This window comes from Arvicanthis niloticus, chromosome 21, assembly GCF_011762505.2.
Source record: "Arvicanthis niloticus isolate mArvNil1 chromosome 21, mArvNil1.pat.X, whole genome shotgun sequence".
Lineage (NCBI taxonomy): Eukaryota > Metazoa > Chordata > Mammalia > Rodentia > Muridae > Arvicanthis > Arvicanthis niloticus.
The window spans coordinates 50,726,124-50,870,302 of record NC_047678.1 but is presented as its reverse complement, the minus strand read 5'-3'; the positions used below and the strand labels follow the sequence as shown (position 1 = coordinate 50,870,302).

The following is a 144,179-nucleotide window of genomic DNA, read 5'->3' as shown; positions in this document are numbered from 1 at the left end:
CACATCATTATTTTCCTCATTGGGAAATCATATTTTTTTTTCCTGAGTTGGTGATAATGATTTTACTACCCATGCTGTCCACTTAAAGAGCTAACAGGAAAGCCAAAAACACAGATGAGTACTGAGGTGACTCATTCGCATAGGGTTCCATCAGGACACCTGCCGTTCTCCCTCTCCATCATCCACAAACATGGAATGTTTGAACAGCTTTAGGATACAGTTCCTTAAGCATCACCACTGTTGATAAGCACTTTACCTGTACAGTGGCCTCTCAGCTCTATCCCTGGAGGGTGAGCATTAAAAGCTTCCTTCTGTGGCCAATAAACGCAAAGATCCAGAGAGTTTAAGCCTGGGTCACAAAGCTGGTGTCCTCTGTACTAGTTAACTCCCTGTATTGGGACATAGGGCTGGCATCTGTTTGTTTCTGGTTTGAATTTTCTGGCTGTTTCACAGCATCATAGTAGGATCCCAGGAAAAAGGAAGAGATTATACAGCAAGGCAGGAAACAGGAGGGTTGGGAGGTTGGGGGGGGGGGGAGATAACAAACTTGCTCAGCCAATTGAGTTCCCTCAAGAGTTATTTTTTTGTTTTGTTTTTTCCCTTTTTTTTTTAAATTAATCATTCCATTCATTTACATCTCAAATGATATCCCACTTCCTGTTTACCCATCCACAAATCCCCCATCCCACATCGGCCCTCTCCTCCCTCCCCTTTGTCTCTATGAGGGTGCTCCCCAACCCACCCACCCTCTCCTGCCCCACGGCTCCAGCATCCCCCTATATTGGGGCATCAAACCTCCACAGACAAAGGGCTTCCCCTTCCATTGCTGTCAGGCAAAGCCATCCTCTGCTACATATGTATCTGGAGCCATGGATTCCTCCCTGAACTCCTTGGTTGGTGGCCTACTCCCTGGGAGCACCGGGAGGTCTGGCCAGCCAATGTTATTCTTCCTATGGGGTTGCAACAATGTTGTTCTTCAGATGTGGTTGTAATCCCCCTCCGTTCCTCCAGTCCTTTCACCTGCTCCCCAACAGGGTCCCTGAGCTCAGTCTGATGGTTGGCTCCAAACATCCACCTCTGCATTGGTCAATTGCTGGCCCAATCTCCCAAGGAACTGCCACACCAGGTGCTTCAAGAATTATATTACGCATCCACTGCTGCCCTCCCTTAAAACTTCTACCAAGTCAGCACTTACACAGTGTGACCTTTTAGGGGACAGACTCAGACCTGTCCATATGATAGCAAGTAGCACAAGCCAGGTTCTGCTTAGCTCCGACGCTCACATTCTCAACACTCTTCCACACCAGCAGCGCCCACCCGGCAGGATTCTGAAGTAACTCTAGTTGGTTTTGTCCTTTCAGCATTGTTTGTCTCCCCGCCCCCACCCCTCCACCCCACTCCCACACTCCACTCACGAAGCTTAGAGCCACCACACTATCATGTTTTTGTTCTAGGCTGTTGTGTTGAATCCTAAACCATAATTTCTTCCTCAATTTGCCCTGGAGCCATCCAGGCAATGGCAGACTTGGCACTGCTCCTGTTAATTCATAAGGCAAATTGGCTACAAGGTTAATAGGAGATAATGACTCCCTGTGTCCATTAAATCTTTGTCTGTTAATGAACTCAGAGGGCCACTGACTGGAATCTGAAGTCATGTAGCCCTCTAGGACAAAGACATAGATAGGTGTTATTGGTTGAACTGAGCTCCCTCAATTCATACATTAGGTTTTAGCCTCTAGTACTTCTGAATGTGGCCATGTGTGTATTGTAAGAGGTAATTATATTAAAATGAGAGTCATTGGTATAAACTATAATTCAGTAAAACTGTCATGGAGGACAGGTGACATGAGGAGACTGGGAGAAAGTGACCATCAGCAAGCTTTAGAGGAAACCTTAATCCTGTCTTCTTGCTTGCAGAACTGAAAAGTCTGCCCAGTTTTTGCTTCTTGGTTCTGGTAAGCCCTAGCAAACCAATGCAATAGGCCTTGTCAGCTTTGAAAATCACAAAACCATCTGAGGCAGTTTAGGCAAAGCCAGGCAGCAAGGCCAGGCAGCCTCCTTGACTGAGAGGGGTAGGGCACCATCCTCTGCCTGGCTCCTCTCCTAAGTGCTTTGTGGTCAGTACTCTAAGCATTGAGATGGGATGTATGAGATCACCTTTAAGGAGCCAGACGGAAAGGCAGAGTATCAGAGCTAAAAACAGCCCAGAACTCAGCACATATAAACCCACCTATGATTCAACCACAGGAAATCCATCACCTTTCTGGGCTATAGTTTTGTGAAGCAATAATAATGCCATTTCCTGGGCTTCTTTGAGAAGCACTTGGAAAATGACACTTCAAAGAGTGCAAAATGAGCTGAGCATGGCAAGATAGCCCTATAACTCTAAATGTTCACTCCAGAGGCCAGTGTGGAAGGTTCACAACTCTGAGGCTAGCCTGTCTTAAAATAAAAGGAAGAAAAGTGTAGAGAAGAGACTGAGAGTGTGATTCCTGCTCAGGTGTGTGTGTGTTTGTGTGTACAGACACACAGACAGACAGACAGACAGACACATACAGACACACACAGACACATACACCATGCACACACACAGACAGACAGACAGACACACAGACACGACCTGGCACTGACTCACTCTCTGTTTTCTTCCCTGAAGAAGGTAAAAATTCATTACAGGTAGCACCTGCCCCCCACTGAGAACCTGGTACTGAGAGCCTCAGATCTTGGTTTACATTTTCTGAGTAATAATTTAGCATTTGCCTGGTCTGGGCCTCCTTCAGTCCTCACCTCCAGTGATGCACTTGACCCAACAAGACCACACACCCCTCAACAAGGCAACAAGGCCACACCCACAGGCAAGGCCATACCCCTTCATCAAGTTCACACACACACCTCCAACAAGGCCACATCTCCTGCAACTAGGCCACACTTTCTCCAACAAGGCTACAATTTCATAATCCTTCCTTCACAACCCAACTGGGAATCAAACATTCAAATATATAATCTCCAGGGCCATTCTCATCCAAACTATCACACAGTCCAAGCTGCCCACTAACTAAGGTATAGTGGTTTGAATGAGCATGTCCCCCATAGGTACACATGTTTGAATACTTGGTCCCCAATTGGTAAAACTGTTTGAAAAGCATTAGGAGATGTGGCCTTGTTGAAGGAGGTGTATCACTGGGTTTGCTTTGCCTCCTCCCTATGGTTCCTGATGTGAACTCACAGCTACTGTTTTGGTGCCTTGCTTGCCTGCCTGCTGTCATGCTCCCTGCTGATAGTCACGGACTCAAACCCTCTGAAACTGTATGCCCCAATTTTTTTATTATTATTTATTTATTATATATGAGAACACTGTAGCTGTCTTCAGACACACCAGAAGAGGGCATCAGATCTCATTACAGATGGTTGTGAGCCACCATGTGGTTGCTGGGATTTGAACTCAGGACCTCTGGAAGTACAGTCAGTGCTCTTAACCACTGAGCCATCTCTCCAGCCCCTGTATGCCCCAATTAAACTCTTCCTTCTGTAAGTTGCCTTGGCCTGGTATCTTTTCATAGCAATGGAAAAGTAACTCAGACATCAGGGGAGTTCCCAGCCTTCCTGTGTGCAGTAACTTGGGGCTTTGAATTCTTCAGCAGCTCATAGCACGGAAACTCTGCTGGGTGTCAGAGTCTCAACAAGAGTATATTATATATGGCTTTACATATAGATAGTTCAAGAAAAGACAAAACAAGTCTTTGGTGGTAAAAACCAAAACAGTTGTTTTCTACTAAAGAGGCAAGCTGATTGGCAGGAGAAGACAGTCGGGTGTGTGGAGAAAGACAAGAAAACTTGGGGGTAAATAAAGAAGCATGAAGAAGCAGCGTGTGCCCAGCCATCTGGATTTTACAGGTAAGCAACTGTGCGATCTTAAAGGGACTAGAGAAAGACAGGAAGGTGGGGGCTTAGCCTATTTGGGGAGGGGATGTGTGAGCTTTTTTGTTTCAGACAGGTTCCACACAGATCTCTGACAGGCTTAAAACTACCCCTTCTGCCTCCTGAGTGTTAGGATCACAAGGAATGCACTGCCAAACCCAGGTAGTATTCTGTTTTTATTCAGATGGTGGAGGGTTTCACAGCTATCACCTGGCAGCAGAAGAGTGACCCTTCTGAGAGTTAGTCAGAAAGGTGGGGTTAAGATCTCCATTTAGCAAGGTCCCAGGGCCATTCTTAGGCACATCAAAGCTCAAAATACATCAGCTCAAAAGTGAGCTGGCTGTCCTGCTTGCGGATGGGGCTTCTGAATCAGTCCTTTGCAATAACCGCCCACCCAGCAACTTAGACAGCAAGTGTGGGTAATGGGTCTTCGTGGTGCTGCTTGGAAAAGAAGTCCATAGAGAAGGAAGCCATAAAAGAAAATGAGAAAGAAGGAATACGAGGAAGCCTCAATGCCTGAGCACCGTTCCATCTCCCATTAGCATCTCACACTAAAGGCCTCTGTGGGCTGGTAATGGCAGAATCAATACTCCTGTGCTACGGTGAGTGAGTGGAGGCCAAGATCATTTCCTTTGAATAATTTATCAACCCTGCCATTAGAGCTTGAAGACTTGCCAACTACTACTGAATCCTTTAGAATGTTGTAATCCTCTCTGTCTTTTCATGGCTTTATCAGGTGAGCTCTAAAAACTTCTTTTGCCTGAAATGGGTCTCTGCGGGGAGACTATTGCCATAGCCTTGCCAATGACACAAAGCAAGGGGCACGGAGAATATGGGCTATTTGCTCTATTCCTGGCCCAGCATCTTGGGAGTCTTAAATCACCTTCCCCAAAAGGGATGGAGAAGCCAAGCATGGCAGCAGCACCTGCAATCCCAGCACTGAAGGAGGACCGGAGAGACTGAAGAGACAAAGACTGGAGACTCATGAGACTAAGGCCAGCCTGAGCCACACAAGATTGTATCTTAGAGCAAAAACAACAACAACTCAAGACCAATAGTGATGAAGAACTGGAATTGGCTGGCAAGAATGACTTAGGAATGGACCAGAGAACCAATTGGGGAACCTGTAGCTCATAGCTCCTCTGCTTCACTCTCTTAAATGCTGAAATTACAGGCATATGCCATCAGACCTGGCCACATTTAATTATTGGGAGATGCTTATTTTTTATTTTTATTTTCTGGAGGTAAAATTTGAAGTCAATAAAATGCTCAAATTCTTAAGGATGTGTTTTGTTGAGTTTTTATGTCTGCCTATATCCACATGGTTCAAACCTCTATCAGACTAACAAATCGTACTTTGCAACCAGGCAATGGTAGCATAGGAGGCAGAGGCAGGAAGATTATGTGAGTTCAAAACCAGTCTGATCTACAAGAGTGAGTTCCTGGACAGTCAGAGGTCAGAGATATGCAGGAAAAACCCTGTCTTGAAAAACATTATAGTGTGTGTGTGTGTGTGTGTGTGTGTGTGTGTGTGTGTGTACATACACACATATATATATATTGTATATATATATACTGTGTATACATATTATACTATATATACACATACACATATATACATACATATACTTATATACATATGTATATGTATGTGCATATATATACACATTGTATATATTTATTTATACATTGTATATATATGATATATGTGCAAATTCTCTTACATCTTTTCTTAGTTAATTCCATGAACTCCTCTCTCCTTACATATACCACTGATCTGATTTGCATCCTGTTATAGATCAACTTTCTCTCTTTTGATGGCTACTTCTCTTTCTTCATATATTCACTCGGATTCTAGAGTCAGAATGCATACAGCAGAACATGCTTGTGTATGGCTTCTCTCATCCAGCATGTTTTGAGATGTGTTCATGTTATTTTGTATTGCAGCCCACTGTGGAATGTGCCGCCTCTAGGCAGGTGGTCCTAGATACTGTAAAAAAGCAGGATAAGCAAAACAAGAGGAGCAAGCTAGTAAGCAGAACTCCTGGTCTCTGCCTCAGCTCCTGCCTTCCTCATGATGGACCATAAGTGTATGTTTGGTGGCGGAGTCTCTCTCAGCAACAGAAACCAGGAAGAAAAATGGGTTTAGAGTACTGTTGCTCTAGAACCCTTGGGGTACTGTGTGAATTGCATCCCCTCAAGCTTGGAGCTCCCATCTTCTATTGCCTACTTGGTTTCATTAAGGCATGGCCACAATGGAGAGGCCTCTTTCTATCTTGGCCACTGGTTAGTCTGTTTGGCTTGTGGTGGGACAAAGATGAACAGGTGTTTCTGTCATTTTTCTGGTCTTGCCTTGACATCTCATAAGGTGTCCTAATGTCACTGTCTTCTTAAGAGTCTCCATCAGAGGCCCTTGGAGAGGTGCTAGCATATTTGTGAAGACCCCCTCCCCCCATATCATGTTTGAGGCTTCCAGTTCAAATTATTATGCTTTGATCATACATAAGAATTTGTTCAAATCATAGCTGTTTTCTTCTTTTTATGCTTTTTTTTTTGTCAGCCATGTGTTTGTCCATCTCTGCTGGCCATTAGACAAGTTCTTTCCTCCCTCAGATGGGCTCAGTATTCCCAAACTATTCGATTCATTATCTCATTATCATATTCCTTAGAGTACCAAGCTTTAAAAAAACATTTATTTTAAAATTGTGTGTGTGTGTGTGTGTGTGTGTGTGTGTGTGTGTGTGTGTGTGTGTGAATTCAGGTACTTGAAGTGGCTAGAAGAATCAGATTCCTCTGGAGTTAGAGTTACAGGCAGTTGTGTGCCTCCTGGTGTGGGAGCTAGGAACCCAACACTGGTCCTCTACAAGAGCAATTTGTTCTCTTAGTCAATGAGCCATCTTTCCAGCTGCTAAAGTGCTAGGCTTCTGTTGTTATGGTAGAAGCTATGTTCTCTTGCTGAGCAGAGCAGATAATCTGCCACATTCATTTTAACAGACACCTGCTGACTGCTTTGCTTGGCCACTCTGTGTACACGGAGAAGACCAGGATACCATAAAATATGGTCTTTGCTCTCTGCTCCCTGAGCATGGAGAGGATCTGAGGAGGGGCAATCACAGAGACTATCATCAGCACCGTTTGACAGTCAGGCACTAAGTCTGTCTGGGGCTGCCATGGAGGCTTCACCTGGGAAACAGAGCTGGTGTCAATATCTTACAGAGGAATAGAACTGTCTGGATGGAGAAAGGAGGTAAGCACAGGCAGACAGAGAGGTATATCTCCAGTGATATGAGAGAAAATCTTCAGGGGATCCTGACCGTGAACCTCAAATTTCTGCTTGGGGATGAAGTTTTCTGACAGTGAATCTCAGAGGCCTCCATAGGATGCAAGCCAGTATATCGGTTACATTTGATGGCTGTTTCCACACAGTCCTGGCAGAAACAACATAAGGGAGAAAAGATTCTCTTTGGCTTAGAGTTTCAGATATGGCAGAGGTGTAGCAGAGCAGTTTACGTGGTAGCCAACAGGAAGCAGAAACAGGATTGTAATAAGGGTCCTGGCAATATACAACCCTAAAGACACATCTCAGTTATCCACTTGCTCCCACTGGACCCTATCTCCTACTGTGTACACATCTCAGTAATGCTGTCATAGTGTTATGAATCCATCAGATGTTAATCTCTTGATTAAGTCAGAGCTTCCACAGCCAGTCTCTCTGGAAACATCTTCATAGATACACTAGAGGTGTTACTAATCTCCCAGGCACTTCTTAATCCAACCAAGCTATCATAATTAACTGCCACTGTTACCCAAATCTTCTACCAGAACATTTTGCCTACAAACATGAGCTTTGGCAAGTGGGCCTGCCTTCTAATCTGTGATGGTTTGAATATGCTTGGCCCAGGGAGTGGCACTTTAAAAAAGTGTGGCCTTGTTGGAGTAGGTGTGTCACTGTGGGCGTGGGCTTTAGACCCGAACCATAGCTTCCTAGAAGTCAGTCTTCCACTAGCAGCCTTCAGATAAAGATGTAGAACTCTAAGCTCCTCCTGCACCTGGATACTGCCATGCTCCCACCTTGATGATGATAGACTGAACCTCTGAACCTGTAAGCCAGCCCCAATTAAATGCTGTCCTTATAAGACTTGCCTTGGTCATGGTGTTTGTTCACTGCAGTAAAACTCTTAAGACACAATCCCTTTGTCACAGCTGTATCACATATTCATGACATGCTGTCCTGTGTCTTTCCTACTTCTCAAAGGATGTGATGGCTGGATCAGCAATCATTCCAAGCCCTCACTGCTCATTCTTGTTAGGAGGAGCTCAGGAAGGGATGGATGACGTAAATTGAACAGTGTTCCTGTATCCTCAGCTCTAACGGTGGCTGAGTAACTCTGTGGCTACTGTCCCCCAGGTCTGAACACATGCCTGCGTAAAAACGTCACACATCTATGAAGGTCACATAGATTCTCTGGCTATTGTATTTTTAATAGGATAGTGGGAGCTATCTTATTCCAGGCAGTTACCGCCTCTCGGAATCTTCAAGTCTGAATGTCTCTAAATGTTAACTTTTCATGAGCTAAATTATTCATTCATTCTTCCAACCAGTGACATTTTGATTGTGGCTTCCACTCTAAATTTTCAATGATCTCAGACTCTATTCGTGGCTGCCTTGGACATAGTAAAAACTGCAGCCGGAGGATAAGGAATTGCTGGTTCTGCAACACTGGCTTCTACTGTGATTTTACAGCACAAGTAGCTCTCTCCTGAGCTAAGGGAACAGGGGCAGCATCTGTTTTAAAATGTGACATTCTTTCCCCTGGGAAGTACTTTCAAATGTATTCGGGTTCTGCCTCCTGCATTTGCCTGCCTCCCTGCCTTCACAGCAGAACAATTTCATATTTTTCCAGAACGTTTTGGGGCACATGGCATTAAAAAGGTGCCTTGAAATTAAAAACTCTACAGTTTTCTATTGGTAAAATGATAGGAACATTAAGGCAGGCAGATAAAAATAGGATAGTTTGTATGTGCATAGTTCGGTAATCACCCTACTATCCAAATAAATAAAACAACAGACAGTCTCTGAGATGTTTATAGTTTCGGTTGCAGAGCGAGGGAGAGGCAAAATCTGGAGCATTTGGGAGGGAAGCTTCAGAATGACCTTGCAGGGAGGTCGTGATAGGGCCGGCTCGAGAATGTGTGCAGCAGCTGACGGGATAAGACTTTCCCATAGGAAACAGAGAATGGTGTGGGATTAACTGGGGCTTCTGACTTCATCCACCCAATCCTAACCAAACACTCACATTCCTTATATTCCCCATGCTTTCTCTTTGTGAGGAAGAAGCTAGACACAACCAAGGAATGAACTCTCCAGAGGATGGGCTGGTGTTGTTGCTCTCTCCCTCTGTATATAAGCTCTCAGGGCGTTTCTGCTGGACTCCCTTCTCTTTCATGATGTTGTCTCACATTTCTTCCCACCACCCTCCTGAAATCATCTCCCCTCCTTTCCTCAGCACCTCTATTTTCCCCTTATCCTTTAGTATGCAGTGAGAGGAAAGGCAGTGAGATCTGAAAATGATGTAACAATCAGTGTGCAAACACACAAAGCCCCGTTTGTGTTTTTATCAGGCATGCACATTTAATGAATGTTTGTGGAACCCCTGTTGTATTAGCTACTCCTCTTGTCACTGTGGACAGAACGCCTGGCTGAATGACTTAGAGAAATTATGTATTTTTGGCTCAAGGTTTCAGAGATCTCCATCTATAGCTATTGCTTCTCTGGGTTCTCTTGATTTTGCCTCTGTAGTGAGACAGAATATTAAGGCAGTGGAACATGGAGGAAGAGGCTGTTTGCTTCATAGCATACAGGGACAGAAAGGAGCAGGAACCAGGAAGTAAAACAGGCAGGGGTCAGGGTATACTTACTCAATGATGGGGGCCCCCCAAGGACCTCTCTCTTTAACCACACCTCATCTGCCACAGGTCCAACACCTTTCAATAGTCTATTCAAGTTCTGAATCTATAGATGGATTTACATAGTCATTAGGCCAGAGCCCCAACTGTCTAACTGCTTCGGAAAATGCCTTCATGGACAGACTCAGAAGTCTCTTCCACTGATCTCAACTCTCTCAACCTGACAGTCAAGATGAAGCATCACACCTGCTGTTGAGAAGTTGTGTAAAGTCTTATTGTATCACGGCTGAGTTAGTAACCAACAGTGCATTGTGTTAAGGATTACTGGGGAAAAGAAAACGATTGGGACCCTCAGGGCACTTCCCTCCTGGGACATGTGGAAAACTTCACATGAGTGGTGTTTGGGGCAGATCCAGGTTTGGAGAGGTCTGAGATGAATTGCATGGCCTATTTTTGAAAAACAAAACAAAAGAAAACAAGAAACCCTGCTCCTACAGAAGTTTTACCAAAAAAAAAAAAAAAAAAAAAAAGTTTTTTAAATGCCCATGTGCATAAATTGCTAATATCTTACCTATGGTCTTAGTAGAGAGGACATCTGACTTGGCAAAAGTATTAGTGCTTACAAGGGCCAAAGACATAAAAAAAAAAAAAAAAAGCATATCTAATTACATGGAAGCCAATGATTAGAGATGTCAGAGACATTGTCAAGATGTCATTTACATGACAGAGATACAATATATGACAGGGATTCTGTTACCACGTTCTATTTTACCAAAGAGCAACATGACCACATCTGTTTAGGATGAAGAGTTTCTTTCTGATGGAAGCACCAGAACACCTTGGCAACGAATAGCTGCTGAGTCTGGAATTGCTGAGTTGAAGCTTCAGTGAATGAACTAGGTCTGTAGATTTCGTCGTCAGATATCTGGCTGCCATTGTTCGTGTAGGACATTTATAAACCATAGAGAAACATTGTAGTGCTTTGAATGAGAATGGCCCCCATGGGCTTAGATCTTTGAATGGTTGGTCTCCAGTTGGTGAAACCATTTTGGGAAGGTTTAGAAGGAGTGGTCTTGTGGGAGAAGGTATGTCACCTGGTGGGTGGGGTGAGCCTTGAGGTTTCAAAAAGTCATACCAGGCACATTCTCTCTGATTTACCTTATCTGAACTCAAAGCAAGCTTCCAACTTAATGGCTTTCTTTTATAAGTTGTGTTGGCTGTGCTTTCTTTTCACAGCCATTGAACAGTTACTAAGGCAACCATACCACATCCTGTTCATGGCCGTATACACCAGAGGCTCCCAGGAATAACCCTATGTCTCCCTCTGGTGACCTCTCTCTCCTTGGAGCTGTGATTCAGCACTCATTAATCCAACTTTGCAACAATGCTCCTGAACCTGTCACAGTTCATGAGAATCAAATATAAATGACACAGAAGTGTTAAGTATTCGGTTTTGATAGTGCATAGGTAATTATATGATTGTCTGTTATTGTGTATATGTATTATTGAAAATAAAGGAAAACAATTATTTTTTAGGGATCTGCAGAACTCTTTTCTATTCTGCCATGGATTTTACCATAACACACATTGGTTCCATTTTCATTTTGCGTGGTTTCAGCAAGGGGGTGGGGGGGTGGGGTCAATTGCTGTCTGGAATGATTAGGTAAAAAAATTCCAGAAGTAAATAACTCAAAACTTTTAAACCTTTGTCACAGTAGAATTGTACAACTATTACACCTATTTTTTAAAATTTACTGTTCTTTCTTTCTCCTGTTCCTGATGCATAAGGCAAGCATTATCATAGTGTGTCTAGGATGAAGTACAGCCCTGTAGGTTTGGTACTGTGTGCAGTTGCAGGTGTGCCTGGAGTGCTGACTCGTGTCCTCGAGGAGAAAGAGCACTGTATACTTTACTATGCATTACCAGACATTCAGGGAGAGGGAGCAGGGGTTTCCAAAACGAAGGTTTCAGGAAGTGGGCATCTAGGAAGTTAGCCCTCAGCACCGCATGAGCGCAGAACACAAATTTCCATCTCTGCACTGGTCTCCTTTGACATGAACCTTATTTGCTGCAGGATCCATGTTTCCTTCAGCCCCTTTTTGGATCCAGGTGTCATGAGCCTGGCTTTCTCATCTTGAGACTGAAGAACAGAACAGAGTCTCCTTTGGAGCTGTGAGAGAGGGACGAAGAAAAACCTTTGCCTGAATGCTGTTCTCAGCAAGGTTTCTGCCCTCTTACACTCATGCCAAGGTGGCAGCCAGACGGGACCCTTAGCTCTATGGAGTGGCTTATCCAACAGATCTGTCTTGTAGCCAAACACCATGTGGGCCACTTCATTACTACGCCCGTGTGTGTGTGTGTGTGTGTGTGTGTGTGTGTGTGTGTGTGTGTGTGTTCATTACCTTATATATTCAATCTTCAAAGCAGGTAGAGCCTTTTTTTCAAATGGACTCCCCTGACTCCGGGCAGGTGGCCAGCACATCACAGCACAACAGGGAATATTTGACAATTTCCTCGTGCTGAGACAGCAAGGACTGGGGAGATGAAACATGGGAGCCCCTCTTCAGGAACCGAAGGGCTTTGTCTCCCAACACTGACTTCTTACTTATACTTCTAGTGTAGAAGGCTCAAAAGCAGAGGCTTCTGGGTTCTTTATTTCTCTCCTTCCCTTCCCTTTCTAGCCCCTCTCTTTGCTTAACTCTCTCTCTCTCTCTCTCTCTCTCTCTCTCTCTCTCTCTCTCTCTCTTCCTCTCCCTCCCTCCTTCCCTCCCTCCCTCCCTTCCTCCCTCTCTCTCTCTGTCTCTCTCTGTCTCTCTCTCTGTGTGTCTCTGTGTGTCTCTATCTCTCTCCTCTGTGTGTGTGTGTGCGCGCTCGCGTGCGCTCTGATTTCTAAAGTTTAAATTATTATAAAATAAACTTGAGTCTGTGGTTAACTTGTGGCTTAAAGGTCTACTGCTTTGATTTCACCTTGGAGTCAGCCTGTCCATCCCGACCCTTTGGTCAACCTTTGAGTGTCTTCCTTCCTTGTTTACCCAGCAGATCAACCTTGCTGTCCATTGACTTCAGGATGCCCGTGACCTTCACGTTTACAGACTTTTAGCTGCCTGCTTGCTGTATTCGCCACCCTGAAAGCGCTCCACCTCTGGGACCTTGAACGTTGATAGTTTACTCGTGTTATTTATGGAAGCTAGTGGGAAGTCTGCAGTTGAACGTGAGGTGACTTCTCGCTATGCCACGTGGAGCTGTCACTGACTTCCACCTCAGAGACACACAGGCAGAGGAGCCACGTGCAACTTGTGAGAACTTTCCTCACAGAAATTCATTACTTCTTTGCATCTGCTCTGCTGGGTGGAGTAAAGCTGTGGTGAGCTGGAGGAGGAACATAGGAGACCGCCTCTGCATAAACGCCAGGGGGGCTGCACAGCAACTCCCCAAGGAGGACCTAATTGAAGACTGTGGGAAGATTGCTGCCACAGACAATGCCAGCCAATCAGGAACTGCTGTTTGGAAGAGTTGCTTACTGGGGACCAATGGGACGCAGGTGGAGGATATTAAATGAGATTGTAGCAGTGTTTAAAGCAAGCCTGCTCCTGTGTTCTCATCTCCTCCCCACCCACCCGCCCCAGGAGTCTGTTTTGTTGATTCTACACCACCCACCGCCATCTCACCTCCAACCCCTCAAAGCAAGTAGTGACCGGCAGTGGGTGGTACAGGGCACAGGCAACACTGAGCCACGAGCTAAAGCTCTCCGGTTGAGTTTGACAGCTATAGTACAAAGGGAACTTGGGTTCCTTTTTGCCCAAAAAGCTCTGTAACAGCTCAGCCAAGCAGCCTCAGGTTTCTACGGGGAAGATATTCGCTGTGCTGAAGACTCAGTGGATCTTTGGATTTTCTGCCTGTTACGGCCAATCTCAACACCAATAGTTACCCCCCCCCGTCCTGTGCTGAATTTTCTTTCCCCATTTTTGTGAGTCACTGCCTTTGGACCTCAAGTCTGATTCTTCCAGATTTTCTCTGGGTACGGTTTCCCTCTTTACTCGGCCTCCAGAGGCCCTGCTACCATCATACTGAAGTGACTCAGAGCTCCCCAGCGTGCCCAGATTCTGCTTTGCTGTCCTGCTCTGTGTCCGTGTGCAGATGTGCCCCCACCCCCCCACCCCCCCGCAACACACACACAGGGGAGGCACTGCTTCCGTGTCTGCTACAGCCGCAGCCCAGAGGACCAATTTGGCAGGACTGCTGACTGAAGAAAGGGCTGTAAAAGCAAGCAGAACCTCGGCCCTGAGGAAGGGGGTGCAGCTATGAACAGAGCCTTACAGAGTCCCGGAAGGGACACTCGCTGGGCCCATGGACAAAGATGGCTCTTTTAGGGGTTGTATTAGCAGGAGGATGGATGAGTCAGAGCTGATAAACACAGGCAGGGGCATTATGGAGGAAGCAATGAACTCCTGGGCTGTGTCTGCCCTGGTCACGCTAACCGGGAGGCAGTACCTCTTCCCTAGCAAGCAGTGACCGTGCACCAAGCATTAATCGATTTTTGTATGGATGTTGTTGCATCACGGAACTCTAATTTTGATATAAGCTCAATAAATACCCAGAGATAGTCTTGATGTCATCGTAAAGTTCAGAGTGAAAGAGCCAGCTACAGTAAAAATTAGTGAGGAGGGAAGCCTGTGGGAGTCAAGCATGCCATCCTAGAGTGACATCCCTGGGAAAATATCATCTTTCTGGCTTTACCTTCTGTCTATTTTCTGTCACTCTGAGCAATAACAAAGGGGACTTGGGCTTTTTCTCTCCAGAGTTCTTCAAAGCAGAAACATAGCCATCCTTGTGTCCTCTAGACTAGAATGTGGTCTATGGTTAGCAAGTGTTTGTTGATTGGGTAAATGAAAGAGTCTTGGCCCCAGACTTTAAACTGAACACCTTACACCAGTTCCAGGATAGAGTTAAATGAGGTGGCTGAAGAATGGCGACTATAGATGTGGAGTGAGACTATACAGATGTAGAGTGAGACTATACAGATGTGGAGTGCATGCAAGATTCCCAGAAGAGTTGGTGGCTGTGTGGTCAGAAGCTGGAAGGGTAGCGGATTATTGTTGAATTCGGATAAATTGTGTCTTCCCTAACAGGATGTCACTAGAGGCTCCCACAGGCTATGGTTGTGGCCCACTCTCTTACACTAAGTACACATGAGACAGAGCATATGAAGTAGGTGATATGGCTCCTTCCCAGATGTCTTGGTGCCTCCGCACTCAGGAGCCATCTTGCTAGGAGACAAAAGCCATCCACGGCTGATTGTTTTAGCAAAGACACTTGGCCAGACCGACTCTCTCATGAATAGTCTTGGCCTCCTGGAGATAAGAATGGCCCCTGAGGTCTTAGCTAGGATGAACCCATGCCCAGATAAATGACCAAGCAGCCCTTTACTTGTAGGAATTACGTCTTCCATCAAGCTGCTTCATGGTTGCCATACACTGCTGCTCAGCTGGCCTCCCTCAGCCTAGTGTCTCTTCCCTGTCTCTGCAACATCAAATGATGTTCCCAGAAGGAAGACTGTATTGGGGTCTCCTCAGAGTCAAGGCTCCATGTACATAAAGGAGGAGGTGGAGGGTGTACAAATGGATGAGTGGGGGAAGGAGAGGGCACAGACACGCCAAGACCAACAAGAAGAAAGCAATAATCACAAGAGTTCAGCCAGGGTGAAGGCAGAGGTAGAGGATATCCATTCCTCATTCCAGGCTGACTGGTGCTTCAAGCACCTAGTAGGTCAAAGTCAATACCAGTGGGGTGGTCCTACTGTACCCCACTACAGTACCAGTTGGATAGAGCCATTTTGTTGTTGTTGTTATTGTTCAATCACTGTAAACATTTTATGATGAATTACCCTTCACAAGTAATGATAGGAGAGGGATGTCTTGAAGACAATGGAATTCATGAATGTTATATCTCCTAGAAGAAGATTTTGAGGATCAGTGTCTTTAAAACACTCTTGCCAGACAGAAAAGAATCGCGCTACCTGGAAAATGTCAGCTCAGTGAAGCTCTTGGTCCTAAGCTGTAACAGGTCCCTGACCTTAGCACAACTGTTGCCATGATGAACGTACCATTCAGGCCTTGGCACCCAGCATTCACGCAGCAACACTGGCCAGAATGAGAACAGAGACCCAATCCATCAAAATCCATAGTTCTGGGAAAGTCTCTAACTGTACTGACCTTGCTTTTCGGCTTCTACAGTTATGCTGCTGGCTAACTGTTCTTGCTAACTGAGGTGTGTCAACCCAGGATGTAGTTTTTGTGTTTAAAAGCTCACCCTGAGAAAGGGTTCGGACAGGGCTTGCATCCCAAACACCCAGTGTAGTCTCTGGCCACATAATAAAGATTATCTATTGGTTTAGTGGTTTTCTCTGATGGATGCTTCACAATAAAAACCACTGCAGATCCTGGCTGAGTGTCTATCTTCACGGTCTACCACAGTTCTTGGCCACAGCTTGAGGCCATGCCAACAGAACTTGCAATACAGGTACAGGCACTTTTAAAATTATATCGCACACACACACACACCTAACTAAGAGTGGATTCTTTAGCAAATGACGAGCTGCACCGTTTAGGGGTTGGTGACGAAGCCATAAGCTACATAGGAATCAGAACTTGTTTTCTTCTGCTTTCTGCCATGTGCCTAGCCCACAGCATACCACCCAGCAGAGCGTGGAGCTGAAGTATTTGATGAATGGTTGAATAGCAGGACCACTGGGGTGGGCATCTTCTCTTTAGGATGGAAGGAGGTATCAGCTCCTAGGGACTCCAGTTGTAAACCCTGGCATGCTACCCCTTAGGCAACATCACATGAACAGGAAGACAGAGAATCACCACCTAGTCACAAGATGTCACCACAGAGCCCCCAGAGTTCTCACCTGCATCCCTGGCTCCCCTTCCCCAGCCTACAGTAACTACCATTCTTGCATGTGAGAGCAAGTTCATGTGGTTTTGTCTTTCGGTGCCACTCTAACTTCAGTGTGAGGTTTCCCAGGTTAGTCCACGTTGTCAAACAGGATAAAATGCCTGTTTTACATCTTTTTTACATTGCAACACCCCCCCCCACCCCTGTGCTACCAAAAACATTACAAATAAGAGTTCTAGGTACACCTGCAATTTTGGGAGGGTCTATTGAATTTGTGAGAGCTCTGTTTGTTGTAGACTAATTCCCCCTTTGCCTTAAAAGCTCAGGGTCCAGAGTGCCTGCGGAGACATGGTTCATCAGTTCATAATGCCTGTGTGGCTGGTAAAGCCACATCTTCCTTTCACTGCCTGTGACACAGCATTATGCTGGTAGAGACTGGAAATAGAAACCAGCCTCTACCGGCCAGGGTGCCTGCTGGGGCTGCCACCTGCCCTGACGTGCACCTAGCACTTGCGCCCAGGGGAATCTCTTGCTGAAGCCAAGGTAGGGGTTCTGACGCACATGCCTCAGGGCTGCCGTTTATCTCCCACCTAATGCAGGATTTAAACCCGTTTTGCCTTTGCTGAGATGCCAGAGTGATGGATAATCATCTGCTGCTGATGCTCAGAAGAGTGACATCCGCATCTGTGTTGCTAGGCAACAAGATGCTTCCCCTTCCTGTGCATCACTGGGTGGCTCAGAGCATCACTGACTTTCCTGCCAGCAGCATCCCATACCTGATGCTGTGCTTAGGAGCCTCCAGCTAGCCGTCTTGCCTTGACCAACAGGGATACACTTGGCTGCCTGTCTGATCTCGTGGGCAAGAGTTAACATGGACTGAATCTTGAAACTGGTCCTTGGATACCTTATGGGCCACTGATGCCCTTATTATAGGGAACTGAATTTCATTTCTAAAATGATCTGCTCGGTTCTGACTCCTCCCCTAAGTGGGTCAGGGTAATTTTAGACAAGATCTTTAAAGGCTCTAAGAATTCAATTCGATTCGGAATTGACTTTTAAGGATGTAATGTTCTCACGGGAAGATGCTCCCACCGTGTTATTTTGAGCTCTTGTGTTAACTAGCTGTGCTCTGGGAATGACCTCCTTTAGGAGTCAGCAGTACCAATAAGTAGAAACTGCCCCTTCCATGGCCCGTAAATGTAGATTGGGAACATTTCCTGGACAGAAATCCAATCGCTCTGTGCCCTCTGAGAACTCAGAATTGCCTGTGCTGGTGGTAGGCCCGCCAACTCGGCAAGCTCATCCACCCATTACCCCTGCAGGAGAGACTCTGCCTCAGCAAGGCTGTGGGGGCCCCAGAATTCCTATATGGAATTCAGAGATTTGTTCTAATTGAAGAGGGATTAGGAAAGTTCTGGAGATGGTTGTCTCACTTTACATAGCAGCAAAGAGCCAATGCTCAGATCCAAACATAGGGATGACAGTCAGCCAACTGGGCTCAGCACTTGTCTTCACTCACGGGGACCACCTACCAAACCCAGAGGTTTTCCCTTGCCCAAAGTCCTGGGTGACAGACTGGTGGCTTACTGTTAGTGATGAACACGTTTTAAGTAAACAACAGTTCTGCTGAGGGAGCAGGGTGCCCTTGTCCTAAGGTTACACACTCTATTTTATGCTGAGTCAGAGTGTCAGCCTTTAAGGTATATGCTGACATTGGGGTCTGGAGGTCCCTCCAGAGCCCCTGTGGTGAAGACTTCCTAGCCAGCAGGTGGCACTAGTGAGAGATGGTGGGAGCTTGGGCAGGTGAGACCCAGTGGTAGGAATTTAGGTCACTGGGGCTAAACTCTGTAGTGAGTTACAAGACCCTGATTCCTACCAGACATAATGTAGACAAAGTTCTCCTGTGCACTCTTGCCATGATGCACTGTGCCACGACCAGTGCTAAGTGATGGGCAAACATGGACTAGACTCTCTGAGATCATGAGTCAAATAAACATTTCCTCTGTGTCACTGACTGCCTTGGGTGGTTTCATTGGGGACGGAAAGCTGGCATTGTGGAAGTGCCTTGTGCAATTCTCTCTCAGTATCGGTTCAGAAGGTGTAAACACTGAGTGTGTGCGACCTTCTCCACCAAGAGTGCTCTAAGGTTTAACAGGCTATGACACTAGCTGAAATGGCTCCCACAGCAATGAAAGAAACAAGCATCAGTAGCTATTGCTTTTCTGGGAAAGCAAGAAAGGAGATTTTAGTCAAAGAGGTCATTTATGCCTCTTTTGCGACCCTGACAAGAGATGAAGTCAATGAAATTCAAGATAGGTCTTAGTCTATGCAGCTGCAAAGGCTCCAGAGAGGCTCCAGAAAGTCCACAGATCCACACAGCAGCTTAAATGTGTCCCTTAGTAGGACCAGTTCAGCTACTAGAGACATGTGTGCACTGGCTGTCCCTTCTTGGAGGAGGGTTAGTTTGCTAGAGTCAGAAACATCTCAGTAGTTAGTATAAACTCAGTGTGAATCCTAGCTCTGCCAACTATAACTCAGTGTGGTGGCTGGTTTTATGACAACTTGACAAAAGTTAGCATCACTAGAGAGGAGGGAGCCTCAATGGAGACAATGCCTCCATAAGATCAGGCTGCAGGCTAGCCTGTAGAATGTTTCCTTAATGTGGGAGGGCCCAGCTCATTGAGGGTGGGGCCATCCCTTGGCTGGTGGTCCTGTAGGCTGAGCAAGCCATGAGGAGCAAGCCAGTAAGCAGCACTCTTCCATGGCTTCTACATCATGGCCCCCAAACATTGCTGAAAATAAAATTACCTGGAAGTTTTAAAAAAAAAAACTGTGACTCTGGAGTTTCACCAATCAGTTACACCTAAAGGGATATGGGAAAGATAGTTGGGGACACACAGGATTAAGAGACTCTGCCTTTACTGCTGTTTCTCAACGGGGCTGCTGATCAGAATCATCAAGGTAAACATTTCCAAGACGGCAGTGGCCACCCTCAGGAGCTTCTGAGTTATATAACATGTAGTCCTGAAGTCCAGCAGAGCCAGTGGTGTGATAATGAGTGGAGTCCCAGAGGACAGAAGCTAGTCTTCACCACTGAGTCCATGTATCAAAGTGTCTTAGGGTTTTACCACTGTGAAGAAACACCATGAACAAGGCAACTCTTATAAAAGACAACATTTAATTGGGGCTGGCTTACAGATTTAGAGGTTCAATCTGTTATCATCAAGGTTGGGAAGCTGCTTGGATCTGCAGCATCCAAGCAGATATGGTGCTATAAGAAGTTCAACATCGGGGCTGGAGAGATGGCTCAGAGGTTAAGAGCACTGGCTGTTCTTCCAAAGGTCCTGAGTTCAATTCCCAGCAACCACATGGTGGCTCACAGCCATCTATAATGAGATCTGGTGCCCTCTTCTGGCTTGTGGGCATATATGCAGGCAGAACACTGTATACATAATAAATAAATAAATAAATAAATAAATAAATAAATAAATGTTCAACATCTTGTTCCAAAGGCAGCCAGAAGATTGGCCTCCTCAGGCAGCTAGGGAGAGGGTCTCAAAGCCCACCTTGACAGTGACACACTTCCTCCAACAAGGCCACACCTACTCCAACAAAACCACACCTCCTTATAGTGCCCATCCCTGGGCCAAACATATTCAAACCACCACACAAAGACTTTGCTCCCGTGGTATTGATGGTGTGCATGCCTTTATTCCCAGCACTTGGGAGGCAGAGGCAGAAGAATCTCTGAGTTTGAGGCCAGCCTGGTCCAGGAAGGCCAGGGCTACACAGAGAAACTGTCTTGAAAAACAAAAACCAAAAAAAAAAAAAAAAAAAAAAAGGCTTGGCTGAAGACATTTATGGCTCGAGTTTGTGCTGCCTTGAGAGTAGCACTGTTTATTGTCTGTTTGCCACTGGAAAGAGGGATTCTCCCTGATTGGGCAAGAGGATGGAGGAGGGAGGACAGGCAAGGGACAGGCCCTAAGAAAGTTAGTGTGACCCTCCCCGCTGTATACACCCTTAGTTGGTGAGCTCAGTAATGAGGTCAGTACTAAGCTCATCTCTCCTCTTACCAAAAGAATGAAAATTCTTTATTACAAAGTCAAACAAGTCAATTAAAAACCAACTCTTTTCATTGCTTTAAATTCCCTCAACTTTTTACAAAAGATTTTATTTACTTTATATACATGAGTACACTGTAGTTGTCTTGAGAGACACAGGAAGAGGGTATCGGATCCCACTACAGATGGTTGTGAGCCACCATGTGGTGGCTGGGAATTGAACTCAGGATTCCTGGAAGAGCTGTCAGTGCTCTTAACCTCTGAGCACTCTGAACCTTAACACTGCACTGTTGAACAATCCCCAAATCTCAGTGGCTTTTTGAGAACACATGCTCCATTTTTATAGTAGGTCTGGGGGGCAGACAACTGGGAACCCAGGCTGGTGTTATGATTGCATAATTGTTCTGGCATAATAAAGAACCTAGTTAGTACTGCCTCTTACAGGTTCCAGCACTGGGGGTGTCCTGTGAGATGATGTTCACTGGAAATGACATGGCTGATGTAACAGAACACAGTAGCTATGGCTTCCCTCACAAGATCTTCACACTCATGGAATAAGACATGAAAGCAAGAGGAAACTAGCTGAGGAAAAAGGTGCCTGTAGAGAGAAGAGGTAAGAGAGTGCAATGGGGAAATATGCTTTCAATATAGACCCCATATGTGTGAAACTGTCAAGAACTAACTACAATAATTAAAAGATGACACATTCAGCATTGCTCATGTCCTGTTGTCCAAAAAGCTGTACCCATCTTAAAGGATGACGTAAGTACGGTCCAGAAGGAGTGAAGAGAATCTTTATGAACAGCTGCAATGATGAAAACAACATTAATATGCAAATATGATTGTTACTAGCACTTTCCCAAGAGCCTTTGGCGGCTGTCCACAGAGTGGGGCTCACACGGACCCAGCAGCAGACTATGGGTGTGGCTGCCTGGGTCTCTAGCTTACGATGGCAGTGAACTGGAACTAAGCACAGACTGACGAAGACAAGGCTGATCTCGTGGGTATCAATGGGAAATGTTTCCTTTCCCCATAGGAAGAACAACATCAATTAACTGAATCACCCAGAGCTCCCAGGGACTAAACTACCAATCAAAGAGTACACATGGAGGGAGCCAGGCTCCAGATGCATGTGTAGCAGAGGATGGCCTTATCTGACATCAATGGGAGGGGAGGGAGGCTCGATGCCCCAGCATAGAGGGATGCTAGAGAGGTAAGGCAGGAGTGGGTGAGAGGGTGGAGGAGCACCCTCATAGAGGCCAAAGGGAGCAGGGAGAGTGGAATGAGATGGAAGTTGGTAGAGGAGTAACAGACAAGGGGGATATCATATGAAATGTAAATGAATAAAATGATTAATTAAAAAAAGGAAAGAGATAAGAAAAAAAAGTGTCTCCTTCCACACAAAGCCAGACCAAACTTGTGCCCAGGAGGTAGGTAAGGAGGGGGAAGTGGTCTACCCATAGAACACTGCATACTGCCAGCCACTCTAATATATGGCAGGGTCCCTGTGTCACCATGATGGCAGGGTCCCTGTGTCACCATGATGACTGTCATTTCCTGATTTTGTTCTCATTACAGTAAAACTTACACAGGATCATATTTGATCAAAACAACCAACCGACCAACAAAGAACCCAAACGACTGTCCAACAGTCAAAAATGACTGATAATAATTTTGAACCTATCTTGGAAAAATCCCAGAGAAGAGTAAGAATCCTTTTTCTTTCTTCCCTCTTCCTTCCTTCCTGGAGAAGCCTTCTGTAGTCTTCAAGATGCTTGCCAAGCAGTGTGAGGTCTTCCTACATCACCTCCTAGACAGAGCTGTCCCTTTAGGTGCTTACTACACTTGCCTACACTCTTACAGCAGACATCAGTTTGAGCTATAGCTTGTTTTTTATCTAATGGTTTATTTAACCAGGGTACATAGTTCTCTTACGATGTTTACTGTTTAACCAGTGTCACTGTGTTCCTGTGTTTTTAAAAGAAACCAAAATTCCAGAGTTCTCGAAATGTCGCTACACTCCACCCTTTGGGTCATGGTAATGTGCCATTTCCTGAACAGCCACACTTAACCTAGGAAGTGTCATTAAGTTGATGCATACTGTTTTTTTCCGAGTCCCTAACCTCCAGCCTGCACCCATCCCACCCCAGACCACCTGTTTCAGCACTGCAACCGTAGGAAGGCAAACTTAAGCCCAAGACCTTCCCAGTCTGTTTGGCTGCCTCATGCCTTGGTGACTGGCATAGTTGGTGGCAGATAAAATGGGCCCCCTTTGGTAACAACTGCTCTCTATACCAAGCAAACTTTCCTGTTTGCTCTGTATCATCAGATCAAAAGCTCAGTTAAATGGAGGAGCCAGTCTTTTCTGCCTGTCTCTGCCGTTTGCAACTTTGCACATGGTATCTTGCACACAGTAGGTACAATTACAAACCTTAGTCCTTACACTATCCCAGCAACGTGAGCATTATTGCTGCTGGATTTTTTTTTCCTGAAATTTGGAGAAGTGTCTGATGCTACATGTGTCTGAACCAGGATTTGACCCAGGTCTTTGGCTCTCAGTGCCATATGGATTCTGGGGCCCCAAGTGCTTTAAATGTGTAGTACCTTCAAATGTATTAAAATAGCTTGTCTATGACTCAGCCTGAGTTCTTGCTATACAAGACTCTGATGTGCACTGTGCTCAGAGAGAGATGCTGAAAGGCCAATATGTAATAAAAAAAAAATCATGACAAATATAGTAAGCACAGGTAACCTCTTGTAACAAGGAAGTCTAAAGACTGGCCTGGCCCCTGCTACTCACTGTGAATCCTCTCCTTGAGGGGTCGGGGGGGGGGGGGGGGGGGGGGGGGGGGGGATGCTCCAGGCTGTTTAAAGGTAGTCAAAGGCTTTCTTTTGTTTTAATAGACATATACTACTAACTACTAAACAGACACACACAATACAGCCTATTATTATCCAGCCATAAAAATGAAAGAAGTCAACCTGGTGGCGGTGGCCCATGCCTTTAATTCTAGCACCTTAGAGGCAGAGGAAGGTGGATCTCTGAGATCAAGGCCAGCCTGGTCTACAAAGCCAGTTCCAGGACAGCTAGGGCTACAAAGAGAAGCCCTGCCTTGAAAAACCAAACTCCAACCAACCAAACAAACAGCATTTAGTCTTGCTACTGTTATAACACAGATGAACCCTGAAACCTCTATGCTAAGTGAGAAAAGCCAGACATAGGAGGCCACAATCTACAAACTACTTGCAGGTGATTTCCTAGGTAAGCAAGACCCTGGAGAATAAAATTAGATCCATGCATGCAGGGAATGGGGCACGGTTAATGCATCTGAGGTTTCCTGGAGTGTCTGCAAGATAGTGGTAATGGCTGGGAAAGCATTATGAACTTCCTGCAACTTCCTACCTTTTAAAATGGTTTAAATGCCAGGTGTGATGGTGCACACCTTTAATCCCAGCACCCAGGAGGCAGAGGCAGAAGGATCCCTATGAGTTTAAGGCCAGCCTGAACTATAGATTTGAGTTCCAGGACAGCCAGGGGATATATGCATATGCGCATATATATATATATATGAAAACAACATATTAGGAAATAAAACAAAACAGTCATACTTTTCGGTTGCTTTTAGAAAACATGAATACACAAGATAGCTGGAATTGAAAAGTCCAAAGCTCCAATATTTGATACGAAGGTTGAAGTGGCACTGTCCTGTGTTTGGGACTTTTGCTAAGAGGATTAGAGTTTAGAGCCAGGTGTGGTGGCACGTGCCTCTAATTTCAGTACCAGGAATGCCAAGGCAGGAGGACAGAATTTAAAGCCAGCTGGGTTACATGGAGAGATGTTCAGGGGCTCTTGCTGAAAAGGGTGGGGGTAGGGTATGGGGAGGGGGGCAGTTACTGTGTGAACTGGGAATGGTGATTTGCTTGACACAGTGACATTCATTATGCATTGCAAAACATTAAATGCATTTTTAAAAAATTTTAAGAGGTTAAGTATCTGCAGATCTCTTAAGTCATTTTATAGAAAGTGTAAAGAAAAATAATTATAATTATGTACACAGATATAAAAACTAGATGCACAACATTGAAAACCTTAACTTAGCATGTTACCTCCTGGAACAGGTATACAGCCATTCACTGTAGTTTGCTGAGGTCTCCAGGCTGCTGGAGCTGCCATCGGCCATTGGGCAGGGCATGCTGGTGGGTGAGAATTGTTTCCTGGGTCTCAGGAATCTGCCACATCTTTCTTTAGGCCAGAAGAGCAGCTGGTGCATATTAGTGGCTGGTGGAGATGCTTCCCTTGGACCCTTCCCTGCAGACAGCTGCTCTGCCTTCACAGCAGACTCCAAACCCACAGAACTGCCTCAGTACCCCTTTAGACTGACTAGTGGAAAATGATTTCATCCTATAGTCTTGTAAAGTTGGAGTGGCTCCACAATAGACCTGAGTATTTGAAGGTTCCAGATGGCTCTGTTCATGGAGGTCTGCAACTAGCCAGCTGTCTGATGGGGCTGTTCTTATTAAAGCTTCCTGTACCTCTCCCTCACTGGAATGACATTTACACTGACTGCACCAATTGGGAAGTTTACCTGGTCCAACCAAGATTCTGGTGACCAAATTCTGTGATTTGGGGTGTCCTGTAGCAAGACAAAGTCCATGCTGCCTTCAAGGCATCCTCTTTCCCCTATTCTAACAGCTCTGTCACCACGATTGGCTCAGGTGGCTTTAGAACAACACCATAACGTGACTTATTCCAAAGCAATAAAAAGCATAGAATTTCACAAAACCTTGGTGAGAATGTCTTTTTCTAGGACTCCCAAAATGAGTGGGGGGCATGGGGGGGGGAATAGGCACCGTCAGTGCCAATACTTTTTTTAATGTTTGTCTCAGAGTAAAGATAAAGAGGACACAGACTCAGAGACATCAGTCCCAACTCATGCTGTGAGCCTCTCAGCCCCTCCTTGCTGGCTCTGGCTGTGCTGGTCTGCACCTGTCAGCAGTGCTTTCTGCCTCTAGGCCCAAAGCTTCAAACATGCTAGGAACTGCCATGGAGCCATACCCTAGCTGTGACAAAACACCAACCTGCTGAGTTGTTTGTGGCTTTATATGAAAATTATTTTCTGCATTAAAAAGATTTGATTGTGGTAAAATGTGCAAAAGCTTTCCTATGCTAGCTAGCTTTTTTAAAGTGGCATCAGGTATATCTCGTTGTAGGACAGCCATGACTACTACTTCCAGGATCTTTGCTTCATGCTAAACTGAAGCTCTGACAACTCCCTTCTCTCCTGCCTTCAACTCCCAGTCACCACTTCGTCTCTACAAATGACTGGGTTAGTAAATATCACACAAGTGGAAATCATACAGTTATTTGTGACTGACATACCTCATTTACTAGGTCTTCAAGGTTTGCCCACATTGAAGAGAGTACCACAACATCTTTTTTCCTTGCTGCTAGCTAATATTCCACTGTGTATACACATTTTGTTTCTCCACTCGTTTGTGGGTGGCCATGTATGCTGTTTCTATTTTTGACTGTTGTATGTAACACTGCTGTGAAAAGTATCTATATATAAGTCTTATTTCACCTCAGAAGCTCTGTGTACCCATCCACATTAGGAATAGCTGGCTACATAGTAACTGTTGGATAGATGAAGGAATGTTAGACCATCTTCCACAGTGGCTGCACCCTTAAACCTCTCCTCCAATAACATCACGGCTGCAACTGCTCATCTCCTCACTAACACTTGTCCTGAAGCTATTTAAGGAAAAACTACACAATCCTGGGAAGAGGCCTTCTTACCTCATCTATAAAAAAGGGAACCATTGGGTTAATAAAACATGAAAGCCAGAAGCTCTGGCCTTTCAAACCAGTTCTGTGCTCCTCAGCAGTGTCTTCGTACTCCACCCCAACACCAACATGCTGGGCTGCAAATCTGCATGGAGACAGAGTGATGCCTAGCACTGTGTCCCTCTTTTCTGGTGTGTGCAGCTCCAGACATGTGTGCAGTCCCCCCTCCGCCCTGCCTTTCATCCCCTGCACTCTGCCAGATATGGGAAAACCCAGAGCCACTTTCCATTTAGAGCTGAGGAAGACAAGCGGGAGGAAAGAGCCAGTGAATGGTTACACCAAGACCTTGTTTCTTCCTTGTAAGGACTTTATTTCCATTTCACCATAGTCTCAGGAAGACCCTGAGGCACCTTTGTCTGTCTCAGTTTGATCTCCTCAGGATTTTTTGTAGTGCTTTTCCTTAAACAAGAAAATGTCGGGTGAGCTTTGTACACCATCAGTTAATGTTTTAACAATAATTTAAAAATGGCGCCATTGTCTCATCAGTACAAGGGACCAACAGCAACAGTACATACAGTACAAGGAACTTCACAACGAGTTACGGTGGACCGGACCAACGCACACACAGGCAAGGGCAGGGACAGAGCAGTTTATGTACAGGTGCCCGAGGATGTGCGGTCAGGCTGGGTAGATGGGTCACGCAGAGTCTTAAGTCCAGGTGAAGGGCTCCGTACCTTTTCAGAAATGTTGACCTGCATCCTTCCAGATTACAGACACTCTTATCTTCTGGCCTCGTGGCCTTTTCACTACAAAAAGTTCACTGAGTTAGACAGTCTGAAACGTTAAGAAAGACTCCTAAAAAAATTAAGACTGGACAAAATAAAATTTAACTTAGAACACTCTGAACTCAGCATGGTGAAACCCAACCAGAATGGAACAGTGCAAATTCAACAGGCAGGCAGAACTGAGAACAAGGGTGTTTGGAAATCTCTTAAAATGTACATTTTAAAACTCTTTAAATCTATTTATACCTTATTTACCTTTTTGTTTAATATATCATGTGTAAAAAAGATGGAGACAAAAATAGTTTTCTGAGCTATGAAAAAAATTATTACAGGCACGTTTACTGTTTCATTCCCGAAACATCTCAGTTTACCAGGTTGAACATTCAGTAGCCGTGTGTTTTTTAAAAGCATCCTTTGACCTTGAGAGAGCTACATCTTTCCTTTGGGGCAGAAGTTGGTGGATGGTGGTGATGGTCTGGTTATGTAAAGTACAGTGAATTATTCCGGTGATCATCCATGCAAGCTTGCGTCCTGTCGCGGGTGTGGCTTCTCCTCTGGTGGGTCTTCCTCACCGCGTTCCTCCAAGGACACTGGGTCTCCGGGTGACTGAGACTGTGAGGCAGTGGGGGAAGGTGGGGCCCAACGGGATGGAAGGCGGCGGTTTGCTGGTCTCTCTGGCCTGGAGAAGCAGGGCTCTAGGGAGGGCGCGAGCGCAGAACAAGGCAGTTCCTTCAGAGCCGAGAGAGGGAGACAGCATTACTCAGACCTGCATTGTCATGTGGGCCACGGCCCCAACACACTTCAAACACAATGAAGTCAAATGAACAGAGAGACCAGGCGGCTTCGGCATCTGAATGATTACTGCATGCATGAAGTAACTTAAAATGATTCTCCACATGAATGATTAGTGGTGTGACCTATTACGATGTGACAGAACATAGTAACACAGTGACATAGGGCTGCTTTGTAGGGCATCTCCAGAACTGGGCTGGAACACTGAGAAGATGAAGTAACAACTCAGGCTACCTTGTCCCAGGCTCATCCTTGAGCCTCTTAAAGGATCCTTTCAGCTACTGAGCTGGTCTCGTGGGATCTCGGTCTACTGAGGTCCATAGAGACCTAGGTTATACCCAGCAGTATTAGCAATGGGATTCAAACGAAACTGTTTATTCCAAGCTGACAGGCAGCAGGCTAAACAAATTCCCACAAGTTGTGTGTGTGTGTGGAGGGGGGACAAAAACGTTGCATTCAGAAATTTTAATGGAGGTCTAGATTTCTTCAATGACTCATCACTGTGGTGGTGGTCTTAAAATTAGAGCTACGACACACTTGTGTTTCAGCCACTGTAACAGTCTAAGGGCTGACCACGTGACACACAACATCCGGCCATGATGCAAGTCACCTGTGACTGCTTGCCTGTTTAAAAGGAGTGTAGGGTTACGTGTCCTTGGCCTGCATGTTGGGTCCGGGATGTGAAAAGCTGTGTCACATGCAGTGTGAATCGTTGATGAAGTCCTGGATAAGGCCCCACAAGAAGTCAAGAGGTGAACTACAAGAGTTAGACGTGACTAACAGTGAAAGACCCCTGAATGAAGAGACTGGGAACAGTGGGGGTTGGAGGAGCAGAAGATGTGTCCAGTGGATGGGCCATGGCGCTTGTGGGAAGATGAAACATGACAGATGATGCTTGGAGATGGCCAGGGAGGATGGCATGACCCAAGAGCAGCAAGGGACCCACAGGCTTCTGCAAGAGCAATGAAGTAATGGGGCAGAGTCTTTCCCTTATTCCTGAGGGGCCAGCAAAAAAGGAAATATTAATACTGAGACCATTCCATCAGATGCCTGGTTTGGGTGGGCATCTTACCTGACCTAGGAGGAGCCTTCCTGAGCCATTTATGCTGATGGTACCCTGACAGCCAGGATGTACCTATATCTGTCTCATTAAGTCATCTCATAATGCAGGAAGGAGGGTGAGGATGGCCTGTGACATCCGTGTCCCTGCACTCACTACTGTCACAGTGAACATGTGCACCTATGCTGCATGCTGGTGTGGCTTCAGGGCTATCCAGCCCCTCTTCCCACTGAGGGTGAACAGGAACAAGCTTTTCTCAGAGGCCACCACACCCTCCTCACTAGCATCAGTCGGGGCAGGAAAAACCACGGAGCCATGCAATCCAGGAAATTAACATGTTCCTTATAAGAACACCAGCACACAAACAAGCAATGCTATCTGTAATCCAGAAGCCTGAGAGGTGGTTGTGTGGAAATGGCCTTTCCCCCTAGTTTCTCCCTCACTATTCCCTCCAGTCTGCTATGGAAAACACCTTTTATCTGATGTAGACCAGGCTGGCCTCAAACTCAGATAGCCACTGCCTCCGCCTCCCCAGTGCGTGTATTGATTAATAGCATGGCTCTATTTTGGTTACTAACTTCAGGTAGATCAGGAGGGTGACTACATCCTTGATTCATCCCAAAAATGCATACTTTCTTATAGGTCTCACTCTGTTCAGGCTCTGATGGCTATGCACTGAGGTCTCAAAAACACCAAACAGAAACATCTGTTACTATTCATTCAGCTTGTACTCATCAAGAACTTACTTTTTCACCAGTGGACTCAGCTGGAAGGACAAGAGACATTTGGATTTACTCTTGATTCATGTTTGTTTTGAAAAACAAGAGAGAAAAGGCTTGGTGCACTATGCATGCCATACCCCAGCACATGGCAACACCAAAATGCCAATGAGCAGTGGTAGATCTAAAGCCAAAGACTCCCACAGGCAAGACCTGAGATGGTCCCTCCTGGCCAGTGTTTCTCTGTTGAACTGCATGAGAGGAGAAACTTTAGCAGAATCTACACCCTAAATAGTCGACCCTGGAAGTCTGAGCTCAGTGCCTGTCCCATGGGGGTGAGAGAGTGGATGTCTGCACATGATGATGAATGCCGAATGCCAACCACGAGTGCATCAGCTACACACACAACTCTGTGGACGGTGGAGGTGGGGAAGAAGCACTTACAGTGTGAGGCAGGCAGGGCTAGAGTCCCCAGGGGGCAGTTAGTAAGACAGTTTGGTTCTGGACAGACAGACAGAGAAAGAAGAAAAAAACAAGTCGGTTGGAAAGTGTTTCAAAGAAAACAGTACAAGTATAGACCCTGCTCCAAGATGGCCTCCAGGAGGGACTGGTGGTCTCTGCATTCACTCAGAGAGAGGCTAGGCAGAAGGGGACCATGGCTCAGCTCACAGGATTGTCTTCTGCTGTGAGTCAACACACTGGAGGAAGCAGAACTGAGGAGCAGAGCCTCCCAGCTCCCTGACAGCACTTCCATGGCAAAGTCAAAGGTGGTTTGGGGAGAGACAATAGCATGGCTGGCTACACAGTCTGGTTTGTTCTGATCACCACAAGCTACAGTTGTCCATGCTCAACCATCCCCCTCCAGGGTACATTAAGCCCTTGGAGGAAAGGGTGTCACCTGATGTCACTATTTCTCTCTGTACATCTCTGCCTTGCTGCCAAGCTAAGGGGGGGGGGTGGGTGGGGGGGTGAGGGCAAGGTCACTTGAGGGATGAGAGGAGAGCAGGGAAGAAACATTTCCTGTCTCTCAGATGTTGAGATCCCAGTAGCAATGCCACACAGGGTGCTTGGCACAGGATAGGAAAAACACCAGGGACTCTGCTTATCTGGGCGTGAAAACCAGGCCTGGCACACATTCATCAAGAGACGAAACATGATTTCTGATGGGACTACTGTGAGGGGGTCAATCCAAACAGGAATGACTGATTCTCCTAGCATCCAGAACATGCAAATGTCTGAGAGAAAGGGGAGAGACCATGTCCACTGTGCTATGTTACCCGGTTGCTCAAAACATTCACCGTCAAGACTACAAAGGTTCTTTAGTGCCCAAATACATCTCTATGGTCTCTAATCTGAGTAGAAACTCAAGCTAGCCCATTGATGATGCCTTAAAGCAAGCTCTCTCTCAGCTGAAGGCAGAGTAGGTGTATACAAATGGATCCTCCAAGCCACAAGAACTTATCTGACTGAGGGCTCCTGAGGTTTCGTGGTCAAAAGACAAGAGAAGACACCATTTGCTACCTGAGAACTCTTACCCTACAATGTTCTTCCTTCTCAGAGCATGTAATTAATCTGTCCTGACAACTCAGACCTTGGCAAGAACAGGACACAGGACTGCCATTTCTATAGGTAATTGTCAAGATCAACACTGCCTTGACCTACTTCTGGTTTGAACTCTATTTTGAGTTAAGTACTCCTTGGAGGGCTGGACTGAGAACCAAATTATTTCTCCCCTGTGAGTAATTTGAGGGAAACAAGAGAAATACACCTTTCTCCTCCTATCATCAGGAAGCCAGGGCTGGTACCATGCAAGGAAGCAGTAAGTAGCCTTAGAGCATCCTGTTGTCTTCTGCCCCTGCCCTTGCTGTATGTGGGCCGGGCTTGGATGATGCTCATACGCATACATACATCTGGGATCCTAGGACTTGCAGTCAAGTGACTACTTAATGGTCAGACCTCCTCGGTCACCACTGCAGTGACAGTGAGGCATGAATCCTCAAAGCTGTCACCACCCTTATTATCAAGCTGCTTCCTGTTGCTGTGGACACGGGTTCTCATTATGTGGCCTTGGGTGGCCTAGAACTTAAAGAGCCACACCTTCCTCTGCCTCCCAAGTGCTAAAGATGTGTGATATCGTGCCCGAGAGTGTCCTCGTTTGCTTGTGGTTTTTTTGTTTTGCGTTTGTTTTGTTTTCGGTGCATGAATATATGTGGGCATCTGTATCAGGAGAATCCAGGGCAGATTTGTGTCATCATCGCCGTGTTCTATTAGGGCACACATTTTTTTTTTTCCTAACATACTTTTTACCTGATTCTAATGAAAAAGGTTGGTTTCTAAGATGACAAACTGCTGATCTGTACTGAGGTGGCCTGAGAATCCAAAGATTCTTGTAGTTTCCAATGAAAGAACTTTGTGTCTGTGTTATCTGAATGCACTGTTACACGTTCCTCATTCAGCCACACATAAAGAGCTGCAGAATATAGAGATCCTGACAGACACACAGACACAGACACACAGACACACAGACACACAGACACACACACACAGAGTTTCCACTTATGCAGTTTCTACACTTATACCACATCACACACAGAGAGAAAATATACACCAGACCAAGAGAGTCAGATTTAGCCTGACCAGAGGACAGAGCTAGAACAAGACATATCCTCTCAATTCTGGGTTAGAGTAAACTTGCTTAGGAGATACACTAAGTTTGTCTTTCTGCCTGTTCCATTCTGTCTTCACTCCATTCCTGCCCACGCTACATGAACTCCTGAAACCACTGCCCAGGATCCACTCCAAGCTTCCTATGCTGGGCAGCCTAAAACAGAGCTAATAGGAAAGGGAAGAGTTACCCAATTTACCTCCATGGATCCTGGTTCAGCTGGCACTGCTTCTCCCTTGTGGCTGTCGCTGGTGAGACCTGAGGAGCCATGAGTGGCTTGCTTCCTCTCCTCCTTTAAGGCATGCTCCAACAACTTTTTGTTGAGGATCCGGGCCACATTCTCAGTGAGTGTGTAGCCAGGGGGTGCAGATAAGTCCTGTCTCACTGGTGTGCTCTCCCCCCCATCCTCCCTGTATATTTCTGAGCCTACCCCTAGGGGGCTAGGCGACCTTCCTCTGGAACTGGTGCCTGTTTCCTGGCCTGGACCCAGCTCCTGCCGAGGTTCTGCTGATCGAGATCGGCTCCCAGCCCTCACCCCGACAGGACTGTGATCGATGATGTTGAAGAGGCTGGAGAGGCCATCATTGATGGTAGTGTGCACAGGGCTCTCTCTTGTGGTGGTAGAGCGGGCCCAGGCCGACTCGCTGAACCCTTTCTGGGGCATGCCTGGTGAGGTCCTGCTATTTGGCTGGTCAGCTTTTGAGAGGGGCTTTCTCTGAAGTTTGGGAGAACCGTACTTTGGGGAGCAGCAGGTGCGTTCAAACTTGGCCTGCACCTTCTCAATGGCAGGGGCCACCTGTCTGCTCCTAAGGCTGCGGGAAGGAGAAGACACGGGTGTGGTGCCACCTCCGGCTTTTGGCGTGAGACACTTGTGGGGACTGCTGGTGACGCCACTGGCACGTAGGGCCTCAGTCTGCAGGCCCACGCTGATTGTCTGGATGGTCTGTGTCCCTGCTGTCCTGGACCCATTGGTCTGGCAGGCCATATCCCTGACTGGTGGCTCGGCAGGACCGGAGCAGATGGCATTTCTGACAGAAAAGGCCACCTCCTTCATGTCATCACTCATGTTCTTAGACATATCCAGGCTGTTCAAAGGGGAGGCAAATCCCAGGGAGGGGCAGATGGGTCTGTCAAGGGGGCGGAGAGACCCCTCCACACAGTCTCGGGGGTGTCTGGGTGGGGTGCAAGACCACCTGTTGAGCACAGGTTCTGGATGACCTCCTTTGGCATCTGCCAGGTTCCCTCTTGCTCTGCTCATAGAAAAGGGGCCCTCAGGGTCCATTCGGCTCCTGCCTTCACCACCTGACGCTATACTGTCAACCCGGCGAATGGCAGGCGGGCTGTGGAGCACATGCATCCCAGACTGCTCAGTGAGGACATGGGTCCGCAGTGGCTGCTTCTGGCAGTGCTCTGGGCTGGTCATGGTGTCTGTAGTCATGGTGACACTTGTGGTCAGGTACCAGGAGGAGTCGGGACAAGGCTCTGGGGTGGCCTCATGCCCTCCCCTCCCCACCTCGGTCCTGTCTGCCCAAAGGTCTGGAGGCTGATCGGCCCCAGCTCTGGGGGATGTGTAGTCCCAGTCTTTGCTGTTGAACTCCTCGATGTACTTCAGGTCATCAGGAGACAAGGGTGGAGTGACATCCTCCCTGCTACTGGCAGATGGTAGGCCCTTCTCGGGCAAGAACGGAGAGACGTCCATCAGACGCTGGAACTCAGACATACAGGACACAGATACAGCCCTGGGGAAAGATGCAGAACAGGTGTCAGCTCCTGGCTGTGCTCTGGATAAGACAGACCCATGGAGGTGCCTGCCTCTACCTAACTCTTAAAGCATGGGCCAGCCCCTTGATATCTTCTGAGTGGCTGATATGCTCACCTGACAAATGCCCATGTCTTTACTGTCCTCTATAGAAGACACACTCGGTTAGATCCATGAACAACAGTAAAGGGGAAGACAAGTGTGGCAAAGCCATAGCTGGACTTTGATAGCCAATGCGTATGAATGTGGGCGTGGACTCCTCAGTGCTGGCATTTTAACTCCACCCGTTTCAATCTGACATAAACTCGTTGAATGCTATCCATGTGCTCATCTGTTCCCACAGAGGTGGTGGGTGGTGCACTAGACAAGTCAGGAAGTGGCTGGGGTATTCATGCACCCGGTCTACCCACCAGAGCAAACAAATGCTCAGAGGCTGGGCACTGGATGTGCCAGCCACCTGAGGTGACAGAACCTTTGTGATCTGGAATCTCTCCAGCTGCAGCTGAAGTGGGAGGCAAGGTGGACAACATCATGCTTGATGAGTTTCCCTTCACCTGATAGACAGAGTTTATACCTAGGGTTCTAGTGAAGCCCTAGCCATGCCAGAGGTGATCCCAGATCCAGCACACAGGCCATTTCTCTGCAGAGCCTGTTAATAACAGTAGGCCAGGCTGGGGCGACCCTGTGAGCAAGCGTGTACTCTCAGTGGTATCTACACAGGACCACCAGTGGAAGCAACGGGTGGGGGCTTCATGGCTCTGGGGTGAGCTGTAGGGAGGAATGCAGAGATAAAAAAAAAAGAATGAAGGGACACATACCTTAGAAGGAGCCATGTTGGAGAAACAATAAGACTGGGATGCACCAGAAGCATGTTTGGGCACTTCCTGATACAGGAGGTGTGGCAGGCCCCACCATATTGTTAGAAGTCAGAGGGTGGAGGGTGCATAGCCAGGAGAGGGTCAGAACCTTTGTGGTTTTGCATTGGACATTTTGAATACTATTGACAGTTTACAATCTCCATGTTGACTACTTGTGAAATCCATGGAAGTAAATAAAATTTAAAAACATGGTTATAGTGTGAAAAGGCAACAGAATGGTGAGAGGCCTGGGTTATTAGAAGCGAAGAGCTCAAAGCTTCCACCTTCACCTTCAACACAAAGCTAATGCGGCTGTGGATGGGGGAAAGCAGTCAGTCGGTGGAGTGACAGCTACGTGCTACTCCTCTGTGTCAGACAGATATGATTGACTTCCTGCGTGTCCATACACGTAAGCTATACAAAGAAACTAGAGTATCTTTTAGAGAAACTAAGCTCTCAATGTTTACAGATGTGGAAACAGAGGCCCAAAGCACTTAAATCCCAGACCCGCGGGAACAGAACAGTAAGGGGTATACGCAAATTACTTCCAAAGCCCAAGCCCACAAGTGGACTTTGTGTTGCCTGGGGAAGACCAGAGAAGGGCAGATACATGCCCAGGCAACAATGTTGGTTGTGTGAACAACAGCCAGCATGGGCTGACAAAGAGATAGTCATTTAGAGTCTCCAAGTTCACCCGACAATTAAGGATAAAGCTGAAAGTGGCAAACTGCCAGAGAAACAGCACTCATGGAAATAAAATGTATCCATTTAGAGGAAAGGCAGAACCAGAGAGCTCATGTATCCATCTACATAGGGAAGAAAGGCAAAACCAGGAAGCTCAGCTGGGTAAGCAGGGAGCTGGGTGTGTAACTAACATGAGGGGCAGCAGCCCCAGTCTATTCCCTTCAGGAAAGCCTTTAACAACAAACCCCCGATAGCAAGTACAATGCCCCATAGATGGAGAGGCTTTCTGAACTTCAGGAGAAGAAAAGTTTTCCTTGGATCACTTAATAGCTGGCCTTTCCGAACATTCCTTTGGACATGGCATACGAAGTATATGTTGCCTTTTTGTTGCTAAAACTAAAAACACAGCATGTCTACGAGATGAATAATTTAAAAGCAATCCATTTACTTACCTTTGAAGATTTCCCTTGCGACTTTCTTCTTCCTGTAAAGGGAAACAAATACTTGCTGGAATCACTCAATTTTGGCTTCCCAGGAATCCTATCTGTGCTATAGTGACTTGTTCTGCTCTGGTCCCTTAAGATGTGGTTTTGAATGCTCACAGAGGCCAAGCCCTAAGCCACTGCCCTGAGCCCTTTGAAGTCAGACAGTAAAAGCAGTACCTGAAGCATCATGGGAGGGTAGGGTAGCCTCTGTAGTCTCCCCCGGGAAGGAGGAACTGCCTGAGTGAGAAAACTGACTGAGCTGTTGAGCAGACGGCTCCCCTGCATTTCCAGAGACCTCCTGACTTTATGAAGTTCAAAGAACTGTCAATCCTGAGCAAGTCTGTGTGTGTGTGTGTGTGTGTGTGTGTGTGTGTGTGTGTGTGTTGGGGTGGGAGCAGAGGGTAACAGTGAGGGGAGAGTTGGGAGCTTGGTGTCCTCTGATCCAAATCTTGCCATGGAGGTTGGTGTGGCATCCTTGGGGCCAGGACCCTGCTTGCTTTTGAACATTCTTAGTTACAATCCAAACAGCAAACAGCACCACAAATGCACAGGTTGTCTGTCTATTGGGAAAGGACTCGAAAGCTGACACGGCTTGGAAAGAAACAATCACTTGACAGTAATGAAACCATATTCCTCTGGACAGTAAGACTGAAGGGTGCCTCTCCTCACAGACAGTGTGTCTCTGTTTCTGCTTCTCAGAGAAGTAAGGTCCCCACTTTGACCTGTGCCCTCTCTTCTATGAAACTGGACTATAGAGAATGCCTGCAGATCTGTGGGCAGGGCTGATAAACATTCTACCATCCCAATACATGCTACTGGGAGTAAGGTGTTTGATATCACTGACTACACGGTTGAGCACCCCTCAATTAGAAAATTTGTGATATGAAACACTTCAAAATCTGGAGAACTCTCAGTTCTGACATTTGTTTCACACACAAAATAAACATTGGATAAGATTACTTTTAGGCTGTGTGCGTAAGGTGTATATGAAACTTAAAATGATTTGTGTTTGAATTGACTCAGATCCCTTATTGACACCTTATTATGTGTATGTAAATATTCTAAACTCTGGAAGAATTGGAAATCTGAAACCCTATGGTTTTAGCATTTTGAATTAGGTACAGTTAAGTCATATAACGTCCCCATATCTCAACACTATCTGATGCAAGTTCCTGTAAGTATGAAGTATTTGAAAGAATGCCATCCAGTGTAACCACTGTTCATTGGTTCACATATAATGATCCTTGAGACAGGGTCTCACTCTCCCTATACCAGTTTTTAAAATGAAGTCTTAAAAAAACATCATCACAGGGGCAAAAAGTGATCTTATGTCACAGAAATTCGGTGGCTCTCTAAATTCACTCATTTGGCAATCTGATTGTTGGGTGTTTTCCCCCTTTGCCCAGAATAACATAGTTATAGTAGCTGCCATTAGATACCTACTAAATGTTAAGAAATTTCTTAATACAGAATTACTTCTTAGCCATTAGCTTCCTAGAATCAGAAAACTGTACTATTTCAAGAAAGTTGAAAAATATACATTTAGTTTCTCTTTTGTATTTTGTTGACTACATTTATTCTTAAGAGTTGTCACTTTACACAGGACCACAGTCCAGCATTTCAGCAGGATTGCGGTCAGGTGCGTCAAACAAAACCATCACATCACCAATCGCAATAGCTCACGAGACTCCATGTACAGGTAGTGTGGGGAACTTGATGAGAAGACTCTGCTAGACGCTGGCTGCACCTAATGCCAGTTCCCTCCAGCCATTAGAAACCTCAGGGGACAAACCCAGGCTGACCTCGGCAAGGCAGTTCCTGAGGGGTGGCGGATCCTCTGGATCATCATCCAGGGACAAAGTGTCCAAGTACAGGTTCTCACTGGCTGAACACCTATCGGACTCCTTCAGTTTGGAAAGCGGCCGGTCTTCAAATGAAATGGAGTCAGTGTCTTCACAGGGCCACATGGACACAGGTCGGGATGGGTGTAGGTTCCCTTGGTGTGGGTAAGGCCGGGTGTCATCTTCTCTTCGGCTGCAGAGGAAACTGCCGCTTCTTCGGGGACTTTTCTCTTTCTGTAACTAGGGGTGTTAAAAATGGAAATGATCAGCTTCCGTTTTTCAGCATGACAATCTCTCTAAGACCGTCCTCTCCCTCTGTGTTGAGTTGCCCGTGTCTATCTGAAATAGAAGCAAATGCTCTGACAGTTCTGACCTGAGTTTCAAAATGTCCCACAAGATCCTGCAGATGCTTTCTGAAGAAAAGCATGCTTTACCAGGACTGCAGAATCTGCATTTATCATAGAAGCCTTCCTGATGCAAGCATTTCTGTTTGGAGGGCTCTTTGCTGTTCTCTTCATTTTTGTCATAGTCCTATAATTTATTTATCAGTTAATTGAGCTCACGGGAAATTAGACTTTTTTTTTTTTAAGTTTAATGGAAATAAGCATCAGATTTAATACTTTCAGTTGCAGTTACCTCCAGGACTTTAGTTACGCTCCATAGAATACTTTCATGGATGGCAAACTCCTGAGATGAACCACATTTTCCCTAACAGATTCAAGGCGGATAACAAATTCTATATATAACTCAAGTGATTGAACTGGATTATAGTCACGTGGTACTAAAGATGGCTTTAACTCTGCTTGAGAGGGTTAAAACTTAACTATACAGTCAGCTAAAGATCTGGCACGCTTGTTGGTCTAGCTTGGTAAACTGAAGTAGTAACAGGTAAGCACAGATCACTTGGAGTGAGAAGACTGGAGATGAAGGGGTTGGGGATAAAGGCAGAGAGAGAGCATGTGCCTAGCACTTGCAAGGCCCTGCTCCAAATTCTGGCACTTAAGAAGGCAGGAACTGTAGCTGTGGATGTGTGGCCTGCTGGTTTGCCAGCAGAAGTAATTTCTTAGCTCACTGTAGATGAGCAGACAGGTAAGACAGCAGAGGGGATTGGCAGATATAGATATAGCTATGTAAAATCACAGAGGACCAATGTGTCCCAGAATTGTGGCTCCCAGCCCAACACCCCCCCCCCTTGTCCCATAGAAACTACAATGGAGGCTTGAAGATAATATTCACCCAGGACTTTCCAATGAGATCTTCACTGGCATACGCTCCTAGATTGACTATTCTCTTGAATAAGTAAATTTTCTAACGAAATCCAAAGTGACCTCATCTGAAGATTTCCGATTCTCAAGTGCTGAGATGGTGGAAGAATTTCTAAAAAAATTCCTCAAACCCAGACAGATGGTTTTTGAGAGAATCTTTACTGCATCACTGTAACCTAATTTGAGCCTACATCCATAAGCTTGCAGAAGTGTGGCTTGTGACCCATCAGGAGGAAGCTGCATCGGACAAAAGGATCTTCTACTCAGTCTGGAGGTATTCACACAGAAAGCTCTGAACATTATTGTTAATTTAAGAAAGATGGGGGCAACCACAGCAAAAGTTTAGATGGCAACCTGCAGCAGATTCACTGTTAAATCGGGGAATAATCCAATCTCTCCAGGTTCGAGCTCAGCTCCCTCTGCCTCTTCTCCCCCTCCCTCACGGCACATCTCTTTGCAGTTCCCTTAATGATGCTAAATGCTCCACTTAAAAAAATTATATAAAAAAGGAAAGCTTTTTATTATATCCCTCTAACGCGTGTCAGTGCTGTTCGAGTTTCAACACATGATCATCTCCCAAGTTATTTTGGGCGAAGAATTAAGATGCAAGCATCACGCCGGGAGCCGCAAATGTGCACCGAGGGTGTGTGTGGTGATGGGACGACTGCAGAGAAGAGCTATGAGCAGACGTGTTCTAACTCAGTAAAGTGGAACTTCAAAAATAAACCCAGGGCGGCCAGCAGCCGTTTGCACTGGGGCTGCTAAGTATCAGGTTTCCTTGAGGAAAAAAAAAAAAAGAAGAAGAAGAAAGAAAGAAAGAAAGAAAGAAAGAAAGAAAGAAAGAAAGAAAGAAAGGAAGGAGGGGGGAAGGGGGAGAGCGGCCAGAGCTGGCAGTCCCTGATACTGAGATGCCCGTGTGCTGCTGTAATGGTATAATGGGGTCCTTAGCGGGTAGGGTTTCCCAGGGCTACACACCTACTGTACTTTCAATCTGTGGCAGAACAACATTTAATGCAAACAGAAAACTTAACAGGTTTTACATCAAATGACTGAGCACAGCAAAATCTCCAGACTATCACCTCACAACTGGGTGAGAAGGTCACCCTGTGAACAGGTTTTAGACGGTGGGCAGGCTGTTAGGGTTTTGAAGGTAGCGGACTTAGCTCCCTAAGTACACATTTCGATACACTCTGTGGCTGTGACCTGGGAGCTGATTGGTCCGATGGAAAAATCTAGTGTGACTGCATAAAAGCTAACTCTCCCCCCAGTCAAATGTGAATTGAGATAAGAGTTCTTCTGCTAGGGTAGATGAGACACGCCGAGTGACCTTAGCCACGTTCCCACAGTCGTTCATCATCCATACCGCCTCATGAGGTGGAGAATTATGCGGGAGTTTAACAACACGGGAAAAGCATGAAGCATATGTTCTGCAAGTGGAAAATGGATTTAGTGCTACCTCTTTGACTGTCCGTATCAAGTTATCCCAGCCAAGGTTATACGGCTTCCCAAGGAGTCAGATATCAAGTGGATGCTGTGAGGGATATTCAGTTACATATTCAGTTCATCTATGGAATGTACAGCTAGACATTAAACCAGCAAGCAACTGGGCGAGCACTGAAACCTGTGCATGCTTCCACTTGTACGTACATCTCCATGAGCACTCACTCAAACCAACGTCCTCTTCCAGATAAAATGGCTACTGTATTAGTTTCCAAATAGGGCAGTGAGATTACAAAACCCTTTAAGATGCTGAAATGGGAAATTAGACCCATTTCTGAGAGCTGCATCTGCATGTGTGCAGCATCCTTTCATCATGAACTGTTCTGATAAGCAGGGAAATCCTGCACAGATGCTGGGGTCTACAGAACAGGCGTGAGGGCCGGGTGGACGCCTGAAATGCCAGGTGCTACAACACCTAAGACACAGAAAAGAAGATCAGCTCTTCGTCCTTGTTATCACGCCCTGCCCCCCCCCCCCAAGTCTCAAAGTGAGGTAGCAGCTCAGCCCTGGGCCACTTCAGAAACTGAGTGTCATCGGATGTGTCTGGCCAAGGTTTTGTTTGCTAGAAATTCCTCATTCCCCAAAGAAAAACAAAAGCCTTAGATGCCTGCCAAATTTACAGCAAGTGTGACTTTCACAGGTAAAGAAGCCTGGGACAGAATCAACAAGCAGCAATGACTAGACAAGGCAATCCTCAAAGTCCCATGACAGGGAACACGATGGCTTCACTGGGGTAAAACCAGGGACACTCAGGTGAGCAATCCAAAGTAGTGGCTGGGAATGAAGGTCCCTAGTAACAGGCTGCCATGGGTGACTGTTGTTTCCTAGGAGATGAAATACTGCCTGCCTCTCGGAGGGAGGAGAAAGCTTCATGCAACGTACAAGGCCCAGGAAGATTCACTAAGTCTTCTCCAAGGTTACATAAACATTAACAGTTGTTAAAGAAGAAGACACCAGTTGGCTAAGCTGTCTGCAGTTTGTGTACCATAGGTACAACCCTCACAAACCATGGTGCAGCGGTATGCTTATCAGTGAGGTGTCCTCCTGGTAGCCACCCTGCAAGTAACCCCTCATCCATGGTCCTGTAAATACCCCCAATAAACTCAATGGTTCACTAAACTAGATTTGGGTGGAATCATTCTTTGATCTGTAGTCAGAACTCCATCTGGGACAGATGGGACATCTGTTCATGTCTCCTAAGAAAAAGCCAAAAAGATAAATTGGTGTTTATTTTATAAGAATACATGCTACTGTTAGCTCGGAATTTCTGCCTCGAGGCAGATCCACTCAACAGAGCACAGATGCCTGGCAAAATCTGGCAGATTCTTCACAGTGCTGTATTTCCAAACCAAACAGGAAGTGATGACTTTCCTCTTGGTAGTATTTGGAGAATTTTGAAGTGGAGCCATATCAAATATTAGCAAGGTGACTCATTGGTGATCAACCCGGGAGAGCTTCTGCTTCTGTCTGTAGTGCCCTTTCTTCCTCTCTACTATTTCTAAGTCAAAGGCTCTGGGTCATTTCTAAGTCACTAAGTGCATCCTGGGTCCTTCCCTGTGCAAATTTAAACTCAAATTCACCTCCATTCAGTTTTAGCATAGGAACTGTGCTGTATATGCAGTTGGCAGAGCCCACTTCTCAAAAGCGTCTCTGATTAGCACAAGCTGAGTGAGTACTTATAATGGAGTCATGATCCCCTTTATCCTAATGACTAACTGACTGATATCTCTTGAGGCTTTATGCATTTATAGGGATGGTGGATTGAAAGAGGCGAGGTATCCATGGGCTGAAAAATCCAGCCACTGAGGAATTCTAAAACCTCTTCTCATTATGATGTGAAAACCTGAATTTTCACATCGCTCTGGGCTAACTGCAGCTACATAAACTGCACCAAGCGTGCGCAATGCAGAGAGCCATTATCATCATCATCATCATCATCACCACCATCATCATCATCACCACCACCACCATCACCACCATCATCATCATCATCATCATTATTATCCAGGCTGCAGGAAAACAATTGCCACTGCTCTCCCCACCTCCCTAGGTTCTGGTTTTATCAAATCACAGCTCAGCAATACCCACAGCAGAAGCAATCACCAGCAGACAGTGGCTTCTAACTCAGTTTAGGAATTAGTTCACTAATGGTTACAATTCCGTTCAGGCTGCAGCCATCACAGTGTCTTCCATGGCCATCCTAAGAGTTAGAGTACTCTGGGGAAGATCTCCCTGAAGGCGACCAGAAATAACTTCCCCTTTCAAGTTTGATACCCAAATCTCTTTAAAAGGTCACTTCCCAGCCCCTGCACATATATACAAAGGCAAGTCACCTAAACTCTGCAGTGAAAGGTGTGTGTGATGTTAGGATGTGATGATTAACCTTAATTGTCAACTTCACGAGATTAAGAAATGCCTGCATTTTAAGTAATGCTGACCGGGGAGTGTCTGTAGTGGCCTTTCAATTAATTACATCCTTAGGGCTCTGACCTAACGAATGAATGAATTCCTAAGTGAATTCATAGTTGATGGTACTATTTGGAGGTGATGGAAGAGGTGGGGTCCTGCTGGATGAAGCAGGTCCCTGGGCCATGTCCTTGCTGCCACGGCTTGCCCAGTCCTTCTCTATTGCTCTTTCTGCTTCCTGTCCACCATGAGATGAAGGCCCTCTTCTATCATGTGATTCTGCCACCACATGCCATCCAAGCACAGCACCAAGCAACCACTGGCTGACCCAAAGCTAACCACAACCTTTTAAGTTGTTCTCACCGGTCTTCTGGCATGGCTACACAAAAGTTACATGGAGCCCAGGACCAAATCTCCATTGTGAGAAGCCTGGCATTTCTCACTCTTCCTCTGGATGCCCTCGATAGAACGCAGATGACATCAATGATCTCCTTTCTCTATGTTCCTGGGCTGGCAACTGTCTGTGGGCTGCACTGCACTCTGGCGCTGCAGTGCATTCTGGGGCTGCAGTGCACTCTGGGCCTACGCAGAGGTCTGGACCTGCGGTGCATTCTGGGGCTGCAGCATACCTACCTGCTCCACCCGCCATAGGAGCTCCTCCTTCTGCCGGCCCCACTCCTGCCGCTCGCTGTCCAGACGCTCCAGCAGCTCCACCTTCTCCCGGTTCCAGTTCTTCTCTCGGTGATGGATCTGCCAGCGCAGGTCCATGACCAGTCCGTGGCTGTCAGCCAGCAGTTTCTGGTGTACCTCTCTCTCCTTCTTCAAGGCCCCTTTGCCCTCAGCAGAGGAGTCCAGCTCTCCCAAGCTTTTCTCAGTCTTCTCTTCCAGCTGCCAAGAAGAAAAGACATGAACACCCTTTCTGGAAGTCCAGCATTGGAAGGAGAAAAAAAGCTCAGTATTAGCTACACACACAAAGCCAGGATACATCCGTAAGCCGAGCTGGACTGATTACATGAATTTTTAAGGCTGGAAATAAAAATATTGAATGTGAAATCTCTAGATTGTTGAGTACAATTCTTACAGACTCCTTATTAGCTCCACCTCCCAGTCTAAGTCACTCTGTCTTCTGGCTCTGCAGCTCCTTGATGGTGGTATCATGCCTAGTCTAATAATCTTGGCCCCTATCTGGGTCAAAATAATGGAAACCAATATCCTTTAAAAAATGTTAACCCTCAAATACCTGAGGGTGAAATAGCCAAATAAAACAAACTATATTTTACATCTTGTATATTCAAACTGGCAGAAACCAGAGAGAAGACATTATGCAAAGGCAACAGCATTAGGTCTTCCTCCCTCTGGATGCTCAGGAAACACCCTGTTTTCTCTTGGTACTCTTGGTCCTAGAACTATTGATCACTACACATGGTGCTCAAGAATCACACAAGAAACATCAGAAACTCTACAAGCCAGATAACAATGGGCACCTCTAAATGGCTGGGGCAAAAATTCAATTCATTGTGCTGGCTGGTTCCTGTCAACTGTCACAAGCTTAGACAGTTCTGGGAAGAGGAAGTCTTAAATAAGAAATGCCTCTATAAGACTGGCTTGTAGGCAAGACTGTGTGGTATCACCTTGATTGATAATTGATAGGAGGGCCCAGCCCATGGTGGGTGGTGCTGCCCCTGGGCTGATGGTCCTGGGTTCTTTAGCAAACTGTGAGGTGCAAGCCAGGAAAGAGCACCCCTCCATGGCTTCTGCTTCAGTTCCAGTCTCCAGGTTTCTGCTTTGAGTTCCTGCCCTGACTTTTTTCAGTGGTGGATGGCAATGTGGAAGTGTAGATTGAAATGAACTTTCTTCCTCACCAAGTTGCTTTTCGTCATGGTGTTTTATCAGAGAAGTGACAACCTAACTAAGACAATAAAATTCTAAATGTCAAAACTGACGGAGAAACCCTTTCTAACCCACAGGAGTGAAAACATGCAGTAAAAACAAAAACAACGCTTGCCAGCAGACCTGCCCTTCCAGACAGACAAGGGAGGGTCTTCAAACAGAAGAAGCATGGGCCAATACTTTGATCTATCAGAAAATGCACAATGTAAATGGTGCCTATAAATATAGAACTCACTTCCTCCATCTTAGTTGGTTAAACATCACTCATTGTCTAAAGCAAAAGCAGATGTGATACTTTGTATATATAGGATGTGATACTTTGTATATATAGCACATAGAGAGGTAAAAGGTGGTACAAGGAGGATGAAGAGGGAGATGGAGTACTTACTGGTCAAAGATCCCTAGATGATTGCATGCTAGGCAATTACCTTTATCCTGAAATTGATTCCAGTTTGTTACCAAGGATGACCTCAGACTTGGGATCTCTCTGCTTCAGCCTTCCTACAGTTATGCACCTCTAAGCCCAGCTAAAAACAAGGACTGTCTCATTTGCTGCTGGATCCTCAGTATTAGAGGAAGGCTTACTTTGGGAGGGGAAAAAAACAACCAACCAACAAGCAAATAAAAAAAAAAAAAAAAAAAAAAAGATTTGGGCTCTACTGAAAATATCTAGGTTTTTGTTTCATATTTAAAGACAAGAGGTCAAACTGGGCTCAGAACAAGTAAATTAGCATTATCTGCCATTCACTGATCCTGGACTGTGCATGTTGAAGATACTTCCTAAACAGTTAGGGCAGAAGATGGACAGTCTGTGGTACCACCTGGTTTCTAAACTTGAGGGCCTAGCTTGTTTCTCCGACATGAAGGCCCTCTTCTCCCCTGAGGCTTTAATTTGCAGCCAACACAAAAGTAGATCTCAGGCTCCTCTGAAGCCAAGATACAATGTCGAAAAGTGGCTAGCAAAACAATTACATCTTCCTTCTTGTCTACACAGATCCCCTGGGCCTGTGACACTTCTAAAGGGCTAAATGGCAGCTCACAGAAGAACATTCCTGAATATTTCTCTCCAGTGGCTCATGGGTCCATCATTTCAAAGGCTTGGGCTGAAAGGCTTTGTTCCTGACTCTCTACAGACTACAAGCCCCAAACCTGAAGTCAGAGGACAGACTGGGCAAGCTTGTGGAATCTGATGGCAGATGACAGTGGGGAGGCGGGGGGGGTGGGGGGGAGGGTGGGAGACACAGCAGGATCAGTGGCAGTGCAGGTGAACTTGAAGGGTACCTGGAGTCAGGTGGGGGTCAGGTAGTAATGCAGGTGATCTTCAGGGGTACAAGTGGCCAAGCAAGTGAACTGGGGCTGGGGCTGTCCTAGGAGAACTGGTTTCTTGGGAGTAATAAGCCCTTTTCATCTTTTATCATGATTGAAGGCTATTACAAGGTATCTCCTTTTTAGGGAAACTTTTCCTTTCTTGGCTGAGCCAACTTGTATAAAATTTTAATTACTTTGTAGTTTGCCTCACAACAAAGGCTAGACAATAAATGACCATCATCACACAGACCCTATTCCCACCTTACAACCCAGAAGCACCCTGGAGCAGCAGACTGTGTGGGAGGTGCATAGAGAAGCTGAGCTCAGGGGAGTCTGCCTATGGCCCAAGCCGCACTTCACTGGCTGGGCTGTAAACCCTCTCTGGAGGAGGGTCACATGGGCTCTTCCCATCCTAGCTCCCTCTGATTCAGATTTGAGGTAAGCTGGGCCTTCCGGGCCTCCATTTCCTCAGTATAAAAGGGAAATTGAACTTGACAAGGTTTCCTAGTGGAAAGTAGAAGCTCTTTCCAATATTCCAATTTCTAAAGGACAGCCCTATGTCAGCCTTTTTCAGAGGTCACGAAACCACAGTGTGAAGGTCACAAAATTCAGCACACATTTCTCATCTCAGGACTTGGGAGGCAAAGAGGCAAGTGAATCTCTATGAGGCCAGCTTGGTCTACACAGCAAGTTCCAGTCCAGCCAGGACTACACAGTGAGTGAGACCCTGTCTCAAAAAGAAAAAAATGTTTGCTCTGGTTTCTTGGGATAGTGGTCCAGAATAGTCTTCTCCATATGTTGACAGCTTCATGCTGCCAACCCTTCAATGGAGCTCAATGTTTAGTGCCAAGGAGACAAATAACAAAACAAAATGCTACTGTTGAAGGTATACCTCACCCCCAGGAAGGAGACTATGGTGAACAGGGGGATTTAGATGGTGAGGCACATCACAGGCAGCCTCAAGTCCTGCTCTCCCTGCCCCTGAAGCAGGGTTGCTGTGAAGAACCAACCTGTGCCTCTTCTCCACCCATCCTGGATAGGGTAGAGGGGACAGACACACACACTGTTCACAAAGGAGGTTGGGTGAGGGGCAGGTACCTGTTCCAGGCGGCACTTGAGCACAGCCCACTCCACATCCCACGCAGCCTTGTCGCTGGCGTACTGCTGCTGCAGACGCAGCCGCGCATGCTCATCTTCACGCAGCTCTGAACGGAAGTCCTCCAGCAGGGCCTTGAGGGCTCTGAAGAGCTGCTGGTTTTCCACAACCTGTGGGAACAGAGCCAGGTTAGGCTACTTCACTGATGAGTATCTTAGGAATGGGAAACGGAGGGGCTCAGTCAGTGGGGTCTGGGGCACCTGCCATCATCCCTGTAAAAGGCACAGATGGGTGGGGCCTTCATCACTGAATAGTGGCAAGATGGTCCCACAGTGATGCCAAGGCCTCGGGTAGGTGTGTTCAGAGGCCGGACCACTGGCGCTGCTGGTTGACGCTGCGGGCACCTGCAGCAGAGTTACTCTGAACCCTTAGTGTTGGAATCAATAAATTGCCAAAAGCCATAGGGAGCCTCTGAAAGCCAGGCTGTCAGGACGCTTTGTGGGACTTCAGACATCCAGGATTCTGAGTCAAGCTGGCTGCTGTGTTACATATCACTCCAGTGCCAACTACTGAGCTAGAACTAATCTCTGAGGTCCTAGTGGGTCTTAGAGACGTGGGGAGGCGGGGTGGGAAGGGGGAGGGGAGCTTCTGAGAGTTCATAATTAGAGCCAGTGTTACTCACAGGGTTTGCTGATCCCGAGACTGAACTATTACCTCACTGTTTGTGCTTGACATAAAAGCTCCTAAGCTTTCCAGACCCTGCCCAGCCTTTGAAGGCACACTTCAAAACTCTCATTTCTGCTTTAGTGTGTGTTGGCACAAAGTCTGGCATACAGCCCCTGTAATCCCAGCACTGGAGAGGCTAGGATGGAGGATTGCAAGTTTAGAGCCAGCCTGAGCTACATGGTGAGACTCTGTCTCTTGGGAACTGAGAAGGCGAGAAGAAGAAGGAGGGAAATACAGGATGAAGGTTTGTCAGAATTAAATGCTCTAAGTAATTATGGCTTTTTGATATGAAGTGCAGCCATGACCCTCTTAGACATAAAGCACTGGGTTCCTGAGTTCTTGATCCGATGATGTCAGGGTGTTCTTGGTTTGGCTTACTTAGGAAAACACAAGGAATTAGGAACTAAATCCCGCCTCAAGCGTTTTAAGTTCTACCTCAGGACAAGAGGCTCACACCAATGCTCTGGTGCCCAGGAATTTCACAGCCTGCTCCACTCAGCAGGTACACAGGCTCCAGCTCAGATCCTACAGGCAAGACTATTTCTCAGTCATGCATTGATAACCATCTATCACGGGCCACACGTGGTGCAGGATAGCTATGAATGCAGGCGAACACACAGAAGCAAACTTATTGAAGGAATTTATAAACTCCATTGTGTGATTCTTGGGTGTGAACTCCATAAATGACAATGTCCTGTCACAGGGATGGACACTCCTGAATCCACTAACCACAGAAAGAATGTGAAATTAATCACTCAGAGCATATTAATGACCTAGAAGGGAATAATTGTCCCTAAAATTTATGGGAAAATTACTATATCAAATGTAATTGATCTTGACAGTGATACGGACTATTAGCATTAGTGTCTTTGTAAATTTGTGACTGTCAATGACAATATTTACTTGTGACAAAGGCATTTAGAGTAAAATTCAGCTAAAATTTGAAAAATTGTGCAGATAGAAAACTTCCTAAAATTTGTAACAGCCCCTCAAGCTATTAATTCTTACAAAGATGGATACTCATGAACACATAAAACTCCACATCAAAAGTACCTACAAAGGAGCTGGAGAGATGGATTAGTGGTTAAGAGCACTGGCTGTTCTTCCAGTGTACCAGGGTTTGAGTCCCAGCACATACCCAGCAGCTCTCAACCCTGAGCTCCAGTTCTAAGGGATCCAACCCCCATTCTGGTCTCTGTGGACCCTACATGCACTTAGTACAGATTCACTTGCAGGCAAATCACTCATCAAGATAAGAAAGAAATACACATTTTCACATGGGATTTTCTGAAGAAAAAAAAAAGATATAGTTCACAAGAAATTTATTTTTTACCTTTAGATCTTTAAATGAAAAATCGCTACTTTTCAAATCAAATAAAATGTAAGTGTAAAATAATTGTCAGAGTTTTGATTTGGTCTTTGGGGATGTCATTCTGCCCATTTACATGGGGGGAAAAATGTGTTCTTACACTTAATCAACAGTTTCCATGAATCCCAAGTCATATAAAGGCTCAGCCTGTGATGGATCAACCCCTGTATCATGTGACTACTAACAACATTAGACGCCGCGCTTTACAGCCTCTTTGCAGATTGAAATTTTACTTTCTCTGGAAGCAAAGCAGGTTTTGGCATTGGCAAATATTGCATCCAATAAAATTAAGCCTTAATGTTTGTTGGCACATTTGGTTCCAAGTCATCAGCATAATACCCTCTGATCCCAGGACAGTAGCCTTAGCATATGAACTCCAAAACTGCTTTGGAGTGAAGGTGGCCAACAGGAGCAAGCAAGCCCAGAGAATCAATGTGACTCCACTTGTTTTTATAATCACCCAGGAGCCCTGTACTGGGATAGCAGGAAGCCAGGCATCTTCTCACAATACCATGTCAACATTTCTGGAGACTCGAAACCTATGGCTGGGCATGGTTCCTCTAAATGATTTCCATGCACACACATAAATCCAAAAATAATAGTCACTACTACTTACAATATATTTACTTTTTAAAATTAATTTTATTAATTTTTATGTGTCTTGTTTAGCCTGCATATATTCCATGCAATATATGCATAGTTAGCAGATGGTCGTGAGCCACCATGTGGGTACTAGGAATCGAACCTGGGTCCTCTGGAAGAGCGGGTAGTGCTCTTAACTGTGAAGCCATCTCTGTAGCCCCTATTTACCATTTTGTATGTACCAGGATGTGCACTGACTTATTCATCTATATGTCCTTATATTTCCTACAATCTTGATGCATTTTATAGAGAGAGGAAGACTTAAATTAAAGCTCAGAGCAAACAGGTACAGTAAGTCCCACTCTCCAGACTGTAACCTCTGTCCGTCTCCACCAAGGACAGACAACCTAAGCCAGAAACATTTAAAACTTCACATTACACTGAGCCCAGCTGTGGGTTTTTTTTTCCCCCCTTCATTTTGTTGGGGAATCCATCCTGTCTCTGAGAAACTGTTGTCATCTTTTTCATGTCTGTTCTGATGCCTCTTGGTGGGACCAGTGTTGGGGTAAAAAGATAAGATACCCAAAGGAAGGTAAAAACAAATACATCAACCCTGGTAGGTTCTCTGTTGGTTCAGGGTCAGACAGGTCTACAGAGGGAAGATTCTGGTCCATAAAGACTTCTTGATCTGGAAAGTCATCTGGACACAAGAGCTTTTTGAACTTTTTGTGCCAGAGTCTAACCATGCAAAAAAAATTTTTTTTGGTTTGTACATTTCAATACAGTTTTAACCTAAACAAAACAAAATAAGACAAAACTACACATGACTACCCAGTCTTTTCAGACTGGCTGGATGATACCAGCAACCTTACTATTTCCTGTTCCTTTGATTAAGAACATTCCAGTCCTTCACAGCTCACCTCTTGGGTGGGGCACTATAAAATCCAAATGTGAAGTCTATACTCATGGCTCATTCTTTTCAACAGGTTCAAGGTTGGCCTTCAGTCACCCGGAGTGCCTTGTGAGCCTGTGGTACTGTTCATAGCAAATGAGGCAGGAATATGGATAAGGTGTATACCAAGTTACTTGTGGTACTATTTTTTCAGAATCTGAGATTTCTGAAACCTGTGCATCACTGAGAACAGCAACCATGTGAAGACTGAAGTCATCTCAGCACGGCCTCTAAGCCATTACCTTAGGAAACAGTCTTAATCTAAAGGTGAATGGGATACTCTGACCTGCCACAGTGGGGTGACCCACAAAAAGCCAGGCACAACATAGCATCGACAGCCTCTGCCTCCTGTTTATTTCAGGTGTTCACACAGGCAGGGGAGTTCTGCAGTGTTGAGGGAGCTGCCCTGGTTGCCTGACCCATGCGTGCCCAGTTTCTATTTGACAAAGATGACAAGTGAGCTTATGTGGTATACGATAAAAGCAAACGAATCATTTCCAGGCGGTCCACGTCTAATTGACAGGAAACCTCAAGCAAGTCCTTAAAACCGATAGATCCACATAGCAGCAACATTTTCCTACACAACCTACTGGTCACTCCTGCCTTCATTGTTACACAGAGATTAAATTCAGCATTCTTTTCTGAAACCATTATCTTTCCACAGATAAAAGGGAATGGCACACCAAAGACTGACCTTGAAAGTATAATCTACGGTGGGAGCTTCCAGGAATGATACTCACGGTCATGCAGGCATCTTTTGCCTTCTGGCTGGGAATGTGCCAGGGGCTCATGACAAGGAGGGCGCTCTGTCTACAGTCTAAAAGTCTCCCCAAGAATAAAATCAGGTGGCTGAGGGATTATTAAAGAGACACTTGTTTAGTAAGTTACATTGAGTTATCAGCTAATAATAGGTAATGTATAACTTGGCTTGAGAAATCAGGGCAAGCCTGATGAAAATCAGGTGATCATTTGAACCACTGACCAGATAGCTCTGGGACCTGCCTTCCTTGTGGAAGGTATGCTATAAACTACTGAGTGAGCTGCATTCTGGGAGGGAGGTTGGGGCGGGGGAGGGTGAGCCCTTTTACTAAGTACCTTAAGTACCTGTAAATTTTTACCCGTGTGTGCACAGCAAAGACACAACAAAGACCAACAGTGTGTGGTTATGTGCTCTGTTGTAGTTTGCTCTAGTCTGACTTCTAAGGAAGCTACAGGATCTACAGAATAAACCAGGCCACAATGCAAAAAGAAAAAAAAAAAAACAAAAAAAAAACAGAAAAACACACACACACACAAACCAAAAAACAAAAATATACATACTATTGAGGCTCAAGAGGGGAACCTTTCAAAGAATTAATTTTTTGGAGGGAGCAGGGACTGAACCCAGGGCCTTGTACCTTCGAGGTGAGCGACCTACTACTGAACTACATTGGCATCCTGAGTCACTGAAGTTTGCTGTTTGTTTTTAGAGACAAGCTATGTCACTCAGGTTGGCCTCTAACTCGAAATCGTCCTGTTTCCTCAATGCTATGATCATAGGTATGTATCACCACAGCTGGGGGGCAGGGGGCTAGAGTGATGGTTTATCCTTCTAACATGCTAAGCTCATTAGACGTGCTCTTTCCAGACTCTTCTTTACGTCGGAGAAAAACAGACAGACAGACAGGGAGACAGCATAGTCACGGTCTATTAGCTGAGGGAAGGTCAGCTTTGGGGACAGCTTTTTAAGGCTTTAACAGTGCAGCTGCTCTGGGGACCAAGGCCTCTGGCAGTACAATGAATGATGTCTCACAGATCAATGTGAAGTCAAGTTTCTTCCGATATTGTCGTGAATCTTAGGTTAGGCTCACTGCGTTCGCCGCATGAATTGTGTAGTATTTCTGGATGTCAGAGTAACTTTCCTTTAACTAATTATTCCAATGCTGGGAAAACAAGCAGTTTTCTCTCTAGCCATCCAAGCCACACCCTTTGTTTTGTCCTGGGACCATCAGGTTGAAATGCTGGCAACACGAATCACCTGTGATCGGACCTCCATTTGGACACTAAAAAGTACAACCTGCATAAACAGCCTCAGAGATGCTGGCCTCAAATGGCCATGGGGCAGCGGACAGCCCTGAGCTCGACGTGAGCCACACAGCCGGTTCTTCCCAACTCTCAGCCTCAGCAGCAAAGAAGATGAAAGTGAATACTGTGCTTGAGAATGAGGTCACTGCCATGGGGGTTGTGTAACTACAGACTGGGAAGCAGGGGATCTTGGCACAACCAGATGTCTGCCAACTTGATGAAGTTTGCTTCTTGTACTCAACCTGAGTGCACACCTGCAATGTTCTTTAACTCCCCAAGACATGATAAATGTTGCTATCGACAGAGTTACACTGTGGGAACTGCAGCAAAACTCAAACCCAAGATTGGGGCTGGAAAATGTTGTTAGTTGCTTATTGATCCTTGGGAAAGCCGTTTGGCCATGTTTCCCACGCTACTTATCACTCTGCCTGGGCTTCAAATGGGGCCACGGTTCTGCACAGGAGCTTTTAAAAACACACATCGTGGCTCTTGCATCCAGGCTGCCTGGCTGATAATAATAACCACACCACTCCCAGAGCAGCAGGTCTGCTGGAGGATACTCACTCCCGGTGTCACTTACAGTAGAGCTCATCCGTCTCCTGTCCTCACCGCACAGCACTGTGCACACGTTCCCTTCCACAACTGCAGGCTGGTAGTTTGGGAGAGACGCAGAGCTGATTCTGACATGCGCACTCCCCCACCAGCCCATCCTCCAGCCCACCGTATGCAGTGGAAACTCACATGTGTCTGCCCTACTTTTTTAAGAGAAGCCACAGAGGGCGAGGGGGAGATAAACATTCAGACACACTGATGGGTGGTTCCGGATGAGTGACTTTACATTATTTTTCACCCCAAGGGTAACATTTTCCATGACTGTTTAGAAAACCAGATGTGGTAAATCTCTTTCCTTTTCCAAAGTGCTTAGATGCTCTCCTCGAAAAGGCCTACCACATGGTCTTCCTATTGACAGGATTCTGTCTGTCTAAGTATTGATTAGAGCCAATCACAGAGGACCTCTAAAGACTAACAATACCTCTTTTCAAATCAATGAAATGCCTACAGTTTAAAGCTTTATTCATAGCTTGTACCATTCTAGTTTCTAACTAGATCACTGCTGGAAAACTTATTCCATGACCTCAAATCTCCCCGGGGATTCTGGCACACTGACGCACTTCCTGGTGAGTGTGAGGAGAGGCTCCTTTGAAAGTTATTATCTCCATCCTGAGTCACACAGCTCCAGGGAGAAGGAAGGTGGGTGTGGTACAGACAGCTGTTCTGATTTGTGTATGAAGAAGAGAAAGTGCTGAGAGAAACCTCAAGGATCCCCTTAGTCTGCACTTCAAATAGCACTGTTTTTTCTCATTGGAATCTGCACCAAAGTGCTGGTGACAGCCAACTCCCACTTGACCCACACAACTCTGGGAAGAGAGGACAGGTGAGAAAGGAATGGCAGCTATAGCACATTGCAGGGGTAATCCACAATGCCTGTCTGGAAGGCTTTAGGCTATGCCCAGTGCTCAAACCTGCACCCTTACCCCAGCACGCAGGCAGCCAGGGTGGGAACTCCAGGCTTCCTGTTGGAACACTCTCGAGAAGCCAAGGAAGGTTACAATGTACTCAGAGATCTCTCAGGATCTCAAGTCTCCAAATACAGACACTATTTTGTTTTAGGAACACTAGATAGATAGATAGATAGATAGATAGATAGATAGATAGATAGATAGATAGATACAGAGATAGATAGATAGATACAGAGATAGATAGATAGATAGATAGATAGATAGATAGATAGATAGATAGATAGATAGAAACAAATAATGTTTATGTGAGTTTGGAGATGAGTTGGTTTTCAGAGTTTCTCTCTGAGGTCCTTGGTGACACCAACCTTTTAGTAATGGTTAGTAATTAACCTCCAATCATCTTTACACACTCTGTGATTTGTCCAAAGTGTCACCATGTAAATACATGTTGTGTGCTTCAAGTGGCCAGAGAGATATGAAATACTTTCTGCATGATCGGAATTGACCTTGTTTTTCCTTATAAACTATGTTACCAATGCAGTGCTGTTGGCAATGACTTTTCAATTAAACACCAACCAAAAAGCCCGGTTGGCAATGACTATTCAATTAAACACCAACCAAAAAGCTTGCAAGGTTGTTACCTCCCTATGATAAAAACAAATATTCTCTCTTCTTAGAAGTCTGCCTATTAAATTTCTTCATTCTAAGACCAATTTTTTGGATCTAAGGAAGCAGGTACTCAGTCAATACACCTGATCTTACTATGGTCCTAAGCTATGGGCTAATCAGATGAACAGACGAACTAACACTGGAGTGAAAGAAAAGCATGTCATGACATCTAGTGACATTCCAGCCTCCCCAACTCTCTCCCCAATACCAACAGGAGGTCAGAGTCAGCAGAGGACTTTTGTTACCTAGGAACATCAGCATTTGGAATAAGATGCTGAACATCTCATGAGTCTCAGAATGCTGGGTGTACAGAATCCCAGCCTTAAGGCTAGGCACCCACCTGTTTACTGAGTGGTCCCCCATCTACAGTCTGCAGCCGTGATCCGTGTTCGCTGATCTGTACCGGGGAGTGTGGGACATGCTCTCCCATGGGAAGGCCACAGCCTCGGTCAGTATCCTCTTGGTCTGTCCCGTCTGTCTGGTGACAGCCCTGAACTCCAAGCTCAGCAAGCCCAGGCACATTCTCTGGATGTTCGCTCTGAAACCAGGAGGCATGATAATTTTAATTTTGCCTATATATTCTGGGGTTCTACAGACTGACTTCAAATGTGACAGAGTCTCATTATGAGTAGCCAAGATTAGCCTTAAACACCTGGCCTCACACAAGCCTCACACCACAACTATGCATGACCTGATGGGGTAACCGCCCACCATGTAGGTGCCCAAGTCCTCCTCAGTCTTTTCCCCTAAGAGGCCCATTCTACTCCCTACATTTCTTTCATTTTAGCAGTCCCGGACAGGTGCTTTTTTTTTTTTAGAAAAGACTCATGAAAACTTTTTTTTTTTTTTTTTTTGTAAATTATGATCGCTCACACGGCAGTGTTATGAATGACTGGAGGAATTCCACTGTATTCATCAACAAGAAACCTCACAACCCAGTTTAGGCTTTGCTTAACCACGTTTTTCCATGTCATGGATCCTGGAAACCTGGTTGAATTAATTTTAAGGATGTTCCTCAATCTGAGGAGAGAGAATTGGCATTCTCAGGGTAATGCATTGTTTACTCAAAGGCACACAGAAGACTTCAGCAGCTCAAAGGGCTCCAAGTTCTCACAACGCACGAGTAGCTGTGTTAGTGGTTTGTGTGGCTGCTCAGGCAACCCAGAAAGAAAGACTGCAGGACAGGACTTGCAAAGCCACAGGGCACTCACTTGGGCAGTAAGGGGTTGGTCGGTGCCAAGTACTGTGGTCCACACCTGTAATCTCAGCAACTGGGAGGCTGAGGAATCTTGAGTTCAAAGTCAGCCTAGGCTACATACAAAAATTCTGTTTTGCCAGGCAATGGTGCCACACGCCTTTAATCCCAGCACTTGGGAGGCAGAGGCAGGCAGATTTCTGAGTTTGAGGCCAGCCTGGTCTAGAGTGAGTTCCAGGACAGCCATGGCTCTACAGAGAAACCCTGTCTCAAAAACAAAACAACAACAACAACAACAAAATCCTGTTTCAAAATCAAAAACCTAAGAGGCAAGAGGAATGGCTCAGAAGCTAAGAATACTTGCTGCCCCTGCAAGGAGAGACCTGGTTTTAGTTCCCAGCACCCACATGGCAGCTCACAACCATCTATAACTCCAGTTCCAGGAGATCCCACACCCGCTTCTGGGTGCTGCAGGCACACACACAATGTACAGACATGCACACATGTGAGAACTAAATGGGAAGCAACAAACCCTGCTCTCTAAATCTAGAAATTGTGACACACCGGGTAAACATGTACAGATATCAGAGGTGACAGAGTGACCCCTGTAAGGCTTAGAAGGAATCCTTGCAAAGCTGGAGGAATGGACTCAGTTCCAAGAAATATTTGTGCACCAGCTTTTTTTTTTTTTTTTCCCCCTTTTTTTGATTTTTCGAGATAGGGTTTCTCTGTGTAGCCCTGGCTGTCCTGGAACTCACTCTGTAGACCAGGCTAGCCTCGAACTCAGGTGCACCAGCTTTTATACACCACTGAGCTTGAAGTGAAGACGCCTGGGTGATGACCTCAGTGATTTGGTATCTATCCACAACAAAGGGGATATGTGAGCAGACTGTTCCAGAGTGGAATTAAAGATGGAGATGCTCTTAGAATCAAGTCCAAGCCCAACGTTCAGGTCAATTTTTTATGTGTGCCTGGATAGGCCATTCTGTTTCTGTGGCTTGGATTAATATAGAAAGATAAATAAAAACAAGGGACACAATGATTAAGGCAGTGGGGTGGGGGTGGGGCCAAGGATTCAACAGATGCAAACTAAATGAGCCGGATGGGTGAGAGGCATTACCTCTGTGAAATCCTCTCCTCCCTCCTCCATCTGCTTCCCTTGGCGCCAGTGTTTCAGCAGCCACCTGAGCTTGACATAGAAGAGGAAAATGTTCTGCTTCAAGGACCGGAGTTCCTGCTGCAGCATATTCTTCTCGTCACTCCAGGTTCGCTTGTGAAGGGTGTTCTGCAGGGCCAGGCTGTGCATCTCCAGTTCCTTCCACCGCAGGGCGTAGAGGTGGTCCTCCTCCATCTTGAACAGAATCAAGAAGCTGTGAAAAGCAGTTGATCCGAGGTGCCATCCATGCCCAACCAAGGTTTTCTAGAGCAGCCTACCGCCCAAGCTTTATGGTGTGCAGGAGATGTGAAACATGGGAGTCCTTTTAAGTTTAAGGGTGATTAATGAGCTCATGGATTTTGTGATGTAGAAGCAAGCACTGTTTCAAAGGAAGAAGGCATTACAACCTTCCTCACTGCCGACCTCTCAGCACTTAATAGAAATCTCCATCCCCCATCAGGAAAATGCTACTTGGGTGCATGTTTGTGATTGACTCAGATGCCATGTAAGGAGACCTCATTTCCCCTGTGTGCCTGTGCTTGGCACACAAGGGATCATTACAATGACAGAGAAGAAAAGAATTGGAAATCTACCTCTTACTTCCTGTGGTTTCCGGCTTCTCTCAACCCCTGGTAGAGAATATGAGACAATAGAAGACCTACCATGCACTGCAAAACTAGAGCAGTCCTGAGTGTGTAGGATTCAACTGTGTAAGCAAATGTGATAACCCGTTTCCACATTAAATGTGATCACTGCTTAGGGAAACCAAAGCATCATTAAAGAATTACCTAACTCTATCTCCATATTAACTTCCTGGGCTTTTTCTGTTTTAAGACACGGTCTCACTATGTCCCTCTCAGACTGTCCTTCCAACCCTGGGCTAAAAGCAAATCTCTTGCCTCACCCTTCAAAGTAGCTGGAACCATGGTCACAGGCCACCACACATGGCTAAGTACTTTTAAAAAATATCTATATGGAGCGCTTCCAAGCAGGAAGCAACTACTATGTATTGGCACTAGGCAAAGGGGTACAAATAAAACCCTATTTTGCAGATAAAGGCTCAAGGATAACCTCTGTTGTGGCAGTGAGACAGGAAAGCAAGGGCTTCTGAACCAGACAGAAATGAGGGTTAGAATGGCAGCCTCTACCCTTGTCTGACTCAACACTCAGACCAAAAGGAAATGTTTTTTCCCATCAACTGCTAGATTCATTCTTGCAAACTACTAGGTTACAACTACGGCTGCCCGGTGGAGAGACCAACATGTCCGATATGGTAAACAAATGCTGATTCCCTCTAAGAAGGGCTACATGGCTGTACTGTGTAGCTATGGCCATAACACCTGCTTCACACTGCATTTCAAGCAGGAAGACCACCTCGACAGACCTCAGAGTCACAACGCTGGTTATCCCCATACAGACATGACGTCATAGAGCAGAGAACAGCCTGTTGCTCTGGAAGTCCAGCCCTGCAGCTCCTCACTGTGTTCTCCTGACTGGAAGGAAGCTACCTCAAAACTTCCATGAGGCTGTGGAATGGCATCAAAGCTAAGGGAGCTGGGACTGTGAGGTGCTCTACCTGAAGCACCCAGACCAGACCTAGGGGACCTGTGGGCCTCCCTCCATACTTGTCTGCTTTCTTTTGTTCCAGTCCATTAGGTGCCTCTTGAGCTCAGGGCTTGGCCTTTTGCCCTCTGTCGACATTGAGAGAGAACTTCCTGTCCCCTCTCAACAAACTAAAAGACAGCAGCTCCTCCTTTGAAGTCTTTTCCAACTCACTCCTTCCTTGATTGTAACCCCAAGTGCTGTGCATGCCAGAGACTCTGCCACTGTGTCACCAGCATCTCCAGGGACAGCCTTCCAAACCATTTTACAGAGCGATGCAAATCCCTGCGTGCATGTATGTGTGCACCTGTCTGTGTGTGCGCCACATTGGTGGGGGGACAGAGTTCTTTCTTACATAATTCCTTCTCTTTCATAACAATATGTGATACTTCACCTGTACAGGAAACAGGTGGAAAGGAGTGTCCAACTGGGAAAACACAGCAAGAGATACTTAAGAGCCTGGCATTCAGCTCTGCCCTCTGTACACTGCAAGGTATAGCAGACGCTGCCTTAATCAGCCTGTGACCCATTTAGCCTCAGTCACCATAGAGGTGTATGCCTACAGAACATATTCCTGGCCAAAACAAATTCTTGGATAGATCGAATGACTCATTTGCACAGTATATGTGTTCTGAAGCATCAAGGTATATTAGCCAACACCAACTGCTCTGTTTTGTTTTCTTTTGAAGATACAGCTCTCTTCCAAGAATAAGCACAGGAGAAGGGGAGAAGAGAAGCCCTGACAATTCTACATCCAGATCTTGGCTCACAACTTAATTAGATATGAGGTGGTAGGGCAGTGTCCTTGGAGGCCCAGGGCAGGAGCACCTGGATCTGGGAATCCCTTAGTGGATACAGGATAATTAGCCTGTGACTCGTAACTTTAAAAATAACTAAAAGTTAATCAGGCCATACCTCAATTACTGGCAGTCTTTTTTAAGACAACAGTTTAGGGTGATTTGATGTTTCTAATGGACAGCTCTCTTCAGTGACAGGCATACTGCCTTGGTTACATTCAACACCCTTGTTTCGTGGTAGTTTGTCAGCATGGTTGCAGGAAAAGTTCAACTAGATCTAAAGATTTTTCCTGAAACTACATTTCTCCCTATCCAAGGCTTTGTTTTCTGTGGTTTGTTATCTTACTGACTAATCATGGTCCAAAAATATTGAAGAGGAAATCCCCCAAATAGCTAATTCATCCATCTAAATAATATTTACTGTAGTGTATGGTTACAGTAGTTTTACTTTATGGTTAATTATTGCTGTTCCTCTCTCCGTGTGTGACCTGCAAGGAAACAGTACAGGAGAGAACTAAGTTTGGAATCTTTGTGGTTTCAAGGCATCTCTGGAATGTTCTAGGATGGCCCCTCTGAAGGATGGACAGGTTGTCTGTGGTGCATCTAGGAGCGAGCCTCTCAGCCGAGTGACCTGTATAGATGCCTATGGGTCTTGGCACCTGCCTGCAACAGACACCATTACTTTAAAATGCATCATGGCACTGCTCCTGAGGGGCTCTGCGGTACACAGAGCGGGCGTGCTGGAAGCCCTCAAGGAATATTTACCTTACGGATCTTGTTTGTGTATGTCTCTGTCTCCTCTTGATGCAGTCTGGCCGCCTGCTCGAGCTGACCCTGTAGCTCTTCTACCGACACACTCTGCTCAGGTAAACCTGGGGAGCCCCTGAGCTGATTGGCAGGATAAAGGAAGGGTTTAGTGGAATCAAGAACTTAGCCTCACGTGATGACGCAGGACACACATCTAGACAAGGTGACATACACAGGAGCACAGCGGCTGCATCAGTGGAGTGACCACAGCAACCTCCCCAGGGCTTCCCCCAGAGGAGTCCTGCTGCTCTGGGCTCTGTGTCTACCTGAACTGCCTGTATCTCTTTTAGGTAGAAGATGAAGCAGGTAAATGGGAACCCTTAACTACAACCATTATCCAGGCTGAGAAAAACACTGGAACATACAAGAAGGTTCTCTGCTACCTCAGCAGCTTCTAGGTATTTATACCATTCAAGTAGAAGGACTTGGTGACAACACCTTAGTCCACCAAGGCCACTATCATACAGCTGGTCTCCTAGACTCAATTCCCTGAGCCATCTGGGGTCTTATTTGTTACATAACTAATCTGCCCATATGCTTGCCCTTTGGAGATTTTCCTACCATTTTCCCAAGGATGACTTTCTCTAATACCATGGCATGGCCCTAGATTCCCTGGGTGGTTGGGGGGAGGGGGGGTCCTTCCAGGGCACACATTTGCTTTAAAGCTTCTCTGTGTCATACCATGTCCAGGAATGGCACAGATCTATTAATACTATGCTCCAGCCTGGGGAGGTCAAGGAATCTGTACTATTATTCTTATTGATAAAGCTTAAACTTTATGGCCAAATGGCCATGAAAGAGAGATCCAACATTACTTTTGATAGAATGTTTCATTAAAATTGGGAGGCACCATTAAAATTTAACCAAAATGTTTGTGCTTCAGGCAGGTGATTTTTAAAAGGGGGCTTGGGGGTGCGGAGAGAGGATAAGGTCTCTCTACAACGCCGTGGCAATCTCTCAAATTCTCTATATATTCCAGGCTGGCATCGAACTCACAAAGATCCTCCTGCTTCTGCCTCTAGGATTAAAGAACTATGCCATTACATCTGCCTAGGTAGGTGATTTTTTTTTTTAAATCACTACTGGGAACTACAGTGGGTTGTTGTAATAAAGGCACATTGAACAGCCAGGACTACACAGAGAAACCCTGTCTTGAAAAGCCAAACCAAAAAAGAAAAAAAAAAAAAAAAAAAAGGCACATTGTAGGCTCCTTCTGCCTGCCTTTAACTAATTTCTACCTCTCGCTGAGGACACAGCTCTTCTAGAGGTTCCTGTTATTTGGCTTGTCAGTGGGTGATGGCCACACAGAACTCAAAAGGGCAGAGTCCTTTTTTTGTTTATTACTATTAGAGGCTAAGAAATCGAGACACTGGGGGTTTGGCAACGTTGCTGTAAACCTTTGAGCACCAAAGGATTTAAACTCAGTGGGCATGGTAGTGTGTACCTTTAATACTTCCTGGCCTACATCGTGAGTTCCAGGATAACCCGGGTTCCATAGTGAGACCCTGCCTCCACAAACAAAAGCCGTGGACATAGCTCTGTTGTAGAGAACTAGCTGACTTACATGGCTTCTCCCCAACATTAGAGGTACTCAAACTTGCCAACTTTAAGAAACTCAAGAACAAGGATTATGGAATGTTTCTCCGTTTTTTGAGTTGTTGGACATGGTTGGGAATTCTCTTTGAGTTGATCATGATGACTATGTTCAATTTTAATGGCTTTTTTTTTTTTTTAAAGTATGTGCTACCTTCCATAACAACAGCTTACCCTTTCCTTATGCCCATCTGGAAACAGCTCAGTAAGCTTACTGTTATTGTTCAGTTGATAATCTTATCTGTTATCTGAAGATCTCAAAGTCGAATCCTGGTGTCTGACAATTCCTATTCTTTCATTGGTATTTTATTTGTTTATTTTGGACTTTGGTATTTTTATAAATGAAAATGCTTTGCTCACATTTATCTCCTATTCCTCTTTTATCCTCTCCTCTCCCACTTTCTCTTCTTCCCAAAACTTCCCTTTCTTGCCTTCATGACATTTTTGTTTTATATAATCTACCCTGGTGTGTGTGTGTGTGTGTGTGTGTGTGTGTGTGTGTGTGTTTTCCAGACAGGGTTTCTGTGTAGCCCTGGCTGTCCTGGAACTCACTCTCCTAGACCAGGCTGGCCTTGAACTCAGAGATCCACCTGCCTCAGCCTCCCAAGTACTAGAATTAAAGGCATGGGTTACCACAGCCTGGCTAATCCACCCAGTTTAATTAGGATAGTTTACCATGTGCACAGCTGAAGGGTTATTTGTGTGCTCTAACTTGGTGGGCATTTTTAATGGTGTGTTTGAAGTTCTGTGCTGTGAACTCATCTTCAATGGGCATTTATGACTTGGTTGACAGTATAATTATAAATTGAGTGTGTGCTTGCCAAAGGTAGCATTATAGACAACATAACAAATTGGTAACAGGAGTTCAAATCTTGATTCTGAGTAAGGTCAGCTATGGTTCCTTTTGTTTGTCTGGCTCATTGATAATCATCCTGGCCACTGATTGCCCAGCACCCTGTTTCCTGTTACATTGGAGCTACCGGACCCAACATTCAACACTGCTGGCAACTACCACCCAAAGCCAAATGTCTAAAGGCTGAACACTGCTCTCTGTCCACTTTGGAGTGAGTTCCAACTAGAGAAGATTCAGGAGAATTTACTATTCAAAGGGAAATGTGAGATATATATTCATATGTATATTCATATGTGTGCACCTGTGTATAAAGGTGTCTGCAGAGGCCAGAAGAGACTGTTAGATCCTTTAGAAGTGGCATTATACTTGGTTGAGAGCTGCCCAACTGTGGATGCTGGGAACCAAACCCAGCCCCTCTGAAAGAGCAGCAAGTGCTCTTAACTGCTAAGGCATTTCTCCAGCCTGGTATGTTTTATATTTTATACAGCATGACTAGGTATTTCCTATGCTGGACACCACTCATAGCAACTGGATCACAGCAGGGATTTGAAGCTCAGGTGTTGTCTATAGGTTTGTTTCAGGAGCCTGGATGCTGACTTCGAAATGGAAACACCCTTTGAGTTTCAGTGTATTAGATACTAACCAGCATATTACATTATTAGACACAAAACATTCCAACCAAGTTCATTGTTATGAAAAGCATATAACAAGATACAGTGGGAACTAAGCACAAAATTCATATATGTCTTATATGCACATTATACCCATAGTCTGAGGTTAATTTTATATCGTGTTTTTAATAATTCTGTGTGTGATGCTGCATAGTCTGGGATTTTCTATTTATGGAATTTTGTGGATTCTCAGAAGTTTCAAACTTTGCAGCATTTTCGATTCCATTTCAGCAACATCTGATTGATAGCATGCCTTTCTGTTGGAGCCACACTTGCACAGGGTCACAGAGAGAGCCCTTGAGGTCATCTATGGGTATTCAGCTGGGCAACAGAGGGTAGTGCTGTCTGGGCAGAGCATGAACACCTAGAATCCTATTCTTTCAAGTGTCTTTCCGTGCACTGTTCCTTTTGCTAATGAAATCCTGGAACACCTGTGGTCACTCCAGTGTTATGAAGAACAAAATACGAACATGCCATGTCAAAAAAAAAAAAAAAAAAAATCCCATCTAGAATGATTGTACTGCCACACAGCTGCAAACAATCACATACACTTAGGGGACATTTTCACGCCACACAAATTTCCTGTAGAACAATTAATACACCAGATCCCCAAGATTTGAATTTAAAAACCTTCCTTTGCTCACTTACCTATTTTGATCAGTAACAACAAATGAGCTTGTCCTGGCTTTTCTATAAAGTCGGTTTGTTTAAGCAAATGCCAGACCCACTTGTTCAGAGGCTGATGAGCCTTGGCAATATGGCCTCCATTGCCCTGTGTCAGCATCCTGAGACCCACTCTGCATGCCCTCCCACCAGAGACTGCATCTCACTGCTGGCTTTCTGACCAGCTCCATATAAAGCACCTTATAAATTAGTCCAAGGCTTAGGGACAATAAGCAAAGAGACTTGTGATCCATTAACTGCCCAGCAAGCACTTATATATGAGAACTCTACAGCTACTGGGACCATGACTTCATTTCTGTCCTGGCCACTTTCTCCATCACTTCCTTCAGACTCGGTAGATGAACTTCACACATGTACAAATACTTGGCATAAACCCCAAGTAGCTCTCCTGGGACTGGTATTTCACAGCTGAGACTTGGGGCACCACAGATGCTGGTGTGCCTCAGTGATTAAGGGATAAGGGGGAGGAGCAAGTAAGAAGAGCCCTTTGAGCTCCTGACTCAGAAACTCGATCCTCTGGGCTCAGGCTTGGTTTCATTTATATATGAAATCTGACCAGTGTCCATGCCTGGCCACTTCTCAGGACTATTTTTAAGGTGCCTTGCACATTCCATATGAAATGTTCCATACAATGCTTGTTCTCTTAACACAAGTGAGTCTCTTGGCAGAGAAGAGTCCAGAGCACAGCAGGAACCTACTGCCAGCATACACAGGGATGGACAGGTGACAGGAACATTCGTCCCTCTGAATCTGGCTGCCCGTAAGCTTTTCAGCTGTTAGTTTTTGCACATTTGCATTACTGAGTTTGCAGGTGTGGATGGCTTCTGACTTCTATTTTCAAGAATGCTGGCTCGGGTACACCCTTCCTTTCCTAGGTTTGGTGAAGTGTGGTATCTGAACAGCAGGCTGTCTATATACATACAGCAGGCTATCTATATGACACCTATTTGCTATCTACTAAGAGTGAACTTTTTCTTTTCCTCTTTGCTGTATACAATGCTGTCACTGGTGTTACCAGCAATAATCATAGCTTAAACCCAACACCTTCACCCCACCCCCAAAAAAATTATTCTATCTTTCAAAGTAGCAACTTGCCCTCTTTCTTCTGGACCAAACAGCAGTACTCCAAAGGCCAAAACTAACAAAGGCATCTCACAAATGAGCCTGGAGGAACCTATCCTTTTAAAAAAACACTTCCACTGAAATTCTGAAAGAGGTTCTTCTAGTGCTGGGTTTTTACCCATGCCTCCCACCACTACCCCATCCCCCTAAGAACTTAAGACAGAAAGCTAAAGGTTTATACACAGGTACACGTTGGCTGAAGGGCCACCTCAGTGGTTATTTAAAGGACAATGCATGAGGGGGCAGAAACATGCCTTCCAGCAGGACACATTCGAGCTGTGAACCAGGCCTCACTCTGGATCCGTGTCTACACTGGGACTGGGGCGTGGCTCCATGGCAGAGTAGTCTTCAATACAGAGCACCTCTGTGGTCAGGATGCCCTGCTAACTCCGAGGATGCCTTTGTGACTGGCAAGGAATTGAGGGATGTCTTCATTGGGAGGCTTTCTTTGCTCCTTGGAATCCCCCATTGTAAAGTCCTTTAGCAGAATGTAGTATTGCAATCAGCAAGACTATGGGAGTGACACATTAAACCAGGATAGGCAGCCTCTCTGGCTAAGGCCCTAAAGGGAGGACTCTTCGGACAAAGAAAAACTACAGCAGGATGAGAGGCTCCCGGAACAGTTAATTAAAGGTTTAAAAATAACTGTGTTTACATACCTGACCCTTTTCCTACTCCACATGAATGCCTGTGTGACGGAAGGATGTGTGGCTCTCACCCCTTCTAGAAAACATGCTCCCTTGACCTGGCCTTCCTTTTCTCACTTCTCCTTTTAAAATATATACAACTGAAAGGAACCTGAATGGATATTTGGGGGAATGGTGGTACTATGGTAAGGTAGCTGACCATTGAATGACAAAAGCCGGAAATACAGCCGTGGAGAGTATAGATTCTGAGTTGGCAGGCCTGCTGTCACAGAACACTGGAGTAGGCTGAGAAGACTGTTCTGGACTCAATTCTGTTACCCACTGACTTGAAGGGGATAGAGAGGAGGGACTTAGGGTCACTCTCTTCAAAGACCTCATTTGTGTCATCCACAGAACAAGGGAGTTAAGTCTGAAGATCAGATGTTTTCTCCCAGGCTCTCTGAGCTATATTGGTGGTGATAGTATGCCAGATTTACTCATCTACCTTTCGTGGAGACTGGCCGTCCCTCTGTATTTGATTTAATTCAGTGTTCTCTCTGCAGCACTATGGCTGGTTCCTGAAGGCTGTGATGTCTGTGTGCGTGCAGCGCCTTGGTCGTGGCTTCAGCACCAACAGGACCCAGGAGGCATCTGGCCGGCAAAGGGTTCTGAGGCTTACAGACCTCTTGCCAGGACATGCTACAATAACCAGTCTCCAGACGTGGAGGATACAGTTCTTAAATAGTCCATCACAGGAAAAGACCACTAACTACCAGATGCTGCAGAACTATGGCACCCAAGACTGGGAAATGACCTAGACCATTCTATCCCTTGTTCTTAATCCTCCTTTGTGCTGTCCACAGCATGAGGTACCTAGAGAGCCAATCCCCACTCACAGCTTAGAGAATCACACGTGACCACTCGAGGTGAGCAGAGCAGAACTTTGACTCACTGCACAGATGGAAAACAGACCAGAGTCTTGCTCAGGAGACCAAGCTGGTAATACACATCCAGGCTAGAGCCTCAGGGCTCAAGGTATCCCTGATAGGAATAGATTAGTGGTACACAATTCATCGAAGGTTGGAGAGAGCGTCTTCCTGGGTTGTCTGTCCTGAATCACCCAAAAGCCGTTTGAAAAGCATGCATTTGTGCCTACCCAAGCAACGACCTACCCTGTCTGATGAAGACCTTCCCTGCGTGCTGTAAAGGCTAACAGAGATGTTTTCTTGTGAAAGTTTCAGAGTCCTAAGACACTAAAACTCATGAAATTCGTGGGGAAATGAATACCACTAGCCTGTGGCTCTCTGTTACATTTCAGTTATAAAACCTAGGATCACCTAACTTGCAATTTAAAGTGGATATACTTAACTCTGTCCAAAGTCTGTACTAGGGAAACATTAAAGAAAACATGACAGTGCTCATGCTGGGTGCTCTGCCTAGAGGGCCAGGGACCACTCTCTGCACTTCATGGGGGCTTCTCTCCACAAGTAGACAGTGATTCTATTTACTTCCGGTAAATTAGTGCCACTATACCCGTGTATATGTGGGTGTGTGCATGTGTGTGTGTGTGTGTGTATGTCTGTATGCTCAGCTCTTCCTGTCACAGGCCTGTGAGTCCAGAGCTAATTCCCTCAGGGTGTGAACCACCTTCTCAGGGAAGGGAGGTGAAAGACAGGCAGTGAGCCCAGCAGACTCACTTACCTCTAGGTTGAAACAGCTCTGGCCTCCCAGCCCGTGGCTCCCGGAATCCCCATCTGCGCGCCGGTGCAGCTCCCGAGTGGCTCGGAGGCGTAGGCCCTCTCGCTCTTCCCCTCGATCCTGACTGAGCTGCCATTCCAGCTGCTCTCTCAGTTTGGACTGTTAGGTGCATGAAGGGGATTTATTTTGTTTTGCTTTTAGTTTTTAAATGAGAAAAGGAAGACAAAGGGGTAGGTAAAAACTGGAGGAGATAGAGGGTAAAACACGAAGTGGGTAGACAACAGGGCAAACTACCAGAGAAGAGCGTGAATGAAAAAAAAAAAAAATCAGCTTAAACACTTAAGAGAGCGAACAAAATAGAATAGAATGGACATGAGCAAAAGGAGGAGCTAATGTGGAAAGCACAGATCTAGGGGGTGGTTATGCGTAACACTGGATATAAGGCACATGCAATGGGGACATAGGCACACTACCCATGAAGGACACGGGGAAGAGGCTCTGCCTTCCTTACTTGTGGGTTGAACAGCCAAAGCCACAGTCCGGGGCAGCAGCTGGACCATGCACCCAGGGCGAAGCTCCCCTTGGCCCTTACCCTGGGCGGCGAGGGAGGGCGGCAGGAGCGAGTGGCAGCGGAGGTTTTCCTTCAAAACCAGCCTCCTCAGAACTGGCTCCTCTCCCCCATCCCGGATTATCTTCCAGAGTGAGTGGTGGGCCTGGGATGCCTGAGACTTCTCAGAACTGCACTTGTCCCTCTGGTGGTAAACCAGAGGGAGTCGGGCGCTTGTTACTGAGTCTAAGTGTCCTGACTGTGATGGGAGTCGGTATTTTGTCTGAAACTCCTCCTCATAGTTTCTTCGTCAGGGTGGCTGGTTGGTTGAGACACCAAGAGAGGAGCAACAGAAGGCTGCATCGGTCCCTAGCGCCTCCACAGGGCGTGGCCTCGTCTAGCGCGCCTCCATTGGGCGTGGCCTCGTCGTGAAAGGCCCTCTAAACCACGAATAGTGGTGCAATTAAGGTAGAGGAGAACGGGGAAGGAACAAGAACATAAAAAACGAACTTACAAAACAAATTAAAAAAAAAAAAAAAAAAAAAAAAAAAAAAGAAACCAACGGAGAGAAAGGATTTAGTTGACGCCGAGGCTTTAGTACAATGCAGGTCTGAACTCAAAACCAAGCAGCCGTAAGCAGTGCGAGCCCTAGAGCAGCAATGCCAGCGAAGAGGAGAAGGAAGAACGAGACGGAGCAGGGAGGCAAAGTTGGGAGCCCCCTTACCTGCAAGTCTGGGCCCAGCTCCTTCCCCAGGGTCCCGATGGGGGAGTCCCGGGATACAGAAGTCACAGTGGAGAGGAAGCTGGATGACTCTGTGAGGTGGGATAAGGGCGAGAGACCATCCACAATCCGGGACATCTGCTCCAGGAAGGCCTGCAGTTCTTTCCTGAAAGCCTTCATCCTCACGTTGATGGTCTCCAACAAATGGGGCTCACTCGGGCTGTTGCCCTCACCTTCACCTTGGACTCCAGGTGAGGCTGATCCATTGCCCCGCAGGTCTGAGTCATGGATGAAGCCATCTGTGTCAGAGATGAGGCGCTCCACAGTTCGCTCAAGCCGCTGGGCCTCCAGCTTTATGGTCACCAGGCACTCGGTGTCCTCCCGGACCCTTAGGAGTTCTGACGGGCATGGCTCACTCACCTCTGAAGGCTTTCCACTTCCAAAGCCTGAGGTCTTTTCAAACATGTCCTCCGAGTCACTCTCCCCACCAACAGGGCCTTCTCGCTTTGGCTGGGAAAGGCGGCCCTCCTCCCCATCGCTCTCTTTCTTGCCTGTGTCGCTCTCTGCGTCACTGTCTCGGGGGCTCGGAGCACGTAGCCCCAGATGCGCAGCAAGGTCACACCGCTGGGCATTGGACAGCAGCAGTCGGTTCTCACATTGCAGCTTTAGTACCTTCCCGCTCAGCTCATCGATCTGCAGCCTGGCTGACTTCAGCTCCTCCTGCAGGGGAACACTGGCCCCGGGGCCCTTAGATACACCATCCCCAAGCCACCCTGACTCCTGGTGAGGCTCAAACTTGAACTTGCTCAGCTCATGAGTCAACTGCCGATTATGGTCTTCAATCTCAGATATGGATCTCCTCAGCAGCTCAGCCTCTTCTTCCACAAACTGTAGGTGCCGGCGGAGCTCTGTGGAGGACTCCATTGAGTCTCCGAAGGGTGAGGTAGGGATGCCTGGCACATGGTCCCTGCCTGTTCCCTCTCGCTCGTGCTGAACCCGTATGTCCTCCATCTCTGCTTTGAGGCCACGGTTTTCCACCTCCAGTTCCACGATCTTCCGGCCCAAGATGCTGGCTTCCTCCTCCACCAACTTCAGCCTCAGCTTCAGCTCTGCCTCCCTGGTGCTGGGGGGACCGCCAGCCTCCCCTGTTGGGAGGGGACTGTCCACATCACCATAGAGGGACTTATACTTCTGCAATTCCTGTTCCAACTCGTCCTTCTCCCGCCCTAACTTGGCCATCTTTTTGCGCATCAGGGAAGCTTCCTCCTTGGCAAACTGAAGCTGACACTTCAAATCCGCACTGTCATCCTGCCAGGCAAGAATAGCCCGAGGGAGGGTTATCTGAAAATATCAAATGTGTGCTTTTTATGGTCCCCTCACACCTCACCCTTAACACACACACATATGCACGCACACACACATGCACATATGCACAAACACACATAACATACATATACACACGTGTGCACACACATATACATACATGCACACACACACACACACACACACGCACATGCACACGAACATGTGCACGACACCCCATTTGTCCTGTTGGTGCTGTTGGCTCATAGAAAGAGAGAAGCCATGGCAGAGCAGCAGTGAGCCTCAAAGTCTTTGCAGATGGAACCCTGAAATGACCCATAGTTTGTTGCTTTGTCGAGAAGCTTAACAGTCAGTTTGGGGGAAGACCATGCAACATAGAAACCAACACACAAGTTATAAATGAAGAAGAATGAAGAAAGAGAAAGTTAAATGAAGTCGAAGATTCATCGGTAACATGGTGGCCTGTGGTGACTTTGCAGATCCAGCCTGATTCATCGTCAGCACTCTGAGGAAGTCACCAAAATTCTTCATCAAGGTCTAGTGGTAAAGCTAACAGGATTCAGAAACTACATCTACCCTGTGGCCACTGTAAATGTCCCTCACATGTCTGATAATCCAGAAGGTTCCACCAGGACAGTGAGGTTGAACAACCCTTAAGTTGGAGCCTAGCTTTTCCACTGAGTAGCTGAGGTGCATGAGATGGGGTAATTCATCTTTCCTCTTGGCATGTCTCCTTCCTCGAGGCTCCCAAAAATGACATGAGATGCCATGGTGGGCATCACAGAGCTTTCCAAGGTGAGAACATAACACTGACATAGAGAACATCTAGGCTAATACAAGCGAAGACATCTGGGCTCCTCGCCATGCAAGAGCCACTTTGGGGTCTTTTGTTCTGGTCCTCTGTTTTGGTTGCAGTGACACAGCAGAAAATGAAGCAGAGACTAGAGAAAGAAGCTAAGTGTTTGAAAATCTGAGAAGTAACTCTCAACAGAATCCCAGGAAATCCAGAGTACTGCCCAGCAGACAAAGAAAATCAACTACCTTTTCAGCCTGGGTCTTGGGCCTTGAAGTAATCTATACTATCTTGGTTTTTGGAATTGTTGTATTCTTTTTGTTCAGGACATGTGAGGGTGAATTTCTCAAAGCAGTCCTGTTAGACTGATGAGAGCAGGACTGAGGTCTGTAAAGCCTCCCACCCTCCATCACACGGAGAGTGTGTTGACACCTGCTCTGACACTTGCTGAACTGCTACTGTCCAGGCTGTCAACCACATGGAACAAGTCAGCCTTGTGTGCTTGGCTGACTATTTGTGTTCCCGCTGTCCAGGAGGTTCTATAAAGTTCCTGAGCTCAGAGAACTGCAGCTACTCTCTGCCACATCCTGGCAGTGCAAAACCATCTGACTTCCTTGGTGCCTTGTCTGCTTCTGCCTGACCACAGACAGACTCATGGATGGAGAACTGAGTGACCCAAACAACTGAAGGAATCTACAACCAAACTGCAGAAAGCATGATGTACAGAGTGTCCCCTGGGGCCTCGTGTACCCTATGTGTGGTGCTCTCCCTTCCCTGTCCCAACACCCTTTGTGTACTATAGACAGCAATCTACATATCATAGTCTTTCAAGTTCTGAACATTTTCACACTAAGGATTTTAAGGATTTGGTTTTGGTTAGGCAGAAAAAAAAAAAAGTAAGGCTACTAGTCCTATTTCTTCTCTTGTTTTGGTTTTGGAGACAGGGTTTCTCTGTGTAGCCCTGACTGTCTTAGAACTCACTCTGTAGATCAAGCTGTCTTTGAACTCACAGAGATTGTCTCTGTCTCTTGAGTGCTGAGATTCAAGGCATGGCCACCATGCCTAGCTACTCTACTCTTAACTACGAGCAAAATGGGTTCATAGATTGTGTGGTTGTAATTTCTTTCTCAGGATTTCATGCAAAAGTTGTAAGGACACACAGTGTGCCTGATCCTGACACTAACGAATACATACACCTGCTCCCTCCCTAGTTCATTCATTCATTCATTCATTCATTGTCTATTGAACATCTGCTGAGTAGCAGCAATTGGCATATATTTTCAAACAGCCCTGATTTCTCTGAACATTCTAAAGTAATATAATAATAATCATGTCCCAGCTTCCTGTTAGACAAAGATGTCCACAGAATCCATGCACACTGACAACTCTCTGCTGTTTACATGGAGTTTGTAGGAAGCTACAATACTTATCAATGAAGACAGTGTAAATACTTTCTATAACTGCATTCACTTCAGAGTTAAATTCAGGAACTGGGAGAAAGGCTTCAGTCTATCTTTACCTGGGTGACCAGCGTGTCCACCAAAATTGCCTAAATCACTACCTCTGAGGCAGACGAATCTTTTAACAGATATTATTGACAGAAGTATCTTTCAACCACATACCCATCCTCAGCTGCCTTTAGCCTGGGACGCAAGAGGGCTAGACCAAGAGAAGTGCAGGGCCATCTCCTGTAACCCATGTGAGGCCTTGGTACCATCGAGGGCCGGAGAGGATCCTACCCAGCTCTGGAAGCAATTGTCATGAAACGGGAGCATGGATGGGGGACTCTCAGCAATATTTCCTGGGACCAAGGTGAAAAGTGATCAGGGAAGGAGTAGTCTGTGAAAGGTCTGAGACTCCAAAGCTCCAAGGGTTCTGTGGGATGCTCTGCTTGTATAAGCAGGTGATGACAAACACTGCAGTCATCCTGACTTCCGGAAAACCTGACCTTCATACTTCCTCCATCCACCACCTCCTATGAGCCATCTCCAGCATCATTCTCCCCTTAGACCAAGGACAGCAATAGCATCAATGTTACAATTAGCCCAAAGAGTGTTCAGTCTGCAGATCACCTGAAGATCCACCATTCTCCAGTCTTCTTTTCCTTGAAGAAAGAAACTATCCAAAAAGCAGGCACTCTGATGCGTGATACAGCATGCTGTCATTTCTACCAACACCCGTGCACACTACAGGGCCTGCCACCAGACTAGAGCAGCAAAGGGCACAGGGAGAAGGAGGAAGAGACTTGAGAACCTTCAAACCTGGTAAATGAAGAAAGTAAGTGAAGAAGTTGGTCTCGCTCCCTGATGTCACTGCAGCTGAAGCAGGTCCTACTACTCTGTGAGGTTCATGAGAGAAAGTGGTGCCTCTACCCAAGGGAAGCTGAGGTCAGCCTGTTCTGAGGAGGACTCTTTCCTAACGAGACAACTTCAGCGCACACGGCTGGCAGCTGTTATGAACTTGAAACCAAAGACTTCTAGAAAACTCTGCCAAGATTCTAGAATAGGGTTCTAGATTAAATCCTAAACTTGGGAGTATCAAACTCAGGTTTCAGGAGTCAAGGAAAGCACAAGGTGGAACTTATCCTTTCAAGGCAAACGACTCCAACTATGGGCAGAAAAACCAAGCATAGCAAGGATCAGACACACAGGGACCAGCACCATCACCAACAGCTGGAAAGGCTTGTCAAGCAACAAAAATATATCGCTGCTGGTATATATTCTTTGGCTTGCAAGTCTGCCACCTAGCCAGCACCCCAGCAGCCAACTGCCCGTGTGCCTACCTTGCGCCTTGGTGCCAGCTTCCTTTGGGTTTTGGTGGCCGACCTGCAGTTCCCAGGACGTTCCACTCCACCATTCTGCTGAATAGAAACTCCTTTCTCAGTCACCCTGCAGGCTCCATGGGGCAACCCCACACAGGATGGATTGCCTTCGCCCACACAAGAAGCTACAGTTCACGTGCCTGGGACGTTATACCCAACCTACTCGTCGGTCAGTAATTGCACTTTGAGGAAAAAGCTCTTTGCTGGGCCAGAGACAGGGAAAACTAGAAACATAGTCTAAACTCAGGATATTTGAAACCCCCAGCAGTGGGATGCCTTTAATTTCCCTGGGATCAATGGATCCTGCAATAAGAATTGTGGGGGTTCGTCTTCTGCTGAGTTTCGAACAACACTGGATTTCTGGAGGACACAAGAACCAGGGTATGGTAGTTTGAATAAGATATTCCCCATAGTCTCCAGCATTTGAATACTTGATCCCTACATGGTGACACTGCCTGGTGAAGTTTAGGAGATGTGGCCTTGCTGGAGGACATGCCTCACCGGGGGAGAAGGGCTTTGAAACTGAAAGGCCTCTGGTCACCCCAAGTTTGATCTCTCTACTTGTCTACTTCCTGCCTTCAGTTCAAGATGAGCTCTGAGCTTGCTGCTCCAGCAGCCTGCCTGCCTGCTGAGGTGTTTCCCTACCTTGATGTTGACATATTCTTATACTTCTCGATCCGTAAGCCCAAAAACTTCTTCCTTCTGTAGGTTGCCTTGGCCGTAAGTTTTCTTATCATAGCAATAGAAAAGTAACTAATGCACAGGGGCATCACGAAGAGGAAGTTTCCGCAAGGCCCTTGATGCCCTTTTAGTCCCCTGACCCTACCTCTTGCAATTTAGAGTCTGCTGAAACTATATGCTAATAACACCTTTGTTCTTTTTAAATACCTAATACTCAAAGCAATCTTAAAAAGAGAAAAGAAATCCAGAAAGGCAGCTAAGCACATTTAAAGCACACACACATTCACAAAACAATGGTATATAAATGACCCAACATCCAGTGGCTGTATTATTTCACTATGTGAATGACTATGATGGCCACAACAATTTCTGGCAACTGAGAGCCGCCAGAACCCTGAGTATACCTACTTCAGTTCCACACAAAGCCAGTTTGTTTTCCTTCCTAAAGCCCTAGCAGGTTACCAGAGCAAGAAGATACAAAAGGATGGAAATGTGGAAGTGGTAAGAAAATGTTCACTCTGTGAAGGTGTGAGTGAATGCCAATGTGCTGGTGGGTGAGGCTTCTTTTAGTGTCTTAAAGGCAAAGAGAAAATTCAGAAGCGGGGAGGGCTTCTTGTTAGGAGTAGAACTTTGGGATGAAATCCTCAGCTTACCTGGTTAACAAGTTTCTTCTCCTTGTATAGTTCCCGGCTGCCTCTTCTCTTCAGAGAACTCTGAAAAAGATCCAAGTGATACTTTGTTACTGAGAGGTCACACATGACACCTAGCACTTGTTCCTACTGGTTGTAGCTTCTTCTTGACTCTAGAGAGAAAACAAAGACGAGCTCAGTCAATGTTTAAATAAAGTTATATGTACTGAATACTAAAGTACTCTATATTCTAATTACTGTTTCTGGGGGTGCATTCCTCAGTCACTCTATTTAGTGCTTGGATGAAAAAAACAATAGTAAAGAGAAGACAAGAAGACAAACACAGGAAGTTTCAGAAACAAAGTAGTTCTGGAGTTGGTTTATTCCCCAATTATACTTTATTTAGTTACTATCAAAATTAATTCTTGAATTCTGAATGATCAGATTAAAAAGTGGCAGGCTCTTATTTACGGAGAAAACAATCTAGGTGGAGTATTACTAAAGACCCAACACCATTAAAAGCAACATCTTTAAGTTCTCATAACATTCCCAATTTATTCTTATAGAGTGGCTTTGGCCAAGTCCCTCACTAGGCTATGTGCCTGCCTAGATTCCGCACAGTTACCTCTCAGTCTCAGTCTCTTTCTGGATCCTGCCAATACCAAACTCCATGGATGCTTAAATACCTTAACAGAGTGCTGTAGTATTTGCTTATAACCTATGAACATCCTTGCATATACTTTGAATCATCTCTAGATTACTTATAACACCTAACATCCTGTAAATAATATAATCAATATTATACTATATTGTTTGGGTGGAGATAAGAAACAGTCTAATTTGATCTATACACATTCAATTTTTTTTTTCAAAATATTTTCAATGTGTAGTTGGTTGTGTGGATATGGAACCCCAGTGAATGCACGCTATCAGGGCCAGTTCATGACATTTCAGAAGACTTTTGCCTGCTTTATACAGAAAACTGTGTGCATGTATGAAACACAGACACAAGTATAACTGAGAACCAGGGGTACCTGGAACAGATGAACAGAAAGCAGAGATTGCTCTTGCTAAAATAAGGCATGAAAGGGGACAGAATAATCTGGAGGAAGAGCAGCATCCTGGAGGAACTGGAAAGGATTTAGAGCCTCATGGTCTGAGGAAATTCTATTTATAATTCTAAGGAAAACTGGACTGAGCAACTAGGGGCATCCGGGGTGGGAGTGGAAAGCCCAGTTAGCCAACATCTATATTCCCTTGGACCATTAGATTCTCTTGATACCTCCCCTCTTCCCTTCCTGGCTCAGCTCAAACTGTGACAGGTGACAATGCTGTGCCCTCCTGGGTCCTCCTGGCCTGTCTAGTGGTGAGCCTTTGTCCCTCTGCTGCTCTGTCCCTTTGTTCCAGCATCACTGTAATCTGGGAAGGAGACTCCTGTGACTGTCACTCAGGTCAGCTTAGGAAACCCTCTGAGTTCATTAACTCAACACAGCTCCCACTTGAAGTGCCTCCCTCTCTGAATGCCAGGTCTTGTGCTTACCGTAGAGATTTTAGCTTAAAAGTTTTAAGCTTCTCGGCATAGTGGTCCATGCTTTTAATCCCAGCACTTGAGAGGCTGAGGCAGGCAGATCTCTGTGAGTTCAAGGCCAGCCTGGTCTGTAAACCAAGTTCTAGGAGACAAGGAGCTGTTACACATAGAAACTCTGTCTCGAAGCACATCTTCCCCCACCCCCCCACCCCCTTGCAAATATCTAAGTCTAGCTATCTCTTAGCTTGTAGGAGGCTGGAGACCTAGGGGTTAAACAAGTAACTGAGCCTAGCAAAGGCATCAGGAAGGCTAGCCAAGGGCTGAGGCATGTTCTCCAAATGTCAGCTATAGAACTGGCTTTGTTTCCTTTTCAAGTTTTTAGAAAAGGCAGGGTTGAACTACAAAATAAATGGGCATCCAGCAGCAGGTACAAGGAAGCCTGTCTTAGGTCTGGGACTTGTTTCTCCATAGTTTGTAGGCTTTCCAAGGTTTTCATCTTGACCCTGCAGCTAAGGGTGGGTTTATTCAATGATAAGACTAAGACCACAGCTTCTGGCAATTTTTTCTTGGAGAATTACAAAAGGACAGCATGGAGGGCTCCCAGTCCCTCAGCTGAACACAGGCAACATAACTGCAGGCTGACAGCAGTGATGAAGTGCATCCCTGAGCCAGGTCCTGCCATCTCTTGTGTCATGTCTTGGTCTTCTAATAACAGCACAGATGCCACATTTGCTTCAAGAAAATGAAACATGGAGACTCGAAATGAAAGGCAGAGGCAGAGGCGAAGATTCTTAACTTGCAAAAATCATTGGGTGCTGGAGGTTGGATTAGCAGGGTGAGGTCTACTGGGAGCAGGGAGCCCATGGCTGGGCCCTTTTAGATCTGTGATCTAACAAACCATAGACCAGGCTAGGAGTATTGAGCCTGCTGGAAAAGATTAGATTTATAAAGGCATCTAGAGCAGAAGCCACTACAAGGCTTAACGTTCACCAGGAATCTACAGAGGTACAGGAGGGCATACATGAAACACTGGTGATCAACAAATGGTAATGATGGATGCTAGCCAGTGGGAAGACTTTATGCTATAGAGACACTACCTTTTTTTATGAAGACAATGTCATTTTGCCCAAATCCCTCTCCCTTTACTATGTAATATGTACAAAATTAATATGAAATGTGTCTGTGTGTACACTACACTATGTACACGTGTATGTGTGTGTGAACGTAGTCAGAATTTTTAAGGACTTAAAGTGACTAAAATTCATCTAGAATGGGGTCGGCACACTAGAGCCATGAGGCTGAAGCAAGCTGCCAGATTTACAAATGTGCCATAAGATCCTGCCTCCATTCCTGCCTGGATGCTCTGCAGGGCAGAGGCAGAGCTAAGCTCTCATAGCAAACTATGGTCACCTGCAAAGCTTAAAGCATCTACCTCCAGCCTTTGGCAGGAAAAACTGCTAAATCAGGAGCAGCAAATTGGTGAAAACAGGCAGGGGCACATTGAGAAGAAGAACAGTGACAGTATAGAAATGTAGCATAATGGGTGGGTGCTGCAACAAGCTTACAGTCAGTAAAATAAAACAGAAAGCTTAGAAACAGCATTTGAGGGAATAAGAGTTTAGTAATCTACACAGACAACATGGGGAAAGAATGGGCTAGAGGGTATAAGTTTCTAGAATGACATATAAAAGTTCCCAGGTAAAAAGAAGCATTAAAAAAAAAAAAAAAAAAAGTGGGGGCTGGAGTGCTGGCTCAGCAGCTAAGAGCACTGTCTGCTCTTCCCGAGAACCCGGGTCTGATTTCCAGCACCCATATGGGGGTTCACAAACCATCTGTAACTCCACTTCAGAAAAAATGATACAGTTTAAAACAAAGGGTTGTGTTTTGTTTGTTTTGCGGTTTCCTGCTTGGATACTTACAGATTCAGCATACATAAGCAGGGAACCTGGTGTTAGGATCTCCCTACCAAGAGAGGCATGTCCATGAAGGAAACGGAGGTAGGAGGCTGGGCTCTCACTTCAGGGAGATGTTCTGACACGATCATTCACCTCTGGGGATGGCCCCTGAGAACAGATGCTGAGGTGTACAGACAAAATGTCTGCACCTACAACATGTTTTCTAAGTAAATCAGAAGAGATGTGGAGATGCCTCGGGTCTCCTTGCTTTGCTTTTTCCTGTGCATATTAGGTGTGCACAGAAAGATGTCTTGAGATGCACATCCAAGGGGAATGATACGTAATCTAAGCAAGCTAAGGTACACGCCGTCCCAATCACTTTTCTGTTTTGTTAGAGTATCTAAAATCTACCAGTGTACAATATAGGCTGTTGGGGCTGGAGAGATGGCTCAACAGTTAAGAGCACTGGCTGCTCTTCCAAAGGTCATGAGTTCAATTCCCAGCAACCACATGGTGGCTCACAACCATCTGTAATTGGATCTCATTCCCTCTTCTGGTGTTTCAAGGACAGTGTGCTTATATACATTAAATAAATAAATATTTATTTATTTAAAAAATATATAGGCTGTTAACCAGTCATCAGATACACTGATACTTTTGAATAATACAGAAGGATGCAGAAAATTCTCACAGTGTGTCGAAAGGAAATGTGCATCATGGAACAGTGTCTCCATAGGATGAAATTATAAATATTGCTGCATTGCAGGTGTAATCCAGGCAAGCGGGTTGAAGGAATACAAAGGTCTCGATGGTGCTGAACATTCTGAGGTGACAGAATCACGAGCAGTTTTCGCTCTCTTTGATGACTTTTCAATGACAAAAGGCTGAGGGTGCTGCAAGAGGGTACACGTGCTCAGTGTGTGTAAGGCCCTGGGTTACAGACCAGTACCCAAATAAATAAGGAGAAATGGTTAAGAAGTTAAAATGTACATTTGAAAAATGACAGGAAAAGGAGGTTGGGAACGGTCTCTGACCTCCTATGCAAGTTTGTAGTGCCAAATTATTCACCAATTTCCTGGCCTCAATCCACAAGCTGATACTGTTTTTTATGAGCCTGGTCCATCAGGTATTACTTATACATGTGAAGTCCCAAGGAGCCTGGGGAAGGGTGGTCTGTGTGGCATGTTTTATGCCCAGCTTATTCCTGGGCATGACTCAGCAATCCGAGTGTCTTCTCAGAACAATGAAGAGAAAGAGCGAATGCAGAGTAAACTAAGTGGAAGGCAGGGCTGCACCTTTCAGTCTGGTCACCAACCAGCAAATCAATTTTACATTCCTACTGAAAAAACAAGGTTTATGAATCCAAACTGAATCCATCTCGGGTGTAGTGTGGATATTTTCCCAGCACGTTGGGAGGAGCTAAGGTGGGAGGAGTAAGGAGAGGAAAAAGAGGAGTAGGGAGAGAAAAAGGAGAAGGAAAAGGAGGAATGAGAGAGACAGAGATGTAGGAGGATGGAGAACCACATTTGGCCCGAGAGCAGTCCTGGGTAACAACTTATATCTAGGTTAGTTAATTGGGAAACACCTCCAATTGTGTGGGCATTGTTAATCTGAGCATTACCAAACTTATAAAGCCTTTGGTTAATCTTTAAACATTAGAGTCTCATTTTCTACTGGGTACCACGTGGATATCAGAATGGTCTGGGCTCAGCCCAACCTTGTGGAGACAGTGTGGAAGATTGGCAGAGCCATCTCCTATGCTGGCATCTCGTGGGTGGCGGGGCCGGTGTTTCTAGCTATGGCACGCACGTGGCCTCTGGCTGTGGAACATGGTGGCAGAGCTAAGCAGAGCTGCTGCCACTTAGATAGTTAACACTGATTAGAAAACACTGATTTAAAATATTATGTCAACACTCAGGCCTCTGTATTTTGTGCTTACTGCATACAAAATCAGGTAACTAGTCGGGCTTTCTTTATTAATTAATTATTTATTGCGGGGTCCCTGTCATGTTGCACATGCAGAGATCAGTTCTCTCCTCCCACCATGTGGGTCCCAGGAGCTGAACTTGAGGCTTGTCAGTGGATAGCTCTGCTCACTGAGCCATCCGGCCAGCTCAGTTATTTGGACTTTCATGTCAATCATCAAGACTTCCTATTTAAGATAATTTCTTTTAAGAAATTTCAAAAGAACTGACAAGGTTGGTTGCTGAAGTGTTTCAGAAGCAGGCTAAAGTTTAAAATGTGAATTTTTAGCAAAATAAAAATGAGGACATTATAAGCTGAGTGTGTGGGGGGAGCTGGACACAGAAGCAGGCTGACGGCTTCAGAAGCCCTGCAGACTATAATTATTTAAAAAGCTTTATTTATTTATCTTTTTTTTTTTAATTTTTGGGCGCACACAGAAACATCAGATTGAGACATGGGGCTGCTTTGGTTTCATTTCTGCTGCCGTGGCAAAATACCCTGATAAAAAGAAACTTAGAGAAGAAAGGGTTCACTTCAGTTCAAATTCCAGATTATAGCTCATAATATGGGGAAGTCAAGGCAGGAACCTCAAACATCCACAGTCAAGACAGAAAGGTGCTCACTTGCTTGTAGGCGCTCAGTTCAATGTCTCCCCTGCCTGGCAACTAAAACTGGGCTGGGTTATTTATTCTGAATCAATTGATTTAATCAGGACATTCGCTTATAGACCAAAAAACCCAGTGTGGCCAATCTCTCGCTGAGGATTTTCTCATGTAATTCTAGGTTACGTTGAGTTGATAGTTAAAGCTAAGAGAGGCAACACACAGAGGCACAGAAGTGGCTGCTCCTTTTAGGGATACAGTTAAAAAGACTGATTCTATTAGTTATTATTCCAGTGCTAGGAGATGTGAAAAGGTCCAGAACCAGCCAGGCTGCCCTTCACCCGATGTGCCCTGGCTCCAAGTTGCCGCCTTTTTTTCATCTCTTCATTTGTGTTGCTTATTTCCCGGTTGCCGTGACAAAATATCACGACCAAAAACAACTTAAGAATTTTATTTTGGCTTATAGTTCCAGAGGACCAGAGTCCACCATAGTGGGGAAAATAAGCAAGCTGGTTGGAACAGGAAGCTGGCTGGTTACCTTTCCAGTCACACAGAGGACGCAGAGAGAGCAGAGAGTCATGTCCTTCCTCTAGTAAGGTTGCATAACCTCCTCAAACAGCACACAGCTGAGGAGCCAAACTGGGACAGTTCTCATTCAAACCACCACATCACCTGACCCTCTGACAGTTCCTGGGAAGACTGTGACACCTCAGGGGCCCAAGACATACAACCCCCTCTTCTGTACAATGGAGACATCATAGTTGCAGTACAGAAGTCCCCTTTGCTAGACCCTGTCACAAGGATAAAGATGATCTCACCAAACACGTTTTGTTGGGCATTTACATTGGGCACCGTGCTCAACCCCTCCCTTACACATCTGCCACAGACTGAATGTTCATCCCAGCTCTTATGTTGAAGCCCCTAAGATCCAATGTGATGATATGAGGAGAGATGGTCTTTGGGAAATAATTACGTCTGGTGAAGTCCTGCAGGTGAAGCCACCATGATGGGATTGATGTCATCCTAAGAGAAAGACACCAGTGCTTCCTCTCTGTACTGCTGAATGAGTCCCTGAGGAGGGAGCTTCTGTGATCTGCTAAGGAGTCTTGGGCAGAGCTTGACCAAGCTAACACTCTGACCCTGGACTCCAAGGCTTCCAGAACTGACAGAAATAGTGAGCTGTTGTTTAAGTCCAGGCTTTTTGAACACTTTCTCTTCCTGCTATCTTTGTGCCTGACAAATCTTCATGTGACTTCAAACATATAGTTATACAGAATATGTCTATTCTATATAAAACAAATACTGGTAATAAATCATAAAAAATTATCTAAAAACAGTTCTGCTATACATAGACTTTTCCATCTATTAAAGATTAAAGTTTGCATACTAATGAGGTGCGTGTGCTTGTTTACTTTTACATAATAAATGACATCTTGGCTGGATATTTGGCAGAGCAGGATGTAAAATGTCTTTCAACATTTTTCATAATCAATATTTTGATTTTATGATCGTCAATGCTAAGAATACTACTTGGCAGGAATATGTAGGATTTTTTTTTAATAGTATATTTAGGGCCATTTCAAAAATAGTTGGAAATTTTATCCTAATTCTAAAGCAAATTCAACAACAAAAAAAATTCTTTTTATAAAACTTAAGTCAGCAACTTACACAGCAAGCTTTAAAAATCAAACATTGTAATATAATATTATCCAAAATTATATTAGGTTATATGCTGAGGAATGACAGTAAGAAAACACTAAATCAGCTGGGCGGTGGTGGCGCACGCCTTTCATCCCAGCACTTGGGAGGCAGAGGCAGGCGGATTTCTGAGTTTGAGGCCATCCTGGTCTACAGAGTGAGTTCCAGGACAGCCAGGACTACACAGAGAAACCCTGTCTCGGAAAAAAGAAAAAAAAAAAAAAAAACAAAAAAAAAACACTAAATCTTTTGCCTTCTGTAACTAAGGCATTATGCTTTTATAAGAGCCAATTTTTTTTTCTATTTTCAATAAAAAACAATGAAATTCCTAACACAATCCAAGTCAAGATGTCTAATGCAGCATCTGTCCTTTGATGTCAGGTGGCATGATGTCATGCACAGGGAAAGTCCTCACAGTAGATGTTCTGCACCAAGACTGCCCTGAAGCACATGAACAAAGCACAGGCCCTGCAAGATATGAGCCCAGTATAAGAAGCTATGGTGTATGCCACCCAGCCTGGGCATTTGCTACAGCTACATACTCTCCAACTAAAGCTGAATAAGAGAGAGAGGAAGAGACAGGGAGAGGAAAGGGAAAGAATGAGAATTAATCACTGATTATAACATTGAAAAGTCTTATGATGTCAACACCGTCAAACCAGAAACACCAGCCTTAGAACACTGTGCAAGTCTTTGTCATGGTCCTCAAACTGTTAGAGCAACCTTAAGGCTCACATAGTCTTGGTCTTCCAGATTTGGGCTAGTTTTGTTTTGTTTTGTTTTGTTTTGTTTCCCTGAGCTCCTGACTAGCAAGTTTTCTCATTCCCAAAGTGTCTTGTCTTCCTTTAGCCAAAAAGAGCCCAAAGAACTATTCTAGGAATGGCTGCAAGCCATGGATCTCAGGCGCCTTCTGCACGGCTAAGGAGGTGTACTTGTTGGCATTCTGGAGGTTTCTGAAAGATCCAAGAGCTGCTGACAGTGCACATCCTTATATGGAAAAGTCAGCCAGGAAATTGTCATCCTCAGTCAAAAATACCACAAAGTCAACGAGGAAAATTATACTAAGACAGACACACTGAGCTGAAGAAAATTTTAATAATGGAAGCTGATTCCCAGTGACCAAAACCTGAAGAGGTAAAAGGGAACAGACAAAGGCTTGTCAAGAGCCACAAAGCCCATGGCCACAAGGCCCATGAGTGGATAGAGGCCCCAGTAAGTATACCCAAGCTATTAAGTGCAACTTTCCCCAGTGAACTCAAGAGATCAGGATGACAGGACAGAACACATAACAACCTTGAGGAACAGGACCCACCACTGCTCTAGGCTACAAGCTGGTTGAGTAATTCACCTCAGACCCTACAGATAGATGTGTATCCTGAAACCTAGTTATTGGAAAATTACTCTGACGTGTACTACCAAATAATATAAAATAAGCTTAAGGTAGTGACAGTAAATTATAATACACATGAAGAAAAATGAGAAATCATGGTCACCATAAAACCATAGTGATGATTCACCCAAAACAAAGAATCCTCCCCCCTAAACTGTAATAATCCCAATTCTGGTTGAGCCCACTCACAAGGGCATCAAAGTCACCACCACCCAGCACTGTGCTACAGAATCTGCTTTTCAGAAGCCCCGACTGATTTCCTGTAGCAGAGGAAGGATAAGTGACCCTTGCTTGATGATAAGTTGAAAAAAAAACACACCAATTGCCTGAAGATAAAGCTGTATCTTTAAGCACATTCTATCCCTGAAAGGAGCTGGGTGTGATGGCCTTTGCTGGTACTCCCAGACTGCAGAGGCAGAGGAAGGACAATCAAGATAGATATAGGCCAGCATGGGCTACATAAGAAGACCTGGTCTCAAGAAAACCAAAATCCAAAACAATCTGTCTCTGTGCCCCCTGATTGATGAGAGGGAGATAACCCAGTCCAAAGCCATGCAAATTAATTCCTAGCCTTGTATAAATAAAAAGAAAAATTCACTGACAAACAAAGCAGAGCTGAAAACCTATATGAACAAATATAATTAAAACATCGTACCCTTCACAGAGAATCTTCATGGTCCAGTCTCTTCAGATGCATTGTGAGTAGAAACATTTACTGTTTTCATTAGCTTACAAACACAAATGTACATGGAGTTGTGAGCTACAAGTGGTAGTACTTTATAGTGATCTACCACAGTGCTTTACCTTGACTCAGGGTATCATTTTAAATGGTCTTTTGTTACTGTGATATAAATTCTTTGCAAAAGCAATTTAAGGAAACAGCGGGTTTATTTCGGTTCCAGCATGGTACAGAAGTCATGGCCTGTAGTAGCTGAAGGTAACTGTAGCTACAATGTATCCAGTAAAGAGAGCAGAAAAGCTCTGCTAGGCTAGCTTCTGCAGTCTAGGACCATGCCAGCGGGCATGAAGTGTACCACCATCCTTCTGGGCAGGTCTTCCTGATTCACTTATCCTAATCAAGATAATCGTTCACAGGTATGGCCAGAGACTACTCCAATCTGAATAGCTCCTACAGATCTGGCCATGGGACATATCAAAGGCGAATCTCTACTCTGAGACCTTGACAGTCAATATTAACCACAGAGGTGCCATTCTAGATAATGGAGTATTGTGATATTTGCTCATGGCCTATCTGTCAAAACTCTGTGAGTAAAAAATCCAAGACTTGTGCATTTCAGTAAAGGAAACCACCTCTAATGAACATTTGGGGGAAAGTCTACAATTTTCTTTCAAATGCACCCCCTCCAAAAAAAAGGGATGTTTGGGATGTTGATTAATTAATTGATTAATTAATTAACTTTTAAAAAGATGTAAGAGGGCAAATGAACAGATAAGATAAACCAAATGTGCCAAACGTTAATGTATGATGTGAGGGGGAATAAAGGTGTTCGCTACAAAGCTAAGTTTATCAAGTGTTTACAGATGTTCACAATAAAACAGAAGGAGAACACTAGGTGTGTGTCACTGAAAACAGCATAATGTTGCACAGACATTAAAACGATTATTAAAAACATTTAAAGGCATGGAAATTTTCTCATAAAATCTTACTCTTTTTAATGTAGAATCAAAACCACATATAATCTTAATAGGATTAAAAGTTCTGTCTTGATGGCAGTGGTGTCGCACACCTTTAATCCCAGCACTTGGGAGGCCGAGGCAGGCGGATTTCTGAGTTCAAGGCCAGCCTGGTCTACAGAGTGAGTTCCAGGACAGCCAGGGCTACACAGAAAAACCCTGTCTCGGAAAAAAAAAAAAAAAAAAAAAAAAAAAAAAAAAAAAAAAAGTTCTGTCTCAAAAAGGTTTGGATGCAAACACATCTTTAAAATGCCAACATAGGGGCACTGGACAGCTGGCTAAGCAATTAAGAGAACTTGCTGCTTTTCCAGAGGATTGAGGTTCAATTCCCTGCACCCACATGGCTGCACACAACAGTGCCAGGGTATCTGATGTCCTTTTCTGATCTGTGTAGTACAAGGCCCACACACAGTGCAGACGTATATTCAGCCAAACACTCATACACATAAAATAACAAAGTAACATGCATACAGCTATATGTTAATAAGTAATAAAATTATGATTACAGATTTTACAAATTCCATTAAAAAGTCAAAATTAAAAGATGTTCTTTGAGGCACAATGGGATTATATTCTGATATACTCATTGTAAATAGAAAATATTCTACCTTAAAAAAAAAAGCCTTAATACATTTTTTTTTCTACCAAACAACACAGCAACAGTACATGAAAGGTGCTGGTGACTTCCACTCATGCCTGCAGCTGACTGAGACAAGTCCAGCTCGATAGTACCCTCCATCAAATATTCCTGGCCCAAGAAAAGATCAAGACCCAGAAATCTGAGGACAGCTTCTACTCAATGCACACCATTTTTGTAACACTCCAAAGCTGATAAATTCTAAGTCAAAGCACCTTTGGTCAAGGATGATGTATATTATTCTTTCAAATTAGGAAAGACCTTTGTTTTAAATGGAGTCAAACATTCAACATCCTAATTAATAAGCCTCTGTATTCCCACCTACCAGATGGGTGAGACTGAGGAGCCCTGAGCCTCCTCACACCATGCAGAAACCAACTGGAAATTAAACAGAGGACTAACCTTAACAGGCAGGATTAGCTCACTCTGTGTGGGTGTGGTTCCTCATGTACCTCTCAGCACAGAGGGCGTGACACAGGGTCTAATGAACACTTAGGGCTAGTAAATGGAACTCCAAATCTCTGATTGCCTTCCCAGGCTCAAGGCTTCCTAATTGGAGGCTCTCCTATTAGGCAGAAAAGTATAATGCCCATCTGACTTACTGACCCGGATCTGCCTAAGATCCCTGTTATCTAGAGTCACAGCCTGGCTCCATTAATCATCCACCACACTGCTCAAACACTGGCCTTGCTGGCACGATGCAGAAAAGCCATTCCAGTTCTGAGGGCAAATCTCCAGCTATTCTTGTCTCCAGGGCAGTGGCTGCTTTGATTCTTTCCTCTTAGCATCTACTGAGACATGCCCCAGATGATGTGTGAGGGGTGGGAGTGGGGAGAGCTTAGCCCATGGTTTTATGATTCTTAGGGACCGGAAGCTTTTCTGTTCTCCCTTTGCTTCCGTATGTCCTGAGTATTACAAGTGATTTAATTAGGGAAAGGCAGTAACTGCACTATAGGGAAGGGGCAGGATGTGTAAAAAGCTGCTGGGGGCCACTGTGCAGCTCTGATGCCATAAAAGGGCTTCAAGAGCAGTAGTCGACCTTGGGGCTACAGATGAGCAGGGGGCAGAACAGATAAAAAGGCTGTGAAGGAGACTCCTGTTTGCCCTCAACCGTCTTGATCATACCTCCATGAGGAAAGTGACTAGGAAAGGGTTGTGCTGGGAATGGCACTCTGTGAAGGTACACAAACAACCCAAGTTCTAGGTGCTAAGGAGCAAGAAAGGCAGTTTGGTTATCTCCAGGGCTGAGTGCCTTTCTTTAAGTGAATGCGCTGAGTAGGTGGCCAGACATTCCAAACCATGAACACTTTTGCTACTACAGTATTACATTTATACGACAGAATATGTCACGATTTGAAAGCATGAACAGTTGCCAGACCAAATGTTTCTAATGCTGCCCCTCAACAGCTAAGCAAGAGAGCCATGATTTGAGGCACTGTTATCTGCTAGACCCCCACTTGGGGAGCCCAAGGAACAAGTCTCTGATGCCGTGACAATGAAGCAGAGCCTGGGAAGCATCCTTCCAGCAACCTGGCAGCACTGAGCAAGCTACAACAGCTGGTGCCTTGCTGAGGCTGCAGCAAGGTGAACTAACTCAAAAGGCAGAAACCACATAGACAGGGACAGAAGAGGCCTTATCAGGCACTGTTCTGTGTGCACTCCTGCTGAAATGCAGGGCTGCGGCACTCCTGAGCTATGTCTGTGTGTCTCCATGGGAGCAGATATGCTTGTTCCTTGAATAGCCTTATTTGAAGGCTTCTAAGTGACATCAAATATATAGGCAGTTCCTCCTCTGCTGTGGTGAGGCTGTGACCAAGGCAACTTATACAAGAGTTTACTAGGGCTTACAGTTTCAGAGTCTTAGAGTCCCTGATCATCATGACAGGAAGCATGGTGGCCAACAAGCAGGTATGGTGGTGAAGCTGTAGCTGAGAGCTCCTATCTTGAAACAACAACCCCAAGCCAGAGGGAACTAACTGGGAAAAAGCAAGGACTTTTGACCCTGAGTGACACACCTCCTCTGAGAAGGCCACACCTCCAAATCCTTCCCAAAGAGTTCCACAAAGCTTTGACAGGAACTTCTTTATTTAAAATTAGGAATAACATCAATGACTGGCTCTGAGTGTGGTGGTGAATGTCTTTAATCCGGGCACACTGGAGGTAGAGGCAGGGGTGTCACTGTGAGTTCCAGGCCAGCCAGGGCTGTCCCAAAAACAAAAAACAAAAATCAAGCAAGTAGAAGTCATAACTTCCCGAGAGAAAGGGTTCCTGTAGGGATGAGTAAGGTAGTGTGCTTCATAGGTGACAGCCATAATGAGCAAATTTGAGGTTAAAAGCAAGTATGCCTTTTCCTGGTTAAAATTTTAAGAGCTAATCAACTGGCAGTGGTGGCTGCACAAGCCTTGGGAGGCTTTGGGGGGTGGGGCACAGAGTTACTATGAATCACTAGCTTTCTTCTCTCTAGAAAACCAATGTTCAGAAAAGCAGTTTCCATTCTGCATAGGAATGTATACTTTGAGGACAAACTTCAACTCTGTGGCTATCTGTATGTTCTTTTTGTTCTTTTTGGAGGATTCCCGAGCCCAAGCAGTACCTCAGAGTCCACACGATGTTTCGTTGGGAAAACATCTATTACTGGGGGCTCATGCTCACAGGAGAGATTTTAACAGTCAAACTTTCCCACAATAGAAAGGCATGGCTTCCATCACTGAGGGAGGTAAGTAGGTCAAGCTTTGCATGATGTAGCTAAGTACACCCAAGAGCCAATGGGAGCAATGATTTCACACACAATCATTGTTAAACAACTAGCACACAAGTTGCAACATTGTTCTCTCCCTCACAGATCCGAAGTACCAGAGAGGAGAGTTTCCTCTTTAACATACTGACACTGTCTAACTAATAAGCTTGGTAGGGATTCAAGTCTGGGGTGGTCCCGTGGGTCAGACAGCCTCAGCAAGCCTGACTTGCATCTGACCCAGGATACCCCTCCCATGGCTTTGCCTCTCTTGGACATTTTGACCAGCTCCTTTCTTTTCAATCCCCTGATCATTTCCGGGTTTCTGCTTTTTCTTCCCCTAAATTGGCAATTAGACAGGAACAGCTCAGCCTCCTTAAGGAGGCTGCCTCTTCACTGGACAGGAACATCTGTTTTGTTCAAAATAAGGAAAACGTGAACGAGTAGAGGTGTGAGCTAGTACACCAGAGCAGAGAATGTCTTTGTGTATGTAGCTGGCAAGTCCCTTCAAGCTGCAGAACATGCAGATGTTCTCGGTACCCACAAAGCAATTACGAATGAAACCAACAAGGAAGAGAAAGAACGGAGAAAACAAAACGCAAGCAGACAGACACAAGTGTGATGCAGAAGGCTAAGGGGCGGCTGTCCATCCTCCATTTTCTCATGTTGCCTCTATAGAGCCTAGATTCAAGGCCTTCCCGTGACCAGTAGGTGACACTTCTTTCCACATGGCCACCATTGTTACTACTCAGCTCTCCATCACTTTTGAGGCCTCTGGAAACCAACTCTCCCAACTCAAGGACACAAGTCTTCTGTCGTCATGGACTCTGGAGGACAATTGTGATGGTTTGTAGATGTTTGGCCCAGGGAGTGGCACTGTTGGGAGGTGTGGCCTTGTTGAAGTAGGTGTGACCCTGTGAGCATGGGCTTTAAGACCCTCATCCTAGCTGCCAGGAAGTGAGTATTCTGCTAGCAACCTTCAGATGAAGATGTAGAACTCTCAGCTCCTCCTGCACTGTGTCTGCCTGGATGCTACCATGTTCCTGCCTTGATGATAATGGACTGAACCTCTGAACCTGTAAGCCAGCCCCAATTAAATGTTGTCCTTATAGGAGTTGCCTTGGTCATGGTGTCTGTTCGCAGCAGTAAAACCCTAACTAAGATACCAACTCTCAGATATCAAGGACATGTGTCTTCTGTTGCCATGGATTCCTCTCCCTCTCCACTCCTCTCATGCACCTCCCAGCCACAACGGACCATCCTTTCTTCCTTCAATTCTCTCACAACCAAAGGAAGACTTGATCATCTAGACTATTTCTAGAAAGCCTCAACCCTAGGGGCATCACCTTGGTGTGGCTCTCTTCTGTCGATCATGGGGTATTTAATAACATGGTAGTTGGGAAACCACAGTGACATGGCTACTTTTATTAACAGAGGGGAGGGGTGGTGAGACGGAGTACCCATATGTACGTGCAGGGGCCATATGTCCTACCTTATCATGCCCCAGTTTATTCCCTTGAGACAGAGTCTCCCACTGAAACTGCAGCTTGGCTGACAGCCAGCACAGCCCAGACATGTTCTTTGTTTCTGTTTCCTACAGTGTTGGGGCTGCAGGCCCATGTGGTCAGACTCAGTCTTTTACATGGATGCTGGGGATCTGAACTCAGATCCTAGGGTTTATGCCACAAGTTCTCTTAACCTTAGGGCCATCTCCCCAGTCCCCTCCCATTTACTTTAGTTTTATTATTGATTAAGTTTGCCCACTGGTGATTTTACATATGTATATTGTGCACTGTGATGACTCTCACTGCCACCCTCTCTTCTCACCTTCTAACCCTTCTCAAACCTTACTTTCCTCCCACAAATCTTCCCTATATCCATGTCTTTCTGTTTTGTTTTATTATCCACTGAGTTTAAATAGGGCTGTCTATATGACCATGGGTTTAGAGCTGTCCGCTGGAGTCTGATAGGCTCACTAGTGGGTTTGCAAGTGAACACACTGACTCTACTCTCCAAGAATCTATCTAGTTCATCAGGAGAGAGTAGGGCCACATAAACAGTGACTCCATCCATGACTGACTGTTGACAGAGCAGTTGTGTGAAGGCCTCAGTGCTGCTGAGTGACTGCAATGGTTCTGTCATCCCCAGAAGATGGTGTTCTGTAGCCTCTCTTCCTATCTTCCAGCTTTTGCATTCCTTCTGCTCCTTTTTATAAATATCTTATTTAGGGCTGAGCACTCACCGACCCCCCTATTCTCAGCCTTTAAGCAGTCATGAGTCTTCTGAACTCACCACATTCACTGCTCCCCGTCTGCTTATAACGTCGCTTATGTGCCTGCAATATGGCTACTTCTCTGGCTGAGGCACACGTTCTGTGCTGCACAGCACTTGCAGGTATGTGGACATTGTCACCTATAGGGAATGTGCAACCCAATGCCATGTCCCCGTTCTGCTAGTCACCAATGTCATTATATGTTCTCCCTAAATATCTCAATCCATAGAAACTTTTTAAAGCACTGATTATTGAGGACTCAGACAATAATACACCAATGTTCCAATCACGCTGTTTACAGCAGCCAAATGGTGAGTATAACCCAAGTGTCTGTCAAAAGATGTTAACCAAAATTAGGCAGAAAGAAGAAAAGCAACTCTCATATGTGTATTAACTTTGAAAGCAGCAGGCTAGGTGAAATAAACAAGACAAACACAAGGAAAAAATGCTGTATGATTCCATTAGTATACTACACCTGGGATACACAAACTCACAGAGACAGAGGAGAGAAAAGCATCACCACTGGACAGTAATGGACCAGGGCAGTCGACTAACTATGGCTTAAGAGGTGCAGAACACCTCTCTGAGATGATGAAGATGGTCAGGACATAGTAGTGCTGGCTGCCTTACACCAAGAATTATGCCACTGAATTATGCCCTCAACAAAAGTTAAAGTGACAACTTGTGTGTTGTGTATATTTACTATAATAAAAAAAAAATTACATCCAGATTTACTCTATTTCATCCAGATGTAGTCTATTTTCAGAATTTGAAAGGTACACGCTCAACTCTCATATGGGTGCCGTGGCTTAGTTTGGGGTATCACGATAAACCCTCATGATTTAGTGCTTGCCCCCTGTGCAAAGCTATACATTCCCCATTCTCTCCTTTTATGGCCACACAGCTAAGATTAGCCAGCTCTGTTTTCAATCTGTAAAATACACACTCAAAAGGACTCATATTGTTTATAAACGTCGTGAGGCAGCTTTTAAACAGACCCAAGTTTTAGGGAGGGTTTTCTCCACTGGCCTTATTTTTTTTTTTTCAATAGTAATACACTTTTTATAATCTGTATTTCCTTACGTCTCCTACTGATACTTCAAGTCTCTACTCTCATAACTACTGTGGGTATGCTTTCTAAGTAAATCATTTCTCCTTTATTCATGAAAAGGGATTTCTAAAATTTACTTAAAAAAAAAAAAAAAAAAAAAAGAACAGTGAGAGAAATTTTGATCCTTCAAAGTTACCTTAAGATTTGTTGGAGACATCAACTTTACATTCCAGAAAATACCTTCTGCTGTGTCTTACGCTGTTGTTTTACATGCACCTATGCACACACAGCACTGTCTCATGGAAATATGGGAAGGAAAAACTGACAGGCACAGAAAGGGTTAGAAGAAATGGAGACAAGAAAACAGGAAGTGTGGGTCTCACCTTATCTTCCTAGTACAGTTCTAGTACGTGCTCCCTGAACCCCAGAACTGACTAGGGATGTTTGGTTTTACATGGGCTCATTTGTAGGCTTCCATTTGTGTCTAGTGGCTTCTATTTTGTGTCTATTCACTTATTCCATGAGAGCCAAACACTTTAGAGTCAAGAAACCTCTTGATACACAGGACGGAGATATTACTCTTACTTCATATGTGAAAGCACAGAGGGTAGTTTGTTGCCACAACCATATTTAAACCTGGTCCCTTGGGAGCCCAAGTGTCCCCACAGCCTCTCAAAGACAGTAACTCCACATCAGAGCCCTGAAGGATGGATAGCTACTTCTGTGCCAACAGCATACAGGATCTGGATAAACAGGTGAGGTCAGCCCACATGTGTTGTGACTTCGATATTTGGGGGACTCCAAAGAGGGCATGTTGGAGGCTAGGCACTCCATATACAAGTAGAGGTTGTAGTCATGTCATCTGTATTCTAGAAGGGAAGAAAGGACTCCATAGCTAATGCGTGGAGTACTGGTCCACAGCAAGCATAGCAATGGCACAGCACGAGCTCTGCCCTAGAAGTTCCAAGGCCTTAAGACCATGTGCTCTGTGAATCCCTGTGAAGAGACCTAGAACTCCAAGCCTGTGACCCTTCCTGTCAGTCACTCCTGCATACAGTCTTGTAGTCCACCTCCTCTGACCTCTAGTCAGCACAAGCCAAGGTCTAATGTTTCCTGAGGTACTGGTACAAACAGAAAGCCTATTTCCACAACAATCGGCCATTCATGACCATTGCACTTTCTCTAGAAATGTGTGCCAATTACAAGCTTTTCCAAAGGTCCCCTGCTTGGACGCACAGCTCGCCTTTAACTAAGGGCCTCATTATGGCATTCTGCCTTTGAAATGTTTTCTTCTCATGAGACTGTTTTTCATGCTGCTGATAACAAATGAAACCTCTTCAATTGTTCTACAAGCAGGTTTTCAGAGGCTCTTTGGGGAAACGCTCTCAGCCTGAATTAATAATGGGAGGAAACATTTAAGTGTACGGTTCTGGCCCTATGAAGGTGATATAAGCAACTGTTCAACTGCAAAGAGCCAGTGTTCCAGCCCAATCTGAAATCTGCAGGATTCTTTCCGAACGTCTCCTTAATCTGGCTCTGCCATATGGCTACAAACCTACTAAGGGCTTAGGACAAGAATGGACTGAGCCTTAGGAAAGAAGTTGATTGTGCTGCAAAATTTTCTTCTGCTTGGAGGAGAGTGAACATTGACTTGTGGACACTAAGCCCCAGAGGATAATCCCCTACAAATGATCTCGATTCACAATGAAAAACTGGCAACTGTTGTCTACTTTCCCCTACATTGCAACCCTCATCCCTTTTCGCCTTTTCCCTTTCTGCTCCGTGGCAACGAATGAATGTCTCAGATTAGACTGTAATAACTAGAAGGAGAAAGGGAGGGAGTTTTTACAAGGTTGGCATATTCTGCTCTCCTCAACTGTATTTTGAAAACTTGTTAGCTGTCCCCTCCACCCCCATCCTCATCAGCAAAATGTACACATCCTTTGTCCCCAAGCCACTGGTATTATCTACTGTCTGATCACAAACACCGGGTGACTTAAACATGCAGAAGTATTTGGGCAGGTTTCAGAAAGCCTCGACAGTGCCAAAGACTACATCTTTTATAAATAAAACCACACTTTCGTAGATTTACCAAGTCAGAAACATGGTCAACTGGAAAGATTTGTCTACTGTCTTCAGTCACCCCAAATCCTATGCTTTAAGGAACGTTCTATAAATTATCTACAGAACAAGAAAAATTAGGATTATTTTCCCCCGGGGAAATACAAGGTGAAACATGTCAGCTGGGTAAGTGGAGAAAAGATCTCAGTGGTACGCCTTACCCTGCTGAGAAGGGAGGCCACTGACAGGCTGGTGAGACACTACCACTAGCTCTCCCCAGAGGGCAGCTTGACAGCTTTTATCTTCTATGTATAGAAAGTGAACAAGCTGGCTTTAAAAACTCTAGCCAAATCCATAATTTGGAAGCTCATCCTTCTTCAAAAGGATGAGCTTGTCTTATTACCACAGCAAATACTACTACATTTCAGGGTCTAGACAATTTTATCAGACTGTGCTATCAGAAGAGATTCTTTCCAACCAAACTAAAATCCCCCAGAGACACGAACAGTTCTTCTGTGTTTGTGCCGCTGAAACAATCCCTGTGTTTGTCCCAGATGTGCTTCTGCAAAAACCCAGGTCAGGCAGAGACATAACACCTCCTTCCTGTCCCATGTCCTCTCTGAGGTATCCAGACTTCCTCAAAGCTGCTGACCCAGAGTTAATGAGCAGAAAATAGTCTCTTTGCTCCTCCTGCCTCCTGCCTCTACCCATCTCTACATTTGTTTCCCTCTATTCATGTATTACAAGACATTTCTCATGAGGAGAATCCTTCAGAAGATGAGCTATCACTGCAAAGTCAGTGTTAGTTGTTACTACAGAGATAGTTCACAGGCCCAGCACCCCCAAAACTGACACATTAAACTTTCCTTAGTAAAAGTTGAAACATAAAACAATAGAGAATAAAATCTGCCCTTATGGAAAGCTATGGCACTCTAGACTCCTGGACATTTGGGGGCAAAGAATAGGAAGTAAGCTGGGGTGGTCCATGGTAGCCCATGGCACATTTTCCAAAATGCATAGGATCAGAAGTATTCATATTTCAGGGTTGCTGCCGTCTTTGAAATATTAGAATATTAGCACATATAAAAGGAAATACTTGAAGGACCAAAATCTAAATACAAAATTCATGTATCCATTACACATATAGGATGAAGGTAAATTTACATGGTATTTTAAAATAATTTTGAACTCAGAATAGTTTTGAGTATGGAATTTTCCATTTGTGATGTCATACAAGTTCTCAAAATGTTTTGAACTATGGATCATTTTTTACTTTTGGATTATGAATGCTCAAAGTCTACTTCTACCTCCCACCCACTCTTTCAGAAAACCCACTGAGCTTGTTTTTGTTTTCTTTCTCTCTTTTTCCCCCTATTTTTAGTGTAATTTGTAGAACATAGGTTAACTTTTTCCTTGCATCTGAGTTCCCAATAGCTGTCCCTGGGAACTCTACTGTAGGTTTCGATGGCTGACAATTCCATGGTACTTAACTCTGTTCCCCTCAGTCATAACTGGAGAGTCATCAGTACCTCCTTTGTGCCCTGTTAATGTCAAATAATTTGAGGGCAGGACACTGAGCAACCACAGCCAGGAGAAATGGCTGAAGGACTTCATGTATACAAAAAGTCTTTGAGATATAAATACATATTTAGGATTAACTGTGATTCTTCAGAATTAGAAACTTTAAAGAAAAAATACTCAGAATTTATGACCACACCACACATGCAAAAAAGCTGACAACATCTAGATACTGGGACAAAAAGAACATCACTATCTAACATGACAAAAACACTCAATTTTTGCTTCTCTTTCTCCCTTGCAAAAGCTCTAAATGTTTCCTTCCTCTCAAAAAAAGTTTGTTTCTATACTTCAATATTGCTGGAGACCACCTACATCCAAATTTTAACCCATTGTCTTTGATGGATAGCATTCTTTGTTCATATCTAACTAAGACTGTTCCACAATGGAAACATAGTGAGGGTTACACACCACTACAACCTACAGGAAAATCAAAAGCCCCACAAGGGACCCCAATAATCCATGCCAAAGCACAGGCACCTACTGTGCAAGAGAGAGCTGCTGTCCCACTGTGTGCATGGTAATTCTCAGTCTTCATGCTAAACTGTCAGAGCTGTGTATTATAACTTGATACACAGCATCCAGAAGCATGTCCTAGGCTGTGCAAGACTGTGTGCTCCCAAGAGGGACAAGTTTTTTTTTAAAGGTGGTTTAGACATTAAAAATAGTTATAATCTGTCACAAATGGGTCAGGTTAACCTAAAGCCCCTGAGAGATGTCCTGAAGGATCAGGGCTACACTGGCTCAGGATAGTTTTCTGGGACAAGGTCAGTTCCAGGGAAAGGGAGCAGAGGAGGACAAGTGCTTATCCTTGAAGTATTCTTGGCAGAAGGGACAGCTGCCCCTACTATCAGTTTTTCAAAAAGAGTAGCAACCATCGGTGATGCAAGACTGGAAAGAGGCCTCTCAGTACCTCCTCACTTACAGAGGAGAGAGAATAGAAATGTAACAACCGCAAACAAATCCAAAACAGCAACTGCAAGCTTGGCATAGGGAAGCCTGGGTTCTAGAACCTCTCTGTCTATTACATTTGTAACTTCAAACAAGTCTTTTGGTGAAATGAGGGCATTTGTGGAGAAGCTGCCACCTATCTCCAAAGTAATGGCTGAAAAGCAACCACACCACGGCAGCATTTGGTGCCAAACCACACTATCACACGGTGTAGTTAGAGCTGCAGTCTTCACGGACAAGTTTCCCAGGGATGCCAAAGCAATGTCTGTTGTGACTAACTGCCCCACCCCCAGCAGCTGGTGAAGGGCTTGGCTGCTCACGCCAGGGGGCCTCTTTGATGTTGCAAAGCAGACTGCATCAAAGAGTAAGAGCATTTAGAGACTTTCAGATATCCTTCCCACCACTAAATCAGAACCGTTCTCCTCCCACAAATGTTCTGTGCTTCACACCTCAGAGACGGAGATGACAAGGAAAGAGATAAGAGGAGAGAGTACAAGGTGGAGAAGTGCAGGAAGGTAACATCAGACATACTATCACTCCTGGGAAGCCAAGTGGATATGGCTACAGAAATACAGGAAAAGAAAACGGTGTACAAGCATTCTCCATAGAAATCTTACTAGATGACCGGGTTCTGTTTTCTCCCAGACCTCACTGGCATTTCATTATAAAGCATGTTTCACATAGGTCATAAGGACTGAATCATTTATGCCTTCCATATTCACCACAACAATGAATATCCACATAAGCATTGCTTTATAAAGATGACTGATTAAGGGAGAGATGAAGGAAGTGGGTGAGAAATACCTGGAAGTGGGTGCCTGTCATCTAAGTCTACAGAGAAGCATCGGGAATGGGAATGGTTTGAAATACAAATTAACAAACTTTAGAGATTTAAAAACTGTGGCCAGATAATAGGATGTGAAATGGCTTTGTGTTAGCCACAGTTGGCAACACACTCCCAGATATTTGGATACTGTGTATCACTGTCTCTGTGGGGCTTACACACTCTGCTCTGTGTGTGCCATGAACCCAAGGCTATGACCAAACTTCACTTGGACTGTTTCTCAGGAATGTTTAGATGAGCCCTTGAAGGATGAAGGCTATGCATCATCCCTTTGCAGCACAAAACAGGCTATGTACAAATGATGGAGAGTAAGATGGTGAATTCCCATGCTTGGCCTTTTTCAGCTGAGACACCAACCCACTACAGACATAGCATCCACCTGAGCCCACCAGGTCACACTTCCTAGATGGGGAATATAGGAGTGTGGGGGAAGTGAGACAGGACTGCCTGGTGTTCTGAGGGATGAAATCCTTTGTCTCCAGCCCAGAAGTCTCAGGCCTTCTTCTATTTCCAGAGGGAAGCAGCAAGCTCACTTTTAAGGTTACAGGTAGGTTAAGATCTAGTTCCAAATGCCAATCGCTGTATTTTAAATAATGATTTATTCCAATTTTAAAAACACAGCTTTAGAGGCTGAAGAGATGGCTCAGCAGTTAAGCATGCCCTTCCAGAGGACAGGGTCTGTTCCCAGTACTCGCAGTAAGTGATTCCAGTGCTTATAACTCTAGCTGCACGGGATCTCAAAACCATCTGGCCTCCACAGGCATGTGCAATTGTGGCACACACACACATACACACACACACATATACATACACACACACATATATATGTAAATGAAAACAAAGAAAACAAATCTCTGAAAAATTTACAAATTTGGTTCAAAATTTACAATTGAGCCAAAGAAAAATAACTGGAGTAGAAAAGGAAAGAAAAAAAAGAGAAACAAAAATAAAACCACATGCTCTTTAGACGACAGTCATGTTATGAAGACCATCTTTTCCAGGTTGTCCCCTCAAAACCCAGTTACATGTGTGCATAACGACTTCTGTCTAAACCATGGGCAGTCTCAGCCAGGAAATCCCACTAACTAACAACTGCCTAGAAACCCAGCCAATTTATTCTACTCTCACCTACTCTCAAGGGTTCCTGGGCTTCTGTTGATGTCGGCAGGCAGTAAAAGCTGGGATTGGGAATGAAAACCATCCCCTGCGTGCCACTCTCTCTTTCCAGAAGCTCCAAAGAGCCACGTAAGAAATGCTGATGTGCTGTTTTCCGCCTTGCTATTCTTCATGGTGCTGCACTTATGCCTCCCTACAGTACCGGTGACGGCACAGAACCCGGAGCCTCGCCATGTTTTCAGAGTAGCCTACGTAAACAGTGGAGGGTACCAATATCAACTGGTAGTGGATCTCAGTTCTTATCTGTGACTGTATTCTCAGTATCATTCTGCTGGGATTGATACTTGAGTTGTTTATCAAGGAAACTTTGTTGAATGGTTACCACAACAAGAACTTTTGAAGTACTCTAAGTGTCTGCAAAACAAAAATTATGTTTTGAAAACGTGCAACAGTGTTTTCCCTGCATGTATAGATGTGCAGAAGAGTGTGCATGTGAGGTGAGCCTGGTGCCTATGGAGACAAGAAGGAGGCCCTGGATTCTTTAGAACTGGAGTCATAGACAGTTGGAAGCCACCATGGGGATGCTGGAGACCTGGGTCCTCTTAAGTGCTCTTAACCATGGAGACATCTCTGTAGCCCCCAAATCACTCCATCCTGAGTCTGGAAACTTTGTGCTCTTCTTCCTTAACTGTTTCTGGTGCCTTCGTCTGAAAAAAAGTACTACCCTAGTCCATTTCTTCCTCTGAGAAAAGAGTTGGGCAAGTAAGCTTTCCAAACCAAACATGAAAACAATTTACAACTAAAACAGAATACTATAAAGCTTTTAAAAAGTTCTAGCCAGACATTACTCTGAAAACTACCAGTTCTCTTAGTCCACCGGCAACCAGTATATGAGAACTAAAATGCTGAATGCTGTCTTAGTTAGGGTTTCTATTCCTGCACAAATATCATGACAAAGAAGCAAGCTGGGGAGGAAAGGGTTTATTCAACTTACACTTCCACATTGCTGTTCATCACTAAAGGAAATCAGGACAGGAACTCACACGGGGTAGGAACTTGGAGGCAGGAGTGGATGCAGAAGCCATGGAGGAATGCTGCCTACTGGCTTGCTTTCCCTGGTTTGCTCAGCTTGCCTTCTTATAGAACCCAGGACTACCAGCCCAGGGATGGCACCACCCACAATGGGCTAGGCCCTTCCCCCTTGATCACTAATTGAGAAAACCCTTACAGCTGGATCTCATGGAGGCATTTCCTCAAGGGAGGCTCCTTTCTCTGTGATAACTCCAGTTTGTGTCAAGTTGATACATAAAGCCACCCAGTACAAATGCACAAGATTTTAACAAACTTTTTCAAAATTACTGTTCTAATATGCAGAGGGGTTTTATTTATGAATAGCCATGATGTGTACACATCTTTTTTTTTTTTTTTTTTTTTTTTTTTTTTGCTTTTTTGAGACAGGGTTTTTCTGTGTAGTCCTGGCTGTCCTGGAACTCAGAAATCCGCCTGCCTCTGCCTCCCAAGTGCTGGGATTAAAGGCGAGCACCACCACTGCCCGGCTTACACATCTTACTGTTTAATGTACACATCAACTGTTTAAGGATCTCACTAAGCACATATGACAATGTTTAATCTCTCATATTCAGTATGGCACCTGCCCCAGTTTTCTTCTCCCCAGACTGAAGTCCTCAAGATGCCACAGAGCAGCAGGTCTGCTCTACCGCCACTCCTCTGCCCGTCAGCTCACATACACATCAACAACCCACTCAAGGTGCCACCATGCTGGTTTTGCCTCCAGTTTCTGGCTTAAGTGGATCTTAAACACTACGCCCAAGTGAGTGAGATACATTCCAAAGGCTCTGTCTGTCCAGCTCTGGGTACTTCTATTTTAACCTGCTCTTTCATGATGAATGACAGATAACTTCCATCGCAATGCACACTTAAGGCCCCAGCACTGTGCACAGTGCCAATCTTACTTCAACCACATCATGCAATCTGCCCATAAGCCTGGTTCTGCATTGGGTCATTGGGATTCTAACTTTGCCAGAGTTCATTTCAGGGATCCTTGGTGATACAAAGGCAAACATAAGGCTAGAAGGCCAAGAATACAGCAATTATTTTCAGGGTGCTGGGATATAGGATATGAACAGAGCATACCAATTTTAAAAAAAAAAAAAAAAAAAAAAAAACTGTAGGAGAGCATTCAGGATTCTATTCGAGAAAATTTTACATAGCCACCTTTGAGCACAGCCCCGTAAGAGTAACACATCCTTAGAAGCATGGATAAAACAGCATGTTTTGCTCCTGGGTGGTCACTGTAAGAGGCACGTTTAATATATATGGCTATAAAAATTGAAACATAGAACCCATGACTTGGCACAGTTCCCTTCTGAGGCCTTTTATGACAGAACCCACACGAGCTATGTCCAAACATGTCAAAAGTCTATTTAAACATTTAAGGGAAAGTATAGAGTCAGCAACGGTCTGAACCTTTATTTCTATATAAACTTTATTTTCCACAAAATCCAGACAGGCACTGACCCAGTACTGTTGGAGACGCAGTCACGGGATGATGGACAGGTATGGTCACATGCCTCTGTCCAGTGTATCTGATGACCAGTCTTCTTCATCTTTGGGACAAATGAGGGCAGTAGTGACCTGGCACAGTGACCTGGTCCCAGGGCACCCTGCAGCTATAAAAGCATCTGCCCCATCCCAGGGCTACCCTGCTTAGTAGCATCTTTGTCAACACATAAACAGAGAGGAGCTCCAAGGACCTTGGTCCAGCAAAGCCGGCAGGCACCTCTCACAGGGAACTTGTTTTATCTCAAGATGCTTCACTGTCACAAGGAAGAAGTGCTCTAGGACAAGCCCTCTTAAGTCAGGCGAATTGCTACAGTGCATTAAGTGTGTTGATAATCGTGTAGGTCCAAAAAAACCATTTAAGTCCCATTTATTCTGGATGTAGGCACTTGTGGTCAGAATATGTAACCTCAAGAGCACACAGGAGTCAATGCTTTCTCCCTGGCCTCCACCTGATATGAAGACAGACATCTGGTCAGCCAGGTGAGAAACAGCTACAGCCTTGGTGCTAGATGCCCAGCTCTCTTTGAGAAGCTAGGGACACAGAGAAAGTAGTAGGTACACCCTAAAAGAACGAGGCCGTGGGGGGTTCTTTCCAGGACCCTTTGTTCTAGCAGCACACAGACATAAAATGTCACCAAGTTAACACTGGCTTTACTGTCTCCTCTAGGGAGTCACAGAAGCAGATTTTAGCTGCAGATATTTAAGTTCAGATCATTAAGCCACTTGTCCACAGTCACCTAGCTGCTAAATGACAGACCAGAACTTGTGTCTAAATAGCGCCAAGCATGTTTTGGACTTGACTCACTGTGACTGACACCACTCTTCGTGGAAGGGGCTGTCCTTCCATGTGTCTAACAGAGGGCTGTGCCCTCCAGTGTCTCCTGATTATGGAAGATTGTCATTGTCAGAAACGCCTTTGCTTAGGTTGTTTTCTTCCCACATAGATCTTTGCTAAAGCATCCTAAAACAGCTCTCTCTCCATTCTGTCCCAGTGTCTACTCTCTTCCAAAACATACTAAGACTATGCCATGTTCTTCTCAAATGCTGCTGGAGCCCATTGCTTTCAAATGCATCCAACAACCCAAGCAGGACATGAGACCCACAGGGCTTGTCCTTGGCCGACACAGCCTCCCACAGGCTCATCTCTGACCACTCTGATGGAGTGACCATCTATCTTATAGCACCAGGCCAGAAGACTTTCTTACCTTCTGACCATGGACCTCTTCAAATCCGATTTAACAGTACTACTGAGGCTGCTAGCTAATCCAGATGCCCCATGGTATATCTGACTTTCTGCTTGTTCATCCATGCCAGCAAGCAATGAGGAGACGCTTCTCAAAGAACACCCCAGGATTTGAAAATGCTGCTGAGTAGCTGAAGCTGCCAAACAAATACAGTAAATGGCCAAATGATTCTCGAGGTCATGTGGGGCCAGCCAGTCCAGGGTCTCTGTATGAAACAAAACTATAAGAGGAAATGATAAATGCGTCATGGAAGGGCAGCATCACGAGCTGCTGGTGCCATCAAACGACTTCATCTGTCCGTATATGTAAGAAATGGCATGGATGACACTGAGGGTCCTAGAGGTAACTATGATACTTGGCTGGAAGATTTAAGGAGGCCCTGTCAGTCCTGTTTACTAACCAGGCAGCGTCCTCCACTGAAGTCCCGCCCTGATCCACCAACATTGAAAGACAGTGAAAACCCTCCTGAACTGATATAAGTAAGCACACCAATCAATCCCCTTTCCCTCACCTTACCCCTTCCCTCAAACACACACACACACACACACACACACACACACACACACACACACACACACACACACACATTCATCTTGTACCTTCTCTTCTATCAGAAGCTTCAGGGACTGGGAGGTGGCTTAGTGCTACCTGCTAAGTCTGCCAGAACCCACATGGTAGAAGGCAAGAACTGACTCCCGAGTCTTGCCCCCACGCCCCCTACACACACACCTCCACACGTGCACCATGACACATGCACACGCTAAATAACAAACGAATGTTTTTCTGGTTGTCTGAATTTCCATTCCTTATTAGTTATAAATCTACTCCTGTTAGTTATTTTTGTTTTCTTAGTTAGAACTGTTGGTTTCTTTAAAAATCTGTTGGGATTTTCTTTTTGTTTAATGTTTTCTCCAAATAGGAATTCATAAAATACCTCACTGTCAACAAAATACAAGCAGAAACCAAAGGGGGTGGATTTTTTTTTTTTTTTTTCCTAAGCTGAAGTAGAAATGTTTACTATTGGAAAGAATGCTTCTTGGCCGACCTCCTGGGACAGAAACAACAGCTAATCAATCGCAAGCAGCTTGGTGAATGCCCTGTGTTTTCAGCTGCTTGAAGCAAGCCTATTGGCTTGTGGATCATCCGCTGTCCTCATGGCTGGTCTCAGTTATTTAGCTTGCATGCAGTTCATTCATGCATGCTTGCGCTCGCTCATCCATGCAGTCAACAAATGCCTGCCACCTTTCTACAGGAGTTTAAAAAAAATCAGTGCAATGAAAGGAAGGCTGAGCTGTGAGGTCAAGCAGGGAGGTCAAGGCTGATATTCAGATAGGAACAAAAAAGGCTTCTACAAAACAACCCCCGAAGAGAGAGCCCTCCAGCTGTGTTCCTCCAGGAAATGAGAGCTTCATCTGGTAGGCAGCAAGGAAGAAGGCAGAGCCTATGAGTCAAACGTGTGGAGTGCACCCCAGCAAAGCATGCACAGGGGTGCCTAGCAGGTGCCCACATGAGTAGCTAGATTCTGGGAACAGGATGGAAAATGGAAAACAAGAATGGAAGTCCCGGGATAGCTGCCCACAACTTTGTTGGGGGAGGGGATGGTTGCAGCAGGCTCATGTGGCAGCTTTTGCAGAACTTACAGGAGGAGAGACACTGAGGCAGTCTCAGAGGTCAGTCTGAGACTACCAAAGCAATGAGGTCTTGGGAGTCTTAGCTCCACTGAGGCAGAGGAAAAGAGAGACAAGGCAAAAGCAGGGAATTCTGTGGTGTGGCAGCTGACTGGGGTGCTGGGTTATCTTCCAAGGAGATCTGGCTGAGGTTAAGCCTGAAGATAGGGGGGGACACTGTCAGCACAACTCAGAAGTGACAAAGGGGTCAATCACAATCAACTCCTCCTGACCTACTGGGGTCAGGGCTGCCACAGCACAGAGTACACATGAAAAGGCAGAAAGAATAGAGGCTCCCAGCATGTACCGGGCCATCATTTGTGGGGAGGCTGTGAGGGTGCAAAAATCCCTGCAAATGAATTGCTACCAACAGAAGCCATCAAGAAGAAACAGACCAAACGGGCCACTGATTCTGTGCTCACACCCAGTGTGTCATATCAGGTCCCATGAGGATAAAGTCTGCTGCACAATTTAATTTCTCTGCCTATTTCAGTATTGTGGGTTGACCTGCGACCCCAAGAAGATATACTCAAACGTTCACTCTGACAGCAAAAAGGGTCTCGACGGTGCAGTCAGGTGGAGATAGGGATATGCTGGAGGTCAGTGAATTTGATCCACCTTGGTTACAATCCTGAGAAGCAGAAGGAAGAGAAACCCACACTCAGAGAAGGCTATGTATGTGATCACATGAACACACAGACAGAAAGGCCACAGAAGCAGACACTGGAGGGATGCAGCTATGACAGAACATCCGGGATGGCTGACACCCACAGAATCAATGAAAAGGGCACAAACTCTTCCGCAGAGCCTCGGTGCGCATGGCCAGCCACCACCTTGACTTCAGACTCCTAGTCCCCACAGCTATGAAATAACAAGTGTCTGTTTTTAAAGCTACCATCTCATAGCCTGTTGTCCCAGTAGCCCGTGGAAAGTCACAGGACCAGTACAAGGAAGCAGGTAGCACCTGAGGAGCACACTGGGGACAGTGTCAACCTGCCAGTCCAAAGGCTGACTGTCCTCTCAGATTCCCATCAGGAAGACCAGGCCAATACAGTACACTAAAGGAGAATGTGTTCTGTGATCCAAAGCAGGCTCCAGCACAAAGGCCAGCATGAGGAGAGAGAAGGGAACTGCCAGAGCAGGCTCTCAAGCCTGGACTTCAACTGGCTGCCCTGTTCCCATCAGAATGATGAATGAGTCAAAACCACTATGAGAGATTCTGATAAGATGCTACCGCAAGGACTGAACAGGGAGGATGTCATGCCAAGTGAAATAAACCAGTAAAGGTAAACCAGTAAACTCAAAGGTGGAGCACTTTCAAGGAGCACTTGTAAAGGTAAGCCAGGTGGAGAATGTGCATGGAGCACATGTGGGGAGCACTTGCAGGGAGCACATGTGAAGGCATCAATCCCAGGCATTTTCAAAACCAACAACAAAAACCTTCAGGTGATGTAAGTCTACCCCACAGCTTTGCTTCTTCAAATGTAAACAGTGCACGTGAGCTGCATTCAGGGACACCTCTATGAATTATTATGGACTCCTTCGGCTTGCTAATCTCTGGTCCACGTTTTCTGTTTGAAAAAGCAAAGAATTCAAATGTGCTAAATAGATACCATTTGTTTGGCTATTGGATGTTTGCTTTCTAAACGTAGACATACAGGGCGGGGAGATGGATGATAAGGGGAGAGATAGGAGAGTGGTGTTATTGACTTGGCTGGGCTGGGCTGGGCTGGGCTGGGCTGGGCTGGGCTGGGCTGGGCTATGGGTCCCAGCTAGTTCACTGTGCTGTTCTCTTCAGTGCTAGATACATTTGAAAATGTCCATGATTGAAAGAAACATTAACGAAATCCAGGGAGCTTCTGCTTTGTAAATACTTCGACCTCCCTAACTGTAACTCTGGGAAGGGAGCTGCCTCCATCAGTGCAGTGGCAGGGCTTCTACTACCTCAGAACTCCTTCCTGAATAACTGTGGCAACTCTGAAGAGGTCATCCGAAGACCCTATGCTGCTTCTAGGCAGCTTCCCTCAGACTTGCACTCTCCTCTTAACAAGCTCACCTGCCAAAACATGCTCGATTCAGAGCTCCACAGAGCCAAGAGCACACAGCCCTGGCTTCCAGCTGCCCCAAGCCAGCTTGTTTCCAGAGCCATTTAACTCTCCATTAACTTGATTTGATGAGTTCCTGGACAGCCACCAACTGAGAAATCAAGCCCCAAACAGCAAGCACATCATAATTTAACTGTAGCCATTACTGGTCCGTGTGTCTGTGGAGCGTTGGTGGTGGCAGTGTAAATCACTTTTTGTTTTTCTCCGGTCCTTCCTGCTTTGTGTGTGCACTGCTTGGCACTCGGTGCGGTTTCTCTGCAGCTGCTATTCCATTTATTTTTTTTATTCAATGATCGTTTACCTAGTTGCACAGTTTGCGGTTGCCGTCCATAGTTTTTGTCCTGGAGAAACATTCAGTTCCTTCTATTAATGAGCCCAACAGAAATCCATCCTTTAAACATCTGCAGTGCTAACAGTGGCATGAGATACTTGCTATTCTAAGTCATTTATTTGAAGTTAGGGGAAGCAGAGGCTGTAACAAAGCACATTGATGAATGGCTAAAACCAGTGCCCTCATTAATTCTCCACAGAAGGTTGGGGAAGGGGACAGCCAGACACAATTACTATGGGTTAATTAACACATATTATATGGGTAATTAGCCAGAGTCCTGAAGACCACACCTCTGATTTATCAGACAACCAATCCCATACTCTCACACATCCACTTCAAAATGTCGGCTATAACAACATCTTTGCAAGCATCAAACTATGTAGTACACAGGACACTCTCCTAGGGCTTCAGAAGTTCTTAAAAGGAGAGTTTAGGGCTGTTTCCGGAAATGATTTAATCCATGGGGAGAAACCCTAAGAGGCAAGAAATGTGGCTTAATGTTCACTTTCAATTCAGTGAGCAGAACAGCTACACAAGGCCGATAAGAACAGAAAAGGCCATCGTGCTTGCCCTAGGCAAGCCTGCTTCCTGCAGCCCTACGACTTCCTAAATCAATTATCCAAGATTCCTGCTCCTTAATCTCCCTGGCCCTTGGGTATCTGGCTGATAAGGGTGATAAAATAAATAATCAATCAGCAACCAGTTTGCCTCACAGCATTGTTGAGTGCAAATACAACCAATACTAAGTCATTATCACATTCTCAGGAGTTCTCCAAGCTGTCCAGAGCTGATCACATTCAAAGAGCTACAACTAGAATTTAAGCTTCCCAGCACACAGAGAGGATATCATTTAAGGAGAGGGAAAATGCTAACTATTCCATGGTTGAAATGCATCCATGCATACTGTGCTTCAGAAATATCTGCAAGGGCTGGAGAGATGGCTCAGCGCTTAAGAGCACTGGCTGCTCTTCCAGAGATCCTGAGTGCAATTCCCAGCCACCACATGGTGACTCACAACCATTGTAATGGGATCCCATGCCCTCTTCTGATGTGTGTGAAAGACAGACACAGTATACTCATATACAGAAATATCTGCAAATATTAGGTCAATTTTTTAAAAAGAATACAAGATTAGAATCACAGAGATCTCAAAGTTTAAAAAAAATAAAATACTGTTTTGTTTAAAAAAAAAAAAAAAAAAAAAGACTGAAGCCATGTATGGTGGCTCATGCCTTTAATCCCATAACTCAGGGGGGAAAGGGGAGGAGGACCTCAGTTTGGAGCCAACCTAGTCCTACAGAGAGAACTCCAGGGCAGCCAGAACTAACTACACCGATAAACCTCATCTTACAAAAAAAAAAAAAAAAAAAAAAAAAAAAAAGAGAGAGAGAGAGAACCAAACAAACAAAAGATTTATTTTATTTCTAGTGCTTGGGAGCCAGAGGCAACTCTGATCTCAGCAAGCTCTGGGACAGCCAGAGCTACATTAGAAAACCCTGTATGTCGGGTGGGGGTGAAGGGGTGGGATTGGAGAAGCACACTGTATAGACAGTTTTTTTTTTTTTTTTAAAGATTTAGTGTGTGTGTGTGTGTGTGTGTGTGTGTGTGTGTGTGTGTTCGTGCCTGTATGTGTGCATATGTGAACACAAAGCCAAAGGAGGTCAGAAGAGAGTAGGTCCTCTGGAGTTAGAGTTAAAAGCATTTGTGAGCCACCTGATATGGGTGCTGGGAATATCCATTTTGGCTCCTATGGAAGAGCAGTAAGAATTCTTAGCCACAAAGCCTCTCTCCTGTCCCTGTAGCTAATACTTTACTCAACGATGACTAAAACACTTGCCTCCAAAGTGTGCAGAGAGGCAGGAGGAGACGGTGGCCATTTGACAAGGAGACAGTGTGGTTGTAACTGCCATGAGAAAGAAATGTGACTGCTTGCTTCTCCACCATGGAGATCTTAGGCTGGCCCTTTGTACCTGCATACCCAGACTCCCTTCTGAGTCAGGGCTGGGAAACAGGGCTCCACGAGGCTTTGTTTCCCTGTGTCTCTTGAGCCACAGTCCTCAGGAGTTCAGGTCATCCCAGCAGCACACAACACGTCACATAGACGCCTGAACTCCCAGGAGCACCCACATACATTGTCTCCTATACACACGTACGATAAATTTTAACTTGCAATTTTAACTCACACACTAAGAAGTCAAGAAGAGTAAAACAGAACAAGCTGACATAGTGGCTATTAATCCCCTTTAATCCCAGCACTCGGGAGGCAGAAGCAGGTAGATGTGCCTCTGTGAGTTCAAAGCCAACCTGGTCTCCATAGTGAGTTCCAGGACGGTCAGGTCTACAAAGAGAGACAGTCTCAAAAAAGTAAAAAATAAATAGAATGTAGGCATTTCGTGACACTGTGATAGGAAGTATCTTGCTGCCTTCTCATCCTTATGTAGTCTTCAACTCCCCTGCCCATACCCTTTACTAAACATCTAAATGGAGCCTCAATGCACAAATTCAGAAGAACCTTTTAGTGAATACTGGCTGTTTGACTGTGTCTGCCTTGTAAAATAAAAATAAAGGTCAGCCCCAGCACCTTGTATGTGAGTATCCTGCTCCAGGATTTTACTGTCTCATCAAAGGAAACATGGACGGGTCCAGCATGGGCCCTAGGAATGTTCTGTGTCCTGTGTGCCCTCCAGTTGCTACCTCAGGAAGTATTTGGGTATGATACATATGAGGGATTTTATAAGAGAACCACAATGCACGAATACCACGCTTTTCAAGGTGCACACCCACAAACATCTCTGAAATCAGGTCATGGTTTCACTGTTTGCAGGTTTGATTGTAATGACAGGCCTTCTCAACTCTGGCCAAGTCAGTGAAAAGTGGTTTGTCCCCAGAAGTACCTACTCCTGGGCTGTCTGTGTGACGTGGGTTCTTAAAATGTGCAACTATAGGATTCTTTGTGTTTGTCTCTTTATTTTGAACACATGCAGCTTTAACAGAGACAGGTAGACATATGAACACACTTCTAACATAACACCTCCATTTTCTATGAGTTTCTCTTTAGAAGAAGGAAATCTATTTTGATGATTTAGAGTGTTTTGGGTCCAGCCGGGCAGTGGTGGCGAAGCCTTTAATCCCAGCACTTGGGAGGCAGAGGCAGGTGGATTTCTGAGTTCAAGGCCAGCCTGGTCTACAGAGTGAGTTCCAGGACAGCCAGGGCTATACAGAGAAACCCTGTCTCAAAAACAAAACAAAACAAAACAAACAAACAAACAGAAAATAGAGTGTTTTGGTCCACTGGATTCACCATTACTCACTGAGTGTGCAGACCTCTTTGCCACTTACAGTTGTGTATCCCAGAGTTAGATCCTACTTGCTCTGAGGTTCAAATTTCTTACCAATTTGGGTGAGCATGCCCCACCCAAATCACTGGGTTGCTTTAGGAGGACAAAGACAGGCACTTAAATCACTGAGAGCCACACCCCAGTGGCTCAGAGAACATCCAGCTGGCTGGCAGAAACTCTGGCCCTCCCACCTCTGTTGGAATTCCCAGAAATGTGCTGAGTAAGACCATCTCAACTAACCTTAAGCGTTCCTTATGCAAAAAAAAAAAAAGAAAGAAAGAAAGAAAAAGAAAAAAAAAAAAGAGCCTTGTGCAGTCCTGATTTTTCAAGAGCAAGTCTCTCGGGCTGGCATGATGGACCACACCTTTAATTTCAGCACTAGGGAGGCAGAGACAGGTGGGTCTCTGTGATTTGGATGGCAGCCTGGTCTACAGTGAGTTCCAGGACATTCAGAGCTACACAGGAAAAAAAAAAAAAAAAACCTGTTTTGGGCTGGAGAGATGTCTCAGTGGTTAAGAGCACCTTGCTCTTCCAGAGGTCCTGAGTTCAATTCCCAGCCACCACATAGTGGCTCACAACTATCTGCAATGGGGTCTGATGTACTTTTCTGGTGTGTCTGAAGAAAGCAATGGTAAATACATAAAATAAATAAATAAAGCTTTAAAACAAAGGGTTGGGGGTGGGGATAATGAGAAAGAATTGCCAAGGGGGAGGAGTTCAAGACAGAAACACTTAAAAAACAAACAAACAAAGACAAAAAAACTCCTGTTTTGTTAAGAGAGAGAAAGAGACAGAGAATTGGGGAGAAAGAGAGAGTGAGTCTGAGTATCTCTACATAGCCCTCATGACTGTCCTAGAACTTACTATATAGACCAGGCTAGCCATGTCTGGCCTGCTGGGATGTCTTAAAGGAAGAAGTCAGAGAGGACACCCTGTGACTAATTTGTAACAGGTTCTAGGACTGTCACTTTCCACCTGCAATGACAGGACCACATGTAAAACTAGGCAGAACTACTGGGGCGGGGTTGGGGGTGGGGTGGAGGGCAGACCAAGAGAAAACCAAGATGGTGGAGAGGGAAGGAGTCAACTCTGAGGAGTGCCAGTTTCAAATGAACTTCAGACCCAGGTCACCTTCCTGTCCTCTAGAACCTGGCCTCTGACTTGTAATTAATGGAGAGGAAACAGAAGGGGTTATTGTCCTTTTACAACTGCTGAAGTCATAAAAATATAAAACCCAAAGTTGCACTTACTAACTCACTGGCATAATTACATGCCGTAGCTAGGATGCCTGGGCCTCCGCTTTGATGCGGAGAGGTCATTTGTCCAAACAAGCTGCTCCAGAGAAAGCTCAGCCTCATAAAGCATCAGTTTGGGGCAACACAGATTTTACCAGTCTTGAATCCAAACCCAGCACTTCACACACTTAAAACTACAGAGAGGGAGATGCAGAACTACTAAACTCAAATTACCCAAGGAGTTATGAAAGGGATGCCTGGTGACGTCTCAGATGTGGTGCAGGTATCAGGAATCTTCAAAGATACCCAAGGGGTGTGATAGCAACCAGAGCTGAACAGCATGGGACCAAAGGATGGATTCCTTCATAGATATTTTTGCACTCTTTTTCTACCTCAGAAACCCATGCTACAAGAAGCAACTAGCTCAAGGGCTGTGTCAGAATCCTCCTACCCACAAAGCTCCAAGTACCACTCAATTATTCCACAGAACCTTACAAGGCTTTGTAAGAGGTGAGAGGAGTGTTTGCTACCTGCTGCTCATCTGGCTGATTTAAAGAAGAAAAAAAAAATTGCAGGCCAGCCCACCCCAGAGAAAATGCACAATGACTAGACTTCAGATTCCACAGAAGAGTGGAAGGATAAGATGTGAGACCAGGTGTAAGACTGAAAATGAGAGCATGTTTATGAGATTTGAGGATGAGTCCTGTTCAGCTACCTCCCATTCACATCCTGTCCCATGTCAAACAAGTCCTTAGAGAGGAAAGAACCAGAAACCACTTGGAACTCCGGCAGTGCTAATAGCATCTGGTGGGAAGAGACTGAGAGAACCGCTGTTAGGCTACTGACATCCCATGGGACAGCTCCTACCACCAAAATTCCCATCCAAAATGCCATGCACTCTCAGAGGCTGAGGAAGCCTGTTCTATCTAGGCAGATAACTCAGAATGGATTCCGCCTACTGCCACCCTCTCATGTTCACGTACACGTTTCCATGGGGGCTCAACACTTGGGGGTGCAATTCCATTTGTTTAAAAATAAGCCCGATCAATTCTTGACCCCCGGAAAACAGGAAATACTTGGTGTGACTTCACAATTTTAAAGTGGATAGCTTGGTCACGCCCCTGCAACAACTCGGGTTCACTGGGGAGAAGGCTCCTTCTACTTTCCTCCCACAGAGATGCTGGTGTTCATCATCAATCAACGTGAGAAACAGGGTCCTGTGGCATACTTACACCTTTAAATTTTCACGTTTCTTATATTCTGAAATTAATCCATGAAAGATTTTCCAGCAGTCTGTTTCTCTCATGCAGGAGGAAACAGCAGTGACGCCATTCGTGTGGAGAGCCTGGTCTCTGTCCACCACACAATCAAGGTTGTCCAGCCGCCCCTACCAACGATCACTCAAATACTCTTCTTGCCTTTCCTAGTCCACTCTCCCACTCCTTCCACTGGAAGAGATGAACCCAAATGCCTTGGGAAACAACCCACAAGCATCTACCCTGGCTGCTCAAAATTAAATGATAAACACAAATAGGTGTTTAATAAATCCATCCTGTTTTGCCCGGGCAACCAGCTCACATCAGCACCCAGAGAGGAGTAGCATCTGTATGCTGATACCAACCATCTGATGAGCACCCACACATCTCCACCTTCCCTGAGTCTAAACTGTACACAAAACAGAACAACCAAAGCCCCCATCCCCACATGAAATCCTTCATTAGTACAATTAACCAAGCTGTCTACATTAGGGAGGAAAAGGGCCGTCCTTCCTCTGAAGCTCATCTCCAGGTCATGTCAGTGGACTGACACAGGTTCTCACTGTGTAGCCCTGGCAGGCCTTGAACTCTATTATATAGACCAGACTATCCCCGAATTCAGAGATTCCATTGCCTCTTCGCCTCCCTAGTGCTGAGATTAAAGGTATACATGAGCATGCCTGGCTTATTTTAATTAATCTTTTAAAAACCAACTATAAGACTTTCCTAGAATTCACAAGCTCCATTCTGATGCTCAGAATGGATCGATTGGTAACACCCTGAAAAGTTCCCTTCTGTTATCAATGTTTCTCATTAAAAGGGGGCAAGGGACTAGAAAAAAAGAAGTGGTTGGAACTTTAATCCCCAAGAAAGTCTGTTAACCACACTGATGCTCAGATACAGACAATCCAAAGGGCCTTTGCCTTGGGAAGCCATTTGGGCACCATGATGTTGTGGGTGAGCCAACTTTCACTGCATGACCACAGTGGTGCTTGGCTATATGTTTGTCAAACAGAGCAGCCCTGCTCACCCGCTGGCCAAACATGAAGCTTTTATGACTCACAAGCATCATCAAAAACAAAAACAAACAAACAAAAAAACACAAAAACCAAAAAAAAAAAAAAAAAACCCTAACATGCAGGAGAATAATTGGCCCCCACTAACTGTCCTGGGGCAATCATTACAGAAATCCCTTAAGAACAGATTTTCAAATAATGGCATTGCTAGCTGGGCATTTTAATCTCAGCTCTTGGGAGGCAGAGGCAGGCAGATATCTGTATGTTCTAGAGCAGCCTGGTCTACACAGTGAGTTCCAGGATAGTCAAGGATATTACAAAGAGAAACCCTGTGTGACAGTTTATATATGTTCAGCCCAGGGAGTGACACTATTAGAATATGTGGCCTTGTTGGAGTAGGTGTGTCACTGTGGGCGTGGGCTCTAAGACCCTTGTCCTAGCTGCCTGGAAGCCAGTATTCTGCCACTATAAATGAAGATGTAGAACTCTCAGCTCCTCCTACACCATGTCTGCCTGGATGCTGTCATGTTCCTGCTTTACTGATAATGGGTTGAACCTCTGAACCTGTAAGCCAGCCCCAATTAAACATCGTCCTTTATAAGAGTTGCCTTGGTCACAGTGTCTGTTCACAGCAGTAGAACCCTAACTAAGACACCCTGTTTTGAAAAACAAATAATAATAATAATAATAATAATAATAGCTGTTTCTGTAGCCAAAGTAACAAGTTTTTAATGAGTGTCTGACAGACAGGGGTGGGATACAAGTATTCATAGCACAAGGCAAAGCTGGAACAGTTTTGTTTTTTTTTGTCCACTTTGTGGACAGTCCACAAGTTCCAGGAGGGATCAGATAAGCCAGACTGCTGGAAGGCCTAGACAATATATCTAGAAATCACTCACTTCGAAGTGGAGAATTGAGCCTGCATGGTTTTACTGAGAACCAGGATACAGAACTACACAAACATACCCAGATAATTTTTGCTGTTGTTTTTGTTTTGTTTTGTTTTGTTTTGAGATAGTTTTACTATGTAACTCTGGCTTGCCTGGAACTCATTCTGTAGACCAGGCTGGCTTCCAACTCACAGCTTCCTATGCTTGTGAGAGTGTTTAGAGAGCCTGGAATACCCAAGCCTTACCACAGAGCAGGGCCAACCACTCTGATTGCTTTCTTTACAGAATTCAACATGCAACTCCTATGCAACCCACAATCATTATTTTGGGTGTCTTTCCCAGAGAAATAAAAACTCACCATTACACAAAAGCCAGCACACAACTCTCTGTAGTGGACCACGAGGTGGGAACACAGTGCCTTCCTTTCCCTCAATGTACACATAAAGTCTTCTATGATAAATGTGTGGGGGTTTCTCACAGTGACCCACTATCCAAGTGGGACCAGATGAGAATGCCATAATAGAATTCCATGCTGAAGCCTGGGCAGGAGAGCATCAGATGAGAACGACAAGACATGCAAGACTTCCTGACCCTTTCTTAGATGCCAACTGCAATAGATCTCAGGTTAGCTATAGCATCTTGCCAACTTGATTAGATCAAGAAATTCTCACCACCCAGGGTTCAATTGTTTGCTAGTATTGTTCATATAAGCCAAAGGAAAATGTTTAATCATTTATTATAAAAAGATGCAACTCAGGCACAACCATATGGAAAACTGCCTGGAGCAAGGTATAGGGGAGGGAGGGGAACACAAAACTTGCCACGTCCTTGCCCACCAGGGCACTTCCCTGTGCTTTAGAGAAAGCTTTGCTATGAAGGCATGGTTGATCAATATCACTGAAGGTCGCTACTGAAGGTCGCTTGGCCTTTGCTTATCTTTTTTCCTGACAATGTTAGAAATGGAACAGAGCCCCACATGGTGTCTTAGTCAGGGTTTCTATTGCTGCGATGAAACACCATTTCCAAAAAAACAAGTTGGGGAGGAAAGGGTTTGTTTGGCTTATACTTCCATATCATTGTTCATCACTGAAAAAAGTCAGGACAGGAACTCAAATAGGGTAGGAACCTGGACATAGGAGCTGATAAAGAGGCCATAGAGAGGTACTGCTTACTGGCTTGCTCCCCATGGCTTGCTCAGCCTGCTTTCTTATAGAAACCAGGACTACCAGCTCAGGGAATGATACCACCCATCACGGACTAGACTCTCCCCCATCAATCAGTAATTAAGAAAATGCCCTGCATCCAGATCTTATAGAGACATTTTCCCAATTGAGTGTTCCTCCTTTCAAGATAACTCTAGCTTGTATCAAGCTGATATAAGTAAGACTAGCCAGCATAGTAGGCACACTTTCCACATGGCCACATCTGTAGCCAGATAAACAGAATCGCTCTCTCCTTCCTCCGATCCCCAAAGATAGAATATAAAACCTACAGTCTTCTCGGCCAACTCTCCTGAGACAATGCAGAGGATCACAACCATCTGTCTTGTCATAAGCACATACCCTTACACCTTTAGAGATTCCAAAGGTCTTAGGAGATACAGGACACTCTAGGAAAGAGTGTATGAAGAAAACAAGCACAGCTGTACACATGTAGTCAGTCCATAGCTGGCTGTACATGTGACACACATGAAAGTGGTCCCTAGTGATATCATCATCAGCTCAGTTTGTGAAAATATACCCACTATATCTAGGTATGTGCACAGGCTAAGGATGGCTCACTCAGAAACTCCCTTCTGGTTCTATGTGACTACATCATACCTATGACAGTTCGACTTACAAATTATAGTCATAACAAGAGATTAACAGAATAACAAGAGACAACATATTGGAATAAAAACACCTGCATCATCTATTTCTGAAGTTTCCATTTTTTATGTTTTGTCACAGTAACCTACAATAATGGAAAATTTGGAAAGTGAAGCCACAGATAAGGTAGGACTAGCAACTGTAGTTTCCAAAGCGCTGCCACGGCCTAACTGGGCAATGAGACCTGGGTATTTTTGGAATTCGCCATGTTGTTAATGTACTCTGCTCAAGGGCTTTGTTCTCCTGTTCCACTCCTCTTCATTGTGAACCAAAGGAAAAGAAACACTTCCTGAATGACAACAAACCATGTGATTTGTGAAATGATATTATACCTCATTCCTACCCTAATGAACCATACTGCATATTTCCAGTTTCAACAGAGTCAACTGCCTCTCAGCAATTTCTCCCATAGTTTCATTCTTCAGGTTTCCCACAATAATCATCTACCAGTTTCATCATCACATGGAAACATCTGTGCAGAGTCTAGAACGTTACAGAGAGCTTCTGTGAGGAGCTGGTGCTTCCAGGAAAATCTTAAAGTGCAAGACTGCCAGAGCGGTCAGGAACAGAAGGGACAAACCGAGGCCCTGGATGGAAAGCATGAGGGGCAACTGGTGGATGAGGGGCTCGTACTTACTCCCATGGAAGAGAAAACCTTCCTCCTCCTGCAGTGTTCTCATTGGATGAAGCAGCATGGTAAGAATCTCTACAAATGGAAGGTAATTACATAGAGAAGCATCCGTGGGTCAAAGGTTCCTTTCTCCAACACCTCAGGATAGACCTGAGCTGCCACTGCACACCTGCCTTGAGGCTGGCTCCAGAGCCATCACCCTAGTGATGACCCTAGTGATGACCTAGTTCTGACCCTAGTGATCAGGTTCTTCTAGCTAGAATAAAGATGCTCAGGGGAGCTACGGAGGAGGAAAAGGATTGGACTTGGGAGAGCCCCCGCCCCCTTAGCTGCAACTTGACTGGAGACCATGCAGAGCTCCTAGACCTGGGCTTCCTTCCTTGCTTTGCCCTGAGAGGGAGGCCCAAGTCCCTAGGCACCCCTCAGGCTTGGGTGCTCAACAGATCTGACACTCCAAAAGTCCCACAAAAGGCAATGTGCCGACGATCTGTTTCAGAGCCGGTGGTGCCCTTGGAAAATGAAGGTCACTGGGGTACACCTTTGAAGAGGACATTAGAATGTCGGCCTTGTGTCTCTGTCTCTCTGCTTTCTTGACCACCATGAGATAAACAGCTTTGCTCTGGGACACACTCCTCTACAATTTTCTCTTCACCTCAAGGACCATGGGTTGAAATCTCCACATCTAAGAATCGGGGCAAATCTTCTGTAAGTCAATTGCCTCAAGTATTTTATTTTTCAGAGTTGTATAAAGTCAACAAGCATCCCTTGGATCGTGGTACAGATCTGACCTCACACACAGATGAGACACACACGGCTCACGTCTTCAGATACACGCGAGGGCTGTGCTCACTCTGCCTTCCCATTCTCCTCACCAAACAAAACCAACAAAAACCAAACAGGTGTTGGTAAAATCGTTCTTTTAACAACCAATCTCAATGAACAAACATAACCTTAAAAACCAGAACATTCCAAATACTTCAACAGGCCAGTCAACTTCCTTCCGGAATCTCTGCCCTAGTTCCCATGAAAAAGCAAATAAATCCACCCTGCACATAGCACACAGCCCAGCTTAGACACCCCAGGAGGGTACTAGGGGGAGTCACAAGGCAATTTCTGGCCTCAGAGACTTTTTAATACAAGTTTGTTTCGATTCAGAGAAGAACTATTTCCCAACAACCTGTGATCCACTCTCAGGCTCCACAGCAGCAAATAGTGTATTTACAGCTCCTGAACCGAGGACACACTCTTCCAGCCAACTAACTACAGTGTAAGCATTCAAAAATATTTATACCATGTCTTTCTGTGGCTGGTGCCTGTTAAAATAATCTGTGAGTCTCTGAATTCTGTATTACCCAACTGGAAACACCTGACCTGTTGTCTGGATAAAGTACAGAAAAGGCTCACAGGGTCAGTAGGAAAGAAAGTGGTTTTCCTGCAGGCCCCAGACACTATATACGTACACTGCATGCACAGACACATAAGAGACAGACAGACAGATGGACACATGCACAGAAAACAGGCAAACACACACACACACACACACAGAGAGAGAGAGAGAGAGAGCAGAGAGAGAGAGAGAGAGAGCGCACAAGCCAGCAGACAGATGGTCACACACAGAAGACAGACAGACAGACTGACTGATACCACAGGTCACCTCTTCTCAAGTTCCAGTATTAGGGAAAAGGCTTATTAACCAGCCACCATTATGTCTTCTTCCTCCCTCCCTCCATCCCATTTCCCTCCAGTATTAACAGGACATACAACTGGTATATCACTTAGGTCCCAGATGTGCCCCCCTCCTATACCTTAGCTGGAGTCTCCCTGCCACCCATTCCCACACACCATGCATGAAGGCACACAGTGACCAGGGAAAGAAACCAAGACTGCATTATCCCTTCACAGCTGTCTGGAGTGCATGCAGAGTCTCTGCATCTGGATTTAGTAAGTTTTGAGCCAGGGACAGTGCTCTGGCCCAAAACATAACCAGTGTCCTAAGGAGTGGCCCAGGGTAAGACTCTCCACCAAGCAAATCTTTGCTTACGAGGTAAACCATAAAGCCTATAGACACCAGCAATGATGAAAATTTTACTGCACTATAGCAGGACAATAGCCATTTGTTATTTCTATGTACATACACTGCCAGACTCCCTGGCTGTCAGACAGGCACATAAACAAAGTCCTAGTTTAGAAGACTAGACTCCCAAGGAGCAAAGAGAGAGGGAGCAGAATCTATGACATGGGAGAAGCAAGAGGACCAAGCCCTGAGCATACGGGGTCAGGGGAGGTGGGAGCGTGGGTGGGGAAGAAGGAGGGGAAGGGGTAGCTCAGTGTGGCAGGAAAGGGAGGGAGATGGGATTCAGACAGAGACACAAGAACACCAGTTGAAACTCCAAGACTGCTACTCAGAGACTGTCCACTGACCCTGTGGTCACATCCAGTTTAGAAAACACATTGTATCAAGCTACTGTGACCCTTCTTCCCAGCATACAGCCAAAATGTTCAATAAAACACAATAAACAAACATTTCTATTTAGTCAAACTTAGGGGTAGGTGTGGGGCACTGAGCTGAGAGACAATCAGGCGTCTGGTTGAATGAGCTTCTGAACCCCAGAAACCCTTTAGGGATGGCAGGAGTCCAGCTCTGTTCCTGGCCCCCTGGCTCTCTCAGCTTCCGCCTTTCACAGCCCCTCCCATATAGAGGTTGAGAGGTCACCTCCTACGACCATCAGGTCACTACTTGACCATCAGGTCCTACATGACCATCAGGTCACATAGGAATGGTGCCCCAGGCCCTCCTCACATGCATATGAGGCATCCCCAAAAACCTCAGACTAAGCCAATGGGGTTACCTGCTTCTAAAACCTTCACCCGCCCCAAACTGTATATATTGAGCTTAATTGAGAAGTAAAGCTCACACAAGAATCATCCTACTGTCGGAGAGCTTCTGTCTCAGACCTTCCCCTCTTCACCAGCTAGCCAGCTCCAGAGCTGTTAACACTGAGCAAGGGACCTACCCTCTTTACCTGCTACCTAGCAGGCACTTCCCAGCTTAGCAAAGAGCTGTAACACTTCAGAACCCGCCGGCTCTCCAGGAACCTGCCTGGGACACCAGGCTGCCTCCTTGCCAGCTAACCGGCTCCTTATCGGCCCAGCCCGGGCCTGGACCGGTTCAGCGGGGAAAGACAGGGGCAACACCTGGGAAAAATCCGGTTAGCGACAGGGAACCAGAGGCAGCGGTAGGGGCAGGCAATCTCCCCTCCCGCTCGCACTCTGTGTCCTTTGGCCTCGGCTTCCCTATCAGGCCGGGACAGAGATCTACAGACAGCGGAGACCCAGGCCAGAGGCAGCTCGAAGACAGTAGCGAGCCCTCCCTGCTCTCACCCTGTCCCCAGTCGGGATTGTGGGACACCCTCCAGAACAAGGGTCCTACAGGTAGGGAGAAAAGACTTCTCCAGTGTCAGAAATGAATGAGGACTTGAAAACCAGAACAGACAGTGTGACAGTTTGTATATGCTTGGCCCAGGGAACTGCATTATTTGAAGGTGTGACCTCATTAAAGTAGGTGTGTCATTGTGGGCATGGGCTTTAATACACTCATCCTAGCTGCCTGGAAGTCGGTATTCTCCTAGCAGCCTTCAGATAAAGATGTAGAACTCTAATCTCCTCCTGCACCATGTCTGCCTAGATGCTGCCATGCTCCTGCCTTGATGATAATAGACTGAACCTCTGAGAACCCCTGAACCTGTAAGCCAACCCCAATTACATGTTGTCCTTTATAAGAGTTGCCTTGGCAGGGGTGGGGTGGGGGGCTGGAGAGATGGCTCAGCGGTTAAGAGTACTGACTGCTCTTACGGAGGTCCTGAGTTCAATTCCCGGCAACCACATGGTGGCTCACAACCATCTGTAATGGGTTCTGGTGCCCTCTTCTGGTGTGTCTGAAGAGAGCAATGGTGGTGTACTCACATGCATAAATTAAATAAATTAATCTTAAAAAAAAAAAAAAAAAAAGAGTTGCCTTGGTCATAGTGTCTGTTCACAGCAGTAAAACCCTGCCTATTACTGAGGACATTTACTTATGCCATCAAACACAGAGAAACTAGATGCTCTGCCATTGCTGATCAGAATTCATGGTCCTGGAAGGTACTTTTCATGCTACCAGAGGAGAAAAGGAACCCTCAATATCACACAGCTATAAACCCTTCAGCCACAGCAGCAACCTGCCTGCCAGACATACTGTGTAATAGTGGCACGTATGTTACAGAAGTAATCAAGCATTGCTGGATTAGATTTAAGGCCCACTCATGAGACAAAATCAACCTGATACAGCAAACGTGGCTAAGAACCTGAGACAAGATAGGCCATGGGCCTAAGGAGCCTAAAGGAAAACCTAAGATACTATTATTCCGCTAAAGAAACACAGCAATAAAGTAACTCCTAATGACATATTACTATTACCCATAGAGCAAAGCAACACTCAAACTCGAGTCAGAAAGTTTCTTCTTGCAGTAGATGGAAACAAACACAGAGCCACATTGGACAATACTCAGTGAGAGACCCTAGAGTCTTCAGTTCCTAAAGGGATGTCTTTATTCAACATCTTACCTCAAGAGCTCAGGGATCTATTCAAAACAAGAGGAAGAAGGATTGCAGGAGCTAGAGATAGTGGATGACTCCAAGAAAATAGTGTGTTTCAGACACACACACACACACACAAAAAAAAACCCTTATGCACATATAAACTCACAGAGACTGTGACAGCATGCATGGGACCTAAACAGGTTCAAACTGGACAGTCTCAGCACTGAAAAAGGCAGAGTGGGCACAGGCTCCGATGAAACTAACTTGGCATCTACCTGCTGAGTATGAAGCAAAAGCACTTTCTGTCTTTATTTACTAATCAAAACTCCTAACAGCTATAGTCACAAGTCAGTGTGAAGGAAACAGGAGGAGAAGAGAATATGCTTAAGACATGGACATGACTCACTAGGCCGAGTGCTTGCCATGCAAGCATAAGACCCAAGTTTTGATCCCACCATCTACATTAAAAAAAATTTAAAGGTCAACCCTGGAGAAGACAGAGGCAGGCAGATCTCTGTGAGTTTGAGGCCAGCCTGGCCTACGAAGTGAGTTACAAGATAGCCAAGGCTATGCAGAGAGATTCTGTCTCAAAACCCGAAACAATAAAAAATAAGCAAAATAAAAATGCTGGGTACCATAGCACACACCACAATCCCAGCCCTAGGGAAGGGCAGGAAGGATTATTACAGCCTGTTGGCCAACCAGCCTAGCTTACTCAGCAAGCTCCAGGGTTACTGAGAAAACCTGTCTCAAAAAAATAAGGTGGAAAGAGAAAGACACTTAACATTGGCTTCTGACCTCCACATGCAGGCGTGCATACATGTAGATACCCACACCTACCTCTGCCTCTCAAACGCTGGGATTAAAGGCATATGACACCACAGTAGGGCAATCTATTTACATTTTAAACTATAGCTTCAAAATGCATTAGGCAAAGGTTTAGTCATTAGCTGTGTCTACTATATAACTGTATTCAGAAAGTCGTGGAAGGGGCTATGGTAGAATTAACATCTTTGCCAAGTGGAAGCTAAGCCTTGGTTACCCACTTTCACTTTCTGAGATACTGTGCCCAAGCTGAGAAGAAATAACACTGGGGAGTTCAGGAGAGCAACACTTCAACTCAGGGCAACGGGTCTGCAGGGACCATGAACAAGCCAGCACGGAAAATAACTGGAAGACCAGGCCGAGTAGGTCACTCTTGCCTTCCAACTTTTCAATGGAGAAAGTGGGTATCTTATAACGTACGTGTGTGTGTGTGTGTGTGTGTGTGTGTGTGTGTGTGTGTGTGTGTGTTGCAGGGGGCAGTTAGCATTCCTTCTAGGCTCCACCTCACAGATACCTGGCACAGCCAGGTATGTCTGGCTCAGTATAACAAGGCTACTTGCCCCCTCCTCTCTCTCCCTCGATTCCTCTGTCCCTTCTCTCCCCATTACCCTCCCCCCCCCCCCGTCTCCATGTGCTCATGTCCAGCCTCTACTCCTCTACTCTGTTTCTCTGTCCTCTCTGCCTCTTTCCCACCTCCATCTTTTTTTCTGTTTCTACTCCCTCAAATCCCTTCTCTATGCCCTAAACAGCCCGTTGTGTGGCTGGTACCTCAGGGGGAAGAGATGCCTCAGCATGGGCCCCCGAAGAGGCAACCCCCCACATCCCATGAGCATACCAAACATATTCCTGGCTTCCTTTTCGTTTTAATAGAATACAACAGGAGGTGGGGGGCTTTATTGCCCTTTAATAACCCTTTCCAGATCTGAAGTCTGCATGATGGATGGGAAGAGGACAGAGAGAGAAAAAGTGAAAGCCAGGTAGTGCCAGTCCCCTTTTTAGTGCCACCCTAAAAAGTCAAACAACTTGAGAGCCTGGGAAAATTTGTCTAAGACTAAGAGGATGCTGTCAGAACTCTGGATGGAAAGGAGAAAAAGGCTAGAAAACATGCATGCACTTTAGTGCATACAGTCAGCCCACATCTTCAGCCAAAATATCAAGTACAACAGAAGAAAGAAAACCAATCAACTGAGGCTAAAACTCACATAAAACCAACCATCCAAGTGTATAAACCAACAGCGTTTGGTGTAGTCGCATGTGGTATACCAACCACCACCTGTGTCTGGTTCCAAAACACACCCAAGGTAATTCCAGAACCTCAGACAAGCTGGCCCTTCCTTCCCGTAACAACTGGAAACTGGTCGCCAGATTACAAGAATTTTGCAAAGCCCATCATCACTGAAAAAGCAGAACAGAGTCTAAAGCTGGTGGCAAATCAGTGAAGGTGGACACAAAGGACTGTGGCTGCCAAAAGCCCTGGGGAACTGCAGACCTAGGAGAGCCAGAAGGGAACTTAAAGTAATGGGAAATGTTTGGTAGTGTCTACCGATCCCCTGAGCTATGAAAACCACAGAGCTCTAACGAAGGACACGGTGGGGCTGCTTGGGTCCTTCGAGGCCAGCCGGTCCCACACAAGGACTCTGTTATTCTAGAGGAGCAGTGAAAGCCCTCGCAGCTTCAGGTCACCTTGCATCCGCTCACAAAATATCAGGATGAGCCACAAAGAACAAAGCTCACCGAGCCAAACTCAACTGTGCATTTTTCAGCTTTTGTGAACATAATCCATCAACAGAGACAACAGCTGGCAAGTCCCAGTAATCTCTCTCTCCCACCGCCTTGGGACCCTACATCTCCTGGCTCCATCTTTCTCTGTGTCCAGCACCCTCTGCCAGTGTCTGACTCTCCTGAGACTCCTGTATGTTATACAATACCTTAATAGTTTAGTATTTTTAAAAATACCATTGTACTGGATTGACTGCATGGGGGAGAAAATTTATTCTATCCCAACTGAGTCATCATTCTGTATCATTTTAACCCATGGGGGGGGGAGGGGGGCTGATCTCTCCACATCACTCTTCACATCTACCTGGGCCAGCATCAGGCTCCAAGACGACCCCTGTTTCCTCTGGCCTTTCTTTTAATGTCAAAAGCAACAGTAATTATGTCTTCCTCCCAAGAGATCGCAAGTCTTACACTAATCCATTTAAACATATGCAGACTCTTCCCTTGCTTAAGATACTTATATTATCAGTCTTCTATCCTTGTGTTCCACACCTGCAGATTCAACCAACCAGGGATATAAAATAGTCCACAAAAGAATATTGCTGTAAATCCGATTACATAGACTAGATTTTTATGATTAATCCCTAAACAACATAACAAAACAACTATTTATATAGTGACTATATTGTATTCAGACATTATGAATAGTGTAGAAGTGATTTCAAGTATGCAGATGTGTTCAAGATCTATAAAATATTATATCATTTTATATAAGAGACTTGAGTATCTATGGACTTCCGTTCCTGTGTGGCTCCTAGAATCTCCTGGTATCACGTACGTATGTATGTATGTATGTATGTATGTATGTATGTATGTATGTTATATGCATATATACAACTAGAACATGTATAGCTACATATTAATACCAAAACATCTATCCAGACCAATCTTATAAAATATACTTCTGAATTATTTTCTATGCACACTGATAGGGCTTGACCTGTGAAACACAGAGCACAGTTTCAGAAAACTTAGACCAAAAGAAAAGGAGCAGACAGTAAAAGGTCTCAGGGATGGTAAATGAGGCAAAAGATTCATGACTAGCAAGCAAACTCCCCAAACCTGGGGGTGAATCCAGGCAGCAGTTAAGGGGTATGCTCTACTCACGAGGAAAGTGCTTTCAGAGCTAGCCTCCTGGATTGTGGTGGATCTCTGCAGAGTAAGCATCCTTAGCCCAGCAAGCTGCCACTATCACAGCGTGGTATTATTATCATCTCTGAGTTGGTTCCCTCACTTGGTATGTGTCAGGCATCAATCCAGGCACAAAGGTGGATGAAGCAAACTGCAAACCAGACAGACACACCGACAAACCCTGCACCCATTCAGTGGCACTCACATTACAGAGGAAGGAGCATTGGCAGAACTGGATGTAAGAGACAAGAACTTTCTGCGCCAGTATGGCCACAAGCAAAGGCAGTGAGCAACACGAGAGGTGGCAGCATTGTTGCTTTGTGGTGATTTGTACTCTGCTACGCAGACCCTGAGTGCCCTGAGGGATGGGAGTGCACATTTACGCCTTCAGTCCCAGAGCTCAGGGTCTGAACAAAGTGTGATGCGCGATCTGGATGGGAAATGACTGAACAAAATAAGAAATGTACTCAGAAGACATGACCTGCTACAGGAGGCTGTCAGCGAATCACGTGCCAGCTGGAACCAGCCTTCCCCAGGACTTCTGCATTACATCAGTATGCGCAGGGCGCTTTCCAAGGAAACACTCTGCTTTGCTCTTATAAATATCGAAGTCAGAAAGAAAGTCAAGTCAGGATCCACAGTGCCATATGCAAACCAAGTGGTTTATTCTAGGTCGCTTCGCTAGCATAGTCAGTGTAACTTTAGAAAATCTCTATCTCTATAAATGGATAGCTATGCTTGAATCATATTGGCTGAGTGATGTATAGATAGGTGTGTGCAAGTGAGCATGTATGCATCGCACTTATCTAACAAACGGCTTTTTTTGCTGGTGTTTTGAGACAGGGTCTATGTAGCCTTGGATGGCTAGGAGCTGACTATGGAGATCAGACTAGCCTTGAACTCATACAGATTTACCTGCCTCAGCCTCCCAAGGGTTAAAAGGCATGAGCCACCACTCCCATCTGTTAACAGTTTTGTTGAACAAATAAAATATACCCCCCATCTCATTGGAAGAAAAGATTGGGGGGGGGCGGGAGGAGCTACGTGAAGAAGCTACTGTTTACTTTAATGTAAATTTAATGTACTTTAGAAATAATACTCGTTGGGCAATGGTGGCGTACGCCTTTAATCCCAGCACTCAGGAGGCAGAGGCAGGTGGATTTCTGAGTTCGAGGCCAGCCTGGTCTACAGAGTGAGTTCCAGGACAGCCAGGGCTACACAGAGAAACCCTGCCTTGAAAAACCATAAAAAAAAAAAAAAAAAAATAGAAATAATACTCTGCACTTAGACACACTAAAAGGATTAATGGCCTGCTCGTTTGAATATAAGTAAGACATGAATTTAGACCAGAGTCCCAAAGCCTTTTATGTAAAGGGCCAGATAGCAAATATTTCAGGCTTTGCAAGCAATCTACAATCTTAGTTCCATAATCTTCTTTGCATCTGTGTGTTTCTGTGACTCATAAGGTATGAGGGGTTCCTAAGTCCTAACAAGGGGAGAAAGTACTGTCCCCAAGTCCCTGCCTTACCTCTTTCAGTCTCTCCAGCTCATTCTGGAGGGCCTGTCTGGATACCTCCACCTCAATCATCTGCTGCCGGAGCGTTTCGTTGTCGTCCTCAGCTTTAGCACGCTTCTCCTCCACGGTCTCAAGTTCGTGGTGTAATCTGACAGACACATCTTTGGCTACCTGCATTGGACACACAGGGATCATGTCAGGATATGGAATCTGGGGGGTGCCAAGGAAATAATAATAGTCAGACAGCCTCAGAGGCAGAATCATTAAGTGACTTAGTCATAGCAAGAATTCAGGAAATACGTGACAGACTTTACAAACGGAAGAAAGGGCTACAGGCTGAGCATCTCTGATCCAAAAACTCCAAAATCGAAACCACTTTCAGACCCAAACACTTCGAATAAAGAATACTGTCTTAGCTAGTGTCTCTATTGCTGTTATAAAATACCGTGACCGAAGGCAACTTGGGAAGAGAAAGGTTAAATAAACCTTACAACTCTACATCATGAGACAATGTTGCTTACTGACTTTTTCCCATGGGTTGCCTGCAGCCTGCTTTCTTACACCACCTGGGACCATCTGCTCAGGGATGGCACTACCCAGAATGGGCGGGGCTCTCTCCCGTCAATCATCAATCAAATGTCCTACAGACTTATCTATAGGAAGCACTTTCTCCATTGAGAGCTCCTCGTCTCAGGTGTGTCTAGCTTGTGTCAAGCTGACAAAAAAAAAAAAAAAAAAAAAAAAAAAAAAACGCAGCGTCGACACTCAACGAATAATTTAAAATGAACCTACATTATGAAGGAAAATGTGGCTTTAAACGAAAAGGCCTGGACAGGGCTGTTTCCTCATGGAGTACTACCAAGAATGCCAATTCTCCTTGAACTCGCATGCTTTCTATCAAATAAATCAATATTAAACGTCTACTGTATGCAGTACATGTTCCATATAATCAAGTTTTTAAAGATTCTCTGTGCTTTTAGTGTGGTTAAAATCTTGCAAGGCTCAAAGCAATCAACCTTTTACTTTCTTCTTAATTTTCTTTATTTTATTTTGTATACACGAATGTTTTGCCTGTGTGTTTTGTATGCAGTGCCCATGGAGGCCAGGAGATAGTGCCAGATCCCCTGGAACTAAAGTAGTAGATGGCTGTGAACCACCAGGTTGGTACTGGGAATGAAACCCAGGTCCTCTGCAAGAGTAGCCAGTGCTCTTAACTGCTGAGCTTTCTCCCCAACCTAAAGCTACTTTATATTTTAAAAGTGACTCAGGAAAGGCTATAGGAGAACTATAAATCACTCTTTCTTCCACTGAGTGACATTTTGTTAGTGGTTGACAACTGAGAATTGCAAAGATTACTCCTGCTATATGGAAAGTCAGATGAGGTCTCACACTCTCACAAGCCGGAGGACACCCTGTATATCTACATAAATGACTGGACCAGGGGTGTCTCTGTAGTCCACACTGGGAGCAGAGGGTAGAGAGTCTGGGGTTTCTTCTCAGTCACTTCAACCAGTGAGTTTCATTCTTTCTTATTCTCTCTTTAAGGGTTATTTTATTTCATGTGTAGAGGTATTTTGCCTACATATATGGTCGACACACCATGTTCATATTTGGTGACCACTGAGACCAGAAGAGGGCATGGTAGATTATGGAGATGGGGTTATAGATGGGTTGTAAACCACCCTGTGGATGTAGGCGTCCAATCCAGGTCCTCTGCAAGAGCAGCAGTAAAACATATTGGGTGGGTGTCTGGAGTTACCGTCTCAGCTTCCTGGGAACAGAACAGGATACTGAGGGGATGGATCTCACCCACCTTCAAGTCCTGCTCCAGGCTTCGGATAAGTTCCCCGTCCACCTGCCCTGTTTCTGCCACCTTCAGACTTTTCTGCTCAGCCTTCCTGAGACGGTACTGCAAGATTCTGCAGTTCTTGTTAGCACGGTCCAGCTCTCTCCGGAGCTCCTGCAGCTGGTAACCGTCCTCCTCCAGATAGCTGTCTCTCATCTCCTCCATCTCTGCACGAAGCTCATCCAGTTCATCCTAGGAATCCAGACATGGAAGGTGAGCCAAACCTTGGCAGGAAAGAGCTAGAAGGATGTAGTTCTCTCCAAAAGAGAGCCCACCCCACTCCACCCAATACACTATTATGTCAAATGCCGGTGACATATGTGGTGACAAATGCCGGTGGCCATTCAGGATGAAGCAAGGGACTGCTGGAAATCCTACATGAGATGATAATATCACCAAGTCACCAGGATTCCCCACAGCTTCTATCTCCTTATATATCCAGAAGTGAAATCTGCTCTGCAAATAATTAAGCCTTCAGATCCAAGCCAAAGGCACAATTTATGTACCAGGATGAACCAGATAGACCTCCCCCCTCGGAAGGACATAAACTTTAGTAGGGTAATAACTGTTGACTGCCCTGAAATTCCTGCAAGCCTGTAAACATCTCTAAAATCCTATTCCATGATACAAATGTCAGCACTAAGTGATTCTATCAAATTAGAAACATTTTCCATTATTTCAAACACACACTGTTTGGGTTTTTTTTTTTTTTCTCCAATCTCCTATCCTGCATTTCCCTGACCTCCCATCTTTACTATAAAGATGAGCACTCTCTAAATGCAAAAACATCACACAAAATTAGAGTCCACTGTTCTACACTGAGCTCTGGCCTTAGGCCCCTGCACCAATCAGCCTGAATATCAAAATGAAATCATACTAAGTTTCCCATACCACCAAACAAAAAACTGTTGTCATGTGACCTTCTGAAAAAACAGGAGAGCTGATAACCAAAGGTCCCAAACAGACCAGTTTCAACACCATGGTGACAAACCCCCCCTCGCTTTAAACAGCACACGGAGGAGAGTAACCTGAGGTAACCTGACACCATCTATTTTTCTCTGGTTTGGCTCTTTGGTCCTGCCTCTCAGGGAGAGTAACTTTGAAACAGTCTGCTTTGTTCTTCGTTGCTGCTTTCTCCAGTCTTTCCCTGTCTATAAAATCAGACTAAACCCAAGGAACTGAGAAAGGAGATGAGCTTGAATTGCAGGTAAAACCATTTCCTTAACTGAGGCTTTGCCTCTGCCTCCCGGCTTCCCTCCCACCCTACAGCCCACACTCCAGGAAGCATTATTAACATCTCAGTGGGTGACTCTCCTCTCCAGCTCCCAAATCCCAGGTTTCAGCCTCAATCCCAAGTATAAGCAAATCCTTCCAAGGCTCTAAGCTTCCCCAGGGCCTCCAAATCCTTCCTAGTCTAAATCTCTACCTGCAGAGTTAACCTTTAGTATGTAAATGAATGGCTCCACTCACTACCAAAACCCTTCAGCACTTTTTCTTTCTCAGAATTCTGACTAACATCCCTTCCCAGGGCTCCTCAGGGCTCATAGCACTTCCCTGCTTTTTTTCCTTCCTGGAAAGTGTGAAATAACTGATAGGACTCCCTGACCAGCCCCAGGGTCAGGGTGTCTGTGTCCGTGCATCACCATTTAGTGTTATCTGTGTATTTTTTTTTTCATGTTCTTCAGCCCATCCTTAAAGTAAGCCATGAAGGCCTGAAACCTTGTCTGCGGGCCCTTCCCTGTACCCAGAGCAGCCTAAGGCACACAGGGGGCTCTCAAAAAATGTCTGTGGAATGAATATACAGAAACATCATCAACACATAGAAAAGACCAAATCATCAAGACAAGGAAACTCAAATTTTTGCTCCAATCTGGCAGTCTGGTTAGAATACATAACCTAGCAGAGTACCGTGAATTATTTTGAGAAAGAGCGAAGGCAGAGGCAGACGGATTTCTGAGTTCAAGGCCAGCCTGGTCTACAGAGTGAGTCCCAGGACTACACAGAGAAACCCTGTCTCGAAAAAAACCAAAAGAGAGAGAGAGACAGACAGACATGGGGGGGGGAGAGAGGAGAGAGAGAGAGAGCTATATAGGAAGAACATTAAGGAAAGCATTCTAGAAGGTTTCATAATTTGTTTAGTAATTGGTGACTCAAATGCCTACAGAATAAGAAGTACTCAGTTATTCCTACTTATTTTGATCAATTAATACTGAGGCTCAAGAAAAATAAGAAACTCTCTCACCCACACCAGAACACCCTATATAGCCAGCCCTCTTTTGCCAGGCTATTCAGCTTGTTCCAGGCTTCTTGGGGTTCTCACCACCCTCCCTAATTCTAATTTGTTCTTAAAGCTGGGGGTTTACTTACAATAAGGAACATTTCCCAGCCTCTGAGCCCCAGCTCATCAGAGCCCTGAATGGAAAGAAATATCCTGAAGATTAACATGGATAAAAATGAAGTAAAGGAAACCCAGAAGGAAATACTGGTGGGCACACTCGGAAGATGGCTCTCCAACCTCAGCTACACACAATGGTTTTAGAGCAAAAAATATGAGAGCTCATCCCACTAAATTCCAGCTTGTAGCATCCGCCTAGCTGTCCGGTATCCTCCTCAACAGAATCCCTGTGGTTTGCTGGCCAGCCAATCTAATTGGTGAGTTCTGGGTTCAATAAGAAACTGTCAAAAAGGGTGACAGTCAGCCTCGGGCATCTACAGGCACACGTACACGCGTGTGACTGCCTGAACACACACATGCAGTACACACAAATACCATACACACACACACCATACAAAGAAACCTTCATCCACTTGCTAATGGTCAAATAAAAATCTCAGCCTCTTACAGAATGTTCTGTGTTAATGTTAAAAATATCACTATAAGTCTAAACTATTCTGCTGACTGTGGTGGCACACACCTTTAATCCCAGTTCTTAGAAGCAAGAGGTAGCTCTCTGTGAGTTCTAGGCCAGCCTGGTCATGAGTCTCAAAAAAAAAAAAAAAAAAAAAAAAAAAACTAGGCCAAATAATTAATATCTGGAATTACCTGTTCTGTGTACATAAGAAAATAAAATATACAGTTCTCAGCTATAAATATGCTCCCTAGTTTTCACATTACAACACAGGAACCTCACCCACCCTGCTGCTGTCTGTGCTAGAAAGATGAGTAAATAACCCTGACCAGCTAAAACCAGTTTTAGATGCACCTTCACCTCTGGGAACAGAAATCCCTGAAAAGAAGCTGTGTCTGGCCATGAACAAAAATCAACTTGAAGGGGTCTATCTGCAGAGACTGACAGGCACTAGAACTTCAGTACCGTGAAGAGGTTAAGAGTTTTGTAGGTTTAGAAGCTAATCACTTTATCTTGAGCTAGTGTTAGCCTTCTGGAACAGCCATTCCTCTTGACCCACTCTGTATCTAAACTAACACCTCATGATAATAAAAACTAAAAGCTATTAACTCAGTGGAACAACTGGCTTCCACCAGTCCGAGAGCTAAGCATCCTGGACCTGTAGAAAAGCTTCTCCTGTTTCGCTGTACCTGCCTCTCCACTGTACCTGCTAATGCATTTTAAAGTTGCCCTGAAATATGGGTTTCTGCATTCTGTAAAACTGTAAGAAACCCCATGAAACTGCTTTCACATGGGAACATGGAATTTGGGGTGACCTAAACCTATGTTCCTTAGTCACGATCACTTGATCAAAATGGCTCCAAAATAAACTATTTTTCATTCCCTTTAAGATAGAAGTGGTGATTTTTATGTTGTCATATTCAAGTGACTGAACAGGCCTTATGTAAACAAATAATCTTATTCTGGGCACAAATAATCATCAACATTATTAGTAGAACTGAAAAGAAAACCAGAGAAAGACCAGAATTATTCTCATTTCAAACACTGTTTTTATAACTTCATATTTTACATAAATTTCCTGAAACAGAAGGCATCCTATATTATACACTCTACTTTCTCAATGCTAACCCTAAAATAAACCTCCCTTTTTAGAGCCAAAGAAACCAAACTGAGGCCAGACCCCATAATCTCGCCGGAGTCTCAGAGCTAATAAAGGAAGTTAGACTGCAAACATGGCTGTCTGCTACCACAGACACTTAAGCTGCTAGTAAATACAACAAATTAGCTGTTAGAAGGGCAGATGGAACTGTAACAAACCTACAATTGTGCTTTTAAAAGCCAAACGTACATGTAAACTAAGAAAAGTTGCTTAGCAGTTAGAGCCTAAGAGTGGATGGCATACACCCATCAGAGCAATCGACTCCAGAGAACACCATGGTGGCCAATGATAATTCTCCTTTCAAACACCAGGACCCTGAATGCTCCATGTCTTCCTGCCACAGCAGGGCTGCTTCAAAGGTAAACTGAGGCTAGCGTTTCAACTCTCTTCCGCAGCCTTGAAAAGTGTGTTCTTCAGGTCTAGTGAAAGTCAGTTACCACAGAGGCAAATTGATAACCATGTAAGATGGCCACAGCTCCCTGCAACACAAAAAGCATTGCTATTCGGACTAGGGTCACGGTGGATTGTGATTTTCAGACTAATACTACCTTACGTTAACTTACTGAGGATATGCTAGATTTCAGAAGACAATTCCTGATCCTTAAAGAAGTCTGCCTTAAAAAAAAAAAAAATCAAGAAAATCAGGCAAAGCAGAACATGCAGTATATCAGGCAGATATAATTTCGATATAGTAAGTAACATAGAAAATTCTGATGTCTCTCACACACATAAGTTTCTTTCTTTCCTTTTAAAAATTTTCTCAGCCAGGCAGTGGTGGTGAAAGTCTTTAATCCTAGCACCTGGGAAGCAAAGACAGGTACATCTCTGAGCTTGAGGCCAGTCTGGTCTACACTGAGTTCCATATAACAGCCAGGGTTACACAGAGGAACCCTGTCTCAAAATAAAATAAAATCATTTTAAAGAAAATCTCAAACCCAACGAACCAAAACCAAACAAAACAAAATTTTATTTTTATGTGTATGTGCCTGTAGTTTCCTTCAGGACAGAAGGCAAGAGATCCTTGAGAGTTGTGATGAACCACTTGATCGTGGCTGCTGGGAATAACAGCCAGGTCCTCTGCAGGAGCAGTAAATGCTCTTAACTGCGCAGACATCTCTCCAGCCCAGTGTCCTTTTAACACAGGAATAAATAAGGAAAAAAAAAAAAAACTGTCCTTAATAGTTTTGTTTTAACGTTAGGCTGTTTGGATTATTTAAATGTTAGGTCATTATCTGGTTGAAAACCTAGGTTTTAGCTGGGCAGTGGTAGCTCATGACTTTAATCCCAGCACTTGGGAGGCAGAGGCAGGTGGATCTCTGTGAGTTTGATTGAACAGCCTGGTTTATAGAGTCATTTCCAGGACAGCCAGGGAAACCCAATCTCCAAAAACAACAATAAAAAAACAAACAAACAAAAAACAGTCTTTGCATTTTTATGACATATTTTGATCTGTAAAAAAATGTATTACATTGTATTTATTCATTGGGGGATGGGTTACACATCACATACTCATAAGGAAGTCAGAGAATTAACTTTCAGAAATTGGTTCTCCGACCCTGCACCAGGTGGATGCAGACTCAGGTTTGGCAACTGTCACTATCTACTAAGCCATCTTGCTGCCCATTAACTATGTTTTAAAACTATTTTACATAAAATGGATTCTTGAAGTTGTGTGAAGCTGTCCAACAATTCCCCTTTGCTATGGGTAACGAGTCAGGCTTTTTTAACAGACATCAAATTGGAAGACTTATGGGTGCCATGCGTGCAGGTGAGTAAAATAACTTTATCCACAAAAAGCAAATGCATGATTTCTTGGCATAATTAACTAAAACTCTAGACAGATCATACTAACAATTAGATTCAAATCTCCAATGCTTTTAATCGCAGATTAACGGCACATATGTGTGGAAATGACATAATGAAATCCCTCCATCACTTTGTGTGTGAACTTAAAAAAAAAACTCAGATCAGTAACTATTTCTCCATCAAATGATTCTGTGTAAACAGACCCAGCGGGAACACAAACAGTCCTTTGGTTACTGTTGCAATATTCTCCTCTTCTGGGAGTCTAAGGCAGAAACTGCTGTCTTTTGTCATATAGGAATAATACGCCTCATTTCCTTTGGGACAATGGAAATGTTCTGTCCAGAGACCAGCTGTGGCTGAGCAGGCCCAGGGACTGCTACTATTGTTGACCAAGTGACAGTCCAGCCGGCAGCTGAGTGGCTACTGTCTCGGACCACAACATCTTGCCACCTAAGATTTGCATCCTGGTCCTTTCAGGGATGAATAAAGAATGCCAACGGGAAACAGAATGTCAGGAGACAATAAGCAATACCATCCATGCTGAAACCCCCCACAAAGAAAGGGGAGGGGGAGGGAGGGGACCAGGAGCAAGGAGGAGATGACCCTCCAGCTGCTAAGATGCTGGTTCCTGCCCACACCACCACCCCACCCTCAGGCTATGCTGAGCACCCGGCATCCAGCCAGCCAAATAGAACAAACCATGTCAGCCTGAAACTAAAAATCTCCTCAAACTTCAGTGGTTGGGAGTGTTCTCAGCGCCAAGTCTTCGCTTAGTACAATCCACAACATCTCCCCCCCAAACCAAAAACCTCAGTGATCTCTCGTAATTAGATAGTTATCTGCCCTCATTTTTAAGTAAAAATGATTCTAAGAAAATAAAAGTTAGGAGCAGAGAAAAAAAAAAAAAAACAAAAAACCTTCCTTCCTATCCTAACACTGGCCCACCACACGGAACACCAGGATGCAGGGTCCACCGTCCCCAGCCAGGCTGTGAGCCCATCACAGTAAAAAGTATAATTGCTAAGAGCATTTTCAAAACCAGCCAATGGACTCGGAGATTACTTTGTGAAAAGTCTGTAGAAGTGGAGGGCATAATTAATATGTTGACAACGAGCAGCCTGCTTGTCTGATTGTCCTAGAGCACTCAAGCAAAACGTCAGGCAGGGAGGAACCAAAGAACCAAACTAGTTTTTTTTTCTTTCTTTTTTTCTTTCTTTCTTTTGCCCTCCCCCTCGCCGGTGGAAGTCAGTCTTCAGCATTAAGAAACTTGCCTGGATTTGTCTAAGACCCAAAGGCACTGGATACCTACCCTAGTCTTAATTTTTTAATATTATCTGTGAGGTCATCAGAGGTCAGATGACCTCCCAAGTATGTTTCTGTGTATACTTTACTGCAGAAGCCACTCTCCTGGACTGAGGCGGTCTGCTCTTTTCATCTAATTACCCAGTGTCCTTTGATGAAAGACCAGGCATGAGATCAAGGACGACTCTACATGCTCCACACAACAGAAGAGAGGGAGCGTTCTAGTCAAAAAGATGACTTTTTATTTCCTTACCAACGGGGCAGGCATCCTCTCAGAATGTCCACCTTATTTTCCTGTTCCAGACGCTCTGGTCAACTGTAAAAGTTCTGCACAACAATGGTTACCAGCTCTCTCTCAGGAACATAATAACATAATAACTAAAATCCCCAGAATGTAGAGACTTAAAACCTCTGCACCAAATTTCTCATTAGAGAACACTGGTTCAGACAGATACTGTGTATCATATCTCAGGAGTTCCATGCAAGAACAGCACATTCCTCTACCTGGAGTCGGGGGACTGCAGGGCAACATCAATAAGCAAAAGGCAAAATTAAGTTTATAATGTGCAAATTCTAGCTACCTTGTGAAAAAAAAAAAAAGGGGGGGGACTGATTATGGCCTACGCTTCATCTTCATCGGGTTCACCTATACACAGTCCAAATGATGTCTAAGTGAGTGGGCAGGCTTACTGGCCTGTGGGAAAGCCCAGAAAGATTATTGGTTTTTTTGAGAGTTGAACTACCGCAACATACCATAGACACATGGGCAATGACTCTGGCTTCCTGCTCTCCTTCAGACCCCTCTCACTAACTCTGCTGCTGTGCAAGGAGAGACTGAAGGATGGTCTCCTCAGGCTCAGCAAACAGATGGCCAGGGCACTTTCTCCCCATGAAGCAGCTACTGAATAATAGTTCTTGCAAATCAAACCTTACCCAAGGGATCTCTATGGCCCTTCAAACGGAGGCCACTGTGAGATACAAAACCTTTTCCTAGGGAGCTCAGAGACAGTGAATGAGTATAAGCCAGAGAACAGCTTTGCTGGCAAACAGGGAGCAGCCTGAGCAGGCTTGTATGCAGACTCAGGAGGGGCAAAGAGAAAGGAACACCACTTTAAGACCATGAGTGTCTGATACTTAGTATCTTGTCTGAGGAATTGGAGTCGTCAATATCAGCAGCCCCCGCTGATTGGAGGGTATAGGGCAGTAGAACCTCTGGCAGGGCTTTTACGCCTAACAGGATGGGATGTGAGGGGAGTGGGCAAAATCCAGTTCCCATGTTACTAAGGGCCCAGGAAATGTCAAACACACTGATGATTCCATTCACAGAAGATCTAATCATGTGTTTAAAGTCAAGTAAATGGGCAGGGCAGATACAGTTATCCAAGAATGAACTTGGAAATGACAGCTAAGTTGCCTGCTCTGGGATCAAGGGTGCAGGGACAAACACTTTCTTGAAAGAAAACTCCATTCTCTGTCGCTCAGCAGTCTTAATTTGGATTCGTGTGATTTGATCAGAACTACTGTAGGTCATAGGCCACGGGTTAAGCTTACAGCTAGGGCTAAAAACATGGTTTCCTTTCTCGCCCTGCCCGGACCTTGAGGTGGCCAAGCATATCTGCACAGTGCTGTTTGCACAAGAGGCACACACCACGTAGCAGCTGTTCCAGTCTACACCTTTGAAACACTCTCTGCTACCTATTACATAAGACCAAACGACAAAGGCAAATGCATTACTGAAAGCATCCTAAGCGCTCTAATCTCTCTTCTGCTTGCCTTGGTCTGCCTAAGACAACCTAACTTATCATTGATCAACTGAGTAACTTCTGATCATTGATGAGGGTTCTGAGCACCCACAAGGAGGTGTCAAATCCCAGCTTGAACTGTATATTTCATTACTGTAGCCTTAAAAATCTGAACCTCCACTGCAGCCTCAACACAGGGCCTCATTCAGGCAGGTTCGCCACCTGCAAACAAAACAGCTCAAATCACATAAATTGAGGACACCCTGGGTTTTGGCCCGGGAGAGGATATTCAACAAGATCTTAACAGATGTGTGAGCAGATTTCCGTTCCAGGAGTTATTTTCTAACCTGAGGATTACAACAAATTAAGTCACCACTCACTACAGTCCCTCTTTGGCTTCTCTTACTACTAAATCACCTCAACTGTCTTTAACTTATCCCCCAATTCTTGTCTAAACCCTCTGCTTTGCAGGCCTGCCCTGTAGAGAACATCAAGGGGACAGTTTATCTCAATGATAACAAAATAAGACCACTGCTAGCAGGCCCCACTGGATAACACTCGGTATGTGGGAGTCTACATTTCCTTCGAAAGAGCTGCTGTGTCCTTTCCTGACACCGGGTTTGAAAACCTACTTGCAGTCACTTACAAAGGGTTGCTCACAAACATACTGCAGTCCCTGAACCAGCCACGAAGTTCAAGGCGCCCCTTCTGAATTTAAATTTTGTTTATCACGAAGGACAGACTCCTCTGCTATGCTCCAAAGACCTCGAGGAGACTGAATGATGCCCCGGCTCTTGCTGAACGCGCAGGTCCTCTTGCAGGTAAGTCTGGCACCTGGAAACCACACCATACACAAGTGCACGTGTAGGGCTACAGCCGGGCATCTAGATAACCCTCTTCAGCGGGTGACAGTGCAGGGGTCAATGTATTCAAAACTGTTTATAGCCAAAGGCATCAGCAAGACAGGCAAGACTTCTAAAAACAATAAGAGCAACGTGGGGGGAGGGGAACCAGACCTACAGGTCCTCCCACAAGTTTGGAGTTAGGTTACCAGAAGCTAGTGAATTTAGGTAGCAGTTAGGGCCAAAGGGGTAAAGAGTTAATGAGGCCCCAGGAGATGAGCTCACATAACCCCAGGGAAGGCAGAGGATCCCGGGTCAGCTTCAGAGACACCTGCCACCCCGGCGGCCGCTCACCTTGAGGTAGTCGTTCTCCGAGCGCAGTTCCTCCATCTCCCTCAGCAGCTCCTCTTCCTCTGCCACCACCAAGAGCCGGGGCTGTTCACCCAAGCTGGGATCCTTGAGGGTCCCGAGAATCGTCCGCTCCAGTGGCACTCGGCCCCCAACATCCTCCTGCGAACCGAGTCCCGGGGACCCTGAGGTGGCCCCGCCTGGGCTGCTACGGCCCCCGAGACAGGCACTGGCGACAGGGGGCGCCGCGAGCAGCGTAGGGGGCTCCGGGCTGCCCGGCAGCGGCCCGCGGGATCCGGAGCTCGGAGTGGGTGCTCCGCGCAGGGGTTCCCGGTCACTGGAGCCGGTGCCCGACTCGGCGTCGCTGCTGGCAGCGGGGAGCAGGCGCTGCTCATCAGACAAGGGTTCGGAGGCGCAGTCGGAGAGATCCGAGCTACTGTCTGTGTGGCTGATACGGGAGCCAGCCACCGAGGTCACAGAGAGGGTCACCGCAGGGACCCGGACGGTGGGAGCCGGGGTCACGACGGCGCGAGCTGGAGGCGTCCCGGGGCCCCGCTTGGCTTTGCGGCCCTTCGCGACGGCAGGCGGTGGCTCGGCCCCGACCGGCCTCCCGACCCGGGACAGTGGCTCCACGGGCCCCGCGCGCGCCGCCCTCCTGGTCCCCGGGGCGGCCTTGGCGCCGCCAGTCAACCTGGCTCCGGCGCCCGGCGGCGGCTTGTCCTTCGCGCCGGGGACTACGCCGCTGCGTCGGGAGAGGCGACCGGGCGCGGCCGGGGGCCCGGGCGACGGCGGCGCCTTCCCGGCAAGGCTAGGCGAGCGAGGAGCGGCGGGAGTCGGGGTACGGCCCGCAGAGGGGGTGGCTGTGGCGGGCCGCGTGTGCAGGTCCTTGAGGAAGGGTCTGGCGGGCGAGGGTGCGCGGTGCAGCCGCCTCCTCTCGGCCAGCGGGTGCAGGTGGTGGTGGCGGTGATGCTGGCCGGCAGGCTGCGGCTTGGTGTCCGGGGCGCCGCCGCCCGCGGGGCCGTTCAGCGTCTCCATGGCCCGGGCGGTGGCCGCGATCCGCAGCTCAGGCGGCAGATGCTCCGGGCGGCGGCGGCGGCGGCGTGCAGCCTCCCCGCGCGCCCGGTCATCACTGACCCCCTGCCCCGCCCGGCGTGCGCCCCGCGCTCCCGCCGTCCCCTCCCCCGCACTCAGCCGACCCAGGGGAGTGTGTCCCCTCGCTCAGGTCAACGGCGCTCGGGTCCTCCTGGCACAGCCGCCGCAGCCGCTCGCATCCCGTGCACTGTGCGTTCAGAGCGTTGAGGCGGCAGCCGCGGCCTCGCACAAAAACACTTGTCTGGCGACGCGCGCCGGGATCCCGCGTTCCGCTCCCCGCCCACTGCCAGTCCGCGGGGATCGGCAGCCACAGCTTCTGCCCGGCGGCTCTGGCGGAGAGAAGCTGCCGCACGCACGTCCCCCTCTGTCCGGGGCCCGGCGCGCACGCCCCGCCTCCTGCCAGCGAGCCCGGGAGGGGGTGGGGCGGGCAGAAGGGCGGGGCCGCAGCTCGGAGGACGCAGAGCCCGCGTGCCCACGCCGCCGAGGACCACTCTTTGCCTTTGGATGTAGTGGAGCTACTACCCAGAGCCCGCTAGGATGGGAAGAAACTGGGGTGAAGGGAGGGAAGAGGGCAGGCACCGGCCACTTGGGGACACTGCAGGTGCAGGCCGGGTAGAGGGCCCCTCTGTGGTGGGTGCCAGCCTTCTCTCTGTTCCACCCAGCTCCCTCTATCCGATTCCTGCCTCCCCTCTTCAGTTCGCTCCCCACCGCTCTCCCCAGAGCTTAAGGATCACTGGTACCGGATGCAGCGTCAAAACCCGACACATCGCTCCACAGTTGGCACCCCCAGTGGCCTGGGCAGCTCCGAGAGGGAGGAGCCCTTGTAGAAATAGGAGAAGCAGTCGCCAAGCTTGGGGTCTGAAAGGGAGCTCACATTTATAGTTCCGGCGGCCTTGCGCCAGGCACTGCTACTACACAATTTATCTTCTTGCTAACAGTCCTGAACTGGAAATCCTGTCTTCAGAATGAGACGCGGGCACGAGGAAGTGAAGCCGCTTGTCTGAACTCCGTGGCTGAGCCGGGATTCAAACCTAGGTCTGCAGGAGTCTCGGCAGTGCACATTTGCTTTAGAGCACGGAGGAGCCTGAACTCAGGTTCCGCTCAGTGGGCAAGAGGCCCTTGACCTTTTGAGTCTCTGTTATCCTCTGCACCTGTAGAATCAGAGGACACCGAATCTGGATGTATTCTAATTAACCGAGCAAAGAGCAGGACTCACCCGTCGACTGTAAAGTGCTTTTGAGAAATTTTACGTGTGGTTTATGTCCCAGGCTTTGGATGTTGGACAATAAGTGCCCCCGAGAACAAGTTTAAGTTGTTCTTTATCTAGATTCGGGATTTGGGGAAGCAGGGATGGACAAGAAGAAGGTGCCAGCAAGGGAATCCTGTGTTTTCCTGAAAGATGCTGGTCTTGTAGAAAGATGAGTTTACAGCACAGCAAGTGAGGCAAGGCTTAGACCTAAAGCTGTGGAGTGGGGAATGAAAGATTCTGATTAATCTTATTTACTGAGAAAGATCCTAGAGCGGCAGGGTGGGGCAGAGGACATGTTGGGGGATGGCTGTATCCTAAAGGACCCACAGAGAGGAGGAGAGTACAGGCTTGGAAATGTTAAAGGAACACTAACATTACTCTAAGTCTTTAATCCTAACGACAGATTGGCCCTACTTAGCTGGAACCAGAAGCTGCAGGAGAAACTGGCTTTTTTTTTTTTTTTTTTTTTTTTTTTTTTGTAATAATAAACCAGAAGATAGCATGTCTAGTTGAGCTCAGACCCTATTGAAACCTCCCGACTCTATTGCACTTACAAGCCTGGACTTTGCGAGACACTTTTCTGAAAATCTCCTGAAAGTGAAGCACACCCTATATAATCCGTAATGAGTACTGTCCCTTGAAGTGCTTGGAGGGAAAAGACACTAGTTGGTTAGATTGTGAGCCAGGAAGAGGCCGGTGCCACGCTTGGCTAACTGTCCACGAGAGGGCGCTCCAGCGCTCCCCTTCAGTACCAACGTGAGGAGTCCAATCCCCTGCCAGTGACCTACAATGGATGATGGCTCACTGGAAAAGCGTGCTTGCAGTGCCAGCTAGCCTAGTAGAAAAAATAATAATAATACTCCGGGGTCTCAAGGGAGTAAAGTGGAGAGTTAGAGGAAGACACCTGGCTTCCATAGGTATGCTTCCTGGGATGTAAACTTTACATACAACACACTACACAGACACAGGCGTACACACTCAGATACAGGCACTAGAGCATACACACACACACACACACACACACCTGTGGGCAAGATGTCTAAAAGTCAACTATGACTTGAAAAGATTTTTTTTCTTCTGTTAAATAAAACTAGTCTAAACATTAGTGGTTTATAATTAGAATCAAACTTAAATTCTTTACTCTGTAGAACAAGACAAGGCGTACTTGTGCCTGTTTGGTTCCTTTGCTGGGCAGTGTTGACCTTTAGTCAGCCTCTGATCTGAAAGTGACAAACCAGCCTGCCTCCATCTTAGGCTTGAAAACTTATAGTGAAGACAAGCTAGGCTCACTCCTGTTTATGATTAAATCTGTTTCTCAAGGATTGGGCTCTGCCCCACTTGTAACCTTAACTGCAAATGTTCTGTACTACATGTTCCAGGAATGACAACCATGTCTTTTTTTCCCCCCCAGAAAAGTTATTGTAACCATCTTGCAAACCTACCTCTGTTCCTTTGTTTCAAAAGGCTGTTATGGCTACCTGTTATTCGGACTACCTGTTGGGGTTTGTTTGGGTTTTTTTGTTTGTTTGTTTGTTTTGGTTTTTGGTTTTTTGAGACAGGGTTTCTCTGAGTATCCCTGGCTGTCCGAGAACTCACTCTGTAGACCAGGCTGGCCTCGAACTCAAAAATCCTCCTGCCTGCCCGGCTTGACTACCTGTTGTTATGACTACTTCACAAGCACCTTGCAGTCTGGTCTTTGTTTCAGGAGGTCTTTAGGCTTAAGTTATATTAATGTTCTCCTGTACCCTCACTTATTTTGCCCACCAAATCCCTCATTTGGAAACCCTCTACCCCTGAACTATAAAAACCTTGTCTTCCTCGAACCCCATACAGACCTCTTGGATCCTGCCTTGAAGAGAGACGGCCTTATGCACAAATAAAGATCGTGCTTTAATTAATTGCTTGCTTTGGCTAATTTGGTCATGATGGTTTGGGTCTGTGGTCTTTCCCCTTGGATCTTTAGGATTATCAGAGGTGACTAGCACAGGAGTGGTTTTGCAGGCTTCTGCAACTGCTGACTGGGTTTGGACAGGGGAGACATTTGTCAGGAGAC

The 144,179-nt window shown here is 45.5% G+C and overlaps 1 protein-coding gene across 12 annotated transcripts; it reads right to left on the bottom strand.

Annotated features, from left to right (window-relative positions):
* Positions 1 to 26,914: 26,914 nt before the first annotated feature.
* On the bottom strand, positions 26,915 to 141,247 carry Mtcl1 (microtubule crosslinking factor 1). Of its 12 annotated transcripts, XM_076917427.1 has the most exons (17): positions 139,792 to 141,247; positions 129,705 to 129,929; positions 127,904 to 128,062; positions 75,906 to 75,965; positions 74,533 to 74,610; positions 69,638 to 70,975; positions 68,370 to 68,525; positions 61,078 to 61,200; positions 57,878 to 58,108; positions 55,903 to 56,100; positions 47,683 to 47,850; positions 44,020 to 44,274; positions 38,177 to 38,455; positions 36,342 to 36,373; positions 32,789 to 34,328; positions 30,369 to 30,425; positions 27,956 to 28,082 (listed from the first exon to the last, which is right to left on the bottom strand). In XM_076917427.1, exons 1-16 carry the CDS (start codon positions 140,818 to 140,820, stop codon positions 30,387 to 30,389), a joined length of 5,910 nt encoding a protein of 1,969 aa, XP_076773542.1. In that variant the 5' UTR covers positions 140,821 to 141,247; the 3' UTR covers positions 27,956 to 28,082; positions 30,369 to 30,386. The 12 variants fall into 12 exon arrangements, with proteins under 12 accessions (XP_076773535.1, XP_076773536.1, XP_076773537.1 ...); XM_076917420.1 differs by lacking the exon at positions 30,369 to 30,425 and having other exon boundaries at positions 26,915 to 28,082; positions 139,792 to 141,246; XM_076917421.1 differs by lacking the exon at positions 30,369 to 30,425 and having other exon boundaries at positions 26,915 to 28,082; positions 74,533 to 74,607; positions 139,792 to 141,246.
* Positions 141,248 to 144,179: the final 2,932 nt, after the last annotated feature.

Excerpts from the sequence above, each read along its gene's own strand:
- Mtcl1 (XM_076917420.1), bottom strand. The coding sequence starts at position 140,820 with ATGGAGACGCTGAACGGCCCCGCGGGCGGCGGCGCCCCGGACACCAAG. Across the intron at positions 56,101-57,877 it reads GAGGAGAGGATTTCACAGAG|AGCGAACATCCAGAGAATGT; the intron begins GTAATGCCTCTC and ends TCCTGGTTTCAG. Across the intron at positions 47,851-55,902 it reads GGGGACCACTCAGTAAACAG|GTTGTGGAAAACCAGCAGCT; the intron begins GTGGGTGCCTAG and ends CTGTTCCCACAG.